Consider the following 142650-nt stretch of genomic DNA (forward strand, 5'->3'; position numbering starts at 1 on the left):
GAAAGTCATCCTTCTTCTACCAGTTGGATCTTAACCACAAAGTTTGCAGCCTTTAATGTTTCATTGAAATAAAAAATGTGGAAATTAAACTTGACAAATGAAAGGGAAATGGTAAGGCTTACAATATTAGAACTTCTGTAAATGTTTAGCCATTACCTTTAAAAACTAACCAAGGGCAATGTCAAATGATCAAGGATATGTTGAGATGGAAATATCTATTTTTCATGACAGTAAAACATTTAGATAATGGAAATAAAGAATATGTGCATTCAAGTTAAATCAGATTTATCTTGAATGGTTGGGAAGATTTGTTATTATCTTTAATAATTTAAGTCTTGTAAAGCAACAAACTTGAAGAAAAACAAAGAATATGAAGCCATATACAAGGAATATGAAGCCTGTGTGTTACGTTAATTTATGAGCAGTTTTATGCTCTGCAGTATAATCTGTGAGAAAATTGGCTACAATATTCAACAGACAGGACATTATGAGTTTCTCAATTTGTGCTATTATATGCTATGGATTTTCTAACCAATATCTTGAAAACGCGGTCTGCACTTCCCATCTATGCTTGAGTTCTGCAGCGGTTTGTTACTTTCAAGCCATGCCTAATGTCATATTGTTTGTTGCAACTTTAATGTAGACAGCTAACCAGGAAGGCATTGGGTCATTCATAGAGGATGCTTAGGCATGATTCCAGGCTTTTGAAAATAATTGTGATTTCCATCATTAGTCATAGCACTTGATAGAAAGTTGGGATATTCATGAGTGTGAATTTATGTTTGTGTGTTTACATACTTTCTTATGAATTAACTAATGCTCAGTAGCAGTAGACATTGGACAAGTATATTTGTATACTTCTGTTTTAAACTGAAACAAATCCAGGGCTAAAAGGAATGGATTGATTGCACTAGTCATCCTTCTACAACTTTCCAACATAGGCTGGAGTAAATAGATTGTAATTTGGGTAATTTTTCTAACTGCAAACAGGAACATACTTGTGTATTGGCAGGGAAGCTATGATGGCCATTATGTCAGGCCAGGTGATCGCACTCCCTTGATCATGAGCACGATTGTGATCAAGATGGAAGACTTCATAGTCTAGATTGATTGTTTAGCAGTGATAGTTAGTGGGCTCATTCACAAAAGCTTCTATTTCACTAATCCTTTTTATAGAGTTGTCAGATTCAATTTCCAAAGGTTTTAATTACACTATAGAGTTGAGTTCTAAGAGAGTTGTGATTCACAGTGTTAAGTATAGCAGCTATGACACTTGAATGAAGACAAGCATAGTAGAGGTATCAGACTCTGTTATAAGCTTACCTACATATTATAAGGGGCTTGGTTGGTTTTTTTATAATTTTATAAACAAGTTCCATGTTGTGGAAATGTGAAAAAAAAAATAGTGATATTGCCACCATGTGGCTCTTGTCATATATGGTTTTATACTTCTTCAAAAAATTCTCTAAGAGTTCACAATGCTAAAATTCACTAGGACTTTACAAAGTTTTATTATTTAGTGAAAGACTCGCCAAGATCTTACAAGATTTTATAATTGAGTAAAATTTTCGCCATGCCTGGTGAGAGATTCGCCAGAAAATTATATACACATATTATATTATTGATAAAATCGCCTTCCATTTTTCCTATATACCATGGAGATTCGCCCATTTATTATATTTATAAATTTAGGGGGGTTCTTAAAATTTTCCCTGATTATGCTATATGTTGTTGATGAGTATGTTATAGGTTAACTTGTTGATTGTTATATGGAAATTAGCTTGATGATTCGGTTTTATGTTGTTGATGAGCATGATATATAGTTTGTTGTTGTTATATACTATTAACTTGATGATTAGGGTCATTTCATTGAGGTATTGATGTTCTAATTTGGGTTGGTCATATGCGTGATGGTTATGTTCATTGCCTTGAAGATCTTGATGTTGTATGTATTGTGTTAACTTGGTTTGACCTATGCAGATAGTTATGGTTGCGATATTCAGGTATGAGTCGACATATTTGTGATATGGTGTCGTACTAATTTATACTGATCATACATATGTGATTGTTATGCACGAACGATAAATGCTTACAATCTTATGATGTGAACATGTTAGTTATTGCTATGGATATCATGATTTAGCTTTGAGTTGATATGTTGTGAAGTTGTATCGTGCTAACCTACATAGATTGTGCAAACAAGATAGCCTCCCCTGATATACGTTAAGGTATGAGTTTTCTTATGTCGTATATTTGGTGCTTGGTTGTTTGATTATGACATATATTTGGTTTTTCATTGTTTGGCGTCTAGTTGAGTTATTTAACATGGTATGTTTGCAAGTGGTTTAATGATTGATGAATTGGTTAATATGAGTATGTGTTCAAATGATTTGTTTCAAGATGATTGTACTAACATGTATGTGTTGAGACAGTTGATATGCACTTGAGTATAGTAGGTGATAGTTGTAGTATTATGTCTGATGACCATGAGTTGACTATGGATTATGACATGATTGTTAGTCTTGCTAAATTTTGATCTCAAATTGATAAATATGATTGTCTTGATATTTGGAACATGTGGTTGACATGTGTGATAAGTTGCAAGAAACATGCTTGGTATTAGCGTGAAAAGGTAATAGTTGATGTGATGACATAACTAACAGTTGGAAGATGTGATAGCGCATAATAAGACTTAATTGTAGCAAGGTAAAAAAAAAAAGGTAAAAGAAAGGAATTGGGAAAGAATTCCTTCGACTATGTTTGGAAACCCTAATTCGAAACGAATGAGTGTTTGGCGTATAGGAAGTATTCTTAAACTTGATTTTGTCTGACATTATGTGGATATGTGCTATATTCATGAACATGTACTTAAAATGTATATTAGCTACTCTTTAGCTACAGGTGGATATGTTAAAGGATTGGAGTCCCTTAAGAGATGGTGTGGATGTGTTCAGTTGCAAGCAGTGTTCTTGGCACAATAAGATGAGGTAACTGGTGCATTATTATGCTTAATTATACATTGACAGTTATGTGTTTATGGCAGCATGATGCAGGGAGTTGCATGGAAAGACAGGTTGCCATGAAATCTTAAAGATGGCTCAGGTTGAGCTTTCCTTGGGAACAATGGGGATTGATTCAGGGTGTTTGTTTTTAGTCTTGTAATTTTGGTCTTTTGTTATTTGTTTCCGTTTTATTTGCAGTTTTGTTATGTCTAGTGCATGATCATGCCACTTGGTTTGCGGAGTTGTGTTGTTATTGGTTTTCATGATTTTCTTTTTCTTGTTATTTTTGTTCTTGCCTTTTATGTTTCAAGTCTGGGGAATTGGTTGGGAAAGAGGCAAGTTAATGGAGCTCGGGGAGAGTTGTGTGGTACCCAACAATTAATGTAAGACGCGGATGAAGCTCGGTGCATGAGTGAGCGCAGTGGAAGGTAAGACTGTGACAATCGGTTGGACTGGTTGGGTCCATTGTAGTAAATGGACAATAACAGTGCAAACACAAGAAAGGTGTCATATGCCTTGGCTATGTTGGGAATTTTGGTTTTCAATGTTGTGCATGTGTTGCATGAATAAAGGAATTTCTCTTAACCTAGACCTTATGTTATATGGAACTTTTGTTATGATCATGATTATGTTGATGTTTATACATGTATATATATGTATATATGTCATTGTTTGATAGGATGATAATTGTTTTAAGCTAATGATTATATATGTATGTATCTATGTCGTTGTTTGACAGGGTTGTTAGGATCATTCTTGTGGCGGAATGATTGCTTATGCAGGTGAATGACATGAAAAGATTCTTGGTTCATGAGAAATCAATTGAGAAGAGTAGTCACGACAAATATATGAGGTCAGTATCATATGAATATGATTTGGTATTGTATACTTGTATTATGCCTATGTTTATGTTATGATAGGTAATGTTGAAGGATACATCAACAAAGTGAAAGCAGTGTGGTCTGCGGCATGCTAGGATAAGCATGGATGAGATATTGAAAGCAAGGTTTCTTAGTAAGGACAGTGTGGTTTCGAATGTGTGATAGTATTGTTGTGCATATGTTTTATATGTTGTACATGTTGCATTTGTGATGATTGTGCACATGCAGTATTGTGCATATGTAGTGTGTATACATGATGTTTATGCAATATTATGTACAGGGTGTTAGTATAGATAATGTTGTATGAACGTTGCATATTCAGTGTTGGGTATATATGCTGCTATATACATGTTGGATGTACATTTTCTGTACATATTGAACTGTGTGTATGATAGATATACGGTGTTGTATACATATTGTATTGTCTTCATAATGTATATGCGGTGTGTGTGCATATGGTGCTCTATGAATTTTGGATATGAAATGTTGTGTACGGATGATGCTATGTACATGCTGGATATGCAGTGCTATGTACACATGGTGTTGCATGGATGTTGTACATATGGTGCTATGCACATATGGTGTTGTTTGCATGATTGTACAAGTGGTGCTATGAGCATGTGGTGTCATGTACATGTTGTACATAAGGTAATATGAGCATTCGGTGTTGTGTACATGTCGTGCATGTGATGCTATGTGCATATGGTGTGGTATACATATCGTGCGTGTAGTATGGTGTACATGTGGTATTGTGTACACATCGTATAGTGGTGCAATGTACATATGGCGTTGTGTACACATTGTGCTGGTGGTTTCATGGACATGTGATGTTGTGTACACATTGTGCAGGTGGTGCTTTGTACATCTGGTACTGATGTACGTGTGGAATTGAGTTCAAGTCGTACACGCTATGTTGTGAGCATGTGGTACTATGTATGTGCATTGTGTAATCATGGTATCATGACATATGCATTCATTGTGTTGCACCCTAGACATGTATTTTTGTTAGGTTGTACATCAGGTGTAGGTGCATGTATTGTGTTATACATAAGATGTATGTGTATATATTTTGTTGTGTCATACACTGAGTGTAGGTGTATGTGTTGTATGTCAGGTGTAGATGCATGTGTTGTATGGAGTTGTATGTTGTATGTGTGTGATGAACATTGTCCGTATGTGCACATGGTTGAGGAGAAGGAACTGGATATTTGTTGGGTGTGGCAATCAATCCAATGTGTGTACAGAAAGAAAAAAGGCAGAAGTAAGGATCGATAAAGGATAAGTATCGGTATTGTATTTCAGTTTTAGTATGCATGTGATTTATGATTGTAGTCCATGATGATTACATGTGATATATGATTTTGATTTATGATGGTTAATTGTCATTTATGATTTTGATGGTTATGTTTTGAGCTAACCGGATGTGATATTTTTATACATGTTGATTTGGTCAAATATGCTTATTTGACTTGTTGTGACAGGAAGCAAACATGATTGTAAATGTACCTTATTAAGAGTTACCAATGAGGTATGATGTGAATTTATTTTAATTTATTTTAAAACTGATGGAAGCTATGTGTGGTACAGGAATCATGAACATGCCCAGTTGGGTAGTTGAAATAAACTACAAGAATTAGTAGCTTGATATGGTGGTTTGATGGTTGATTATGGTGGTTTGGTAGTTTCTTTATGATGGTTTAGTATTTTCTTTATGTTGGTTTCATATATTCTTTATGATGGTTGATATATGCTTTATGATGATTTGATATATGCCTTATGATGTTTTGATATATGCTATATGATGTTAGTATATGTTTGATATAGGTTTGGTATTTGCTTTGGCATATGTTTTGGTATATATATTTTGATGATGTTGTTATGTGTACACCCGTGTATGGATTTAAATACCGTAATGAGTTGTGTTATAAAGCTCCACTATGCAGTATGGGTATTATGTTATTATGCTATCGTGTGGTTATATTATCGTGATATTATGATGTCATATGAGTTTTCTTAAGCGGGATGATCATTGTAAATACCGTAATGAGTTGTGTTATAAAGCTTCACTATGTGGTATGTCGTCATGATGTTATGTCTTGAGCAGAGATTTCATTGTAATCACTGCATCGAGCTGGGTTATAAAGCTCCATGAGCAGTATGTCTTATTTCAACAGGTTGTTGAGGTATATGTGTGATTGAACACCGAGGACAGTGTCCCCCCAAGGGGGAGGGTTCTGTAACAGCCCTGGTGAAAATTTCCATGTAATAAATGTTAAAAACAATAACCAAGGATGACTGGGACACTTATTCCAAGCTAAATGTTGGGTACGACATCCTAGTGGGTGTTCATTTGGTTGTTTATGGCTAAGGAAATTGGAAAAGGCAATGGCTAAGGCATTAAAGAGGAAAAAATGTATTTTGGCACAATTATTTATGAAAATAATGGAAATTGGGAGAAAAGGAAGGTGAAAGGTCACAAGTTGCATGTGAGGAGGAAATTGAAGGAAAATAATGGAAAATGAAAAAAATAGAGGCCTCATTAATAAAAGGGCTTCTGAGGATCAGTGAGCAAGACTTGATCAGTTTAGTTTTGGAGTTCTCTCATTATTCTCTCTCTCTCTCTCTCTCTCATACTCTTGGATACTTAGAGTTTTCTTGGAGGGTGTGGCATACTTGGATTCTTGGAGCAAGAAGGCAAAGGAAGAGCAGGAAAGTGCAAAAAGGCATCGGCATCAGCAGCTACATCAGATTTTCTTGCAGGTACCGAGTTGCATGTATGATTTCTTCACTAGTTTTGGCATGCATAGCACATGCATGTGGTTTCTTAGTTATAATCTGTCATTGGCATGGAGGATGGCCGAGATTGACACTGGGTTGCTTAGCCTTTCCATTTCCTAGATAGGCATGGTGATTATGGGTTACTTTCATTGCTTTGTTTTGGTTGGTTCTCATGTTTCCATAGCTTGGGTTGAGTTACTAGTCCTGGAAGCCCTGGTTGAACAAACGCTTTGGAAGCCCTGTAACAGCTTGGGTTGAGTTACTAGTCCTAGAAGCCCTGGTTGGACAAACACTCTGGAAGCCCTTAGTGGGTTGAGTTACTAATCTTGGAAGCCTTAGTTGGACAAACACTCTGGAAGCCTTATATAAGTTGTGGGTTGAGTTACTAGTTCTGGAAGCCTTGGTTGGACAAACGATCTGGAAGCCCTGGAAGGCTTGGATGGAGACCAATCTGATGATGGTTTTGGTGATGTCCGACCGTGAGGTGGAACCATTGTTTGATGGGTTGAGGTGGATGGCCTCTGATTGATGTGTTTTATGAGATCCCACATTCATGCTTAGAATATGGCATGGGGGTGAATGGCTGAAGAGAGTTTTGGTTCAGCCATTCTACGGTCGGGTGGAACGTGGTAGTCCCATCTCCGATTGGTTCATTGAATTCATTAATGAGAAATCCATTTCCTTGATTTTCATTTGTAAAGGTACTGATGTATTTATGGATTTAATGGCTAATGTGTGTATTATATTTCTGTTCCTATTATGTTGGTTATATGCACATTTCATGACAGCGGTTATGTATGGCTCTCAACATGTTTTTACTTGTATATGAATGGATAATGTGTTTATGAGTTAATGGAGGATAATACAACAAATGGCATGAGGGAACAATGGTTCGTATCGATTCTCAGATGAGTACGAGATCCCTACACTTAATTCTATTGTTTACACCTGTAGGTTACATGTTGATGATATGCTTGACGAAATTCCTGTCATGGATAGTAGGGGTCTGGTGATGATCTTGTTCATATTATTTCTTTTGCAGCATTTTTTCCTTGCATCCATACTAATTATAAGTGATCATTCCATTCTGGGCAGTGTCCCGGGCTCTGGGCCAAAAAATGTGGCTCAAATCCCGGAATGCTAGCATTAGTGTTGAGACTAACTCGCCTGTGTAGTTTTTGGGAAGCATTATAAAGCACCTAGGAAATGTCTGGGGAGCATTAGTCCTGAAACTAACTCACCTAGGCAGTGTCTAGGGAGTGTTACCTTGCCCTTAAGTCTCTCAAAGAGCAGTGGGACCCAGGGATAGTCAGTCTATGTGGTTGATTTGTCTCTTGAAGGTGATTTGGATGATGTTGGATGATTGTATGTGATGTTCCGTCGATTCCATTTCCTTAAAGTCACCAAGGAGATTGAATCTTATCATAGTGGCCTCTTGTCGCATGTTTACCTCGGCTGGCCGATTGCTTGGGTATATGTGGGAGGAGGGTGTTACAACCACCCCTCCTTCCTTGAGAATGATCCATAACCAATAAGGGACCAGTCCAAGCATAACTCATGCTATTTTGAAGTTGAAACTCAATAGACTTACCTCTTGCAAAAATACCATATATGATTTAGCATTTGGAAGCGCTCCATGTAAAAGGGGTTCTCATCAAATAAATAAGGAAGAGCTTCATTTCCTTTAGTTTATGAAGAGAGAGTTTTGTAGACTGATAAATGTGTTGCAAAACAATATATTTTTCTAAGGACTACCCTTATCTAGAGAAAAGGAAAAGTCTTCATTGAAATATTTCACCCATGAAGTGGGACACATTTGTGGGACTGTGTTATATGTGTTGCTAAGCAATATATTTTTCAAAGGAGTACCCTTACATAGAAAAAGGACAATGTCTTCATTGAAATATTTCACCCACAAAGTGCAACTCATTTGTGGGACTTATTACTCATCCACGCTTCTCTAAACAAATGAGAGATGAGGCTCATTTTTTGCTTGGTGGAATTTACTTTTCAAACATCATCTACATCCATTCTTTGCAATTGATCAATAGCACTAGCTTCTCCAAACAAATGAGATATGAGGCTCCTTTTTCCTTTTTTGAATCTACTTTCCAAACATTATCAACATCCATTCTTTGTAGCTTATCACTAGTGAAAATTCCTTGAAATGCAACAACTAGAAAATATTCTTCTAACTGGTTGATTATTAACCATTTTATTTGCTACAACAAACAACAAATAATTCACATTGCAATTTCTTCACCATAAAAAAATATACGAAAGAAAAAATAGGAACTGAGAAATGATAGTGAGCACACATAAAAATGACAATTATATTTGGAAAATTCTCCCTCAAAAAACCCATTGTGGGAAAATCGGTGCAGCAGTTGAGGATTTTTATGGTTATGTAGTAGCAGAAATTCTGAGTACAATAATTTGATGCCAAACTGGTGTTTCTATCCATGATAAATACTAGAAAAAACATCTGAGGGAATTTACCCCCCTCAATCAATCTTGCAATAAATTGAGCCTAAAAAATTGGCTCTCCAAACCCTTATGCAGGCCCCTCTGCACTGCCTCTACACATGCCTCCACGCACTAGCTGGAATCTACCTCTGAAGATGACGTCTTGCCTATTTATGCCTCTGCAAGTGATTCTCCCAGCCAATGGAAGATGAATCGACCTCTCTTTTGGTTGAAACGAAATGTCGCTTGAGGCTACTCTACAGCCCCTACACAACTCCTGAAGAATAATTTCAGACTCCTCTTCTGATTCTTCTGGAACTGGGAACTCCTTCGGAAAAACTTTGTGTTGCCCCTCGGCTGCCTGCTACTCGATCATTGATTTGATCTCATTGTTGAATCACCCGCCACTAGGAAATTGAAATGCCTTAATCACTGAGTATTTTCATTGGTGTTTCCTCCATCTACCCATCAACCTCTTCTTATAATCTCTAGTTGGGACTCCATCGGCCATGATTAAAAATTAATCAATGGTTGAGATCATCTCAAGTCTATTCGTGTGAGTTTTTAAAGTATTCTCACTGTTCACAATTAATTACTATTTATTAGCCAGAGTTTCTAAGTTAGTAGGAAAAATTTAAATGATGGTCAATTAATTTAATTGAGCTATCTCTAGGTGGAATTTCTAGAAACGATTTCCATGTTTTGGAGAACTCATGTGTTTTAGCCTCTCCACAAAGTTTGAGACTAGAACACCATCTGTTGCTACAAAAACTAACATACTAGCCCTTGTTTACGATGTTGTGGCATTGTTTTTAGAACTATCCACAGTTCATCTAAAAAATGATTATATAGTTGGTTTCATCAGTATCAATTCTTTGTGCTTGATCACTAACACTAGCTTCTCCAAACAAATGCTCTTCCAAACAAATGAGAGATGAGGTTCCTTTTTTCTTGTTGGAATTTACTTTTCTGAACATAATCAACGTCCATTCTTTGTAGTTGATCAATAACACTTGTTTAGGAAGATGTGACAGTGCCTTTGAATATAGAACTTTGAGTTTAGAACTATCCATATATCATCCAAAAATTGATTATAGAGTTGGTTGCAAGACAAACTATTTGTACTCCCAACAAACTTCTAAACTGCACTAACACTAGGTCCACCACTTGAGTTCTCAGACTAGAAAATAAAATGGCCACCACGCTTGGCCTATAGGCCATTCTCTTTTGCCACTTGGTTAGAATGAAATGACAAACCAACCTCATAAGCAGGTTTGGTTAAAATGTGGCACTTGCACTTTAGTGAGGGAGGTCTTTGATGAGGTGGTCTTACACCTAACATGCAAAGAAAACAATAATAAAATTCATATAGAAGACATTTTTCTATTGGACCCCATCCACCGTCATAATAGGATTAAATTGAGGTAGCTTCTATTTTAGGTCAACTTCTACACGAACCCTAGGGTTGGCTCAAATGAATTGTGTCATCCATTCATAATAAACAGTGAACACCTTTCCAAATCGAAAATAAGGTGACAAATGGCTCCAAATCTCTTAGAAGAGAGAGGAATTCCAACCAGAGAGGAAAACGTATCTACCCCAATCCTTTAGATTGAAATTTGCCTTCCATGACTAAATATAAGTCAAACATCATGTAATATTTCAATTTCCATACCATAAAACCTACCTTGTTGCAACTTCAGTATTGAGAAAAAGACATATGATTGAAACCTAAGCCCTAGCAAGAAATAAAAACTCCTCTTTCACTTAATAGGAATTTAAAACTCCTCTTTCGCTTCCCAGTTTTGTAGGAATTCAAAGACACCTCTTTCACTTCCTAGTTTAATTGGAATTGTTTGTTAAATGCACTTCCAACACTTCCAACTAGAATTTGATGCATGAAGAGGAAAAAACTATTTTAAAAGAACATATATTAACATGTATTTGTATAATATTTGGATTCATTAGCATCTTAGGTCTTTAATATTTTTAACATAATTCAATAAGTAGGAGTAGGATGAGCAGTGGCATAACTTATTCCACCTCCCTTGTTTGTCAATTTACAAATAGTTAAATATTGTAAAATTCAAAGAAAAAACAATTGAATGATTAATATCAATGTATTGATGTTAGAAGAGTGGAGCTTTCACATCCGGAAGATGTCTGGATATAACAGTGTAAGTGGATAGTTATTGCAACAAAATGTTAGGTCTCTATACTACTAATGTAAGCCCTTATTGTTATTAGTACAACCCCTTTATTATATTGTTGTGCCCATGTTTTCCCCATATTGTTACTATTGTGCCCCATAGAAGCCCACTATTGTTATTATTGTGCCCTTAGATTATTATTGTTATGTCAGCGCTGATTATATTATGACCCCTTAGACTCCTATATATAGAAAGGGGGTCTTGTCATTTGTATCATCCAAGAATTGTTCATTTGTGTAATGTAAAGGAGGTTTCCCCTCGAAGAGGCTGAATTTTAAGGTGTTGATTTATCGTTTCTATCCTTTTGTGAGCTGGTTCCATAACATTTGGTATCAGAGCTTTGGATTCTAGGGTTTCGCTGCTCCAAACAGGTCATCGTGGAATTTTCGCTATAAATTTTTTTCTGTGATGTTTCAGAAGCTAAAAAAAACACCCATTTGAGCCGAAATCACACTGGAGCTCGCATCCAAATTTCAGAGCTTGTCTCACTATATTTTCAGAGATATGATCTGAGGAAGTTAGAGTTTTTGCAGACTCTCGAATTGCATTCCAAACAGGGGACCTGGGGAAAAGCATCATAACTTTGGTTCTGAGCATCAGATTTAAATTTCATAAGAAGTTTCAGAAAAAGGATGGACTGTAGTTTCTTGTGTATATTTTTCAGATCTGAAGGTCAAAACAGTGACACGTGGCACTTCCTACAAGTTCGCTCTTCTAAAAAGGTCTATAATCAGGTCACTGTGGGAGATTTGACATAACTCTTTCTTGGAGAATCCAATTGCGATTAGACGTGTGGAGTTAGAAAGAGGACTTAGAGGGCTATTACAAGGCCAAAATTGCAGAACCTAAAGATCCAAAATTACAGAGTTACGATCATTTCAAGATCGATGCCCTAAAATCAAGAAAAAACGAGATGAAGAAGTTTGATGGCAAGGATCCGGTAAATTGGATACTACATATGGATAAATATTTTGATCTACATGGTGTACCACTGTTACAAAAGGTAGGTATTGTATCTTCATATTTAAGACCAGATCAATTTTTGTGGTATAAAGGGCTTTGTTCTCGTAAACCACTTGTTACGTGGTCAATTTTCACGGAGGAAATGATAGCACATTATGAGGATACAAAGAGAAACACCTTCTTTAGCCAATTGATAAATCTCAAACAAAAGGGTTCAATGGAAAAGCAAACTGAGGACTTTCAAAAATTGAATATAAGGTTAAATGATATTATAGAGAAGCAAAAGATAAATAGTATTATCTATGCCATGGAAGCTGATATCAATGGTATGAAAGCATATTGGAAGAAAGGCATGGAAGATTTGAAGAAAGACATGGAAGGTTTGAAGGAAGGTGGGATAAAGCTACTACAAGAAAGACCTCCTAATGATGAAAAGGATCAAGAAACATCAAAAGAAGAGGATATACACCAAGAAACAACCCTAGAGAAAGAACAAATGAAGCCAACCATATCTTGTATTGCAATGGAAGGAATTACCACTCCTTAAACTCTCAAGATAGAATGACATATCAAGAAGAAGAAGGTTACAGCTGTGAAATATCAGGAAGAAAAGTATCAAGACACATCAAAAGAAAAGGATACTCACCAGGAGCCAACCCCAGAGATAGAAGAAATGCATCCGACCATATCTTTTAATGCATTGGTCGGAATTACCACTCCTCAAACTATAAATACAGAAGGACACATCAAAAAGAAAAAGGTAATAGTGTTGATTGATTCAGGTATTACCCATAATTTTATTAATTGTAAGATAGCTAAGGAATTAAATTGCTTCCTAAATCCAGCATCAGAGTGTCAAGTGACGGTTGTAAGTGGAGGAATCATAAATTGCTCTGGAAAGTGCCATAATATCAAGCTATCCATGGGAGAATATGTATTGAATAGCCCAATGCTTTCCGTTCCAGTGGATGGTACTAATGTTGTACTAGGAGTCCAATGGCTACAATCCTTGGGTACAATAACTTTTAATTTTCAAGAACTTTTCATGAAATTTTCTTTGGAAAGAAAGGAAGTTGAATTAAGGGGTATCACAGGGAAACCAGGAAAGATATTCAGCTCTGACAGAATGACAAAGCTTCTAAAGAAAGAACAACGAGGCATAATTGCACAATTATGTTCGCTAATGGTTCCCACATCGAAATCATGTATTTCCCCAGATCTCCAAAAAGCCTTGGACAATCATTTTAAGGTATTTGAGACTCCCAAAGGTCTCCCACATATTCGTGATCATGATCATGCTATTCATTTTATTCCAAGAAGTGTTCCTCCAAACATCAGGCCTTATAGATATCCATATGCCCAAAGGAGTGAAATTGAACATATGGTTGCATAAATGGTAGAGGTTGGTATAATTATCCAACTAAATTTGATAAACAAAGCAAGGGATGAATGGAAGAATGGCGAAGCAGGGTGGGAACTCATTCAAAAGTTGTCAAAGATCCCAGTTCTAACAATATTGCCAGAACTTGACAAGGAAGGAAAAATCATATTGGAACCTGAAGCATTCACAGAACCGAGAAGTCAACAGCTATGAAATCGATCAATTTCAGAGAATCTCATCAAGTGGAAGAACTTACCTGTTGAAGATTCCACATGGAAGGATGAGAATTTTATACAGAAGCATCAAGAACTACTCAAGCGTTGAGGACAACACTTTTTGAAGGAGAGGGGCATGTTAGGTCCCTATACTACTAGTGTAACCCCTTATTGTTATTAGTACAACCCTCTTATTATATTTTTGTGCCCATGTAGTCCCCATATTGTTATTATTGTTCCCCATAGAAGCCCACTATTGTTATTATTGTGCCCTTAAATTATTATTGTTATGTCGGCTCTAATTATATTATGACCCCTTAGACTCCTATATATAGAAAGGAGGTCTTGTCATTTGTATCATCCAAGAATTGTTCATTTGTGTAATGTAAAGGAGGTTGCCCCCTCGAAGAGATTGAATTCTAAGGCGTTGATCTGTCTTTTCTATCTTTTTGTGAGCTGGTTTCATAACACAAAACAAGTTGCAATGGAATTATTTTTTTAATGACTTGTATGAGTTTATAGCCTTGTTCTTGTAGGATGTGATTCAAGGAAAGATCATGGAGATACTAGCTTGATGAGTCTTGAGCTTAGTGAAATTTCATGGTTGGAAGAAGAATTGGTTATAATATGCTTTATCTTCCATGGAGTTGTGGAAGAAGAATTGGTTATAATATGCTTGATGTTCTATGGAGTTATGTTCCTTCTCTTGATGCAAGAATTGAAGATCTATGGTTGGAGGACTCATCAAACCCTTGGATGGTGCTTGTCTTGATGAGAGAATTGAAGATCTAGGGTTTGAGGATGCTACCCATCCTTTAGCATGGGTACTCCAAAAAATTTGATGATGCTATTTGTAATCCCAAACATGTGCAACTAATAGCCATGTAAGGCCATGTGGATGTGTTTTTTGAAAGTGATTTCTAAAACCATGTGAGTGTGTTTTGTGAAAATGATTTATGAATCCCAGATGGTGGATAGTCATGGTCGATCATTTTAGCTTTTTTTTCATGTTGCTTGGTTTTATGTCATTTCTAACATCCTTTTTGTGGGTAGTAGATCTTTGCCTTGATATGTATTCTTATACCCTGGGGTGGTAGTTCCCTGCCTTTATGTGTATTCTTATACCTTGGGGTGGTAGCTCCCTACCTTTATGTGTATTCTTATACATTGGGGTGGTATGCGGGCATCATGGAGGTGGACCTATTTGGACTCATGATTTATGGGAGAATTTATTGTTTTCTAAACCATATAAAGGTGATCATGTATTGTATTTTCCCTTCTATTATCCCTTGACCCTAGTGCACCTATTTTTTTCCTTACATGGACCATACATTTTTGTATGCACAACTCTTTGGCCATGGCTATCATCCTCCTTGGTGGTTTCATAGTTCACGATGCATCTAAGGCATCGTCCCACATCCTAAGATAGTAAAGAGGCTCGTTACATCCTCCAAGTCAAGCGAAATTAACTACAAGATGAAGCACTCAAAAATCCCTCTTAGAAGTGCCTTAACCAACTTTGGTGTACCGCCTAAAGGGATTATTTTTTCATTTGGGGAATCTTTGGGGTTAATTAAGTAGCTTGAAATGTGTGTAAAGCATAATATAGGTCAAGGCAAGTAAAATACACATCATTGACCAAGGACAATGAAAAATCAAGCAAGTCCAAGCCTTAAATCACACGAAAAGCAATGAAATGGACCAAGGCAAAGGAGTGTCATCCACCTCTAGTCTTATGAGGTCAAAAAGGTAAAGTGGAGAAATTTGAGGCATATATGGAGGTAATTTAGGTCTCCAAGGAATCCAATGGTCACTTCAATTCAAACGCAAGCAAGAGTAGCCTAAAATCAATTCTTCAACCATCATTCCTCCACCAAGGAAGGGATTTGTCTAACTTTTGCTAGTCATTTTCCGTTGGAAGAAGATCAACCATCAAGAAAGGAATGTTAGTCTCCAAATCAAGTCATTCCTCCTCCTATGCACTGAAATAATTATTTCAAGCAGAGTTTATCCTCTTCTTATGAGGGTTTTAAGCAATATGTTGGATACTTTTTGTATTTGACTTAGTTTTCGAACATTTTATGGATGACAAGTCATCAATTTTTTATGAGACATAGGAGAGATTATAAAAATATCATTTATAAATATAGGATTCTCCCTCTTTAGCAAATCTCATTTATAAATATAGTTTTCTCCCTCTTTAGCAAATCATTGTGAATTGTTGAGATCATTTGCCAAAATATGATTTATTTACATGAAAGCTTCGGTGTTCATCTTGGAGTTTCTTTTTCTTGGTTGATATCAAATATCTTTTAAGGAAAGTTGTGGATAACCAAAGACTACTATAAAGGCTAATTAGATTGATTCATTTGAAGGGCATCATTTTCACTTGGAGAGGGATGTTTATCGTTTCTACTCATACTTTTCTCTTGTTTGTGTAAGGGAAAGCTTGTCTCCCCATTTGTGGGTAACTAAAGACTACTACAAATTCTAATTAGATCAATTCATTTGAAGGGCAACATTTTCACTTGGAGAGGGAAGTATAGGGTTTCTATTCATACTCCTCTCTTGTTTGTGTAAGGGAAAGCTTGCCTCCCCATTTGTGGATAGCTAAAGACTACTACAAAGGCTAATTAGATCAATTCATTTGAAGCACAACATTTTCACTTGGAGAGGGACGTCTAGGGTTTCTACTCGCACTTCTCTCTTGTTTTATGTAATGGAAATAATGTCTCTCCATTTGTGGATAACTAATACTACTACAAAGGTGAATTAGATCGATTCATTTAAAGCGAAACATTTTCACTTGGAGAGGGATGTCTAGGGTTTCTACTCATACTTCTCTCTTGTTTGTGTAAGGGAAAGCTTGTCTCCCCTTGTTGGACTATGCTCTAGGCTTCTCATTAAAGGTTTCAATTTATTTTGCATAGTAATTGATCTATTGGTTAGAGGTTTTTCCCCAAGTGGAATCCATTTTAGTGGGGCTTGGTTATATATCTTGTTCTTGATTAGGCACACGGGGCTTGGTTATATATCTTTTTCTTGATTAGGCTTGAGGTGTTTTATTTGGAGTTCCAACTCTAGCCCTAATGAGAAGGGCATTAATTTGACCCCCTAGCCCTAGTGGAAATAAGAAGCAATATTTATTTCAACAAACTCACCATTTTTCAAAAATTCCGCAATTATATTTTTTATATTATTAAAAAATAAAAATTCCTAAAAATAGAAAAATATTAAAAAAAAATAAAATTGGAAAAATAATGATAAAAAATAAAAGTTAAACCATTGAATCTCTTCATCATCCCGTCTAGAATATTTTTTGACAAATTATTTTCTCAAATTTAGACTCCTTTCATAAGGCTTGTCTCATCTTGTCTAGAATACTTTTTACAAAATACTTTCTCAAATTTAGACTCCTTTCATGGGGTTTGTGCTTCCTAGGGAACCTAAAAGGCTAACTCCCCTCTTTTATTGAAGATTGATTGTGTATATCTTCATGAGGGTTTTGAAGTTGAATTTAGCAATCTTATTTTGTCTTCAACACTTACAACTCAAAGGTTGGTAAAATCCCTTTTCATGGGATACATGAGATTGTTTATAATTTTTTTAACACTAAGTATCTCTTCTAAAGTAATTTAATTGATTATTATTCATCCTTGGTTTCAATTGTCTTGAAAATTGCAACAAAGTTCATCTCAATTGGGACACTTGAGGTTTGGATTTGTTACCACAAAATCTAGTAGGCCTTAGAGAGGGATCCCTACAAGAAAAAAAAATAGAATAAGTGCTCACAACGAGACAATGGCCCACTATCACCACAGCCAAGGTCCATGCTCTTTACGGATTTTCACCAATGGGAGGATTTCTTGTAGGATAATAATCACCTTTAATACATATTCCAGGGCTTAAGATGAAAGGTGATGGATTATGACCTCTCAAGGAATGCTCAAGATTATGATATAATGCTTCAAAAGGTACTTCACTCCTTATACGAGACCTAGAGATGAATTGTGCAAGAACTAGGGTTTTGAAAATAATCATGGATGAAGGTACTCCCGAGATCAAAGCAATGAGGTGAAAGGGCTTCATATGATATACTTAAGGAAGTACTAATCTCATACAACTCTTAAATAAGTCCCCAAGTTGAGGAAAAACTAACTAGGGTTTCCCTCTTAGGACAACACTTAGGGTAAGAGATTTTATGGATGAAATCCAAGTGGATGCCTATAATATCCCTTTCGGAAATTTTGTGTTATTTTTCTGAGAATTTTCTTTATAAATTCTATGTTGACATTTTCGCCAAAAGCTCACAAAATTACACCAAAATGCACCAGTGAATAAGAACCCGAAATTATATAAGCACAAAAAATACATTGGAAATTTGCAGAAGTAAAGCCAAAAACTCAAATAACATCAGAAAATGCAGCACAAGGAATGAATCAAATTAATTTATTATAATATAGCATGCAAAGTACAACTAGAATATCTGAGACAAAATAGAAAATATGATAGTTGAGTGGACCTCCAAATATTTTGTTGCTATGTTGATCCTGATCTCTCAAAACTCCACAATGACTACACTCTCCCTCCAACAACAGCTGCCACTGAATCAACTGAAATACAATGAAGCACCTATTGAGGACCTGAATGATCCTCACTCCAATATCCCTGAAGCTCTATGAAACTCCTGGTTGAAGTATCCTAAAGGAGAGTTCGGTTTTGGTCCAACACTCAACAACATACTTGAGGGTTTTCGTCCTAAGGCTAGAGAAGTTGGAAACTAGGTTCTTCAAAACTCATCAATAGAAAATATCAATAATCCAAGATGTCCCCCAATGCCTCCTCCTCCTCTTTTATAAATCTGATCGTCCCCTCTAGAACCTCCTATTTTATTAGTGTTTTAATCATTGAGCACATTTCCCTCTTTTTATTCCAATTAAAATATTATTATTAATGTGGGAAAAGGTAAATTGGCCACCATGCCTCCTTAGGTCACTGAAAATCACTTCTAACCATCCTATCTTATATATTCTCTTTTTGTTTCCAACTAACTATTACATTAAGGGGTTCTGTCAAGTATTCCTCTCCGAATGCCACTTTAAGTGTAATTAATTGAGTTGGGCCCAATAATAACCTTGTTTCTCGAAGGTTGTCGGAATACAACGAAAAAACAAGTTGTGTAGATGATGGAATATTCCAAGAGTATTCGATTGGATCCCATAGAAACTCCTCAAAACCCCATAAAACATCTCCAAAATCCCCTAGGTCTGCTGATGAAGCAAACTTGCATCTATGACCTGTCTGCCTCCAACCCTAAAAGTCCATCTATAAGGAACACCATAAAAAGGAGCATCACAAATCCTCCCACCCCAATATTGTGTGTCCTCAATAAATCCATGTTGAGAAATGTAGATGCCTCCTACCCCCAGATTTCTTGTCTTCAAGCAATCCATGTTGAAAAATCTAGGGGCAGCTATATTAGGAGACTTCTCTTACTTTGATAACTACTTGTCATGATATATTTTTACTTAAATTCATTAGCTTCTTCTTTCACTTGATTATTATTAGTATTATCTTCATCAAACGACTACAAAACCATAAAGAACAATAAGACAAAGGACACAAGATATAGGCAATCAACCAGGGCCAAAACCTCTCCAACTGAGTGGAAAACCCACAATAATTCTTCTCTTCTTATAGAATCTTCAATTGACGAATTCCAAGACCTATGACCCTTGACCAATACCCTCCAAGACCAAGTCAAACCTTTCTTCCTTAACGATCTTTCCTTCCATGAACTTCAGCAATTTCGACCTCCCAGCAGATTCTTTTGCAACTTCGACTGGCCCAGTGGATTCTTCTACAACTTCAACCTACCTAGCAGATTCTTCTGCAACTTCGACTTGGCCAGCAAATTCTTCTGCAACTTTGACTTGCCCAACAAATTCTTCAGGAACTTTGACCTGCCCAGCAAATTCATCTGGAACCTCGATCCAGAAGTTTCTTCATAACACTTCTACTTGCCCAACAACACTTCGACTTCCCAGCGATACTTTGACTTGCTCAAGAACACTTTCAATTCCCCAGCAACACTACGACATAGCCAACAATAGTAGAAACCCTAACATGAGAGAAAGAGAGAGGCTCAAAACTTCGATCTTGTTTTTCTTTTCCCTTTTCATCATTTTCTAGCTTCTATCTTGAGGATATCGAACTTGTTTGAGTGAGTGTGCTAATGAAGTCGAGTTCCTTCTTATTTATAGGCTTTTGAGGGGTATGAATTGCTTCCTTTAGGCCAACTTGTCCACTTGTGTAGGTTGACTTGATGAAAGGTATTGGTTGGCCTTTTGACTCTATTTTGACTCAAATAAAATTTTCTTTTCAATATGTAACATGCCCAGAAGGGTCTTTCATACATGACAATGACTCATTTGACCTGTAGAGACAATTAAAAGCCCTAGAAGCACTCAATGGTGCTTGACTTCAAAATAATTTTCCCTTGAGCATGAAACCCATGCCTCAAGAATAACAATAATAAATTTATTTTTCTCATTACATCATACATAAAATCATGATTACATATGCCACTATGAAGACCGAACCTAGTAATATTTCAACACTCTGTCTTAACTAGGGAGGTATTTATAATCCATACAAGATACTTGGACATTCTCAATAGGAAGAATTTTGATAAGAAGAGTCAAATTGGTAACCCATCTGTTAGCATCATATCATCCAGCATTTTCACATAGAAAGGCCTTAACTAACAGCTTTATCTCTCCACAAGATCAAAGCACAATGTTGGAGAGACCAGTGATTTATAGACACCATCATCATGGTCTCTCAAGGAACATACCCCACTCAGGTGTTCACATGTTATGTCCTTCCAGGATTATTATTATCTTGATTTCCCAATCCTCAAAGAATATCAGTCCTCTATGACTACTCTTATCTTGAATGTCCTACCACATCTTCAAAGAGTATCACATGCCAGATGCTTACCCAATCTTCCATTCTTTCTTCCCAAATTGAAGTCAAGAATGATGTGTCTATCTCTCCCTCTCAATAAGGGAGGATATACCCATTCCTATAAAGGAACTTACCCATTCCTACAAAAGGATTGTTCCCAAGTTCCCTCTCATCCCAAGACTTGTCCAAGATCCCTCTTAACCAGGGACTTGCTTCTAAGGTCCCTCTTAACCAGGGACTTGTTTCCAGCAGCAGATATCTATTTTTTGGTGGAGATCATGGGACCTATAGCCACTTGTAGGGCTCCTCCTTTCGATGTCATGAATTTATTTTTCATTGTTATGGAGCCTTCATATTTTCTTTATAGGGCATCGACCATCCATAACTTTCCTTTATGAACAATGTTAGTCATGTAATCCTTTTCTTCATTGGAAAGTGATCTTCTAGTCTTCATCTAACATTCCTTCATACAAATACCTTTTCCACATCATGTTTCTTTTAGGATCTTCTATCCCACCACATGAGTGCTAGTCATAGGTGACATCTACAACTCCTTTTCCGGTAACCCTACATTAACACATCCAGATTTGTTTCAAAAAGAAAAAATGAACATCAAATCAATGTTACCGTTTGTGACGGCCCTTGATCATGACATGTTCTTGTAGCAACATCAACATCTTGCATACATATTGACACATCTCCAAGATATTCAATGTCAAGGGTCTCCTTTCTTTACAGACTTCATCAGAGTATTTATACCTTTTCCATGGAGATGTCATGGTCAATTCTCCTAGTCATCGGATGTTGATTTCCGTTTCTACATGCTCATAGTTGCATCTTTCACAATCTCTTCTTTCTTGCTTCACATATTGCTCTTCAGGAACTTTCACTCATAGTTCCTTCATCTTTTTCAACCACCTCATATTCCATATGAGGACAATTATGTTGATTTCATCTAGTGTGAACCATGCCCTCATGCATCTTTCCAAAGGAGGAGATCCCTTTTCTTTGAGAATTCTCATGAGATAGAACATTTACCCATGCAACCATATGATGACATGACTCGATTAAATACATGCATACATACCTCTTTCCTTATTTTGGTAACCTAGGCTTCCTTCAACAACTTCCTTTCCTTGATTGAGAGTACTTCAACCATATTGACATGTTGCATTTCCTTTGTCATCATACCATCATTCTTCCAAACAGTGAATCCCATACAAGGTGGAATTCTCAACAAGGCACCTGCTTCTTCCAAGAGGTGAACCTTCGAATGAAGATTCCAATGGAGGTTCTTGATTATCCTCATCCTGCAAATGCTTCTTCCTAATGAGGTATGATGATCTTTACACTAAATGACTTTCTTCTAACCATAAGTACTACTTGTGCTTTCAATGAGGTTACCAAGAGCTACTTCCTCTTATGATGACTGCTACAATTGTGTATACTTCTACTTCAGCGATATTTCAAGCTTTTATAAGGATGGATTGAGCTCTTTCTTTAATCATATGCTTCTAACATGATTCCATCTTCTATCTCGTCATAAAGCTTCTCATCTAGACTGCCATGGTGGAGGTATTTTCACCTCCCACATCTCCTTGTTATGAATTTGAGAAACCCTAATAGTGAATATCTATCACTATGGATTTCTTCTCATCAACTTCTTCTACTTCTTTAGTGATATGAGCCTCATTTCTTTCTTTCCTTTTGTTGTCCTTGAATTTTGGACAATCTTTCTTTTGATGCCCATATTTCTAACAACCATAACATTGGATCTTTGACATATCCTTCTTTTTCTGAGTACCAAATTTTCCAAACCTTCCTTTTCTCTTAGTCGTGGCAGAAAATGCTTGAACTTGTTCACATGGTCCCACATCTCTCTTTGATTTTAACTTGGTTTCTTCAATTTTACACAATCAACAGAGTTTACTAAATGATATGGCTTCCTTCTTTCAAAAAATGATTGATACTCGGTTTCCCCATTCATGAGGTAGTGCATTGAGTACCACGGTGGTAATTTCTCTATCTGACATGATTTTCCCCAACTATTTTAGTTGGTCTCGTAATTTTGACACCCTCATGAAGTATGAGGCTCTTCCTTCTTCCTTTGATATCTTCATCTTGTAGAGTTTGAGCTTCTTGGGCTTGCTTGGTCTTGATAATTATTTCTTCTAGAACATTGGACACCTTAAAACCTTCCACCATTTTCAATCGCAAAAACTAGTTTAACATTATCATTATTTGTAGCATTATGGAATTCGTTAGGCTCTGGGTGGAAGTATGTATCCCCAAGCAATATGTTGAAAGGAGCGATATCGGTTACTACATTCAAGTACTCATGATTTTCTTCCTCCTCTTCTTGATTAAAGGAATTTTCTATTAGGAGTGTGGTTCCTCAAAAGGTTGACACCAAGGGGACTCTTCTTGTCACACTAAGTTGGTTGGGGAAAGATTGTTTGGAACACTTTGTTGTATCCCTAAGTAGATTTTCTATAGAAGGACTTGTCCTTATCGAAATAACCTTTACAAAGAAAACTATGTCGAGATCCCTTTTCCTTTTCTGTCATGGAAATATTGTTCATCGGTGTCTTTTGACCTTGAATCAACTCATTAGTCAGCTTATCAAAATTTTAAGCAAAGGCTTGCGAGATAGGATCAACATGAGAACCAAGTTTGGTTTTAGGGTCAACCATAGCCCTACAGTAGTTAAATAGATCAATCATTGAAGAATTTAAATTCTGCTCAACTTCAACAATGATCTTCTTAGCCTCTGTTAGGGCCTTGGGTTTTTGTCCCTAAGGGAATAAGTCATTTGTCCATGGAGTGATATAATGTATCTATCAAGAATGGCATCATCAAAAGGTCTAGATATATTAAGGATCTTTCTAAGGAGGTTGTAAAATATTTTGAGTGAATTCCTTCATAGTTTCTTTCTCAGTCCTAGTCACTGCAAGAAATATCTCAAGGAGAAGACTTGCATCGAATGACGAAGCCCATATTTTCTTGAATGTATCGTGAAAGGAATCCAAATCAGGAAGGCTACCTTTTGGTAAACTAAGATACCAATCTCTATCATTTCCATCAAATTTTAGGGAAAAAATCATCATGATTTTATATTCTTCCATGACGAGGCTTGCACTCACTACCTGATGGAAATCATGTATTTGTTTTTCAGCAGTGATGGCATTAGTGCATTAGTGCCATATTTATCAGGTAAAGGGTGAGGAGAATTAGTGTGGTTCATCAAATCCAAAGGCATAAATGTTGTTCTAATACGAGGCATATCCATAGCTATGGTAGTGGTATTATCACCAAAGAGGTTCCTAACCAATGGGCTATCGGGATTAATGGTGGAAGTATGAGCTTCAAGAGTCTTCTTTGTAGTCCTCTTTCTTGGAGCTATGGTTCAGTTGGAAGAAATACCAGGTGATTGGATTGGGTTTAGTTCAAGAGTTTCCAAAAGAGAATCTATATTTCCGTATGATATCCTCTCTTCAAAGAGTGAAGCTAAATCTTTAGATTACAGAGAGGTTGACTCGAATCCTCTCCAATAATGGCACTAGAAATGTTTCCTCAAAACCTAGCAGGTCTTGTAGAAGGGTACCCTACCAGGAAAGCACTAAATTAAGCAACAATAATGAGGTGTGTCCCATTGTCACCACAACCACTACCCTTTATTATTTATGGACTTTCACCAATAGGAGGCTTCCTATTATGGAGGTCACCTATGTTAATTTGTGTAGCTCGGGCAAGTGTTCTAGTCTCAAGCAGTGTCAATGAGTTCAGGAACACAATTGGATTAATTATCTCCATGCCCAATTTATTTTATAAAGGGAAAATGTCTTGATTAGATTTATAAACCATTTTTAATTATTTTCCTAGGTGTAACTTAGGAAAATATGTTATTTAATCAATATTAATTGAGACAAGTCAATTTCTCTCTAGTGACTCCTAGAAAAGTGAATTGATGTGATCAAGATGATTTTAGTGATCGATTGTGATTAGATCATGTTTGTTGATTCATCAACGAGAGATTATAAGAAGAACATTGATGGGTCATCTAGGAGACACAATCCGAGTGAGAAAGGGATGCACAGTGATGGCGTGGGAGACACCAGCGACCAGCTTTCAGTAGGAGAAATTGAGGAGAGATTTACTGGAGGAAATTCTTCACAATGATTACAGTTTTTTGAGAGACAAGGAGGATGAATTATTCTGCAAAAGGGAGGTCGTATTTGCCAATGCAAGTTGCCAGTTTACCATTGCAATTTGTTGGAGGATTAGTTTGAGTTGCTAGTTGCCAAAGCAATTTACAAGAGGAAGTGTGACTCTACTGGCTCCTAGAAAAGAGACTTGATATGGTCAAGATGATATTAGTGATCGATTGTGATTAGATCATGGTTTTTGATTCGTCAACGAGAGATTATAAGAAGAAAATCCATGGGGCATCTTCGAGACAAAATCCAAGTGAACAAGGGATGCATAGTGGTAGCGTGGGAGACAGTAGTAACAGGCTTTCAGCAGGAGAAATTGAGAGATATATTGGAGGAAATTCTTCACAATGATTACATATTTTTAAGGGACAGAAGGAAGTTGAATTATTCTCCAAAAGGGAGGTCGTATTTACCAGTGCAATTTGTTGGAGGATTAATTTGAGTTGCTAGTTTCCAAAGCGATTTACAAGAGGTAGTGCGAATAGGCTAAGAGAATTTTTGGAGGCAGATAAAATTACAAGATTGATTTTTTGGAGGCAGGAAAAATTTCCAGAAAGGCCAGTATACATTTCCAATGGGTAGTGCAAGTTCATAGAGGCAGAGGGAATTTCTCAATAGAGGCCATTTTTATTTGCAGAGATTCGATTTGGTTAGTTGAAGTGAAGAGAAAAATTGTCGGAGCTTTGCCAGTGAAAGGCAAGAAATTTATCTATATTCTCAATTTTATAAACAATTAATAATATAAACCCTCATCTGTAGAATTGGTTTTCCCCATCTTGGGCTTTTTCCAGGGAAAATTTGTCCAAAATTTTGGTGTTGATTTTATGTGTGTTGTTTTTTGAGTTACTGTGGTTTATTTAATTAGTGAAATTTGCAGTTGTGTTTTATTCAGTAATTACAGTAAATTAATTTTTTGGGACAAATAATTGAAAAGGTAGGATAATAATAAATTAAGCAAAGTCTTTTGGTATAAATCACATAAGAGAAGATTGTGAGCTTCGATGTGGTCTCCCTCTACACTAATATCCCTACCAACGAGGCCATCGAAGTCATCACGCACATCACAGACCTTGATACAACTTATTTAGTTGGTATTTGTCTTACTTCTACTTTCTTTTCATTCGATGGGGAATTCTATGATAAAACTTGCGGTGTCGCCATGAGTTCCTCCCTCTCCCCTGTGGTAGCTAATCTATTCATGGAGGATTTTGAATCAAAGGCCTTAGCTTCTTCTCGTCTTCTGTGTAAGATGTGGAAGAGGTTTCTGGATTGTAGGTTTTAACCCCGTATAGAAATCACCTGCATACAAATTCTAAGAACAGAAAATAAACAATGTGAGAGCATAACACATAAAACACATATACATAGATATTTTCCCTTGGATCCCAAAACCAGGACTACCAGCTTGATTTTTCATTATGTTACTTTCAATGTTACAATACATATATATAAATCCCGAAGCATCCAATACCATGGACCGAAAACCATCGCGCCCAAAACCATGTGCGAAAACCATGCACAAAACCATAGGTAGGTTTTCCCCACCTAATATGGAGTCCAAAAAAAAAATTTCCCCGGGGCACTGCCTCGGACTCCATAGAGGGGTGCTACCCACCCCCGTCAAACCCCCCCCACACCCCCCACTGCGCAATGAAGGGGGGGCTCCGCCCCCCCTCTAAGCCCCCGGTTAACTAGGTGGGCTAGTCATGGAAATAATATAACACAACCCAACATTCTCCCACTTGTTTTCTTTCCACAGGGGGCCACAGGAGAGCTTAGTCATTTATCCAACCCTGCAACACCCATTGTTTCTCTACACCAAGAGAACTTCTCAGAGCTCACATATTTTGTCAATGCATCTACAGTATTCTTCAAAGTGTCCACCTTTACCAACAACACCCTTTTGTCTTCTATCATATCCATCACAAAGTGATACTGAACATCAATATGCTTTGTCTTTGAATAGTAAACAGGGTTCTTTGCTAAGAAAATTGCACTTTGGCTATCACAGTCTATTCTTATAGCTCCCTGCACTAATCCCATACTTGAACACAATCTCTGCAACCAAACTGCTTCCTTGCTTACATGAGTGGCTATCATGTATTATGCCTATGTAGTTGATAATGCCACTACAGATTGTTTCTTACTCATCCAATTGACTCCACCTCCAAATAGGTTAAACACATACCCACTTGTAGATCTTCTCTGATCTAGATCTCCAGCCTAGTTTGCATCAACAAAGCCACGAATATCCAAAACTCTGTCCAATCCTAGTCTTCCTTGGTAGCACAAGCCATAATCACTAGTGCCACACAAATACTTGAAAACCCACTTCAGTATTGTCCAATGCTCCTTCCCTGATTTTGACATAAACCTGCTCAATACTCCCACTACATGGGCAATGTTTGGTTTAGTACAGACCATCGCATACATCGGGCTACCGACTGCACTTGCATATGGAACATGTGACATGTCCTCTTCCTCTTCTTGTGTCTTGGGACACTATTCAGTAGATAAATTTACACCTACAAGAATAGGAACCTTCACTGGTTTACTATCCTGCATATTAAACCTCTGCAGTATTGTCTCAACATACTTCCTCTGGTTTAACCAGAGCTTCCTCTTTGCCCGATCTCTCTTAATTTCCATGCCCAAAATATAGTTTGCAGCACCACGATTTTTCAAGTCTAATTTGGAAGACAATTGGGTCTTCAAATATTGGATAATTTCTTTGTCATTTCCAACCAACAACATATCATCCACATACAAGACCAGAGAAATAACACGGTCACCAATTAATTTAAAATACACATAGCGATCTTCTTTGCTTCTGGTGAAGCTAAGTCCCCGTATAAATGTATCAAATTTCTGATACCACATCCTTGGTGACTGTTTTAGCCCATACAGAGACTTTTTTAACTTGCATACCAGTTCTTTCTTACCCTTCACCTCAAAGCCTTCGGGTTGCTTCATGTAGATCTGCTCTTCCAGATCCCGTGAAAAATTTTTGTCTTCACATCCATCTGTTCTACCTCAAAATCAAAAGCAGCAACAACATATAAAAGTAATCTAATAGAAGCTGCCTTGGCAACAGGAGAAAAATATCACCAAACTCAATTCCCGACGCCTGGGAATAACCTTTTGCTACCAACGGAGCTTTGTATTTCTCTAACTTTCCTTCTACATTCATCTTCTTCTTGAACACCCATTTGCTGCCAATGGGTTTCCTTCCAGTCGAAAACTCCACTAGATCCCATGCCTCATTTTTGTGCAAAGATGCCATTTCATCAACCATGGCCTCTTTCTAGAGTTTGTCATCCTCTGAATCTACTGCTTCCTTCACAGTTCTGGGATCATCATCAGTAACAGATAAAGAAAAATTTGAACAGAAAGCAGATGAACTATAGTTTTCTGGCTTCCTTCTTTCTCGAACTGATCTTCTCATAACCGGAGTTTGTGGCTTTTCATATTCTGATTCCTCTTCTACTATAGAGTATGATTCTTCCTCCTTTAGCTCAAACTCTATCTTCTCAGGTTCCTTTGATAGGCCTTCATGTTTAACAACATCTTTCACCTCCCTGAACACCACATCTCGGTTGTACACAACCTTCCTTGTTATTGGGTTCTAAAGCTTATAACCCTTTAAACCATCCTTATACCCAATAAAGATGCACTTTTCAAATTTACTATCCAACTTGGTTCTTTTCTCCTTTAGAACATGAACATACGCATCACATCCAAATACCCTCAGATGTGAAATAGAGGGTTTCTTACCAGTCCATACCTCTTGTGGAGTCTTATCCTCCAATGTTGATGAAGGTGATCTATTAACCAGGTAACATGTTGTCTCTACCACCTCTGACCAGAATTTATGTCCTAATCCAGCACCACTGAGCATGCTTCTTGCCCTTTTCATCAACGTCTTGTTCATTCTTTCTGCAACTCCATTTTGCTTAGGTGTGTATGGAGTAGTCTTCTTCCATGCTATACCACACTTCTTACAGAATTCTTCAAATTCCTTGTTGCAAAATTATCCACTGTTATCTGTCCTCAACACCTTTATCTTCTTCTCTGTCTGGTTTTCCGCCAAAACGTTCAATGCTCTAAACCTGTCAAAGACTTCAGATTTCTTTTTGAGGAAATATATCCATGTATTCCTTGAGAAGTCATCTATAAATTATACATAGTACACAGACTTACTCAGTGATGGAACCTTCACAGGTCCAAACACATCACTGTGCACAAGCTCTAATCTCTGTTTCGCCCTGTTACCACTAGAAGGGAAACTCACCCGATTCTGCTTTCCATATACACAATTTTCACAGAAATAAAAATCCAGAGAGCTATTAGTTAAACCTTCTACCATACATTTACTATGAAGTATCTGAAAGCCCTTCTCTCCAATATGTCCAAGCCTTTGATGCCATAGCATGTGTAGTGCACACCTCTAGTTGATTGACAGTTATATGACTAACATTTATTTAACCCTAAGGCCCACACATTATTCTTTGAGGAACTCAAGTTGAGGATCCGAGCACATGTCTCTATTATTAGTAATTGAGATATTAATGGTTGTGATGTTTATGTATGTTCTCCTTTGATATTATGATGAAGATATCATTAATGGTTATGTATGTTATCTATTGGTATTATGATGATTGTAGCATTAATGGTTATGCATGTTCTCTATTGATATTATGATGATTGTAGCATAAATGGTTAATTTTGGTCTCTATTGAATTTATGATGATGATGGCAGTAAAGGATATGTATGCTCTCTATTAAAATCATAATGACGATAGCTTTGATGGATATGTATGTTTCTATTGATGTTACGATGTTGATAGTTTCATGGATATGTATGTTTCCATTGATGTTTTGATGATGATAGCCATGATGGAGGTGTCCCCTACATTACCTACTTGCATTAGTTTTGGTTCACAATGAACAATGATGCGAACGACTAGGTGATGTTAATGATGCTATTATGACAATGACTAACACTGAGAAACCTTGTTACTGATGATTATTGAGTATAGTAGGAAACCACCAGAAGCACTCACATATGACGAGTTGGCGGCAACTGGTTTGATGAAAAATTATATTATTTTATCTTTGAAATTCTAAGTCAATTTTGAAACCTGCTAAATATGTTTATCTATATTCTGATGAGATGTTAGTGGTTGCACGCACAAATTAGTTGCTTGGCCGAATGACTCACATATGGGTGATGGGGTTGTACAAATTGGATGGAACTGCATGCGAGGGGTGGAACAGTGTCCCTGATCTCATACACTAGCACTCCCACTGTGACTTGGGTTGGAAAGGTTGAAACACCATCGCCTTGAAGATCAGAATGTCATGAAGGCAGGTCCCAAAGTTGGGTCGCTCATGAGGATTTTACCGGGGGGCACGCATTAAGGTGGATTCCCTTATCTCCGACACCATTAGTCTCACTATAGAAGGCAACATAAGAGATCATAGTGGTCTCTGTCGTTGCACCTATATTTTCCCCTTGTAGCCACTGAATGCTTGAAGGGCAAGTGGCTTGGTACCCTTGGAACTTAAAGGGAATTTCTTGAAGGGCACGACCAACTTGGCACCCTAGGCATCACAAATAAACTATTAGGTGCGACACCCTTGGAACTTCAAGGGAAGTTCTTGAAGGGCACGACCAAACTTGGCACCCTTGGAATAAAAAAAAATAATTAATTAATAAATATAATCAAGATATGAAAACCATATAAATTCATATCAAATGGTAAATAATGAATAGAACCGAGGCAATTAAATCAAGAATAAAACTTGGGTTAAAGGAATCATAGGAAGAAATAAAATATCTTACCTTAAAAACTCTAACCTTCCCATGTTGAACAATTTTAGGTAGATAATGTAATTTAATCAAGTAAAAAGGGGAAAGAGGGACATAAATGTAAGGATAATTATTAATCTTAAAGTAGTTAAACCTAATTAGGAGAAGAGGATGGTGAATTAAAATAGGATTAATAAATTAAATTTTAAAGAAATTTAGAGAACCTCCATGTGGCAACAACCAACAAAAGAATATCCATCTAAGAGATAACGTGATTTAAATTAGGGAGTAGATAGGGGATCAAATCTTGACTTATCAATTGACTTCAGTAATGAACACAAATTAAGGAGTAAAAAGGGGGATCAAGAGACAACTAGGGGAAGAAATAGGAATCTTGTTGCGGTGAGGAAAATATTAGTTTTAAATTAAAATTTAAGTAAATAATTTTGGAGACCCTTAATGAGAGAGTGATACATGGGTGGGTGAATAATAAAACTATTGAATTATAAAAAATAATTAATTATGCATGAATTGTCAAGTGTCACCTATGAGGACTTCTATAAAAGAAGGGGAAAGCCATGGGAGAAAGGACTTTTTACCCTATTGTTGGATGGATGAGACTATGTCAGAGTAGTGACTACGAACTATATTGAATTTGGTTAGGTAGAGGACTTTTGAGAGGGGACTCTTGAGTCAAAGAGTGCTCTCCTCTACCAGCTATTACATTCCTCCATTGTACAACCCCGTTGCAGCTTGGGGGTCTGCGGGGAAGAAGAGTATCCAAAGAGTAGGCTGAGAGGTCAACTAGTGGGTCACTGCATTTGGATCAAGCACATTGCCATTCATACTCGAAGGTAACCAACAACAAAGGAAGACAAGTAGCGGCAAATCAAATTTGAATCTCGTCTTCTGGTGAACGGTACTTATGTGTTACAATAATCTTTTGTATGATCTCTTTATGGATTTAGTTAAATATATGTAAATTAGATGATATGTTCAATGAAATGAAATTTAGGGATGTGTTAGACAGTGCTTAAAAAATTTGAATTCCCAATGTTATTCTCTTCTGGTTGTATTTTTATTTTGATTAAAATAATAATAATAATAATAAATATATAGGGTTGGTCCCTACACTTCAACTCTTCGACCTTACACGCTTAACCAAATTGTTACGAGAGTTTTCCCTTGCTGATTTGCATTTTAGGCTTACACTGTCATTATCGCTATTTCTACTAACCATTCCAGTATCATTGGTAACGTCGGCCTCCTTATTCACCATGCGTATCATTCCTGCGGTATTTGCAATATGTTCAGGACCCATTATAGTGTTATTTTCAGGTTATTTTAGGGTTTGGAAGACTTTTAAGGAACTTAGCAAGATGCAATCGCCTTACTGATAATTCGCCCCTGCCCATAAAGTTCGTTCTATAAAGGGATGTAGCACTATCCATGACCATCAGAGCAAACTTTGTCTTTGCCATCATAGGAGCTGCTTCCAGCAACAACCTAGATTGATGATCCATATTATATACTCTGCCATAGGCAACGTTATCCAACACATCTGCTCCATTGAGCCCAAACCTTTCTGCAATTTGTAAAAGTCATTGTGGTATGAAGGTTCCCTCGGCATCAATAAAAAGTACTTTGCCTTCACCGCCTCCCTGATCTAACAAAAATTGACAAGTAAGGCAGAGATGTGTGGCATAATTGGGTTTTTCTTGTTTGAAATTCCCCATTGATCTCTGTGATTGATCCTCTCTCCACCCCTCCTTCTAATAGCGTGTCAAGCTCCTTCTTGGGGAAATATGCAACAGATTCTACCATACAATACTGGCATCTTTGAGCTTCTTAATATTAACAGCAGATATCCCACAGGCCTGGAGTTTCTCAATGGGGTAGGGTCTATGATGTTGCTCCTCTACTTTTTCGTCTTCCTCGGAGACCTATGGCTGTTGCTCCATGTGAATATTACTGAGAAAGCGAGTTTAGAAGGAAACCCAATACGAAAGAAGTGCATCTGGTGCTACCTAGTTGACCCTTCGATCAGTTTCAGGTTGTTCCTCACGAGAAGAGTGCGTTTTTTTTTTTTGCATTGTCTAGTGTGCTCTTCCTCATTTTCTTCACATCTGCCAGATTTAATAACTGTATCACCTTTTGATACCTAAAAGTATAATCATGCCCCTAGATTCAACTATTAAGAATCCAGTCCTTTTCACTAGTCAATTTGAACCATAGTATTAGCATTCTAATCAATATTTCCTATAAAAAAAAATTATTGAGTTAGTTGGGTGAATTTCCGTAGTAGAATGGTAAGAAACTATTATAATTGATCCAGTAAAAAAAAAAAAAAAGGAATTTATTCAATTTCCAAAACGTTGAATCCTCGACTCTACTGAATCCTCAATTGTTTGCATCTAAATTCGTACATGGTATCATATTTGTGTAAGCATCAAGATTGGCACAAATGCCATTACCCTCCATATTGATCAGATAAGTGTGGCCTCGTTTAGTTTCCCTAGCCTGCAAGACAGCCTAAGCAATGGAATAATATGCATGCCAACCAAATTGCTGCGATGAATACGTGTGCTTCTCCTTGGCTGACAATTGGAACCGAAGCGTAAATTCAGATCTTGGATAGGTTGTAATCCGTAGACAAATGTGGAAAAATTGCAAGAGAAATTAATAACACAGATATGAATCGAAACGTAATTTCAGATCAGGGACAGACAACAATCCGTGGACAAATGTGAAAGAATGAATGGTAATATTCTTTTGGATGACTAGGCTTGGGCATACGTCGAGATTAGTTTGTTTTTATGGGATGTGTCTAGTCAATTTAACGTCTTAAATTTTTCTACATAAATTATCAATCCGGGTATCATAAATTGATGAAGTTTAGTGCACTATATGTGCTTAGTTAACATTTTTCTTACTTCGTTGTTTTATAGTTTATGTTGTTTTTGGGGGTTTTGTTTCTTATTCTTAAGGAAATTAATATAAGAAAGAAAAGTTGTGCTTATAGATGAAATCTCTAAATGTTAATGGACAATTAAATCTAATGACTTTTAATGTTAAAATCTAATTTCTAAAGAAGGGAGAAAAAGGAAATGAACATTAGATAAAAACAAATCAAAACTTTGAATCGTTGATTAATCTAGGCCGGCAAAATGTCTATGAAATGAAAGCAAAAATGATAATTCTATTTTAAAGCAATACAAAAACAACTATGATCTACTGCAGGCTCAAATACCATTGGGAACATTCAATATAGGAAGATGTCGAAATCATCTTTTTGAAATGACTTGAGCGATTGAGTATACAATAGATGTGATCTTAAGAAAGCATGGGAAATGAATCTATCACTATTGTGTGAACAAACACCCAAATTCAGTCCAATTGGAAAATGGAGCCACCTTCTTGAGACGATTTAGCGAGCATAGGAAACACAGTCAGTTATGCTAATTTGAAATGGAAAGCAAATACAAAACATGCAAAGGAAAACTAATCTAATGTGTGCTCTAATGCTCCAAGCACCAATTGGAAAATAGGAGGACTACTTTCTTGGACTTTTTTCTTAAGCATAGATTACACAGTTAGATAAATCTACAAATGGAAAGCAAATACAAAACATGTAAAGAAAAACTAATCTACTTGTGCTCTAATGCTTCAAGCGCCATTTGGAAAATAGGAGGACTATTTTCTTGGACTATTTTGTTAAACATAGATTACACAGTTAGATAAATCTACAATCAACCGGTTGAGCACACTTGCCTGAATTAAACTTGCATGAATGGAAAATCTAAACTATTAAACTTGAAAACAATCGTAAAGATAAAATGACATACTTGAATGAAATCAAAGCAAAATTACAAAATAAAATCTACTCTGCCTTACATTCTAATATGCTCCATGACATCTCCTACTTCACATCTCCTTACATGTTGGGAACCTCAAAGCTTTATTCAAATTCTTCAAAATTACAAAGTACAAAGTAATGACAAGTTGAGCTAACCAAGTTAACAAAAACTCCCAAATAAAGGAAAGAGATCTCTTATTTATACAAAAAGATGAGAAGTCATCTCATTAATGAGAGTCCATGAATCTCTCCCTATATCTCTAGAGTTATAATCAAAATAAGAAATGGTAAGACACATGTATTCTTAGAGTTTCAATACAAATAGAAAATGTGACACATATCCTCATGATCCCATGATCTTATCCACTCAAATTCGAATTTGGCTTTAAGATGCCACATAAAGGTCTTCTAGAAGCTTCCTTTTGACCTACACATGTCAACAATCTCATCCCACTTGTTAGGTATAAGCATATGCACATTATTATCTAATTTTTAACCACAAATTCACTTCAAAATACTAAGAATTAATAAAGTTTGGAAAAACATAAATGTGATCAAATAATGATGAAAGTGAGATGAATGTAGTGACATGGTAGTGAAATGAAGGTGAAATAGAGGTGATATAATGGACATGATAGTGAAAGTGTAATGAAAGTGAATGACAATTTCAAGACCCAACATACCCCCCAACTAAAACTATTGCATGTCCTCATGCAATAAATATTACATTAATTCTTTTGATCCTTGAGCTTTGACTTATCTTTGCATGATATCATTTGATAACTTCATACTTCTATAAAGTGTTTTACTTGAATTGCAACATGGTTGGTTCATGTGTTACAACCATATTTTTTTGTTGCATTCAATTTTAATAATTGAACTTTGCATAATGATAATTTGATTATTGTTGCAAAGTATATCTTTATTGGATTGCATCATGGTTTATTCTTGTGTGACAACCATTGTTTGTATCCAATTATCCTTTAAGCACTTTTGAAAAGCCATTGTATGCTCATAATAATAATGTAATAGTTAATATATTTTGGAAGTATGTGGGATTCTGAATATGATATGAACATGTCAAGATATGAATATGAATGTATTCCCCCTCAACTGATGGTATTGGGAATTTTATGAAATGAGAAAGAAAAATGCTTTTCCAACAATTATCATTCTAGCTTTTTATGGAATTCTATGGTAAAAAGTTAAAAAATGATGTACCTTAACTTACCCTTTGAAATGGATGAGTTTTATGTATGGTGGCTACAAAATTCTAATCATAATCTTCTTCAAGTGGCTGGACAAAAAAAGTCATGGATAAAAGAGTCAAGATGACTTTTTATTGCTTCTACTAAAACTTGTTGAATTTGCTGCTGAATGGTGTTGATCTGTTGCAGCTACATATCTTTTGTGTCTGCTCCAAAATGTTAAAAATAATAGTCTTCATGTTTTCAAAACTCATTGGCACAATTCCTACTATGTGAATAGATGTTCGGATGTCGAACATAGCAGGAAATTGTTGACTTAGTGGCCATTAATGGATGCCACTAGTCAACACGAGAACTCTCACCATTGATGACAATGAGTCAAGATGCCCAAACACATCTTGCTAGGTACGAATAAATTTGCCGATCTCGAGTCACCTAGAAGATCTGATGAACAAGGGACATTAATGTATTCCCATTGTTCGTCGGCATGAGGACTTGCCATTAAGGCATGCAAGCCTCAAGGTGTTTTCGCAAGAAATTTAGTCTCAAAGAACTATGGACTCAATAATTTGCATTGAAGCAAGGTTTATTTGCAAAATGAAAATGATAGGAAAGCGAAAACTAAAATGGAAGATGGCAATGGAAAGTAATAATGGCAATGGGTAATAAGCATGTAACTGAGCCTCTTGCTTTTATTTGTGGGTTAGGAGTGGACAAAAAGTAATGGAAAGTGTATGTGAACATAAATGGAAAATATAAAGGGAAATGAGGTGAATGGTTTATTATGAAATGTGGATGTAATGGAGACAACAATATCTGAAAGTTTTGCAAGTGCTTGTATCTAATTTTTCATTAGCATGTGCTCATGCATCGATGTTTCTTCTTTGTTGCTGATCATCCTCTTATGAAACAAATTGGTCTTTAAGAGAGACACTATTCACTTGTAGTCATCTGTCCTTCCTCCTGGAACCTGCAAAAAAAACTAATACTTCTTCTGCAATGGAATGTAAGACTATCAAAAGAGAGAGGTGATCAATCTCTCTAGTTATGATATTTATACACAAAACTAAGAATTCGTATTAATGAAACAAGTTCACGAAGGAAACCAAAAGAATTTATACCTGCTTCGAAATTAGTGCCTCAAGTTAACTGTTATATCTTTTGAACAATTTCTTCATTCTTGACTGTTTCAAACTCTGATGATGAATTTCTCATTGTGTAGATCTCGTCGATATCTTTCCAATGACACTTGAATCGTCGAAATCCGATTTTGTATGAGAAAGTTACGCTGATTTGAACAGTGAGGTTTCTCAGCTGCAGAACGTGCACAGTTTCTATAGCTAAAAATCTTGAACAGAAAGTTAGCTATGTTTTTTTCATTATCAATCCAAAATTAATCAATACCTTCCAGAAAAGAGCAAATAATCTACTTATTTCATTGATTCATTTTTTTTTTTTTGTTACCTATGAACCTTTGGTTTTGTTTTTCATTTTGCTCCCTGAAGTCAGGAAAAATATGCGGCGACATAGTGATAACACACACCTCTATTCCAGATCAAAACACATAAATCTATGATTGTGTTGTCACTATAATATGCATCAACACGAAATCCTTGTTTCTATGTGAAAATGAGTTCATGTACCCAACTGAAAACAGTGATGGATTTTTCATTTTCAGGCAAGTATTTTGAACTACTGACAGAAATGTTTTGCCTACTTGTGTTTCTAGTAGCTAGTGCACTTGGACCAATCATTCATGAGCCTCTGTTCTCTGCTATTCTTCAAAATTCCCTTCATTGTCTGAGAAATGGAGTGACTGCGTAAAGAGGACTGTGTATATTGCAGTGAAACAACTGGTATATAGAAACAAAAATAACTATGGATATGGGGACGGAATGACAGAATATATGGAAGTAAAACGACTATGAGTATGAGATAAAACGACTGTACATACAAGGTATACAAAAACAAAGTAGTTGTATGCATAAAATGTGTGGAAACAGAGTGTGATCAAGGTATATGGAACGGAGTGGTTGTACACGTAAACTGTGTGAAAATCAGAGTGACTGTTATACACAGAGAGTACGAAAACAGAGTGACTGTGTGCACAAGGTAACAGAGTGACTGTATGCACAAAAAGGCTGCGAGAGTTTAAGAGAAAAACTTGGTGTAATAAATGAACAATTAGGGTTTTGAAGAGTCGTATTCAAATAGGTTATGTCATGAATCTATCCGTTTAACAAGTGTCCTGGGGAAGTCCGGTTAAGTACGAGTCATTGAGTTTAAAACGAAGATTGCATGAATCGAATTGGATACTTAGATTTAACAAAATATCGTGCCATATGGATTGAATGCCACAGCATAATTAGCTTTTAAATTGAATTTTTCTTCCTGGAGCATGCCGTGTTCAAACAGTGCTCTATTCATTTAATGAAAATCGTTTTTTCTCACGCAGCATGCCAAATGGGGCTTCAAAGAACCGGAAAATTCTCTCAAACCGTTGCGAAATTCTCAAAACCATTTTTGGGTTATCTAATTGACCCTGTTCCCGAAAAAACCCATGTCTCGGTTTTCCTAAATTCGTTTTCATTTGGCTTAAATTTGCGTTTAAATTTTGACCTTTTTTTTTATTTTTTACAATTTTGTGTTTTCTCTGCAAGTATTGCACTCGAGCTTTCTGAGTTCGATTTGCTTTAAACGTGAGTCAAACTTGGATCCTGCAAACAACAGTTACATTCTTGGTTGCAGGTTGAATTGAAGCTTGAGAAATTCGATCTATTGAATTCTATAATTTGCACATTTGATTTTTTTTTTTAAATGTTCTTGCAGGTTTGTTTCAAGGCCAAAGCTTAAACAAGAATAAAGGATTTGTGCCATAAATTTTATGTGCAGGTTTTCTATTGAGACTGCATTGGAAACTGGGATTGGAGATAGCCATTGGTTTTTTTTCCTGAAATTGTGAATTTTTATAAAAATGATTAATGGTTCTCAATTTCAAGCAACTAAGGCTTCAAAGTGAATGTACTAGAACCTGAAAACGGGACTTTGACTGTGGTCTTAAGCTGGTTTTTTTTAATCGATCTGGGCTGGGTGACTAGGATAGAATCCATGTCGAGATGATTCCAAAGATGCCCATTTGGTCGGTTTCTTCGTTTGATGCCTATAACCTGCTAAACTATGGAAGTAGCTACGTAACACACAGTTAGCTGCAGAATAGGGCTAGATTTTGTAGCGAAGTTGAAAAATCTTATTAAACAAGACGCGTCATTTTGAGGGTCACTACAAACCATAACCAGTCAATCTGGCCAGCTGAACCTACCAAAGTAGTTGGATTTTTTTATTGTTTTTTTTTTTTTTTTAACATAACAATTCTTTCTCTGATCCTCCAGATCACACAAACTGCAGGAGGAGAACATACTCGATAAATTATTAATTTTTTTTTAGATGTAAGAAATAAGGTCTCTTAATTACACTTCCCCGGCAACGGCGCCAAAATGTCTAGTCAATTTAACGTCTTAAATTGCTCTACATAAATTATCAATCCGGGTATCGTAAACTGATGAAGTGTAGTGCACTATATGTGCTTAGTTAACTTTTTTTTTACTTCGTTGTTTTATAGTTTATGTTGTTTTTGGGGGTTTTGTTTCTTATGCTGAAGGGAATTAATCTAAGAAAGAAAAGTTACGCTTCTAAATGAATCTCTAAATGTTAATGGACAACTAAATCTAATGAATTTTAATGTTAAAATCTAATTTCTAAAGAAGGGAGAAAAAGGAAATGAACATTAGATAAAAACAAATCAAAACTTTGAATAGTTAGATTAATCTAGGTCGGCAAAATGTCTATGAAATGAAAGCAAAAATGATAATGCTAGTTTAAAGCAATACAAAAACAACTATGATCTACTGCATGCTCAAATACCATTGGGAACATTCAATATAGGAAGATGTCGAAATCATCTTCTTGAAATGACTTTAGCAATTAAGTATACAATAGATGTGATCTTAAGAAAGCATGGGAAATGAATCTATCACCGTTGTGTGAACAAACCCCCAAATTCAGTCCAATTGGAAAATGAAGCCACCTTCATGACACGATTTAGCGAGCATAGGAAACACAATCAGTTATGCTAATTTGAAATGGAAAGCAAATACAAAACATGTAAAGGAAAACTAATCTACTGTGTGTTGTAATGCTCCAAGCACCAATTGGAAAATAGGAGGACTACTTTCTTGGACTATTTTGTTAAGCATAGATTACACAGTTAAATAAATCTACAAATGGAAAGCAAATACAAAACATGTAAAGGAAAACTAATCTACTATGTGCTCTAATGCTCCAAGCACCATTTGGAAAATAGGAGGACTATTTTCTTGGACTATTTTGTTAAGCATAGATTACACAGTTAGATAAATCTACAATCAACTGGTTGAACACACTTGCATGAATTAAACTTGCATGAATGGAAAATCTAAACTTGAAAACTTGAAAACAATCATAAAGATAAAATGACATACTTGAATGAAATTAAAGCAAAATTACAAATAAAATCTACTCTGCCTTACATTCTAATATGCTCCATGACATCTCCTACTTCACATCTCTTTCCATGTTGGGAACCTCAAAGCTTTATTCAAATTCTTCAAAATTACAAAGTACAAAGTAATGACAAATTGAGCTAACCAAGTTAACAAAAGCTCCCAAATAAAGGAGAGAGATCTCCTATTTATACAAAAAGATGAGAAGTCATCTCATTAATGAGAGTCCATGAATCTCTCCCTATATCTCTAGAGTTATAATCAAAATAGGAAATGATAAGACACGTCTTCTTAGAGTTTCAATACAAATAGGGAATGTGACACATATCTTCATGATCCCATGATCCTCTCCACTCAAATTCGAATTTGGCCTTAGGATGCCACATAAAGGTCTTTTAAAAGGTTCCTTTTGTCCTACACATGTCAACAATCTCATCCCACTTGTTATGTATAAGCATATGCACATTATTCTCTAATTTTTAACCACAAATTCACTTAAAAATGCTAAGAATTAATAAATTTTGGAAAAACATAAATGTGACCCAATAATTATGAAAGTGAGATGAATGTAGTGACATGGTAGTGAATTGAAGGTGAAATGGAGGTGATATAATGGATATGATAGTGAAAGTATAATGGAAGTGAATGACAATTTCAAGACCTAACAGGATGGAAGAAGATGTACACTCAGATTTTATTATCAGATTGATATTTTTATTTGCAGTTTTGGGGAAGTTTAATTCACCGAAGTAGTTTTTATTTTAATTCTTTTTACAAAATTTGAATTGGGTGGGGACTAAAACCCACCTAAATCATAGATAAATCAGGAAAAAAAATGGAAATGGAAAAAATAAGTAACACCATTAATTAATGGATTTGTAAAGTAAATGTTATTTTTCAACATCAGATTTGTAAAGTAAATGTTGTTCTCAGGGAGATCCATGGTTGATTCTGCAAGCCCTCACCATTTCCATTGTTCGATTAGTAGCACACAATAAAATGTGGCCCTCATACGTGTTATGCTTTGTTTTCAACGATCACAAACCTCGTGAACAAGTTATGCCCATGTCAATGCTCATCCAGAAGTCATCTCGTTAATTTTGAATAGCACAGCTGACGCAACTAAATCACTTTCATTTAATAGCAGAGCTCACAAATTCATGAATATATCCTTAATAATAAATTGATTAAACACACCAAATTTATATGTATATGTGTGTTATATAGGAGATTGAGATGTACAAATACATCTGCAGTTTTGAGTTAGCCAAAATAATGTCAATTTTCTCTTTAAATCTGAACGCGTAATGTCTGACCACATGGAAAATTTCAAGCTTTTTCTCATTTGGGATTTGGCATTACTGCATTTCTCTTTATACATCCACAAAAGACCAAATTAACTCACAGTGACTGATGAGCCCCAGAAATGAGTAATTATGTGGGCTCATTCAGCCTCCTAATTCGACTTAATCCACCATTCCCACTAGTTTATTGCATGTTTTTTATTATATTTATGCTAATATAGTGAATTGGGTTAGTCATTATTCCAACAAGTCTAATGTGTGCTTTATGCAGATTTTTGGTCAATTTTGAGACAAAATCAAAGGTTTAAATGAGCACTTGGCAGCCAAATTCGTGGAAGAACAAGGGAGAGGATTTGTAGGAAGGTGTCCCCTTCATTTATGAGGCCTTACCTCGAATTCTCCATCAAAAAAACTCGAAGCACAAGGGGTAGCCAAGCAAGTCAAGTAGGACTGCTGTTAACTGCAAGTTTTGGCAGCCGAGTCCCTAAAGTTTAGGAGGACTGTTGGGGTCCTCAATTTGTATAAATAAGAAGGCTTAGGGCCTCATTTCAGTTAGCCAGTTTGTAGTTCGATGTTAGTCATTTTTTAGCCAGTTTGTAGTTTGATTTTAGGAGGAGTTAGTTAGGTTTTAGTCAGTAGGTTAGCTCTGCATTTCAATACATTTTCAAGCTTTTTCTTGTAGACAGTTTTTGGGATGTAACTATTATTTCTTGCTCAATAAAGATGAATCCAGCTTTTCACCAGCTCTAGTCTCTCTTAGGAGGCTGTAGCTCTTAGGATTGGGCCCAACCCAAGTGCCCAGTATCTCCTTTGTGTATTTTTCTGTGTCTTTGCTGCATTCTTAGAATAAATTCTGTTATTTAGGTTAAGATCTTACTTTGTGTTTTTGATGATTAAAATAGATTTTCATGCTTCAGGTTGATTTGACAGTTTGGTAAGGGAAAAGATCTTCAGAAAAGGCCATCAAGCAGCCCTTGATCTCACCTCTCCCTCCTTGGGACCATGAGCTGAGACCAAGGTGTCCTTGCTGCCATAAAAACACTGTTCTTGCTTCTTCATGCAATTTCTAGTGTTAGATTCTTAGTTGCAAAAGTTAGTACCAGTTGTGATTACATGCTTAGATCCATTCTTGCTTGGTTTCCATAGTTTATTTACATGATTTGCTACCACTAAACTTTTGTTCATCGTGCTTATGGTTTCTAGGTCAAATTAGGTTAAAGTAGTTAGATCTTTGGTTTTCTTAGTCTTTGTTGGTTAGTCTTGGAAAATAACGTGCAGAGCACCTGTGATACCTCATCTCCTACCCTTATCCCATCAATGCAACCTGCTTCATCCTCTAACTCAGATCCTTGCCTTTCATTTGCCACATTCTCTCACTTTGCCCTAATTTCCATATCTTTGTGCAACCTTGCTCCCTCCATCCTTGAACCAAATCTGATCGCCTTAATCACTCCCCAGCCTCATGCACCAGGTCCTAGACCCCTTAACATCGTTATCCAACCTCCATGTCCACTTTCCCACCATTTTTCCTCCATCAACCTTCCAAAATCCTCTTTCGGAACATCCTGTAGAAGCTACAGTACATCCTGTAGAACCCTTGCAGACTTCCTGTAGAAGCTCACGAAAGCGGTTTCTTGAGATCCGATCACCGTGAAACTCTCTAGAAGGGTGCTAGGGACCCCTTAGGCCCTCTTTTCACCTTCCCAACCTCCTGCAAGCACCTACTCCATTTTCTTTCGCCAATCAACCTCTGCACAGTCAAAAACAGTTAAAGCACATGCATAATAATTCTACAAACTTACTCAAAAATACAAAAAGATGTTTTTTTCATATTTCTCTTCAGAAGTAGCTTAGTCACATGCATTTTACCTTTCCAAGAGTCAATGGCATCCAATTCCACCGCTTTCATCTCTTTTCTTGCACCAGTAGCGCTAGTCGGTAAAACTAGGTTTTGCTAGGGTTTGCATTTCCTTTCAGCTTGTAGTTTCTTTCTGCAGATAGATTAGTCTCCTTTGAGTTAGCTTTCGTCCATCATAATTAAAAGCTCCTTCTAAGAGCTCATAGAAGTTGGCTTAAGCTCCTAGCGGACTTGTGCCAGCTGATCAAGTGACAGCCGCGGCAAGAGCTAGTACTTGTGCATATAACACCGTCACTTCCAAGTTTGTTACGAACTACCAGGTTGATAAAAGTAAAGAAGGGAGTCCCAAGAGTTGCAGCATTATTGCTGCAATACTGGGGCCCACCATCTTTTTGGCGTCGTTGCCGGGAAAGCGTCAGAGTATTGGTGATTGTTGTTTTTCTTCTATTTTCTACTACAACATTCTGCTAAGTAGTTTATTTCATTCCCATTCTCCAATTTCATTCCTACAAAAATGGATTAGACATTTCCTGCTTTCATTTCATTTCAGCAAGTGTAGATTAGATATTTCCTACTTTCATAGATTAGCATTTCAATTCCGCAATTTCAATTCTGCAAGTGTAGCTTAGCATTTCATTCCTGCAATTTCATTTCAGCAACATAGGTTAGTTCTTTCCTGCTTTCATTTCAATTCTGCATTTTCATTTCAGCAAGATAGATTTTAGTTAGTTGCAGTTCAATCTATTTCAGTTTTGCAGGTACAAGCAGAAATAAATAAATAAATAAAAATAAAAATAAAAAATAAATCAACAAAAAAGATTTCATTTCATGCCTTGTAGGAGTAAAGATAAGTCAGAAAAATGTTTGCACAACACCCTCACTACTTCACACAGCCAACCTTCTCTCTTCTTCGATGGTTGTGATTAAGAAGAACCCCTAGGTAGACAGCAAGAGATATTTGAAGAACCTCTAGGGGAGAAGAAGAAGAAAACATTCCTCTGGAGCAAATGGCTACAAATAGAAATGTTGGGAGCAGTACCTTGTCCAAAAACGAATTTGCAAATCAGATGGAAGATTTCAAGAGCGAGATGAGGCAGTTTCTTACCATGCAACTGGATACCTTGCGGATCGAAAGGAAGCAAGAGGAAGCCAAGAGGGCTTTGGCCATCTTTTGTCCCAGGTGCACTAGAATGCATCCTAGGAACGAATGTCCATTGCACTACATAGAAGTGTGTTTTGTTTGTGAAAGAGACCATCCTACAAATCAGTGCCCCTCCTTGCCCAGAATTAAAGCTGCATATCAGAGGGCCAATGGAGCCACTGAACCACTTTATTATATGAACCAAAGGAGGCCACATGGACCCATACCTTACCAGCAAGGAATGCAAAGGACATCCCAGACCTATTATGACCCCTATCAAGCCAGTTCCATGCCTTACGCTCATCCTTCCTGGTCCACACCTCCTCCTTGGTCCCTCACATATCCATATTATGCCCAACCAGTTTCTCATTCGTTTCACTCTTATGCTCAGCCACAACCTCAGTGGAATGCACCTCATCAGGAGTGGAGGCCCCAGTACAACTCTCCTCCTGCTCCTTTTCCTCCACCACCTGCTCAACCGCAACCATCGCCTCCTACTCCACCAAGGCAGCCCCAAATGCCTGCTCAGTTGAACTCGAACCCAAACAACAGGCAGGCTCAGCAAGTATATAGTGGGAAACCACCTGCCCAACCACAACCCCATCCACATCCATCTCAAATATACACCCCCACTCAACTACCCGTACCACCATTTCCAAACCCACACATTGGAGTAGCTCAAATCAATTACAATGCTGAGGCACAACATGTCCAAACAACTCCTCTTGAGCTCAATGATATTCACTATAGCTCAGGAAGAGTATTGCAAAATAGAGATTATATTGACAGCGTTGGAGGACCACATCCAGCAAAAGAAGATTCAAAAGAGGTGATCAAAGAATCATGGGCTTCACTTGATGAAGAGAAGACATCAGAATCAAAGATTGAGAGTGCTCCCTCATGGTTACCATCAAATCCTCCATGTATTCAAGAGAAAAATCAGCAAAAAGAGGAAGATGAGAAGGTCATGATAGAAGGTGACATGAAGAATGATCCAGATCAGCAAAAGGACCAAGGATATCAGAGCTATATTGAGATATGGCTCCAGATGGTCACTAAGTTGCAGCAGTACTTTCTTCCTCAGCTATGCTTGATCCCTTCAAAGTTAAATCATTTGGTCTCTGAAATCCGGATAGCTGTCAAAGCATGCATTTCAAGCCTCCACATCATTTTGTCTCTAATCTCGATGTGCACATGGCTCCATTGGAAGTATTCTTATACTTGAAAATGATTTTGTTTTTCAAGTAAGGTAGGGTAAAAAATATATATATAAACAATGTAAACTTTGAAACGGGAACTCTGGCCCAAAAACCCAAAAAAAACCACAAAAACAGTGCTCAAAACGAAAAGTGTGTATACTGGAACGATGTTTTTTTTTTTTAGGTGTCAATTTTGCGGCTGTTTTAAAAATGGCGGTGAAAACCAATTTTTTGCGCAAAAATTATCCAAAAAACACCCTCAAAATGAAAAGGGTTGATTCTGGAAGAAGACTTTTTTTTTTTCAAAAGCTAAATTTCAACATCTCGAAACAATGGCATGAATAAAAAAAAAAAAAAAATTATCATGACCCCGAAAAAACATTAAATTAAAAAAATATATATATATATATATATATATATTAAATTAAATTTAAACAATGAAAAAAAAAAAAAAACAAAACAAAACAAAACAAAACATAGATTAAAATATCTATTAAAAGAAAAATATAAAACAAAAATAAAAAATGAAAAAAAAAATCAATCATAAAATGTAAAAAGAACGAAATTAATGATAAGAATTAAAAAACTAAAATATATATATATATAAACAATTAAATAGTAAAAAAAATATTTTAAAAAAATAGGGAAAAAATGAGTAATCTTGTAAACCAAAAAAAATTGGCAAAATAAAATATATATGAAAAAAAAAAAAAAAAAAACACATTTAAAAAAAACAAAAAATTTAGTGGGTGAAAATAGAAAATAAAAACAAACTAAATTTAAAAAAAAAAAATAGAAAATTAAAAAAAAAAAAAAAATTATAAGCTACTAAAATTAAGATTAAAATGTTAATTACTTAAAAAACAAATATAAAAATATATATAAAAGACAAAAATAAAAAAACAAAAAATGTTAAAAAAATTATCTCACAAACCATAAAAGGATTTGGAAAACAAAAAAAAAACACAAAATTAAAATATATATATTAAGTAAGTAAAAATAGAGAAATAAAAAATATATATATATATATATATTAGAAAAAACCCGGAAAGCAAAAAAAAAAAATAGTTAAAAAAAATAGAAATTAATGAAAAAATTTAAAAACTAATAAAATTAATATTAAAAAAGAACAAAAAAAAATTTCAAATTATAAAAAAAAAAAAAACAAAACAAAACAAAAAAAAAAAGTGTATTTTTTATTAAAAAAAAAAATTTAATTAATTTTTATTAAACATAGATATTTTGTTTAAAAAAAAAACAAAATTTAGTTTAAAAAAAAAAAAAAAAATATGTTTTTTATTATTAAGGCACTCCTTGCGATAGGTCACCGGTTCAAATCCCCCGTGGGTACTTAGGTTAGTCTTAACTAGAAAAAAAAAAAAAAAAAATTCATTAATTTATAATTTTTTTTTTAACTAGTTTGTTTTTAACTTTTTTTTTTTCCCCGGTTTTTTCTAATGTTTTTTTTATTTCTCTATTTTTACTTACTTAATATATATATATATATATATATATATATATATATATATATATTTTAATTTTGTGTTTTTTTTTGTTTTCCAAATCCTTTTATGGTTTGTGAGATAATTTTTTTAACATTTTTTTTTTAAATATTAATTTTACTATTTTTTAAATTTTTTTCATTATTATTATTATTATTTTTTTTAATTATTTTGTTTTTAATTTTTTTCCCTAGTTTTTGCTCATGTTTTTTTTTCCCTCAATTTTTACTGACTTATATATATCTATATTAATTTTGTTTTTTTTTTCCAAATTGTTTTATGGTTTATAAGATATTTTTTTTAACATTTTTTATTTTTTATTTTTGCTTTTTTTATATATAATTTTTTATTTGTTTTTTAGAGAGAATTATTTCATTTGGATTGAAAATTTAATTAACGATGTATAAATATGTAAAATATCGAAAATAAAAAATATCGACCTTCTTCTTTAAATATACAAATCAATAAAAACCTCACTACAAAAAAAAATAAAATAAAAAAATAAAAACAAAAAACTATGAAGAGGAAGACCACTTCCAAAATTATTAAATTTACAAATAATTGTTTACATTTCATACATTAGAAAAGTTAAAGTCAAGAAAACAGGCTTTTTAAAAAAAGGGTCTGATGCAGAATAACCATTTTTTTAAATCGGCATGAAAATCACTACCATTCTAAAACGCAATGTACATAACAAGAATTTAAAAAAATTAAAGTTCCAAAAACCATGTTCTAAAAAAAACATGTGTATTCTGCATCACCACTTTTGAAAATCGGGTTATTTTTTTTCCACCTCTACGAAACGGGTAACAGTATCAGTTCCTGTTTCAAAGTAAAGTTCCAAAAACCATGTTCTAAAAAAAAACATGTGTATTCTGCATCACCACTTTTGAAAATCGGGTCATTTTTTTGCCACCTCTACGAAACGGGTAACAGTATCAGTTCCCGTTTCAAAGTTTACATTGTTTATATATATATATATATATATATATATATATATATATATGAAAATAGGAGGAAAATAAAAATCTAAGGTGAAAACCTCCTCGGAGGCGCCTTAGATTGGCTCATTGATTGAAAACCTCCATGAGGCGGTCAATGGGTTGGAAAAAAAGGGAAAAGAAAAATGAATAAGATCCTTGGGTGAAAACCTCCCTTGGAGGCGCCCAGGGCAGGCAATTAGGGTGAAAACCTCCGTGAGGCGCCCTAGTTGTTTTCAAAAAAAAAAAAAAAGAGAAAAATAAAAATAAACCTAATTTCCATTGAATAATTGCAGGTTGCAGCAAGGACATTGCAGGTTAGGAGGATCGCTCAAAGCAAAGATAGAGGAAGTTTTGTGTCTTCTACAGGAAGCCTACAAACAAGCCAAAATTGATCTTCGAAGAGGACCCGAAGGCTGGGAATATGTCCATGAGGCCTGCACACATCCATGTTTCCATCCCTCACCCTTCTCCATTATTTTTTCCATCTCATTGTGCTTCTTTCCTAAAAACTGTGTGTTCTACAAGAAGTTCCTGTAGAAATTACAGGAAGCTAGAAATGGATTTTAAAAGGCAGTTTGGCGAACATGATAGCTTCCTAAAGGGTTCATAAGTCCTCCTACAATCCTCAAACCTCTCTCCCATCAATTCCAAGTCTGCATTATAGCCCAAGCTCATTTTTTCTTACTATGCAAAAAACTACAGAATGCTTTGAAACAAAAATACATAGTGCTGGAATTTGTTTTTTCCCTCACGTGAAAACCGTGCATCCATTTACAAAACCGTTTTACAGGGAGTTGTATAGGTATGATGGCAACATGCCCGAGCAATTATAGCCAATTCCAATGCATGATTTCCAAGAAATTAGCCTCCATCACCTTCAGTCATTTTTGCATTTTCTCCATATCCGTGCATCCATTTCAAAACTTGTTTCATGGGGAGATACATATAGATGATAGTAATCTACCCAAGCAGTTTCAGTCAGTTCCGATGCACGGTTTCCGAGAAATTGACCTCTGTAATCTTCAGCCATTTTCAATTTTTCTCAAAATCTGTATATCCATTGACCACAATTTTGCTATGGGAGGTGCATAACGATGATAGAAGCATGCTCAGAAAGTTTCAAGTCAATCTAATCTATCGTTTGGGAGCTATGGAGAAAACAAATTGTTGTCTTGTAAAAATTCAGCATCAACAGCATGAGGGTGCAAATCTGAACGTTGAAGCAGGCTCCTGCAGCGTAGATCCAGCCAAAGGATACCTACACCAGAAAATAAGCCATGTATCAGCAAACAGACCAGCATGCATCCACAGAATATGAGCATGCAGCAGCAAAAAGGACCAAGCAGCACGTCGACTTACAGGTAAGTGTCTAAACCAATTCCTCTATTTGCATCTGTATGATTCGAAAGTGCATAAATGAATGAAATGGTGGGATTAAGCCAGGAAGCTAGCAAGTTAACCTGACACCCTCAGCCAGTCTGATTGCACTCATCCGGAGGTCACCCAGCACGTGTATAGTCATTCACGAGAAATTAAAAAAAAAAAAAAACAGGTGGTGGCAGATGTTGAACTCCAGCGCAACTGATGGTAAGGGATTACAGGCAGAAAGCATCCAATCCCATGATTGCACTGCAATAGGGACCAACGGTCCGAATAATGGCAACACACATTTCTGCCACCTCATCTTCTCACACGAATCACGCTACAGTTAAACGATGCTCGGCTGAAACTCTCACCACTCTTTGTTCACTGCGCCTTCACGACATTCACAACTGAAGCACGCGTCCACCACTTCTAGATCAGCTAACCAGTGGTCCTCTGCAAGATTCCTGCCTGATTTTTCGAGATTTCTGCCGTTTTTTAAAAAATCTCCCACCTATCGAGCTCTACAGGAAGCGCAGTTTCGTTCTACAGGAAACGAGAGCCTTCTACAGGAAGGCTTCTACAGGAAAGGCAAAAAACAGCCGTGCAGAAAGAAAACTCGGGATTTTTAGCGAATTTCAAGCTCAAAACGAGGTAGGCTCAGGAAAACTTCTTTGTGCACGATTTGTTTGTGCAAGGTGGTGAATTAAACATGGCATCAAATTGGAAAATCAGTGAAAAATCTGCCTGTGTATTGGAAGTAAAATGTTTGCCTATGTATTGCACTGAGTGTCCCAGTTTTTCTGCATCAAAATTCTCCTCCACATTTCCTTTTTAAAAATTCTCCATAGGGAAGATATATGCAGCTGTGGAGGCCAGCCTGTGTGTGAAAAAATTTTGAATTTGCATATCTGTCTGTGTGCTGAGAAGAAAACTTGATCTCTGTGCTCTGCCTATAAAAACAAAATTCTTCCTTTCATAAGCAAACAGTCGAGTTCTGGGTGACAACAGTCTTAAAACAAGGGAATTGTTGCTAGTTGATATTGGACACATGAAAAATTCCTTCTTGGGTTTAGAAAAACCAAATTCAGTCATCCTCTGCTTCAGTGATTCACTGTGTTTTTTTTCCCACTTGAGCATTTTCTTTTCTGGTTACAACACAAACTCAACACCATGCCAATTGAATAAAGTGAGAAGAACATTGATGAGGGAGCACAGGACATTCAAGAAGAGGGCAAAACAGAGGAAGAACAGAAGGAAAAAGAGGAATTTGACATGACCGCTGAGCATGAGATAGAAAAGGAGACAACAGCAAAAACAGAGAAGCCGAAAAAGGAAAAAGGTTGGGAAGAAAAAGGCTAAGAAAGCCCAAATGAAAGCTGTCACAGCCAAAGCAGACACACAGAAACAAAAGGGAAAGAAACAGCTTAAAATAGCAGCACCATAGACAGAAACGGTTGACACAGGGACTTCTACATGAAGCATGGAAGAAGAACAGCGAGAGGAGAAATCAGCTGAAATATTGGCAAGGGAGGCAGCAGTCGTGCTTGCCGCCTTAACCACACCTCCAAAACCAAAAGGGAAGAGAAAGAGGCAAACCTCCATGTACTTTAAAGCAAGGAGGAGCACATGGATCAAAGTGGGCAGACCCCAGCGACAGTCAAAGGAGCCAATTATCATTGAGGACACCACAGCTAAACAAAAGGAGGAGTCTCCTTCAAAGATATCCTTCACCTATGAACGAGGAAGCCCAAAAACCTCCACCTGGAGAGAGAGAATTAGGATGATGGACTCAAAGAAAGCTCTACAGGAAGCTGAGATGGTTCTACAAGAAACTCTAGCTAAGTTAAAAGAGACCGAGAAATTGGAGGAAAAGGCAGCCAAACCATCACAGGAAGAAAAAAGGCTGAGGAAATATTGGAACCAAGACCTCAGCCTAGCTTGGGCTCATACTACAACCTGTTAGAAGCTGGGAAGATAATTCCTCAGAAATTTGCAGTACCACTCTTCTTTGCACTAGAACAAGAAAGGGTGAGGACTCACACTTGGATGAGGATTGCCAAGTCCAAGGGTGTGGCAGACATAGGTCACCTGGAAGAACAACTCAAGGAATCAAGAAAGGAATTGGCCATGGTGAGGCATGTGGAAAGTAGTCAAAGGACCAAACTATAGGAGGAGAATGAGCTGCTGAAACAGCAGTTACAGCTACAGGGAAATCATAACGAAGATAGGCCCTCCATTTTGGCAGAACAGCAGCAGCAAGAAGGGCCTCTAGCAGACAAGGAAACATCTGATGAATAGCAGAGAGAGGACAAGTTGCAGGCTGAGGTTGAGGCTTTAACAAAACTGCTACAGGAAAAGGAGCACAGGCAGTGAGAGGAAGTAGAGAGAAAAGCAGGGTTTCATGACCGAGAAGAGGACATCACCTCAGAAGCCTGGGATGTGAGAGAGGCAGTCAAAGCAATCAAAGATGAAGAGATAGATTAGTTGCTTAGAGGATGAGCAACACTTTCAGTAGGGGGGTGATGATGAGCCCCAGAAATGAGTAATTATGTGGGCTCATTCAACCTCCTAATTCCACTTAATCCACCATTCCCATTAGTTTATTGCATGTTTTTTATTATATTTATGCTAATAGAGTGAATTGGGTTAGTCATTATGCCAACAAGTCTAATGTGTGCTTTATGCAGATTTTTGGTCAATTTTGAGACAAAATCAAACGTTTAAATGAGCACTTGGCAGCCAAATTCGTGGAAGAATAAGGGAGAGGATTTGTAGGAAGGCGTCCTCTTCATTTATGAGGCCTTACCTCGAATTCTCCATGCAAAAAACTCGGAGCACAAGGGGCAGCCAAGCAAGTCAAGTAGGACTGTTGTTAACTGCAAGTTTTGGCAGCTGAGTCCCTAAAGTTTAGGAGGACTGTTGAGGTTCTCAATTTGTATAAATAAGAAGGCTTAAGGCCTAATTTCAGTTAGCCAGTTTGTAGTTCGATGTTAGTCATTTTTTAGCCAGTTTGTAGTTTGATTTTAGGAGGAGTTAGTCAGATGTTAGTTAGATTTTAGTCAGTAGATTAGCTCTGCATTTCAGCACATTTTCACGTTTTTTCTTGTAGACAGTTTTTGGGATGTAACTATTATTTCTTGCTCAATAAAGATGAATCCAGCTTTGCACCAGCTCTAATCTCTCTTAGGAGGCTGTAGCTCTTGGGGTTGGGCCCAACCCAAGTGCCCAGTACCTCCTTTGTGTACTTTTTTGTGTCTTTGCTGCATTCTTAGAATAAATTCTGTTATTTAGGTTAAGATCTTCCTTTGTGTTTTTGATGATTAAAATAGATTTTCATGCTTCAGGTTGATTTGACAGTTTGGTAAGGGAAAAGATCTTTAGAAAAGGCCATCAAGCAGCCCTTGATCTCACCTCTCCCTCCTTGGGACCATGAGCTAAGACCAAGGTGTCCTCGCTGCCATAAAAACACTGTTCTTGCTTCTTCATGCAATTTCTAGTGTTAAATTCTTAGTTGCAAAAGTTAGTACCAGTTGTGATTACATGCTTAGATCCATTCTTGCTTGGTTTCCATAGTTTATTTACATGATTTGTTGCCACTAAACTTCTGTTCATCATGCTTATGGTTTCTAGGTCAAATTAGGTTAAAGTAGTTAGATCTTTGGTTTTCTTAGTCTTTGTTGGTTAGTCTTGGAAAATAACGTGCAGAGCACCTGTGATACCTCCTCTCCTACCCTTATCCTGTCAATGCAACCTGCTTCGTCCTCTAACTTAGATCCTTTCCTTTCATTTGCCACATTCTCTCACTTTGCCCTAATTTCCATATCTTTGTGCAACCTTGCTCCCTCCATCCTTGAACCAAATCCGATCGCCTTAATCACTCCCTAGCCTCATGCACCAGGTCCTAGACCCCTTAACATCGTTATCCAACCGCCATGTCCACTTTCCCACCGTTTTTCCTCCATCAACCCTCCAAAATCCTCTTTTCAGAACATCCTGTAGAAGCTACAGAACATCCTGTAGAAGCTACAGTACATCCTGTAGAACCCCTGCAGACTTCCTGTAGAAGCTCACGAAAGTGGTTTCTTGAGATCCGATCACTGTGAAACTCTCTGGAAGGGTGCTAGGGACCCCTTAGGCCCTCTTTTCACCTTCCCAACCTCCTGCAAGCACCTACTCCATTTTCTTTCGCCAATCAACCTCTGCACAGTCAAAAATAGTTAAAGCACATGCATAATAATTCTACAAACTTACTCAAAAATACAAAAAGATGTTTTTTTCATATTTCTCTTCAGAAGTAGCTTAGTCACATGCATTTTACCTTTCCAAGAGTCAATGGCATCCAGTTCCACCGCTTTCATCTCTTTTCTTGCACCAGTAGCGCTAGTCGGTAAAACTAGGGTTTGCTAGGGTTTGCATTTCCTTTCAGCTTGTAGTTTCTTTCTGCAAATAGATTAGCCTCCTTTGAGTTAGCTTTCGTCCATCATAGTTAAAAGATTCTTCTAAGAGCTCATAGAAGTTGGCTTAAGCTCCTAGCAGACTTGTGCCAGCTGATCAAGTGACAACCGCGGCAAGAGCTAGTGCTTGTGCGTATAGCACCGTTACTTCCAAGTTTGTTACGAACTACCGGGTTGATAAAAGTAAAGAAGGGAGTCCCAGGAGTTGCAGCATTATTGCTGCAATACTAGGGCCCAGCAGTGACTTTAATGTAGAGCAAGCATTTATAACCATTCAAAAGGAAAAGAGGACCAGAAAAATAGGCTAACCATTGAAGAAGGTCCAATAAAGAGACAATGCACCTAAGAAGAATGTGCACCGACCTGGAGCTAGCCTTGTGTGTCATCTGAAATCAGTAGTTCAGATGTCAACACAGAGTGCAAATAATATCCTCTCGGTGATTTACCTGGGTATGCATAGAAAATTTTAAGGGTATATGTGTAGCTTATAATTCCAGAAACATCGATATTTTTGGTTGATAAAAAAAAACAACAACAACACAAACTAAGTTCTCATGCCAATTAAGAATTATACCATTTTTGTTATCATTATAAATAAGGTAATGAATTAAGAATTCTGCCATATTTTTAGCATTATAAATTTTTAATTGTAATTTTTAATGGAGACAATTCTTGTATAAACATTATTAGGATCAACTAGTTTTTGAGGATCAACCATGCTTGTGGTCCAAGGAAGAGAGGCTGGAAAACAAAATGGTATATGAATAAATGAGCCTAAAAATACCCAGAAACGAAAGGGTGGCCGAATATTTAGAAAAGATGATGTTAAAACGTTCATCAAAACAAGTTAAGGAATTGAGTTTTAGAATTCTGACATTGTTTCCTCTCATTAGGAAAATTTAATAATGTCATTTATTATTCCAAATAATGATATGATTACATAAAAGTGTAAATTTTTATGATGTCATTTCTTATTCCAAATAATGATATGATTATATAAAAGTGTTATGTTTTCTCCAATGTTTGAGCTAATTATAGAACCTTAACCAGTTTATTTTTCTTTTCACATAATAATATTGATGTATTACATTTTTCCAAGGTTGCAAACAGTGTGATGTTTGGTTTGAGGACATTTCAATTGATTTGACATGTTTATTCGTTAGATTTGGTTATTGGGCATTTTAATTAATTTGGAAAGTTTATTTAACTGAAATTGCAGAGGTTTTTATGGTTTAATTTTTTTTATAGTTATAGTTTTGTTTTCACGTGGGTGATTTCCTTTGCATTACTTTTGGTGTGAGGATCATTTAAAATGATTTGACAGATTTGTTCAGTTGAAATTGCAAAGGGTTTATGAGTCATTTTTATAAGTATAGTTTCCCCAGTTTATGTTATGATAATGCTACCAACCACTTCTACCATTTACATGACATAATGTAGTCTAAGCCTACTATGCTGAGTAGATTGATTGTATTCTTTTGTTTAAATCTTATAGGAATGTTTGAAATGGATAGGTGACTTATATAATCAAGAACTTATAAATGCATAAATTGTTCCTTTGGAAGTATATAATAATAACAGTAGATTATAGAACCACCGAGGTTGGTTAAATTTTATTTGATTAGATTTATCTTATAAGGAAAATCGTGTTAAATTGTCTCAGGATTCATTGGTAAACCATGGCTAGAAGAGGTACAAGAAAGAGTGGGGCAACTAAAGCGCACAACATGGCACCACCACAACAACCGACTCCTACCTCCCCACCCAATGATGGGGAAAACATCGCAACACCAGAACATATACCAGCTGGAGAAGTCTTGAACTCAATGAGATCATTCCAGCACATGTCTAAAGCATTAATCAACCGTTTGGAATAGGAGCATGGAGGACATGTCATACAAAATGAAGTACCCAAAACACTACAAGAAATGATGCACGTCGAGATTTGTAAAAAGTAAAATTTCCAGAGTTTTGGGGGTCCACTAATGGTCAATCTGCAGAAGCATGGTTAGAAAACATGGCTATCTGCACTTTACCTTGAGAGATTACACCTCAAATATGAAGGCCAAGATGGGTATATTCCAGCTAAAGGGAAACGCATTACTTTGGTGGAAGACATTATTAACCCAATTGGGGATGGATATATCAGAAGTAACTTGAGAGCTATTTGAAGAAAAATTTAGAGAACGTTACCTGACAGAGGAGTTCCTTGAGAGGAAACTAAATGAATTCAATGCATTAAATCGAGTCGCTCACTACCAGAGTATGAGGCACGTTTCATGGAATTACTCCGTTATGCCCCTCACTTAAACACAGAGAATCTCAAGGTGAACAAATTTGTGTATGGATTAAATGTTAACATTCAGACCAAGGTTAGAATCTTAATGCCTCGCACCTTGCATGAGGCAATTCAGCGGGCAATCTTTGCAGAGGAGGAGATCATGAGCACTGGACCTAGTAAGTCAACAAGGCCCATAGGATCTGGAGTACCAAGAGGAAACAATATGGAACGCAGAAATTTGCAAGGGGGTCCTGTGCACAATCATCAAAGCTGGTCAGCAAGAAATCAAAGAACACCATATAGGCATCCAACTCAGCATCCACACAGGGTACCTCAACAAACTCGTCAACCACAACCGCACTGGCCTATGTGACAACACCAAGTCACACCACCTCAACACCGATTCTCTTTCCAGCAGAGTTCCAGACCAACTCCCTGTTCAGCTGGTAGTAGGAGCCAAGCCCCTAAGAGGGGGTTTTGGAATTGTGGTGGTCCTCACTACGAGATGGATTGCCTTCAAAATACAGGTAATACCAACTCAACTAAGAATGCAACTACGGTGGGGGATCTAGGGAAGGCTCATCGCATCTATGCAGCGGTGAACAATCGCCAGGTCAAACACCAGTCCACTGTGTTGGAAGCCTCAGGTAATATTGATGGTATGAGTTTTGTCATTTTAATAGATCCAGGAGCTACTAATTCCTTTATTTCTCTAAATGCATTATCAAAGATTAAACATAAAGCAATTGCACAATATGCATTTAGACATGTAGAAATGGCATATGGTATGAAAATAAATGTAGGAAGGATGGTAAAGAATTGTGAGGTGGACCTGGGTGTATGTAAGACCAAGATATCCTTGTACTCTACAATTTTAGGAGTCTATGACATAGTTATAGGAATGGATTGGTTGGAACGACATGAGGCACTCCTGGACTACAAAGACAAGATTCTACATTTTACCGACGATGAAGGCCAAAGAAAATCATTAAGGGGAAAGAACTAAGGGGTGTCCCTGAGGTTCATCTCCTCCATGCAACTAATGAAATTTAGGCGAAAGGGATGTCAAATGTTCTCGGTGGTAGCTCTAAACGATAAGGGTGACTTTGAAAACCTTGATAAACATCCATTTCTTGTTGAATTTAAGGATGTATTTACCGAAGAACTACCCAAGCTACCCCCAAAAAGGGAAATTGATTTCACCATCGACCTTAAACCAGACACTAAGCCTATTGCAAAGGCACCCTACCGTATGTCGGCTCCAGAGCTAAAGGAATTGTAGATCCAATTAAATGAACTATTGGACTTGGGGTTCATACGACTTAGCATATCTCCGTGGGGAGCCCCTGTGATTTTCATTAAGAAAAAGGATGGGTCTTGGTGACTGTGCATTGATTACCGCTAGTTGAATAAAGTGACGATAAAAAATCAATACCCTTTGCCAATAATAGATGACTTATTTGACCAAATGAGGGGGGCGACTTTGTTTTCAAAGATATATTTGAGGTCGGGATATCATCAGTTGAGAATCAAAGAAGAAGATATTCTGAAGACAACCTTTAAAACAAGATTTGGGCATTATGAATTTGTAGTTTTACCTTTTGGACTGACAAATGCCCTAGGTGTTTTCATGAGTTTGATGAATGGAATATTTCGAGATTACTTAGACAAGTTTGTACAAGTCTTTATCGATGACATTTTAATCTACTCAAAGACCCCAGAAGAACATGACGAACACTTGAGGATAGTTCTACAATGTCTTAGAGAAAACCAATTATACAGGAAGTTGTCAAAGTGTTCCTTTTTCCAAATCAAGATTCATTATCTTGGACACATTATCTCTAGGGATGGTATCGCAGTAGACCTGGTAAATATCGAGGCCATCATGGAATGGCCAACACAAACCAATGTTCATGAAATATGAAGTTTCATGGGCATGGCAGGGTATTATCGTAGATTTGTCGAAGGGTTTTCAAAGATAGAAAACCCCATTACTGAGCTCCAAAGAAAGAACAAGAAATTCATTTGGACTAAAAAATGTGAAGAGGCATTCCAAAGGTTAAAGGTGTTATTAATGACAACACCAATTTTGAAGGTTCCGGATACGGAACAAGAATTTTTGGTTTGCACTGATACCTCCAAGGAAGGGCTGGGTTGTGTGTTGATTCCAAGAAGGAAGAGTAATAGCTTATGCATCAAGGAAACTTAGAACCCACAAAGAAAACTACGCAACCTATGATCTAGAAATGGTAGCAATTGTTTATGCACTAAAGATTTGGAGACACTACCTTCTAGGAAGGAAGTTTGATCTTAGCACTGACCATTGTGGGCTACAACACATATTCACTCAAGACCACTTAAATGCAAGACAAAGACGATGGTATGAGCTAATTAGTGAATATTATTTTGATATCACTTACATTAAAGGAACGGTAAATAGGGTGGTTGATGCTTTAAGTAGGAGGCCTCAGATATTTTCAATGATTCCCTTAAAGACAAATTTGAGGGAGAAACTGCTTGAATTACAATTTAAAGACACCTGGTATCAGGGGTTTAGCAAAAGTTTGAGGGAGGATGAAATGAGGGCCCCAAAATATGAAGAATACTCCCTTGATAATGATGGGCTACTATGATTTCAAGGAAGGATATATGTACCACCGAATGAAGATATACACCAGTTAATCTTAAATGAAGCACATTGCGCATTATACATGGCACACCTTGGTGTTAAGAAGATGAGTGCAGACCTGAAACCACTCTTCTTTTGGAAAGGGATGGAGAAGGACATTGTCAACTTGGTAGCAAGATGCTTAGAGTGTCAATGAGTAAAAGCTGAGCACAGACATCGAGCAGGTTTATTGCAACCCCATGAGATACCAAAATCTAAATGGGAAGTTATATCAATGGACTTCATTGTGGGACTACCAATGACCTCAAGAAGACATGATTCCATATTTGTAGTGGTGGAAACGTTGACCAAGAGCGCCGATTTCATACTAGTTAAGACTACATATAAGGCACCAGAAACAGCCAAAGTTTTTATTAATGAGATTATGAGATTGCATGGAGTGCCTAGGAATATCATATATGATAGGGGAGCAGTGTTTACAGAAATTTTTTGGACCAGTTTCCAAGAAGCTTTGGGAACCCAGTTGAACTTCATCACTGCTTATCACCCAGAGACAGATGGGTAGACAGAGAGGACTAATCAAATCCTTGAAGACATGCTTCAGATGTATGTGATGGACCAACAAAAGAGATGGGAGGAGTTTTTACCACTTGTGGAATTTGCTACAATAATAGTTATCACAGAGTTCCATCAAGATGGTGCCATTTGAGTTATTATATGGAAGACCTTGCAGAACACCTCTCAGTTGGGACTGACTAGAGGACCGAGTATTAATAGGATCAGAAGTGGTGCAAGAGATGGAAGAACAAATGACTATGATTAGGAGGAGGCTAAAAGAAGCACAAGATCAACAAAAGAGCTATGTTGATGCTCATCGGGTAGACCGAAGTTATGAAGTGGGGGATAGGGTGTTCCTGAGAGTAAGGCCCCAAAAAAGCTCTATAAAATTTGGAAAGGGAGAAAATTTGTCTCCACGGTTTGTGGGACCTTTTGAAATCTTAGAAAGGAAAGGGTCGGTAGCATATAGGCTTGCCTTACCTCCATCTTTAGCGCGTATACATGATGTGTTTCATGTTTCTGTTTTGCGTCATTATATTTCAGATCCATCGCATGTTATTGACTTTGGTCATTTGCAGGTTTTGGATGAGGGAACAGTGATGGCCAAACCAGTTTGCAGACTGGACCAACGAACTTTGCAGCTTAGACAACAATTAGTGGACAAGGTTAAGGTCCAGTGGGACAATTATAGTCCGAATTCAACTACTTGGGAGGACACCGAGGAGATGCGTCATTGTTTTCCTTACCTATTCCAAGGACTTCGAGACAAAGTCTATTATTAAGAGGGGGTGTATGTAGTGCCCCGCTCTAGTTGACTGACAGTGATATGACACTAACATGTATTTAGCCATAAGGCCCACACATTATTCTTTGAGGACCTCAGTTTGAGGATCCAGGCACATGACTCTATTATTAATAATTCAGATATTAAAGGTTGTGATGTTTATGTATGTTCTCCATTGATATTATGATTAAGATAGCATTAATGGTTATGTATGTTATCTATTGGTATTATGATGATTGTAGCATTAATGGTTATGCATATTCTCTATTGATATTATGATCATTGTAGCATAAATGGTTAAGTTTGGTCTCTATTGAATTTATGATGATGATGGCAGTAAAGGATATGTATGCTCTATTAAAATCATAATGATGATAGCTTTGATGGATAGGTATGTTTCTATTGACGTTACGATGTTGATAGCTTGATGGATATGTATGCTTCCATTGATATTTTGATGATGATAGCCATGATGTAGGTACCCCCTATATTACCTACTTGCATTAGTTCTGGTTCACAATGAACAATGATGCGAATGACTAGGTGATGTTAATGATGTTATTATGATAATGACTAACATTGAGAAACCTTGTTACTGATGATTATTGAGTGTGGCAGGAAACCACCAGAGGCACTCGCATATGACGAATTGACGACAATTAGTTTGATGAAAAATTATATTATTATATCTTTGAAATTCTAAGTCAATTTTCAAACCTGTTATATATGTTTATCTATATTCTGATGAGATGTTAGTGGTTGCTAGCACATATTAGTTTCTTGGCCGAATGACTCACATATGGGTGATGGGGTTGTACAAATTAGATGGAACTGCATGTGAGGGGTGAAACAATGTCCCTAATCTCACCCACTAGCACTTCTGTCGTGACTTGGGTTGGAAAGGTTGAAACACCTTCGCCTTGAAGATCACAATGTCATGAAGGTAGGTCCCAAAGTTGGGTCACTCATGAGGATTTTACCAGGGTGCACGCATCAAGGCAAATTTCTTAATCCCCGACACCATTAGTGTCACTATAGCAGGCAACATAAGAGATGATAGTGGTCTCTGTCGTTACACCTATATTTTCCCCTCGTAGCCACTGAATGCTTGAAGGGCAAGTGGTGTGGCACCCTTGGAACTTCAAGGGAATTTCTTGAAGGGCATGACCAACTTGGCACCCTTGGCATCACAAATAAACTATTAGGCGTGGCACCCTTGGAACTTTAGGGGAAGTTCTTGAAGGGCACAACCAAACTTGGCACCCTTGGAATCAATAAAAATAAATTAATTAATAAATATAATAAAGATATGAAAACCATGTAAACTCACATCAAATGGTAAATCATGAGTAGAACCATGGCAATTAAATCAAGAATAAAATTTGGGTTAATGGAATCATAAGAAGAACTAAAATATTTTACCTTAAAAACTCTACCTTTCCCATGTTGAAAATTTTTAGGTAGATAATGTAATTTAATCAGATAAAAAGGGGAAACAGGGACATAAATGTAAGGATAATTATTAATCTTAAAATAGTTAAAGCTAATTAAGAGAAGAAGATGGTGAATTAAAATAAAATTAATAAATTAAATCTTAGAGAAATTTAGAGAACTTCCATGTGGCAAAAACCAACATAAGAATATCCATCTAAGAGATAACTTGAGTTAAATTATGGAGTAGATAGGAGATCAAATCTTGACTTATTAATTGACTTTAGTAATGAACACGAATTAAGGAGTAAAAAGGGGGATCAAGAGACAACTAGGAGAAGAAATAAGAATCTTGTTGAAGTGAAGAAAATATTATTTTTAAATTAAAATTTAAGTAAATAATTTTGGAGACCCTTAATGCGAGAGTGACACATGGGTGGGTGAATAATCAAACTATTGAATTATCAAAAATCATTAATTATGCATGACATGCTAAGTGTCACCTATGAGGACTCCTATAAAAGAAGGGGCAACCATGGGAGAAAGGACTTTTTACCCTATTGTTGGATGGATGAAACTATGTCAGAGTAGTGACTACGAACTATAGTGAGTTTGGTGAGGTAGAGGACTTTAGAGAGGGGACTCTTGATCCAAAGAGTGCTCTCCTCTACCAACTATAACATTCCTCCATTATACAACCCCATTGCAGCTCGGGGTTCGCGGGGAAGAGTAGTACCCAAGGAGTAGGCTAGGAAGTCAACCGGTGGGTCACTGCATTCGAATCAAGCAGGTCATCATTCACACTCGGAGGTGGCCGACAACAAAGAAGACAAGTAGTGGCAAATCAAGTTTGAATCTAATCTTCTGGTGAATGGTACCTATGTGTTACAATATTCTTTTGTATGACCTCTTTATGGCTTTAGTTAAATATATGTAAATTAGATGATATATTCAATGAAATGAAATTTCAGGGAGGTGTTAGATAGTGCTTAATAAATTTGAATTCCCAATGTTATTCTCTTCTGGTTGTATTTTTATTTTGATTATATATATATATATATATATATATATAGAGAGAGAGAGAGAGAGAGAGAGTTGGTTCCTACAGTATTGTCTTTTCTCCAGAGACCACTAGATTTTCTACTCCACTTTCAGGAACCACAGAACTGTTGCACCCATCAACAAGAGTGCTACCTTGTAGCTTGTACAGAGTTCCAATCCGAACTCCTCGCATCAATACAAGTGCTTCCTGAATCATCTTGCAGGTATCTTTCTCGAACACTGTTTTTACACCTGCATCATCCAACTTGCTTACAAAAATCAGATTTCTTGCCAATGTAGGAATATGCAGAACACCCGAAACTGTTCTAACCCTTCCACCTTGTAACTTCAACTTTACTTTTCCGCGATCAACGATTCTACCCTTCCTATCATCCCCTAAGAAGACATCACCACCATTGTATTTCTCATACTTGCAGAACCACTCTCTATGGGGAGTGAAGTGAAAGGATGCACCTGAGTCAATCAATCATGCCTCATGATCTACATGTGTACTTGAAGAAGCCAAGTACACATCCCCACCTTCATCTGAGGTGGTTTTCGCCTCTATAGAAGGAGCATCATTAGATTCATTTCCTTTCTCGGGAGCTTTAGATTTACAGTCCCTTTTGTAGTGCCCTTCCTTTTTGCATTTCCAGCACACCACTTTTACAGGTTTTCCTAGAGACTTAGATCTCCCTCTAGATTTAGATATCTCACTCGATGACTTATTTTCGTTTATGTTCTGGGACCATCCTCGTACAGACAAGGCATCACCATTCTAGCTTTTCATATTTTTCTGTCTCATCTCCTCCGTTAGCAAGGATAAGACTATTTCATCAAACTGCAAGGCAGTTGCATTGCTACCTATTGCAATAACCAGACTATCCCACGAAACTGGTAGAGAACACAACAAACTGATGCACTTATCTTCATCTGAAATTTTAATATCAACAGATCATAACTGACTTACCATAGTATTAAATGCGTTTAGATGCTCTGTCACCGAGTCTCCATCTTTCATCCTTAGGTTATACAACTTTTTCCGTAAGAACAATTTATTCACCAAAGACTTAGATTGGTACAAAGTCCCTAACTTGTCCCACAAAGCCTTCGTCGTAGCTTCCCCTGATACATTTAGCAATATTGAATCTGAGACACACAATCATATTGTGCTCTTTTCCTTCCAATCCAACTTCTTCCATTCTTGATCGAACACTCATGTTGGTTTAGTACTTGGATCTACTGCGATCCATTGATATTTATCCACCAACAGATCCTCCATCTTGAGTTTCCACAACTCAAAACTCTGACCATTAAATTTTTCGATCTCTATCTTTCCACTGCTCGTCATCTTCTTTCACCACCAGAATCGATCATGTAGATCTCCCACTAAACAGGGTCTACCACAGGCCCGAGCGAAACCCCTCAGCAACAAAGGCATCCCCTTGAAGCCAAAATAGCTCCGATACCAAATGTAGGTTTTAACCCCGTACAGAAATTACCTACATATGAATTCTAAGAACAGAAAATAAACAATGCGAGAGCATGACACATAAATCACATATACACAAAGATTTTCCCCTGGATTCCAAAAGCGGGACTACCAGCTTGATTTTTCATTACGTTCCTTTCAATATTACAATACATATATATACATGCCGAAGCATCCAATACCATGGACCGAAAACCATCGTACCCAAAACCATGTCCGAAAACCATGCACAAAACCATAGGTAGGTTTGCCCCACCTAATATAGAGTCCAAAAAAAAATTCCCCAGGGTGCTGCCCCGAACCCCGTAGAGGGGGGCTACCTGTGCCCCTCAAACCCCCTGGACCCCCCCGCTACACAATCGGCACAACGAAGGGGGGGCTCCGCCCCCCTTCTAACCCCCGGTTAACTAGGTGGGCTAGTCGTGGAAAGAATATAACACAACCCAACATGGATGACACTTGTGTCATCTGGTCCCATGGTAAAGAAAAGTTGGAACTGTTTTTCCTCCATCTTAACAATCAATCTAGTTATATAAAGTTCACCATGGAATTTGAATGTAATGGTAGTCTGTCCTTCCTTGACATCCTCCTCTCAAGGAATGATGATGGTTCTTTCTCTCATCAGCTATTTCGCAAGAAAACTCATACGAAACGATATCTTCATGCTAATTCTCATCATTTCCCAGCTCAAAAGCTTGGTGTTCTCAACACCTTAGCGACTAGAGCTTTAAGAGTTTCTGATGAGAACCATCTCAATGAAGAGAAAGCACATCTCTTAAGTGTTTTCTTTAATAATGGGTATAGTAGACACCAATGTACTAAGGCTCTCCTCAGAGCTGAAAAAGGTCCTAGTGCTAAGAAAGATAACAAGGATCGACTTTCTGGTGTTCATCTTCCTTTTATCCAAGGGACCACTAACAAGATTGAGAGGATCCTAAGGAATCATAAGGTGGCTTCAACCGTTGGGCCTTTAAATACCATCCGGAGCTCCCTTAGTTTTGTAAAAGACCTAGTGGACCCCAAGAATATGAAGGGTGTTTACGTTATTCCATGCTCTTGTGGGACTCCCTACATTGGTGAGATTCGTCGCTCAATTAATCAAAGGATTTGTGAGCATGTTGCTGACATCAAGCATGGCAGGACCCGCTCCTCTGCTTTGGAAGAGCATGTTGATAAATCTAAGCATCATGTCTGCATTGAGGAGGCCCAAGTCGTTGCTAGGGTTAGTCATTTCCATCATTGTAAATTGAGGGAGGCCCTAGAAATTGAAAAAAGACCCAATAATTTAAATAGAGATGATGGTTGGAATATTAGTAGAAGTTGGGTCCCTATCCTGTCCTCCTAGTTTTTTAGGCTTCTTTTTGGGATTTATTTTGTTTGTTTCTTTATCTATGTAGGTATTGGCGTCCTTTTTATAGTATTTGTTGTTGATTTATTCTTCATTAGAGTTTATTTTCTTGATCCTTCATGTTTTTTATGTATTTTATCATCCTATTCGTTCTTAACTCCTTTTAGTATTTTTGTTATTTGTTTAATGGGCCTCAGCCCCATATTTTATTGTTGACCATGTTTTATTTATTGATTACTTTTCTTTGTATATATATATATATGTTTCTATTTTTATCTATTTTTATTTATTTATTTACTTATATATTTTTATCTATTTTTTTGTTTCTATAGATATATATATATATATATATATATATTTCTTTTGACTTGTGTATATTTTTGTTTTATTTTATTTATTTTTCCATTAATTATTTTTAATTTAGTTTATTTTATTTCCATTAATTATTTTATTTATCAAATGATCTTGTCTCGATTAGGGTCTTGACTCGTTTTTATAATTTTTGACTTCCCTCCTTTAGAGTTTGACTTTGAATTTTTTTTTAAATAAATTAATTTAAATATTATTTCTCAAAAACTAGTTGTTTAATATAGCGGCTACTTATTAATATTTGTTTTTAATAAATTAATAAACTAATATCATAATTCAAATATTATTTTCCAAGAACTAGTAATATTTGGTTTTAATAAATTAATTTAAATATTAATTTTCAAAAAATAGCCGTTACTTATTAATATTTTTTAATAAAATAATATCATTATTTAAATATAATTTTTCAAAAACTAGCCATTTAATATATCCATTACCTATTAATATTTTTAATAAATTAATATCATTATTTAATTATTTTTTTCAAAAACTAACCGCTTAATATAGTTGTTACTTAATAATATTTGTTTTTAATATATTAATAAATTAATATCATAATTTAAATATTATTGGTCAAATATAGCCGTTACTTGAAATTATGTCTCTACATTGCTCTCTATTTGAGCCTTTGCCATGGTCCGCCTCTTCATCTGGTCCTGATCATGAACCACACTGGTTGGTTCGAAACATGTCATTCAAAAATTTCTCTTATGTGATTTCTACTGAAAGACATTGCTTAATTCATTAGGATAATAATAATCAAATTAATTAAAATATAATTTTCACATGGTATCAAAGCATATTTGAGAGCATAAGAGGCTTAATGCATAGTAGAGGAGAGAAGATTGAGGGTTTAAAAAACCAAATTTGATTTCTTCATATTTATTTGGGGTTTTTTTATTTTCCCAGGGTTAAAAAATGGCTTAACTTGGATTAACAAATTAGGACATATTGGAGAGTGCATCTAACTTTGGTGTCTGGAAATCCGTGATTTTATTATTTCTAGCAGATAATGGTCTCAAGGAATATGCATCCAATGTTGTAGTCGTGTCGACAAATGCAATATAGCTTCTTGCATACAAGAAGGAAGATGCCAAGGTGAGGCAGATAATCCTAGAGGCAGTCAAGGATCATATTGTTCCACATATCGCAGAGTTGGATGCAACCAAGAAGATGTGGGATGCCATCCTAAATTTGTTCCAGATTACTATTGTGAATAAGAAGTTGATTCTCAGAGAGAAGCAAAAAAATACCCAGATGAGAAAAGGATAAGACGTTGTTAGTTATCTCACCAGACTCAAACTTGTCAAGGATGAGTTAACAATTGTGAAAGAGAAACTAGAATATGATGGGCTCATGAGAACAACTTTGAATCAGTTCTCAAAGCAATGGGATGTATTCTTTCAAGTGATTAATAGACAAGATACCCTACCGAGATGGGATTGTTTGTACAGTGATTTTACTCAGGAGGAGCTTAAGTTGAGTCTCATCGATGGCAACAATAGTAGGACCTAGAAAGGTCAAGGAGATCAGGAAAACATAGCTTTAATATGAAAGGGAAAAGAAAAGAAGGGTTCTAAAAAAGGACCTAACCCCAAAGGAGAGAAGAAGAAGAACGACCTTTCAAAGGTCAAGTGCTATGGTTGTCATGAGTTTGGAAACTATGTTAGAAATTTCCCACAGAGGAAGAAAGGTGAAAATAAGGGAAAGAAAAAGATAACAGCTTCAACAAGTGCATATGAGCTTTCTAGCAAGATGGAACAAGAATTCACACTCAGTTTGTCTGACTAGCTCAACCAAGGATAATTTTAGGGGCGAATGTTCGCCCTTTGGCAAAATTAAGGGGTTTTAAATTTTTAGTGGGCGAGAGAGGGTAAAAAAGGTAAATTTAGCCCTTGAAATTAGGACTTACAACCTTCCATTCGCCCATTTTCAAGAATAGGTTTTATTTAAGTCAATCCTATGGGCCAAATACCATGTTTATAAAAGAGGTATGGTAAATTAATAAAATATAAATAAATGAGAGGTATGGTAAATAAATAAAACATTTTTTATATTTACTCCATAAGTCACCTTATATACATGTAAGGGTGTAAACAAATAAAAATATAAGTAAAGTGGAGGTATGGTAAATAAATAAAACGTTTTTTTATACTTACTCAAAAGGTATGGTAAATAAATAAAAATATAAATAAACTAGACGTATCGTAAATAAATAAAACCTCTTTTTATATTTAGTCCATAACCCTCGTTCTATTTATGAAGGCTCAAGAAAGAGGTTTTATTTAAGTGAATCCTATGGGCCAAATACCATATTTGTAAAAGAGGTATGGTAAATTAATAAAAATATAAATAAACGAGAGGTCTGGTAAACAAATAAAACATTTTTTTATATTTACTCCATAAGTCACCTTATATTTACGAACACTCAAAAAATGGGTTATATTTAGGTGAAACCTATGGCCAAAATACTATGGGACAAATACCATGGACTAGATTGTTATTAATACCATGCAAAAAACCATTATTAACCCTAATATTAGAATTAATAAAAATAAAAATGGCACATGGTATTGACCCATGATATTCACCAAAATGGCACATGGTATTGACCCATGGTATTCACCTGGAATGTAGCCTATTTAAATGGGGGAATTAAACTAGCATGTAGCCTATGCTAAGATTCACTAGGACTTTACAAAGTTTTATTATTTAGTGAAAGACTCGCCAAGATCTTACAATATTTTATAATTGAGTAAAATATTCGCCATGCCTGGTGAGAGATTCGCCAAAAAATTATATATAAATATTATATTATTGATAAAATCGCCTTCCATTTTTCCTATATACCATGGAGATTCGCCCATTTATTATATTTATAAATTTAGGGGGGGTTCTTAAAATTTTCCCTGAGCTCAACCTCATAGGGTGTTTGTTATATAGACAATGGGGCATCATTTCATATGACAGGAGTTATGGAGTACTTCTCCAGCTACGGGGGGGGGGAAGGGGGAACCAGATTCTAGATTGAGATGGGGAACAAGTCCAAGTACAACCCAGTTGGGAGAGTGTTTGTTCTATTTCAGAGGGAGTTTGGCAAGCCAATTCCCATCCATGATGAGTTGCATGTGCTAGGAATGGGGATGAATTTGATTTCGATTTATATTCTACAAGATAAGGGGTACAATGTACTCTTTAGGGAACATAAGGTGTTGATAAAATGCCAGGAGTGGAAATCACCCATAGTTATTGGAGTCAGGTACGACAGAATTTACAGGTTGTAGTTGGATACTCAAAAGATACTGGTGAGAAACAACAATCTGAGAGATCCGGGAGGGCTATGGAATAGGAGGATGGGACATCATAAGACACTTAAGTTGTTCTGAGAGATAGTGACAAGTGTTCCAAAGGTGAGCAAGGAGCATGATGATGTACGCAAGGGATGTGTAATGGGGAAGTTTGCTAAAGCAGTTTTTCGACGTAATCTCTCAAAGTGTATAAATATTTCATTACCTTTATTTATGGTTTCTTCACGAAGATCTAGATATACATCTTGATGACTAAGGATGAGGTCTTCAGTCTCTTCCAAGAGTTCAATGCTCTTGTGGAGAATTCGGAAGGTAGGAGGTTGAAGGTTCTTCATTCAGATAATCAAGGCAAGTATATAGGGAAATATTTCAAGGCATTATGTACTAGGGATGGCATTAAGAGAGAGTGGATGATTCCTTATAACTTGTAACAAAATGGGGTTGTTGAGAGGAATAATCATTCAATATCAAGGGAAACAAGCACCATGTTGTATGACTAGGATATGCAATGTTACTTGTGAGCATAGGCATGTAGTACCGCAATATATATTCAAAACAGGGTCCCACACAAGGTGTTGGGAAAGATGACACTGGAGGAAGTGTTTAGAGGGAAAAAGTTAGATGTCATCCACTTCAAGATATTTGGAAACTTGACATGTTGCCACATTCTATGGGATACACATTCCAAGTTGGATTAGATTGCAGAGAAGGAGTACTTTGTTGGGTGCAACAAGACCTCAAAGGCATATACAATATTTGTTCCAAGGACTAGGAGGATTATTTTCAAGAGGGATGTTTGATTCATGGAGGACAAAGCATATCACAGGTCCAGATATTTGCCAACAACAATTGATCACAGTGAGTAGCCAGTGAGAGCTCCAAGGGTATAATAGAAAATTCAGGGACAAGATAGTACAACTATTGTTACCATACCAACATAGGCTCAAGTGTAGGTGTTCCTGAGAGTTTATAGAGTATGGTGTTGTAGATGCAACAAATATGCAAGATGCATCAAAAGGATGTGGGTCTGAATTCCACATTCTACATTTGGAAGGAAGAACAAAGAGGTTCATCAGACACTTAGGGATGCTCAGAAGTTTGTGGGAACTCGTAACATAGGTAGGAGAGAGAGGAGACAACCATATGACTACACTACCTACATGGAATTAGTGAATCAAATAGTGAATAGCAAGCCCTCCAACTATTAGGAGACCACACAACAATAGGTGTGGCAAGATACAATGGTTGAGGAGTACACCTCAAACATGCAGAACAATGTTTGAGAGGTGGTGCCTATATCAATAGATAGGGCAATGCTTGGATCACGTTGGATCTATAAGACCAAACATGGTGCATATGGTAGCATCAAGAATACAAGGCAATGTTTGTGGCCAAGGGGTTATCTTAGAAGGAGGGAATAGATTAAGAGGTTGCATTTGCTCTTGTGTCCAGTTATACTTCCAACAGGGTCGTGATCTCACTAGAAGCACATATGGGATGGTAAATCCATCAGATGGATGTCAAGACGATGTTTCTTAATGACAAATTGGAGGAGGAAGAGTACATTGAACAATTGAAGGGCTTTGTAGCACACAATAGTGAGACTTGCGTGTGTAGATTGAAGAGAGATTTGTATGGGCTCAAGCAGGTTCTCAGGGTGCTTCAAAATATCCTTACTCCTTTTCAATATTTAGCTAATCTTACACTCCCTAGATTCCATCATCCCAAGGACTACGCACTAGCCTTGTCAATTTGGTGATACAACACAATTTCATCCACAAAATTGAATTTCGCTCTCTCTCTAATTTTGACCCTCTTAAGGATAAGCGACCAAGCTAGGGCTTGGTGCAAATTGGATAATAGGAGGAATTTCAACTTGTGGAGGGATTCAACATTGAGGGAAAAGTTGGTTCCCTCAAAATCAACCTCCCTTAGTGGCTAATCTCTCCATTTCAAGCCCTAATTTTCTTACCCTAGGTAGATTTTCCCTAGTGAAAACCCTAGTTTGGGTAAAGCTTCAACTTGAGGACTTATTGAAGGTTTCACGGGGCCATTTTCTTGCTAAAAATCATTTTTTGGAAACCTTTTATTGGTTTATTGATCCTAAGATATCCCATTTGGCTTCCTATTTCCCAAGCCCTAGGTCAATTATACCCTAATTTAGCCTTACTAGAGGATGTGAGTTGCCTCTCTTTCCTTGATTGAGCCATGCACTTAAGAAGAGCCATCCTCTATAAGCCTCTAGTGCCACCTCAATCCTTGGACTTAGCATTTCATAGGTCACCTTGTTAGTTTATGCTGCTCGAACACATGTTCTAGTCTCTATGGTGTCTATGAGGCTAGGGAATACCCAGAATTGGTTTCGCGAGAAAAGGCACTGATTAGATTTAACTAAGCAATTAATTAAATTTTCATAAGTTTAACTTAGGGAAATAACTTAATTAATCAGTATTAATTAGGGAAAATCGATTTTGCTCTAGAGACTTCCAGAAAATTCACTTGATGGAGTCAAGATGATCTTAGCCATTGATTGTGATTAGCTCATGGTCGTTGATTGTTGACGAGATATTATAAGAAAAATCAATGGGGTTGGAGAGACACACTTGAGCAGTTCAAATTACCCCATTTGCAAAGATAGAAAGGGTGTAGTTGAAGCGAAGGGAGACACTAGCGGCAAGGGTTTCAACAGAGATTTGGGAGGAAATTTTTGGAGGGATTTCCACAAATTTTCCAATGTCTCAATGATAGAAAATGAGATAAATTTTATCTACAGAAGGAGGCAAAAATAGTAGTGTGAGTTAGCTAGTTTACCCAATACACATAACTGGAGCAGTATTCCATTTCCAGTTTCTAGAAGAATTGTCGGAGGAGGTTCGAGTAGCATTAGGGGGAAAAGGGAGCCAGTTTTACTTACCAAGATATTTTCCCCATGGATGTGCAGCTTTTCCAGAGAAGACAATGCACATTTCTAGGCAGCAGTGCGAGTGCTAGAGAGGAGTGCGAGTTTACTAGAGGAGGTCGACTTGGTTTGCAAAGCAGAACTTTTTTCTCTAGATTATTTTTCTAGTGGAGATTATTATTTGTCAGAGCTTTGCCATCATTAGGAAAGAAATTGTTATTTCTCAAATTGTTGAAGAATTAATAATATAAACCCTCATATGTTGCACTGATTTTCCCTGCATTGGGGTTTATCCAGGGAATATTGTCCAAAAATTTTGGTGTCATCTATCTAGTGTGTATCCATTATTTTCTAAGTTCCTATATTTTAATTTGTGAAGATGCATTTTTGTTTTAATCAGTGTTTGTTGCAAACAATTTGTAGGTGACAAATAATTTGGAAAGACAGGAGAATAATACCTAGAAATTGCAATAGTAATTAAAATTTTCATGTGGTATCAGAGCAAGTTTGAGGGTAGAATCTATATTTGCACAGGAATAAAAAGGGAAAGCACACAAGGGTTAATACCTAGTTCGATTAAAACTAATTCGAGTTATTTAATTTATTTCTCCAATGCACAACTTTTCCAAAGATGGTCACAACAGGATTAAGAGATGAGGACAGGTTGGACGAAGCCTCAAACTTTAGAGTTTGTAAGGCCAGGATGGTGTTCCTATTAGACGAGTATGGTCTGAAGGAGTTTTCTACAACAGGTATTGTTTTGCCAACAAATCCCACCCACTTCCATGAGTATAGGAGGGACAATGCCAAAGCAAAGAGGATGATTCTGAACGAAGTAAGAGATCATATTGTTCCACACATCTTGGAAAAGGATAAAACAAAGGAAATTTGGGATGCCATCATGAAATTGTATCAGGATCTGTCAAAAAACAGGAAATTGATCCTCAAGGAGAAGCTAAGGACCATCAAGAAGAATAAGGGAGAAGACATGGCCACCAATTTCACTAGAGTTCAATCTATCAGAGATGAGTTAGTTGCATTTGGAGAGAAACCCAATGATTATGAGCTAGTGCGTATATCAATGGGGTGTCCAAGGAATGGAAAATGTTTGTGTAGGGGATTTCAAGACGAGACAAACTTCTAGATTATAATCGGCCATGGAGTGAATTCACTCAGGAGGAGCTAAGGCTCATCTTAGTCGAGGGCACCAACAACAGTGGAAAAGTACCGAAGGTTGAGGAGGTTGAGGAGGAGCAAGAGAATGTATCCTTAGAAGGAAAATGCAAAGCAAAGAAGGGGTCCAACAAGGGACCTAGCTCGAAAGGAGAGAAGATCAAGAAGGACTTATGAAAGGTCAAGTGTTATGGTTGTCATGAGTTTTTCCACTATGTCATTGATTTCCCATAGAGGAAGAAGAAGGAAAAGAAGCAAGTTGCAGGTTCAACAAAGATAGAAGAGTTGTCTAGCAGGATGGAGCAGGAGTTTGCTGTGATTGCTTGCCTGACTAGCTCGACTTCACAAGGTGTTTGATATATAGACAGAGGACCATCATTTCATATGACCGTATTTAGGGAGTAATTCTCTAGTTACAAGGAAGAGGACATTAGATTCCATATTCAAATTGGGAACAAGACCATGTGCACTCTTGTAGCACGAGGGACTATTCTATTTCAGAGGGATAACGACATGGAAATTCCTATCAACATTGTTTTTCATGTGTCAAGCTTGGGGATGAATTTGATCTTCATATCGGTCCTTCATAACAAGGGAAACAATATCATCTTTAGAGGGGCTAGAAAGTGGCTACAACATAAGGATTGGAAATCACCTATAGTAGTTTGGGTGAGGAGCGATCGGTTATATTGGTTGCAATTAGAAATGCCCAAGGAACTAGTTAGCAGTAGTTCGAGATACCAAGGGAGGTTATGGCATAGGAGGATGGGCCATATTCATCATGGAGCACTTAGACTTCTTCATGAGATGGTGACAGGTGTTCCAGAGGTGAGCATAGAGCACGATGATGTATGTTGAGGATGTGTTGGCAAGTTTTCCAAGGCATCTTTTCCAAGTAGTGACAGTAGGATGTAGGTTATCTTAGACCTTGTACAGTCAGATATATGTGGGTTGATGTCTACAAGATATCTCGGAGGGTATGAGTACTTTTGTACTTTGATCGATGATTTCTCTAAGAAGACATGGATCTATTTCTTGAATACCAAGGATGAGGTCTTCAGTTGCTTTTAGGAGTATAAGGCTCTCGTTGAGAATGAGATATGTAGAAATATCCTAACTCTTTGGTCAGCTAATGGAGGGGAATGCACCAGCAAAGAGTTCCAGGAGTTCTATACTAGGGAAGGACTCAGGAGAGAATGGACTGTTCGTTACAACCCACAATAGAATGGGGTTTCTGAGTGGAAGAACGGGTCTATTTCAAAGGAAGCATGAGCAATGTTGTATGACCAGGATCTCCCACGCTATCTTTGGGAAAAGGCATGCAGTATGGTAGTCTATATTCAAAACAAGGTCCCACATAGAGTGTTTGGCAAGATGGCTCCTGAGGAGGCTTTCATTGAGAAGAGGCTAGATGTTAGTCACTTTAGGATATTTGCTTACCTAACATACTGTCATATTCCAGGTGAGACACATTTGAATCTGGATTAGATTGCAGAGTGAGTTTATTTCGTTGGGTATAGAGAAACCTCAAAGGCATACAAGATCTTCATCCCGAGATCTAGGAGGATTATAGTTAGACGAGATGTCAAGTTCATGGAGGACAAGGTGTACAGGAGGTCCAAAGAGTTTCCAATAGTTGTAGATTACAGTGAGCAACCAACATAGGCTCCCATAGTTGCACCGCAGAATCAGGGGAAACAATAGACCATAAGTACAATCACTATCTGAGAACTAGCTTAGGTGCAGGGGTTCCTAAGACTTCACTGAGTATGGAGTAGCAAATGCAATAGATTAGATAAATGCATTAGGAGTACATGAAGGTAAATACACTATTGGTAGGAGGAATCGGGTGTAATATCCCTAACCTGGAATAATCCTCAAACCCCAGCAAAAACTCCAACCAAATATGTGAAAATGATATAATAACCCAGAAATGACAAAATAACAGCGGTACAACATATAATAATGTAAACAAGAAATATAAGCAGATACTCAAGAAATGCAGTGAGAAATGCTAAGCCATTTTATTTTACTGAGCAATAAAATGAGCACAAGAGGTGATCAGATAAATGGCACCTCAACTTGCACCAGGAAAGTGAAGAAATACTCTCAGAATAATAAGGAATGGCCTCTCTGCGTGGATGCTGTTGGAGAACTGTCGTGTTGCTGCTGCTAGAAAAAAAATAAAGATTTGGGGTTGCTCCCCTCCTTGGAAAATGCTGAAACTTTGTAATCGGGCTCTACTCCAAAAACCCAGAAAAACCCAGAAAGCTTTCCTGGAATAGCCGACCTCAAAAAATCACCCCCTTGGGGAACTACGCAGTCCCTCGATGCTCTGCACTGCCACTGAAGAAAACACTCCAAAAATCTGCCTGAAACTCTGCCAAAAATCCTCCGAGATGCAAGGGATGGTCCCCTGCTCAGTCACCCAGCATAAATCCTCCTGCAAAACCCCCAATCCAACACTACTGCCAAAAAGAATTGCGTCCCTCTCCCAGTGCTGCGCAGTCCTCCAAAACGCTGCTGAAACTGCTGCTGGAACGCTAATAAAACTATTTCTGAATTGCCAAAGGAAATACCTTGCCCGAGTAGGCACTCGAAGTCCCCCGGGGCTAAGGGTGAGATCTCTGAACGGAGACACTCAATGCACTAAACAGTGTTGCAGACTAGCTAAACAGCCAACGTGCTCAGAAGTCGAAATGACTAGCTCAAAATGCACATAACTGAATGATCCAAAATGAGGGGGCTCCTCTCTATTTTATAGCCTCTGTCTCTCACAATCCCTAGGCTCACCTCCTCCTGCGTGATTCCCCTCTTGCCATGTGTTTCTTTCCTCCTACGCAGTCCCTCCATGTGTCTGTGTGGGCCCCATTTCTGCTTCCCCCTTTGGCCCCCTTGGCTCCCCTTTGAGTCACAACGTTGTGCTACTAGGAAGTGACTTTTTATTCTTAAGTGAGTTATGTCCCCCGTCCTCACTTTTTTTACTTTTTTCTTTTTTATTTTTTATTTTTTTTAATTTACAAATAACTATAGAAGGCAAAAATTGGACAAAATCGAATATTCCAATTAGCCATGGCTAATTAGGAATATTACATTAGGAAGTTCAGGCTACACTCAGGGATGTGTTTTAAGATTAATATTAGGTCAAGTGACCTAGTTAGGGTTTAATTTTGCATCCAAGGAGTACCCATGTTACATACTTTTGATGGACCCTACTACACGAAAAAATTTGAAACACATGAAAAAACTTGATTGCAATAATATGTTTTCATGTGTTTCACATTTTTTTGTGTATTAGGGTCCATCTAAAGTATGCAACATGGGTAAGAGAACCATTGGATATAACTCATTCCTTGACCTCATGAAACCTCTCACTCATTGTAACTTTCCTAGTGTTTTTGTCTCTCATTAATTTCATTTTTGACATCTCCATCCTTTCTCTTAAAGTTGAGATTTTATAAGCAAATCCCATTGGGAGAGATCTTAGTGTCTTTTGAATGATGGCTATATTTGCAATCTTCGGAGCATTGAAGGAAGTTTCATTAGAAATTGAGGGGTCAAGCTTGGATGTGGAAGTGAATTTTTATTTTATTTTAATTACGTGAGAAATTATACTTCCATTATTGAATATTTATGTATATAAACCCTCTCACCTATTTATCTATTGGAAGTTGGTTAGATTTATCATCAGAGTGTCCTAATGATGAGCCATGTTGGTTGGATATTCATATATATATATATATTGTGGGGTCTCATAGGATTAGCAAGAGAGAGCAAAGACAACCAAAGAGGTACACTGGCTACATGGCATTGGTCAGTTAATTAGTTGATTAGTTGATAATGAACATTCCTGCTATCAAGAGGCTTCACAACAGCATGTGTGGCAGGATGCTATGGTTGAGGAGTATTCCTCAATTATGCTGAACAATGTTTGGGAGGTTGTATGGAGATTGAAAGACAAGGCAGTGGCTGCATGACGCTGGATCTAGAATATCAAGCACAGTGAAAATGGTAGCATCAAGAAGTACAAAGCAAGGTTCGTTGCCAAAGGGTTCTCTTAGAAGGTGGGAATAGATTATGAGGAGACATTTTCTCTTGAGGCCAAATACACTTCTATATGAGTCATGATCTCATTAGTAACACATATGGGATGGCAAATCCATCAGATGGATGTCAAGACGACATTCCTGAATGGTGAACTAGAGGAGGATGTATACATAGAACAACCAGAGGATTTGTAGCACACAATAGAGAGACCCACGTGTGCAGGTTAAAGAGAAATTTGTATAGGCTCAAGCAGGATCCTAGGGCATGGTATAAGCGCATCAACAAATACTTACAGGGCACGGGCTTTGTGAAGAGTGAGGTGGACAACCACCTCTACTACTTGGTGGATTCTTGTCCTCTATGTGGATGACTTGTTCTTGTTAGGTTCATTGGGGCTCATCAAGGAATGCAAGAGGGACCTTGCAATGGAGTTCAAGATGAAAGACTTGGGGTCAATGCACTATTTTCTAGGTATGGAGGTATGGAAGACAGATGGTGAGATATTTCTTGGTCAACAAAGATACTGCATAGAGATCCCGAGGAGATTTGGGATGTAGGATTATAGGTCCATGTCTACACTCATGAGGTCTTATACTTATCTGAGAATCATTAAGAAGGTTTGATGCCCTATCACGATAGTTGCACTATCATCTATTAGGTCATACATTCATTAACCATTCATTTACTAATCAAAACATGTTTAGATTCATAACTAAAGTCTGTCATAAAACCATGCTTATAGCCAACATATAACCAGAATAATAAAAATGATAGAACAACCATCAAAGCCACATAATAACAAGTACATTTACTCATGAATTATAAGGGAAAAAGAGCTCTTATTAACATATGAAAAATCTAACCAAGTCAGGGACTTCTATGTACCACCCAACCATATATTTGGTTGAACCAAATATTTCTTTCATCCAATCACCCCTGTTCCATATTCCAAATTTGAATGTGGGACTCACAACAAAACCAACCAAGGCTTCTCAGGATTTATTGTGTATCCCTCCATTACCGATCAAGGGATTCCTAGGTCTGAAACCCTCATGTATACAACCAGGCTTTATCATGTATCTTGCTATTACCACTCAAGGGATTCCTAGGCCCAAAAAAAGAAACATACACTACCACGATTTACCGCAATCTCGCCATTACTGGTCAATGGATTACTAGGCCTAAACAACCATGGATGCCTCCAGATTTCTTAACCAATGCCTTGAGGAATTTTCTTATCTCCACCCTCAGCCTTTACTGATCCAGGTGGATATTGGTGGCCACCCGCCTATTCCACTTGGACCCCCACCACTGTCTCTTTTAGTTTTTCAGTTTCCTTAATTGTAGCACAGTTTACTATTTTTGGTAGTTTTTTGGGTCTTGAACTTCCGGAGCCGTTTTGAGGCCCTAAACGACATTTTTTGAAAAAATCAAGGCCAATAGGGGGCTATGACCCATGCTTTCCACTCGAGAGTTGTATTCCTCGGATATATATTTCTAACGAGTTATTATGTGCATCAAATGAAGATCGTATGCCAAAGTTACGATTCCGGGAAGTTGATGTATCAATTTACCCAAATGGGGCCTGTTATCACTCAGTATTTTCTCAAGGTTAAAGAAAGAAGTCACTGAAGTAACCACAAACCACTTTTGGAGCATAGGATCTAGCCAACCTAGGCTCAGAGAGGGCTCTTTCTATATGATGTAGCTTTGTTTGTTTGAATTTTAGGCTAGCTATGAATGTTCAGGGGGTTTTTTATTTGTATTGAAGATTGGGTGGTGGGGTTCTTTAAACAGATGGATAGAATGATGTCTCTAGACCATTGGGCTATGGAGTCAACAGAAGGGCAGCAGAACTAGATCAACTCACTAAAGCGAGTGTTCAAAGGGCAAGCTAGTAGAGTAGAGTGCAAGTCTTTGGGCCAGAGGGGTGAAATGGTTTTGAATCAGGGTGAGAGAGCAATCAAGATTTCTCAGACTGGGACTTAAACGAGGAACAGAGGGTAATTGGAAATAAAGGGCAATTAAGAATCCTTTGCTATAGATTATAAAGAGACAACCTAAACTAAGGAGCAATTAAGAATTCCTTAACTTAGATATCAGTTGAAAACATTTATATGCCTAACTTTTAAAGCAGAGTGTAATTAAATAAATTCTGAGATAATACTCCAGTTATAGCATTCAGATTCACATATATATTAAATATTGTGGAAAAACTTTAATAAGGATAACAACAACATGAGAAAATACTTGTATGCGCTTCGCTCTACACATGAATCCTGTGAAATATCTTGTCTTTATTCATCAATCCATCTTGCTGGTCCAGACAGTGATACAATCTCTTTACAGTATTTTGATCAAGAAGTCTATAGAAATGTCTAAGAGTCCACACCAAAATACTTCAAATGAAGAAGTATTTATACAAATTCTAAACTGAAATATCTTGAAAAAATATTAAGATTAGTTTTACAAATATCTCAAATTGTTTTACATTAATAGAACTTAAATAAAGGACACTCAAAACTAATGAACCTATTTGGCACTATATTTATGGATTGATGGTGACAAAGAAGATAAATTTGAATTTGATAGCAACTCTTAATTGATTATGAGGCTTCCAAGTCACTAACTAAGTCTTTCCTTTGTGTATTCTGCCCCAGAAATTCTGCAAAATTAGGGTCTAGTGATACCTTTGTATATCTCAATCCAAGATATATTTGTAAAATGTGAAAGCGGTTATTGTAGATAAGTATGTTATTGAGATAAACCTCTTTCAGTTTACAAAAATTCAGCTTCAGCTGTTCACAATATTCTCTGCAAAAATATGTAAAAAACAGGACTTTGCACAATCCAAAAACGAGGCTCTGAATATATGCATTTATCTCCATTTTTGTAATATCTGTGTAAAACATGAGATAGGTTTTTGTAGAATGGCCTGTTAAGAACACAAACCTCCTCTGGTTTCTCAAAATGCATCTTGGATTGGCCACAATAGTTTCTGCAAAATTATGACTTAAACAGGAAATTTCTAGAAAATGTACCATTCCTGCTTTGATTTCATCTTTTAACCTTAATTTTCTTTTAACTGTTTTTACCTTTACTTTGGATAAAATCCATTGTTGCTGGTGAAAGTGTCTTCATCTCTGTTTAACCCTTATTGCCTCCATGTTTACTTTTATTGTTTACCTTGACTGCTCTATTTTTTCATCTATCTTCACTTTGATTTTTCAATCTGATACACTTTTACTAATACTCTTTTACTTTGATGACCTGTCAATATCCTTTACTGTGTTTTTACTTTTAATGTACATTTTAACTTTTTACTGTGTATTTCAACAGTAAATTATTTAGTTTTTTATACGTATCAGCATATGGTAATGGATATTGGTCGACTTTCTATAGGTTTTATCTGTTTGTCTTTTCACTGTATGCTCCGCTTGGTTCCTTTGTTTTAACTGTCAATGTCTCTGTGTGAATGATTTCTTTCTTTGTTCTGTGTATAACTATTTTCTTCTTCTGAATGAAGGTTTTTAAATAGATTTCCTTCCGAGTCTTGGAGTAAACAAGTTTTGTGACTAGTATCAAAATTGTTTATCCAAGCTCTGGTCTTCTGCTAATTACCTGCAAAATACAACAATCATTAAGAAAACATAGGTTGGCATGAAAGGCAATTGATGGCTTTATTGCATAGGGAGGTCTGGGGAAGGAGTCGTGGCAATGTTTTGAAAGTAGTCGGAGGTCGAATTGTGTTGCAGAGGCTCAGGGTGGCGCCGAAAGGGTTTGATAGGTTTTACTGTGAAACGGGGCAAAAGGAATGAAAACGAGGGTTTTCAGGGTTTTAACGGGCAACTTTTTAAATTTGGCACGGGATTAGTTAAGTGAACAGTGATGGTTTCTCGGGTTGAGCGGGGAGGCGATTTCCCAGGCCATCGCACCGCTTTTGTGGCGAAGGCGGTATTAAGGAGGGGTCACCCGATCTACCTTCGCCCCTGACACATAGCATTTGGGGTTTGGGGGAAAACCTCTTTATCGAGCGAGTAACAATCGGCCATCAGGCGCGACCAATATGGCTGTGGATCGTCGGATTTGGGCGCTGACAATCGGACGTCAGTTAGGTGGTGATATAGCACGGACGGGATGGGGAAAAGTTTAGGGGGCCCGAGGCTTTAATCGCAGGTGGTTTGTGATTAATTATAGGTTAAATACGGGATTAAATTGATCGGAAGGGTTTTAATGAAGTGGGACCATGGGTTTAAATGGAGGGATTTTCTTAATTTTACCAAGGGTTGGTGAGTCAAGAGGGGTTCATCGGGGAAGAATGAAATAGAGGGTCAACTATAGTTTATATTTAAACTAAGGGTTGGGGGTATTTATTTATGGGATTTAATTAATATACAGGAAAAAAGTATATCGGGGAGGTAATACATTAGGTTAGCATGTTAATATGAAATGAATGTGCGGGAATGTAAAATACACTAGGCATAGTGTAAAATATGATTTCTAGGCACGATTTGTTCATTGTGATGCCCCACATAATCATTTAACACTTCTACTTACGATAAAGCCTTTTTGTGGGTTTTTGAGTGAAAATGGGACTTAACATGGGATTTTTACTTTTCATAGGCAAATGGTGTTTAACCTTAGGAAAAGGGGTTTTATTAGGGTAATGGAGGGGGAATGGATTTTATGAAGGAGATTCTAGCACTTGATGTCCATAAGTCATTAAGCTGAGGGTCTGGTCCCACCAAAAGTTAGAGAAATGCTCTGAGCCTCTTTGACTTGTAGGATTAAAAGTACTAGAACATACTTGTGGATAGGAAATTAGTAAGTAAATGGGAAAATGAATGAGGGGGAGTTAATCACATTAACTTGTAAACCTTTTTTTTTGCCTTCATAACTGATCATACATATTGAAATATATCTAAGCATGATAAATGTGTTTTGATCCAATCAACCTTGTAGTTTAGCAACCTTTCTTCTACTTACCCATTTTTTACCGTAACATGTTTTTTTCATTTTCTTTGGGTGCATTTAGGCTAGCAAACCCTTATTCTATCTTTTCTTTTATAAGAGAAACTATCTATTTCTAACCTTATATCATCCAAGGGCTCAGATTAAGCTTATGAGCTCCTTTTATTTCTCTACCTTATCTATGATCTGCCAATATTAAACTATTTGGTCAAATTTTATTCTCGAACTATAAACATAAAATTCAAAGCATGAAATAACCAATATTAAATAGTTTGATTACTATGGATTGTGGCACGAATAACAAGCTGCACACAATCATTATTATGCATAAAAGTAAATAGTAGTGGCATTTAAACTTGCACACTTTCATGGTCTCTTTTTGTTTTTTTAGGGTTCATATATTTTCAATTTTTTTTTTACCTTCTCTTATTCTTTTTGTCTTTTGATTTTCCTTTTAAGACATACCCTCTTTACATTTTTTAATTTTTAATATGGAAAACATTTGCAGTTAGCAAATGTATGTACAATATTACAAGGCTTAACCTTAGTCATTCAAAATTATGACTCCTATTGGTATAGGAACTTAACAAGTCCCATAGTTTTGGCACTTCATCTCCTAGGGTTAGGTTTTTGGATGTTTAGGGTTTTCCATTGTTTCTCAATAATAAATAGCCTTCGAGCCTCATTATAACACAGTTCAGAGGCATGTAGGCGCCACATCTCTTCACATAGATAAGCTATCATCGCCCGAGCTAGACTTATTTCTGTTATGTTTTTAAGCATATTTCAGTATTTGATATTAATGAAATGAAGTTTTATTTCTACCGCAACTCAGTATTTATGGTTATATCTATAATTTTTTTTTGTTCATATTTAAGTTCATATCATTTACCATGTATCCGACCATTATTGGTCAAGGGATTCCTAGGCCTTTGGGAATTTTCTTGAGACCACCTCACTCAGTTCCAAAACCATATGACAATCCAGCTCAACCAAATAAAATAACCCCATCACACCATGGCTATCTAGAAATGGAAAGGTAAGGTTGAAATCACTGTCACAACTAGCAAAACCCGTGTCAATGACAACAAGAGAACCAAACACACACATTCATGTATCATGCATGCTGAAACTAGCAAGAAAATCATACATCCAACTCGATACCTACAAGTAATCCCGTTCTAGCCACTTGATCCAACTCTTCATTGCTTGATCTTTGCTTCCCTTTTGCCTCCTTGTCCTTCCTTTTCCTTCCTTTCTCCATTGCTAGAGTGCTCCAAGAATGCTCTAAGTGTGGAAGAGTATGAAAGAGAGAGAATAGAGAGTGAGCTCCAACTCAAAATTGTCAAAAGGCTCAACTAAAAAAAGCTATTAATTGATCCTCAAAATCCTTTTTATCATTGAGGCTTCTATTTTCTTCAATTACCTCTAATTTCCTTCAATTTCCTCCTCACAAGCAACCTGTGACCTTTCACCTTCATTTTCTCCTAATTTCCTTTATTTCCAAAATAAAATGCCAATTAATGCCTCTATCCTTTCCAAAGCCTTTTCCATCGCCTTCGCCAATTTTGCCCTAACCAAAATAAACCAAATGAACACCCATTAGGATGTTTTTCCCAACATTTAGCTTGGAATATGTGTCCCATGATCTTGGTCTTATTTTTTTCCTTTATCAACTTTATTACATGAACTTTTGACCTAGGGTTGTTACATAAAATATATATTAAAAATTAGTTTGCTATTACAAAATTAGAATTATATTACAACATTTACAACGATATAATACAACAATAAAATAAGGCTAGAACTGGATGTAACTAGAACAATATAATGATATGAAATTGTTATGATTTAACAACTAATACTAAGAAGAAAGCAATCAAAGAAAAATTCTACTATCAACAAAGAGAAAAGTTAACTCTTTTCTTAATGTAGTAAAGAACATAATGAACATCTGTAATCAAAATAAGTACTTCATACTATTAAGTAAACATATCATTAAAACCATATTTTCTTTTTTAAACCAATTAAACTCTAAGAAAAGGAAGAAGAAATAAATTAATTACTCTAACTTACAATTATTTCTTGGCCAAGGCTTATAAGCGATAGTAAACAAACAATGAATGATATCTTTTAAGAATTTACATGATCATTGGTGATTAAAAAATTAAATCCTATTATCATCAAATTGATAATGAAAGGAACAATGTAGATAACATTCACTGTGATATCCCTACTACAGACTCATAAAAACAATAGTAAAATTAACAAAACATTTATCAAGCTAATCCAACCATTAAAATCAAATCTTTCTTCTCAAGGCACAAGCCACTGGAGATGAAAAATTGATGAATTATACAAATATGAGTAGGTATATTGTAACAACAAATAAATGTGTTAAAAGCATTCACTTGTCAATGCACAAAGTCAACTAACAGACACGAAACTATTCCAAAAACCACAAGATATTATGAAATTTAAACTATAACGATGGAAATAACAAAATACAACACATTGATGAAATCAAACCACATCCAGATGTCTGGAATTGTCATTCATTCCACAATGAAAAAACAAACACTTCTTTGTTCAAAATAATTCCTCTCTCACCTCTCTTGGATTCCCCCATTTGCTTCAAAAAATGAGTTTATATAGGAAATTACAATATACATCACATCCTTATAGAATTCAAACTTAAAAAACAATATAATTACAAAGATAATAAAATAGTCTTTTGTTTGTGAGGCCAAATGGTTGATCATAATAGAACTAATATTAAAGACAAATAACATGATAATATTCAAGAACATGTCTGAATTCAAGTAGGTGTGTCCTGCATGTAGAGTAACAACAGATTTCACCAGTGATTTCACATGTGGTGAAAAATAGTGAGAGGTAAAGAAGGATGTTATTAAATTTATTAAAGAAAATACTCAAAATAACAATAAAATATTACCTCAAGATCAATCTAAAAGAAATACCAATTAAAAACTTTATTTAGTGCTTTCTGGTTCCTGAGAAATAACCAAATTAACGCTCGTAGACTTTACTATAATGCGAGTGTATGATCCCTGGGAGATTTCAACAGACTGAGCAAACACGTGCTACTTGGAATTTGTATAACAATTACAGGTGGCCCTTAATTGCTCGTTCTCCTGGGTCAATTGTTCAATACGACAGGTTGGTTGTGGAACAGTCACCAAGTATTGTTGGTGCCAATAGAGATCTAACAACGCCTCAGAAGCAACTATGTCAGATTTGTTCTTCAATTTTGGTGAATTATCAATATTGCGATGAGAACCTTGATCTTGAATAACTTATGGCTTAACCTTTTTTAGCTGATTTTCCTTTATATTTATAGTATTTAGGTCACAGGGGGTTTTTCCTTTTTAGAAGAGGAGGAATGACCTGTTAATGAGTTTTTTGAACCCAACGTTTCGGACTACCATGTGAGTCCATCATCAGGGGATGCGACAATAGATCTTCTCAGATGTTAATGATATATCCATGAGCTCTAATTTGGTTATATATATATATATATATATATATATATATATATATATATATATATATATATATATATATATAGATAGGATTTTTTAATAGAGAAGTTATAAGGAATTAGGTCGGCTTGTTATTTTTTTCATTTGTTTAATTATTTATTATTATTATTAATTAATTAATTATTTTATTTTTTTGGCTAATTTATTGATTTATTAATTATTAATTAATTTATCAATTTGTTTCAATTACTTAGTTTATTAATCAGTTTAGGGGGATAAATTAATTTTATTATTTATTGAACTAATTATTATGTTTATTAAATTTATACAAAATTAATTAATTTAAATAATTTGTTTTTAAATATTTCATTAATTTGTTTAAATAATTAATTAATCTATTTGATTAATTAGTTAAAAGAATAGATTGGTTAATTAATTTCTTATTTATTATATATTAATGTGTTTATTAATTTATAATTAGGTTAATTAATTAATTCATAAGTATAAAGGGGTAAATTAATTAATTGATTGTATTATGTATTGATTTGTTTATTATGTTTATTAATTTTATGTAAAAATTAATTTTTGATTAATTTGTTTAATAGCTCCATTAATTTGTTTGATTAATTAACTAATTTGTCTGATTAATTAATTAAAAGAATAGACTAATTAATTAATTTTATTTTATATTATTTTATTAAAATGTCTATTGATTTAATTTTATGTATTATGTTTGATTAATTTATTGATAGATTAATAGATTAATTAATTTAAAAATTAATTAATTGATTGATTGATAAATTAATAGATCAATAATGAGTTAATTATTGATTTTTTTAAGATTTCAATTAAAGGTTTCCAGGTATTGCTTAGTTTTAACCCATCATCCCAGTTCAAGTTGTTCTTCCTTTTTTCTATTTCAATGGCTTCTTTGATTTTCCTTTTAAGATTGTGGTCTTCTCTTTTAACCAGCTTGACTTCTTCCATGCAGATGTAATGAGAGGAAGAATGAACATGTTCAGCTAAGGTTGATTTCGAGATCCTGATCCTTTCTCTTCTCAAGTCAGCAGTGTGTTCTTTAATTCTAATATTAAGAGACCTACCTGTTTCACCTATGTATTCCTTATCGCATGAGCAAGGAATCACATAAACACCTTTTTGAAGGTTAGGGTTTATGGGATCCTTGACTGAGTTGAATAATTGTCTGATGGTGTTAGCAGGGGTGAAGGCTACATTAATGTTATGTTTGTTAAGAATTTTAGTAATTTTGTCCGTGGTGCCTCTTATATATGGAAGGGAGACCTTGGGAGTTGATAAGTTTTGATCTTTAGTATCTTTGTTATTCTTGTTTAGGGATAGGTGCATGGCTTTTTTTAATGGTATTCCTATTATATCCATTTAGTTCAAACACTTTGTGAAGATGGTTGAGTTCATCATTTAAATGGTTAGGATCAAATATTCTGGCTGCCCTAGTGGTTAAGGTCCTAATGATGCCAATCTTCTGTTTAGGGTGGTGATGGGAATTTTCATGTAGATATCGTTCTGTATGGGTTTTCTTTCTGTAGACTTGGAAACCAAGAGACCCATCTTTTTTAGTTAGAAGGATATCAAGAAAGGGAAGCTGGTTGTTGTTTTCAATTTCAATAGTGAATTTTATATGGTCGGAGAGGCTATTTAAGTGATTGAGGAATAGGTCAAGTTTTTCTTTCCCATGACTCCACTTAGCAAATATGTCATCTACAAACCTTTTCCATTCTTCAGGGGTGTATGGAAATGACCTAAGAGCCTTTTTTTCGAAGTGCTCCATAAAGATGTTGGCGACTATGGGGGATAGAGGAGAGCCCATAGCCACACCATGAGTTTGTTCATAAATTTTTCCTTTGAAACTGAAGTAAGAGGATCTTAAGCATAGCTCCAAAAGATCCACAGTTTCTTTATCAGTGATGTTTTTCATGATCTCAATTGCTTCACCAATAGGAATCATGGTATAAAGGGATACAATATCAAAGCTGACCATCAGATCTTCTTCTTTCATTTCTATGTTATTAATCCATTGAACAAAAGAATAGGAGTCTTTAATATAAGAAGGGGTATTACCAGACAGAGGTCTAAGTTTTTTGGCTAGGTGTTTTGCTAGAAGGTAAGTAGGGGAACCTATGGTATTAACTATAGGTCTAACTATGGGTTTTTTCTTGTTACGCAGTAGCCTGGAAATTTTCTTATTTAAAAATTTGTCCTTTATATGCGTATTGCTATCTTGATTGGATTGACTATTTGTGCATTATGTTTTCCTCATTAGCTACAGGTCTACTCTGCCCACCGGACACCTTTCGAACCACACCCTTTTCAACACTAGGATTATTATTCTTGCTACAACATAACCCTGCGTTTTTGGGTGTCGAACCTTCATTTTCCTTTTTTCTCGAAGATACAGGTTCTAAAACAAACTCAAGGTCACTAACATGGGTGTTGTTTCCCAAGGGATCGATAGGAGCATTATCAATTTCTATATCAAGGTTTGAAGACACCTAAGGGAAAAATTCTTCGGGTTGGGGTTTGTTCATTCATTAGCAGGAAAATCTCCCACTCTAACCCTAATTTCCTCAATTGAAACTTTACCAAAATTGCAATTAAACCATGATGAATCAGATAATGGTTGTTATGCCACTTCTGGTATGTCGAAGCGATCTTAACAAGCGATACATACAAGAAATGTGACACTTTCAAAGGGTATCCCAAAAAACCATTAATAGTCTAATATGATACAAAAACACCAAATTGTAGCGGCCTTCACACATTATGTAAATTCTAAGAAATAGTAACATGTTTTTCCATGTGGGTTTTAAATGGGTAATCGACATACCTTTAATGTCGTAGGTATATCCTGTTTTGGCCAGCAATTTGTTCTAGGGAACACTCTTAATTCTCTTAGTGTTCGACCATTTTTTACCTTTGAGAGATATACAGGAAGCTTCAGCAATGAAATCAGGATCAACTCTAAACTGAATGTCTCCAATTCTAACCCTACAACCGTTGAAAGAGGCTGTGAAAGCCTCAGTCACTGCCTGGTTATGTCCTTGGAACATTTTTAAGAGTTTGAACCAGTCAGCGGTCTGAAGCAATTGAGTACAATCCACTTCTAACATATGAATTCCCTAGGTCTCAAATCAGATAACTCACGACATGGTGAGACAATACTAGATTTCTGCATTACAAGATGACTGTAAAATCAAAAAACACTCAAAGCCCTAACTCATTACCGGGAGAGTTGAAACCCATAAGAGATTATCAGAGACAACAAATGTAATGGGATTTGAAAACTCTAGTTACTTCAAACAATGGATAACAAGGTATAATCATGACAGGGCTTGAAATCTCAACTATTGAAAAACAACAAGTGTAAATGTTGATCTCCATCATATTAACACCACTTTTAATCGCTTCGATAATTCCATTTCCCAATCATTGTGAACATAATCTAATTAGAGAGGGTTCGAAATATAATTATGATGTTTATATCTAGGTTTTGGAAATATATTTCAAGTCATACTCTGATAGGTGTTAGTTATGGATTTAAATAATAATCATATCACCATCGTAATAGGTCTGAAATACATAGGTTAGGATTAGGTATATAGGTCCCGAAACCTTATAGCAAAGAATATAATACATGCACTCGAGCAGATCATAGGATAAAAACCAAAAAGACATTAATAACAATACAAAAGAATTGTTCCATAATTTTTTGAAATTTTGTAATAATCTCTATTTCTTTCATATAATTGTCATGTGCAAGTTCAAATGCATGGATGATTGTAACCTTGGGAATACCACTATCAATGTTTAGTAAGAATTTATCAAATAAATTCTAAATCCAAAAGTGAAATGAAAGCAATTCTCAAGCGACCAGAAGGTATTAAAAACACAACTCAAGAATCAAATTAAAAATTGAAAATAGCAGAGAGGCGGCTCATATCATCAACAATGAATGAGATGGAAGGGGTTGGCCTACCAACAATTGGCAATTCAATGGGAAGGACCAGTTATCTTTTCCTACAAATAAAAAGGAAAATATCAGTTGATATCAAAGTTAAGCGGTAGATATTGAACATGTTTCCTTCAGTCGAACTAGCAAACATACAAGAGCCATAAATAGTTATTGAATTGAGAAAACATAATATATATTTTCATATAGGAAGCTCAAAGTACAATAAAAAATAAATAAGCATCTTTTAAAGAAAATACTAGTTAAGGTATTTACTTCAATGTCACTAGTAGAGCCAGTGCTTCCAACAGGCGTCCATAACCTCGGTAGGGTTACCATTTAACCCCGGATGTGCCTATATCCCATTTGTTCAAGATTTAGAGTGAGTTGTATTTTTATTCTTCTTGTTTTTTTTTTTTTTTTTGGAAATTACTAATTGTAAGCCAATGTTCAGTCTTGGTGACCTGTAAGATAACACTTTCATTCAAAAGACATAATAGATGTGAAGAGGTTGGCTCGTGATGAGACCCCCTGTCTTGTGATCTAATGACCACAAGCCACCAGATACAACAATGCCACATCTGTTAAGATCTTATGCTCATGGTAGGAAGGTTCGTGATGAGACCTCCTATATTTCAATTAATAACTTTTAATATTTTCAAATTACACTCTGAAAAATTTTAGCATTTAATTTTAATAGATGGGAAGACATATCCACTTCTTAAGAGAGGGATGGCGTAAGAAGTTTGAGTAACTTGTTTAACAAATATATAACTGCTGAAATAAATGTGTTTTCTTTAAGACATAAACTTTCTGGAAAACAGAAGCATAAATTTTCCTGTAACATATTTCAGCTGCATTTGCAATTTACAAATTGAGAGGATTGAACCGAAGGAAAATTTTCAATTAGCTACCACAAATATAAATATAATAGCAAATATCCTTATAAAATTTTCTTGCAAATAAATATATTGCAGAATGAAATATTCTAATGTAAACAATACATAACACTTAAAAATAAAAAATAAAAATTGCAATCAAGAGAAAATATGTACAAGTGCCCGATAGGAGGGATTATGCAAATTAATTTTTCAAAATAAAACCATTGACAGGAAGTGACTGAGACTGTCTTTCCAAGTTATGTAGCCGAAATGTGTTGGGACCCAACTTTTCTGTAATAGTGTAGGGTCCTAACCGTAACTTCTGGAACTTGGTGTGCTCTTCTTTATCTTCATGGGCTTTGTTTCACTTTAAAATCAAATCACGAACCTCAAAATCCCTCTTGGAGGACGATTTGTTGTCAAACTAGCGTTTCACCATTTTTTGATGTTGATCAAATTTAGTATTAGCTCTAAGTATCTCTTCTGCTAGCCTTAGTAATTCATTGATCCTATTCTCCATGGCTGATGATTTGAGTTCCTGAACATTTTGGGACAACTAAAGGGATGGCAATAAAATATGAGGTGGCAAGATAAATTCTTTGTCGTAAACCAAAAAGAAAGGAGAGTTGCCAATAACAGCTTTTGGGGTGACCCTATCATCCCACAATGCATTAAACAAAGAAACATGCCAATTTTTCTGGTTTTTAGATACAGTGTTTTTAAGAATTCGAAGTAATTTTTTATTGGATGACTCAACTAAACCATTACATTGAGGATATTAGTTTTTTGAGTATTTAATATTTATGCCTTTATCGACTGCATATGCATCTAGATCACGTGATGAGAAATACGATGCATTATCAAAAACTAAAGATTGAGGAACGCCAAAATGTGAAATGATATAGGTTTCAAGAAAATTTAAAACCTGATTTGCATTCACTACATGAAGTGGTGTTGCCTCAACCCATCTTTTAAAGTAATATGTTGTTGTTATAAGATATTTGTATTGTTGAGCTGAAATAGGATTAACAAGACCTATGATATCTAAGCCTCGTTGTTGAAAGGGAGCTTCAATGGAAACAGGCTTCAAAGAAAAGGTAGACTTACCCAATCTTCCAACAACCTTTTGGCATGTCTGACAATTTCTCACCAAAGCATGGGCGTCCCTAAACAAGGTTAGCCAATAATATATTTCCCTCAATATTTGTGAGAAGTAATATGAACACCAAAGTGGCCACCAACAGAACTTGAATGAGGTTCATGAAGGATTTTAGAGGCTTTCTCTTGCTCAAGACAACAAAGAAACACTCCATCATAATTTCTCCTAAAAAGAACGTCATTGATAAACTAGTATGGGGCATACTTTAATCATAACACCCTTCTTTGGGTTGAATTTAAATGAGATGGGGTGGTACCATTTTTCAAATAAAATTTTATGTCTTCATACCAAGAATCAGAATTATGATTAGCACACAAAACTTCATTCTGAATAAAATAAAAATTATATTCAAGAGGAGATTGATCATGGTTGACAAAATGATTATCAGTGGGAGGAACAAATTCAACAACTAACTTGCAAAGACCTCTAATAATTTGTGTAATTTTAATTTTAATATCAAACTCTTGCAAGGATGTCATCCAGTGTGCTCTTTTTCCCCAAGTTCATTTTGAACGATCAAGTTTCTAACCGCAGGGTAAGGTGTAATTAATTTTGTCCTTGATTTTAATAAATAAAAGTGAAAGTGCTTGACTGCTTTATATACTGTGAAATCTTTTTTTTCCAACCGGTGCATAATTTAATTATGCTCCTTTAAATGAGGATATCATAAATGAAACTGGGATTTCTACATTTTGGCCAGCCTTTTGGGTAAGGACAACAACATAAGATGAATCATAGGAAAATGTGTGTAAAAGGAACTGCTTAGAAAAATATGGGCTTATAAGAGCAGGTGCTTTTGCAATGGCTTGCTTGATAGTTTCAAAAGCCTGGTTTTCAGGCTGTCCCCACCTAAAACAATAGAATTTTTTTATCCGATCTTGAAGGGGTTTAAATATTTCTGAAAAACTTGGGACAAAACATTTTACAAAATTGATTTCACTGAAAAAAGATTGGAATGGTTTTTTAGAATTAGGAGGCAGTACATCCTTAATTGTCTGAATCCTTTCTGGGTTAATCATAATTTCATCTTTAGACATGATACATCCCAACAATTTACCTACAGTGACTGCAAAAAATGACTTTTTGGGGTTAAGGGAGATTCTTGTTTTCGTACATCTTTCAAATGCAACTTTTAAATGTTGGATGTGATATGATCTATGTTTTGAAAAAACGGTAAGATCGTCAAGATATATGACAACAAATTCATTGATAAGTCCTCTAAAAGTTATATCCATGGTATGCTGGAAAGTTTCTCCAACATATATAAGTCCAAAGGGCATCTTCATGTATGAGAAAGTGCCCCATGGCGTACTAAAAGTGGTTTTCAGTTGGTTAGCTAGGTTTACCAAGCCCTGATTATATCTTGAGAAACCATCCAAAAAGGACAACATCTCGGATCCTGAAAAGCGCTAAAGAATTTGTTCCATGGGTGGGACCGGATAATGATCTTTTTCAAAGGCTTGATTTAAATTTCTGAAGTCTACACATAAACAAATATCACCATTTTTCTTTTTAACGAGCACAATATTGGCAACCCACTGTGATTGTCCAACAAGAAAAATGATCTTGGCTGATAAGAGCTTATTTAGCTCTTGTTTAACAACTAACTCTAGATTTGGATGGATCTTCCTAACTTTTTCCTGAAAAGGTTTACTCTAGGGTTTTATAGGAATGGTGTGCAACATAATATTTGGGTCAAAAGTCTTAAGATCATCATATGTCCAAGCAAATACATCCTTGTATTGCTTGAACAAACAGATAAAATCAACCCTTTCTTGGGGTGATCAATTGACTCCTAAATTAACACATTGCGGGTGTTCTTGCGTGCCCAAGTTTATAATTTCAGTTGACATGAAAAAACTATTAGTATTACAATTAACCTTTTTGAATCTATCATGTAAATCATGGAGATGTTCTATCCTTACAACAAACCTAGGTGTCGATTTTACCATTTTAAGAAGCTCATAAAATGATTGTTCTTTATTTTTTTGTGAAAAATCTTGCAGATTTTGCTCATGCATAACCTCATCGATGACTAAATCCTTGCAAGTTCCCTCCATATGTAGGAAATCGATTATCTACCTATCATCATAAAATACACACTAATTATAAATTGTATCTGGTACTAAAGGTTTAAAAAGAAATTCAATAGAAAATGCACCAGGATTAAAATTTTCAAAGAGAATTAATTTTGAAGCAACATTTTCCAAAAAATCAGCGACTTGATTGATTGTTCGAGGTACATATTGAATATTGAAAGACAAAAAATTTGACATAAAATCCTATACCTTGTTTTGATAGGTTTTCAGATGAGTTGAAAGGCAATGTATAGTATTTTTTTACCTTTCTTATTATTGTCTCAGAATCCCCATGAACTTTAAGACATTTAACTCCTAGATTGAGAGCTTTTGTAGTACTTGAATTAATGCCTCATACTTTGCGACATTATTTGTACACTGAAATTCAAGTCTACGAGCTATAAAAATTATGTTACCTTTGGAATCTAAAAGAACACAACTTGCTCCAACTCCATTTTTTTATTTGGAACTATCAAAATATAAAGACCAAACCTAAAACTCATCAAAATTAGACATATCTATAATTTCAATTATCTCATGATCACTAGTAACAATATATTTAACCAATTCTATATCTAAATGTTGTTCTAAATTAGAAATTTCAGCAAAATCAAAAACTAGATTACCAAAGAAAGAATCAACAGTTGTCAAATCAATTGGTTCTACTGGTTGATTTTCATCATTGAGATCAGTGATCATATGTTTCATATATGGTTCTCTATTAATTTTGATTTGATTAGGCTCTCCTTTCCAAGGTAAACATAACTGAGTTAGATTAGTGTCCATGAATCCCTTCAAATGTTGTAGTTAATCTCTCCTAAGAAATAGACCATAAATTTTAGGGATATGCGTTATTGCTATGCTGATTATTTGGTGGAATCTACTATTAACTGATAATCGAATTAGAACATTTGTCAATTCTCCAACGAATTTAACAAAAGATTGATCTAGTTGCATAATTTGTATATATGAAGGTTTCATCTGAGCGCTTATTTTCTTGTAAATGGATAAATGTGTTACATTTGAAAATGCTATAGTGTCTATCATACAACTATGAATATTTTTCTTAAAAATATGAAAAGTTAAGAGGAATGGTGGAGGTTTCTTCTTCCCGATGAGAGAGTCGTTAGACGATCATTTCACAATCCTGAGATTTTTTATGACAAATTTATCATAAGCGGAAATATCTTTAGTAGGTGAAGTTTTTGGGTGAAAGACATGTTGCTGTATCTTTTTAGAATAGTAGGAATTTTCCACAATTCATATAAATGAGTATTGGATTTGATCCTTTTAAGATCATCGCTCAAGTCATATTCAATTTCTGGGAGTGAAATTTTTTGAACATTTGAAACTTATATTTTTGTGTCTTTGTTCAATGGAGGTTGAGCCTATTTTTCAGCTTGTGCTTTACTTCGTGTGTAGGCGAAGACAAAACTATAATCCTCATAGACATTAAGCGAAAGGTCAGGAGGTTAAGGCTCATCTTGATCTTCAAGATTGACTTCTTCCTCCTTGATTTCACTACTTTTAGGATTAGAATCATAATCGATGTTAAGGCTTGAAGAATATTTTACAATCCTTCAGTAGTTAGGCATTCATTTAGGGAAGGGAGTTTATTGTTAGGTGGTCTCCTAAAAGTCTGTCTAAATTTTCATCTATCAGACGACCTTTCAAGTTTTACCTTTTTAAGATCAATCATCTCATTTGAAAATTTATTAATAATCTTTTGTAGACTTTCGAGATCTAGGGTAGATTGTTTCTTTTCACTGGTAGGTTGTTTAGAGATTTCTGCTTTCTTATCAGACGAAGAAGCAGATTCAGTTATTAAAAAAACATATGAAACAAATAAAAAGTTGTGAATTCTTAAAAGATATCATTCTTTTTTTATTTTCTCTCTCACTTATAAGCCTTGGCCAAGCAATAATTGTAAGTTAGAGTAATTAATTTATTTTTTAAATTTATTAAATAAAAAACTCAAAATAACAATAAAATCTTACCTCAAGATCAATCTAAAATAAATATCAATTAAAAACTTTATTTAGTGATTTCTTGTTCCTGAGAAATAACCAACTTGACTCTTGCAAAATTTACTATAATGTGAGTGTCTGATCCCTCAGATATTTCAATAGACTGAGCAAACTCATTATGCTTGGAATTTGTATAATGATTACAGGAAGCCCTTAACTACTCATTCTCCTGGGTCAATTGTTCAATTCAACTCGTGGGTTATGGAATAGTCACCAAGTATTGTTGGTGCCAATAGAGATCTAATAGTGCCTCAGAAGCAACTTTGTCAAATTTGTTCTTCAATTATGGTGAATTATCATTATTGCAAGGAGAACCTTGATCTTGAATAACTTTAGGCTTAACCTTCTTTGGCTAAGTTTCCTCCAGATCTACAATATTTAGGTCACATGTGTAATAGCTCTGGTCAAAAATCCATGTAATAAAGTTAATAAAGGAAAAATAAGACCAAGGTCATGGGACATGTATTCCAAGTTGAATGTTGGGAATAAAATCCTTGCGGTGTTATTTTTGGTTTATTATGGCTAAGGGAAATTGCGAAAGGTAGTGGCAAGGGCTTTGAAAAGGAAAGATGCATTGATTGATATTTTAATTATGAAAATAATGGAAAATAGGAGAAAAGGAAGGTGAAAGGTCACAAGTTGCATGTGAGATGGAAAATGAAGAAAATAGAGGCCTCAATGATAAAAAGGCTTTTGAGGACCAATTCACAGACTTTTGTCAGTTCAAATTTGAAGCTCTCTCTCATACTCTTGGACACTTAGAGAATTATTGGAGCACTCTAGCATTAGAGGAAGAAAGGCAGAGGAAGGACAAGAAAGCAAAAGGGAAGAAAATATCAAGCAAGGAAGAGCAGGATCAAGCGACTACATTGATATTACTTGCAGGTATAGAGTTGCATGTATGATTTCCTTGCTAGTCTTGGAATACATGGTACATGCATGTGTGTATTTGATTCTCTTGATGTCATTGGCATGGGTATGTCTAGGTGTGACAGTGGTTTTCAGCCTAGCCTTTCCATTTTCTAGATAACCATGGTGTGATGGGGTTCTCTTACTTCTTTGAACTAGATTTCCAGATGGTTTCAAAACTGAGTGGGATGGTCTCAAGAAAAATCACAAGGCATAAGAATCCCTGGACTTCTAAAGGTGGGATTATGGAAAAGCCTAGTTGTGTGTACCCTTATTGGGCCTAGGAATCCCTTGACTGGTAATGGAGAGATACACGGTAAAGCCTAGAAGGTGGAGACCTCGCTGAACCTAGGAATCCATTGATCGGTAAAGGGGTGATACATGGTAAAGCCTAGAGGTGGAGACAGATAAATTCCTCATGGTTTAGGTGGAGAGATCCAGAGGAATCCATGCTTGTATAGTCCTAGTGATCCCTAGACCGGTATATGGTGGGTTGCCATAAAGCCTGATAGTGTATGTTTCTTATTTGGGCCTAGGAATCCCTTGGCGCAATTGTGGTAAACCCTGGTTGTGGATTCCCTCGTTGGGCTTAGGAATCCCTTGACATGATTGCGGTAAATCCTGGTTGTGGATTCCCTCATTAGGTCTAGGAATCCATTTACCGGTAATGGTGAGATACACTATAAATCCTAGAGGAAGCCTTGATTGGTTCTATTTTGAGTCCCACATTGATGCTTGGAATATGGCACAAGGGTGATTAGCTGAAAGAAATAATTGGTTCAGCTCAATCTATGCTCAGGTTGTACGTGGAAGTCCTTGACTTGGTTGGATTTTGCATATGTTAATAAGATCTCTCTTCTTCTTGTGTTCTATGTGTCAATGTACTTGTTAGTGTGTGGATTTAATGGTTGTTATATCATTTTGATTTTATTGGTACTTATATGTTGGTTATAAGTATGGTCAATGACAAATTTTAGTTATGGTTCTTAACATATTTTGATTGGTAAATGAATGGCTATTGAATGCATGACCAAATAGATGTTATTTCAGCTATTATGAGAAGGCACTAGACATTCTTGGTGATTTTCAGATAAGTATCAGACCTATGTTCATATATGCATTTATAGCTTACATGTTCACAATGTGTTCGACAAAATGTTTGTCATGGTTAGACTTGGTTAGGTCAAGTCCCTGATCAATTTTTGTGTTAGAGGCTTTGTCTTTGTGTCATTTATTGTCCTAGAAGGTCTCATCAAGTTATGGGCAGTGGTCTAGAGACTAACCTTGAAAAAGTGGCTTAAATCTCAGAGTCTCTGGCACAAAACTGGCTGAAAAATACTGCAGTCTCTCCCTTGCAAGCTTATGGGAGTGACTGGAGGCTTACAGTCACATGGATGCAGGCATGTGCATGTGATTGCGTTTTTTTTGTGAAAAAACAAGTTAACTCAGGGGTTGGTCACCCGGAGTGGTGGATTAGCTCTTGGGGGTCTTGTAGCTCCTGAGGAAGGTCAGTTTGGTCTTGCTATTGTCGATTCCACTTCTTTAACTGCACTTAGAGAGTTGAATCATATCATAGTAACTCTTCGTCACATGTTTACCCCGGTGGACCAATTAGCTCGGGTAAATGTGGGAGGAGGGTGTTACAATGGGGGGGTTTTTTCCTGTTACGCAACAGCCTATAAATTTTCCTATTTAACAATTTTTCCTTTATATGTGTATTTCTATCTTGATTGGACTGACTATCTGTTCATTGTGTTGCAAGGTTGGGATCGAAATAGACGACCTTGGGCATGTCCTCAATAGTTGCATGTTTACCCCATCGATCGGACACCTTTTGAACCACACCCTTTTCAACAGTAGGACTATTATTCTAACCGCGGCATAAATATGGGGTTTCTAGTGTCGAACCTTAATTTTCCATTTTCCTCAAAGACATAGGTTATGAAACAAACTTAGGGTCACTAACATGGGTTTCATTTCCCAAGGATTCGATAGGAGCGTTAACAATTTCTATATCAGGTTTTGAAGACACCAGAGGGAAAATTCCTCAGGTTTGGGTTTATCAACAAAACCATTCTTTAGTAGGAAAAGTTCCCACTCTAACCCTAATTTCCTCAATTAAAAATTTACCAAAATTGCAATTAAACCATTATGAATCATATAGTGGTCTTTAAGCCACTTCTGGTATGTTGAACCCATCTTAACCAACGATACATACAAGAAATGTGGAAGATTCAAGTGGTATCCCCAAAAAACCTTCAATAGTCTAATATGATATAGAAACAACAAACTGTAGCGACCTTCACACGTTATGTAACATATGATAAATAGTAACATGTTTTTCCATTTGGGTTTCAAATGGGTAATCGACATATCTTTAATGTCGCAGGTATATTCTCTTTTGGCCAGCAATCTATTCCTTGGAACACTCTTAATTCTATTGGTATTCAGGCATTTTTCACCTTCCAGAGATAGACAAGCACCTTCATCAATGAACTGAGGATCCACTGTAAACTTAATGTCCCAAATTATAACCCTACAACCATTGAAAGAGGTTGAAAACACCTCAATAACTTCGTAGTTATGTCTTTGGAACAATTTCAAGAATTCCAACCAGCCATCAGTTTGAAACAACTGTGTACAATCCTTATAGTCTTCTAACATATCAATTCCCTAGGTCTCAAATCAGACAACTCGCGACATGGTGAGACAATACCAGCATTTCGCATTATAAGATGACTGTAAAATCAACAAACCCTCAAAACCCTAACTTGTTATTGGGAGAGTCGAAACCCAGAAGATATTATCAAAGACAACAAATGGAATGGGCTTCGAAAACTCTAGTTACTTTGAGAAATGAATAACGAGGTACAGTCATGACAAAGCTTGAAATCTTTATTGTCAAAAACCAAAAGGTGTACAAGATTATCTCCATCATAATAACACTACTTTTAATAGCCTCCATAATCCCATTTCCCAATCCTCGTGAACAGAACCTAATTTTAGAGGGTTTGAAATATAATTATGATGTTTAGATCTAGGTTTTGGAAATATATTTTGAGTCATAGTCCGATAGGTGTCAGGTATAGGTTTAAATAATAAGCATACCACCATCGTAATAGGTCTAAAATACATAGGTTATGATTAGGCAGATAGGTCCTGAAAGCTTATAACAAATAATATAATATATGCATTCGAGCAGACCATAAAATAAAATCCAAAAAGACATTAAAAACAATACATAAATAATTGTTACAGAAGAAGAAAAATAAACAAGGGGGCAACCGAGCAGCCATTGCGACTGATGCAGTTGATGTTGAGAAACCTTCCAATCACCCCGTAAAGTGAAATTCCCTTGCAATCTTTGTAAGCGTGACCACCTTCTTCGAGAATGTCTTGGTATTCCCAAGATATTAGAAGTGTGGTCCACAAGCTCACATCGACCTTTCTCATCAACCTCTGGAGATCGTGTTGGTGATAAACCTTCTAATAGTAATAGTAAAGCCCATGGGAAAAAGGGAAAAGTCAAATTTCCCCATAGGTTATGTGAAGGGAATAATCCTATTCATATTTGTCCTTATATGGATTAAGCCTCTAACGTGTTGGATAAACTTACCGCTTCTCAACCCCATCTTCTGACTGGTTATCAAAAATTTTCCCCTGATTCTTGATGAGCCCCAAAAATGGGTAATTATATGGGCTCATTTAGCCTCCTAATTCGACTTAATCCACCATTCTCATTAGTTTATTGCATGTTTTTTATTATATTTATGCTAATAGAGTGAATTGGGTTAGTCATTATGCCAACAAGTCTAATGTGTGCTTTATGCAGTCTTTTTGGTCAATTTGGAGACAAAATCAAAGGTTTAAATGAGCACTTGGCAGCCAAATTCGTGGAGAGGATTTGTAGGAAGGTGTCCCCTTCATTCATGAGCTCTTATCTCGAATTCTCCACCACCAGCTCGGAGTTCAAGGGCCACTACATCGATTATCACAAGGGCAGCCGAGCAAGGGCTAGTAAAGTTGCTGTTAACTGCAAGTTTTGGCAGCCGAGTCCCTAAAGTTTAGGAGGACTGTTGGGGTCGTCAATTTGTATAAATAAGAAGGCTTAGGGCCTCATTTCAATTAGCTAGTTGGTAGTTTGATTTTAGTCATTTTTTAGGCAGTAGGTTAGCTCTGCATTTCAGCACATTTTCAAGCTTTTTCTTGTAGACAGTTTTTTTGATGTAACTATTATTTCTTGCTCAATAAAGATGAATCCAGCTTTGCACTAACTCTAATCTCTCTTAGGAGGCTATAGCTTTTGGGGTTGGGCCCAACCCAAGTGCCTAGTACCTCCTTTGTGTACTTTTATGTGTCTTTGCTGCATTCTTAGAATAAATTTTGTTATTTAGGTTAAGATCTTACTTTGTGTTTTTGATGATTAAAATAGATTTTCATGCTTTAGGTTGATTTGACAGTTTAGAAAGGGAAAAGATCTTCAGAAAAGGCCATCAAGCAGCCCTTGATATCACCTCTCCCTCCTTGGGACCATGAGCTGAGACCAAGGTGTCCTTGCTGCCATAAAAACACTGTTCTTGCTTCTTCATGCAATTTCTAGTGTTAGATTTTAAGTTAGTAAAGTTGATACCAGTTGTACTTGCATGTTTAGAATCTGTTCCTGCTTGGTTTCCATGGTTGTTTTACATGAGTTGCTGCCAATAAAATTCTATTCATCATGCTTATGGTTTCTAGGTCAAATTAGGTTAAAGTAGTTAGAGCACCTGTGATACCTCCTCCCCTACCCTTATCCCGTCAATGCAACCTGTTTCATCCTCTAACTCAGATGCTTGTCTCTCATTTGCCACGTTTTCTCACTTTGTCCTAGTTCCTACATTCTTGCACAACATTGCTTCTCTTATCTTCGAACCAATCTGATTGCCTTAATCACTCCTCAGCCTCATGCACCAGGTCCTAGACCTCTTCATAGCCTCATCCAACCTCCATTTCCACTTTCCCACCAGTTTTTCCTCCATAAACCCTCAAAAATTCCCTTTCGGAACATCCTGTAGAAGCTACAGTACATCCTGTAGAACCCCTGCAGACTTCCTGTAGAAGCTCACGAAAGCGGTTTCTTGAGATCCGATCACTGTGAAACTCTCTGGAAGGGTGCTAGGGACCCCTTAGGCCCTCTTCTCACCTTCCCAACCTCCTGCAAGCATTTCCTTTTGCCAATCAACCTCTGCACAGAAAAAAATAGTCAAAGAGCATGCATAATAACTCTGCGAAATTACTCAAAAATCAAAAAAGATGTTTTCTTTATATTTCTCTTCAGAAGTAGCTTAGTCACATGCATTTTACCTTTCTAGAAGTCAATGGCATCCATTTCTGTAGCTTTCATCCTTTTACTTGCACCAGTAGGGTTAGTCGGTAAAACTAGGGTTTGCTAGGGTTTGCATTTCCTTTAAGCTTTCCGCTTCTTTTTGCAAGTAGATTAGTCTCCTTTGAGTTAGCTTTCGTCCATCATATTTAAAAGCTTCTTCTAAGAGCTCATAGAAGTTGGCTTAAGCTCCTAGCGGACTTGTACCAGCTGATCAAGTGACAGTCGCGGCAAGAGCTAGTACTTGTGCATATAGCACCGTCGCTTCCAAGTTTGTTACGAACAACCGGGCTGATAAAAGTAAAGAAGGGAGCCCCAAGAGTTGCAGCATTATTGCTGCAACACTGGAGCCCACCATCTTTTTGGCGCCCTTGCCGGGGAAGCATCAGAGTATTGGTGATTGCTGTTTTTCTTCTATTTTCTACTACAACCTTCTGCTAAGTAGTTTATTTCAGCAAGAGTAGAGTAGTTGTTTCATTTCCATTCTGCAATTTCATTTCCGCAAAAGTAGATTAGCATTTCCTGCTTTCATAGATTAGCATTTCAATTCTGCAAGCGTAGATTAGCATTTCAATTCCGCAAGCGTAGCCTAGCATTTCATTCCTGCAATTTCATTTCAGCAAAATAGATTAGACCTTTCTTGCTTTCATTCCAATTCCACATTTTCATTTCAGCAAGATAGATTTTAGTTAGTTGCAGTTCAATCTATTTCAGTTTTGCAGGTACAAGCAGGAAAAAAAAAAAAAAAAGAAGAAGAAGAAGAAAAATAAAAATTAAAAAAAGAGAGAGAAGAAGAAGAAGAAGCAAAAATCAACCAAAAAGATTTCCTTTCCTACCTTGTAAGAGTAGAGATAAGTCAGAAAAATGTTTGCACAACACCCCCCATTGCGTCACACAGCCAACCTTCTCCCTTCTTCGATGGTTGTGAGTAAGAACAACCCCTAGGTGGACATCAAGTCATATTTGAAGAACCTCTAGGGGAGAAGAAGAAGGAAACATTCCTCTGGAGCAAATGGCTACAAGCAGAAATGTTGGGATCAATACCTTATCCAAAAATGAATTTGCAAATCAGATGGAAGATTTCAAGAGCGAGATGAGGCGGTTTCTTGCCATGCAACTGGATACCTTGCAGATCCAAAGGAAGCAAGAGAAAGCTAAGAGGGCTTTGGCCATCTCTTGTCCCATGTGCACTAGAAAGCATCCTAGGAACGAATGTCCATTGCACTCCATAAAAGTGTGTTTTGTCTGTGAAGAAGACCACGCTACGAATTAGTGCCCTTCCTTGCCTGGACTTAAAGCTGCATATTACAGGGCCAAAGGAGTCACTGAACCACTTTATTTCATGAACCAAAGGAGGCCTCATGGACCCAGAACTTACTAGCAGGGAATGCAAGGGACATCCCAGACCTATTACAACCCTTATCAAGCCACTTCCATGCCTTCTTGGGGTCCCCCTACTCATTCTTCCTGGTCCACACCCCCTCCTTGGTCGTATCCATCTCAATATTATGCCCAACCAGCTGCTCATTCATTTCACTCTTATGCTCAGCCACAGCCTCAGTGGAATGCACCTCATCAGGGGTGGAGGCCCTAGTACAACTCTCCTTCTGCTTATTTGCCTCCACCACCTCCCCAACCACAACCCCTTCCACATCCATCTCAAATATACACCCCCACTCAACTACCCGCACCACCATTTCCAAACCCACACATTGGAGTAGCTCAACCCAATTGCAAAGCTGAGGTACAACATGTCCAAACGACTCCTCTTGAGCTCAATGATATTCACCGTAGCTCAGGAAGAGTATTGCAAAAAAGAGACTATATTGAAAGCATTGAAGGACCACATCCAGCAGAAGAAGATTCAAAAGAAAAGATCAAAGAACCATGGGCTGCACTTGATGAAGAGAAGGCATCAAAATCCGAGATCGAGAGAGTTCCCTCATGGTTACCATCAAATCTTCCATGTATTCAAGAGAAAAATCAGCGAAAAGAGGAAGATGAGAAGGTCATGGTAGAAGGTGACATGAAACATGATCCAGATCAGCAAAAGGACCAAGGATATCAGAGCTATATTGAGATATGGTTTCGGACGGTCACTAAGTTGCAGCAGTACTCTCTTCCTCAGTTATGCTTGATCCCTTCAAAGTCAAATCATTTGGTCTCTAAAATCCGGATAGCTGTCAAAGCATGCATTTCAAGCCTCCACATCATTTTGTCTCTAATCTCGATGTGCACATGGCTCCATTGGAAGTATTATTATGCTTGAAAATTATTTTGTTTTTCAAGTAGGGTAGGGTAGGAAAAAAGAAAAAATGAAAATAAGAGGAAAATAAAAATCTAAGGTGAAAACCTCCTCGGAGGTGCCTTAGATTGGCTCATTGATTGAAAACCTCCATGAGGCGGTCAATGGGTTGGAAAGAAGAGAAAATAAAAAGAGAATAAGATCCCTGGGTGAAAACCTCCCTTGGAGGCGCCCAGGGCAGGAAATTAGGGTGAAAACCTCCATGAGGCGCCCTAGTTGTTTTCAAGAAAAAAGAAGAAAAAAACAAAGAGAAAAAAGAAAAATAGACCTAATTTCTGGTGAATAAATTGCAGGTTGCAACAAGTACATTGCAGGTTAGGAGGATCGCTCAAAACAAACACAAAGGAAGTTTTGTGCCTTCTACAGGAAGTTATGTGTCTTCTAGAGGAAGTTTTGTGTCTTCTACAGGAAGCCTACAAACAAGCCAAAATTGATCTCCGAAGAGGACCCGAAGGCTGGGAATATGTCCATGAGGCCTGCAAACATCCATGTTTCCATCCCTCACCCTTCTCCATTATTTTTTTCATCTCATTGTGCTTCTTTCCTAAAAACTGTGTGTTCTACAGGAAGTTCCTGTAGAAATTATAGGAAGCTAGAAATGGATTTTAAAAGGCAGTTTGGCGAACATGATAGCTTCCTAAAGGGTTCATAAGTCCTCCTACAATCCTCAAACCTCTCTCCCATCAATTCCAAGTCTGCATTACAGCCCAAGCTCATTTTTTCTTATTGTGCAAACCGCCTGCAGAATGCTTTGAAGCAAAAATACATAGAACAGAAATTTGTTTTTCCCTCACGTGAAAACCGTGCATCCATTTACAAAACCGTTTTACAGGGAGTTGTATAGGGATGATGGCAACATGCCCGAGCAATTTCAGCCAATTCCGGTGCATGGTTTCCGAGAAATCAGCCTCCATCACCTTCAGCCATTTTTGCATTTTCTCCATATCCATGCATCCATTTCAAAACCTGTTTCATGGGGAGATGCATATAGGTGATTGTAACCTACCCAAGTAGTTTCAGTCGATTCCGATGCCTGGTTTCTGAGAAATTGACCCCTGTAATCTTCAGCCATTTCCAATTTTTCTTGATATCCGTGCATCCATTGACCACAATTTTTCTATGGGAGGTGCATAACAATGATAGAAGCATGCTCAGAAAGTTTCAGGTCAATCCGATCTATCATTTGGGAGCTATGGAGAAAACAAGTCACTGTCTTGTAAAAATTCAGCATCAGCAGCTTAAGGGTGCAAATCTGAACGTGGAAACAGATTCCTGCAGCTTAGATCCAGCCAGAGGATACCTGCACAAGAAAAATAGCCATGAATCAGCAACCAAGCCAGCATGCAACCACAGAAACAAAGGCATGCAGCAGAAGGAAAGGCCACAGCACCTCACAGCAACCACATTCGACTTCCAGGTACGTGACTAAACTCGTTCCTCTATTGCATGAATGTAATTTAAGAACTGCATGAACAATGAGATGGTTGTGGTTAAAAAAATCGGTGGCCAACTAACTGGCCACCCTCATCCAGTTCAAACAGCGCTCGATGGGTGAATACGACACGTGTGCTCAGCCATCTCAGGAAGAAATCTGAAAACAACTAGTGGTGACCGTTTAAACTCCAGCGTGATTGATGGACGTGATTACAGGAAGAGAACAAACAGTTCATAATAACACTGCAGTGGGGACCAAAAGTTTGCATGGGGCCAACGTGCACTTGGCCAGCTCACCCTCCATCAACGGAAGTCTCTATAAATAGCCAATTGAACTCTCACCACCATTGTTTCCATTTTATCATCGTCCCTACAGTTGCAACAAGCTCCATACCACGTCCATAGCAGAAAACCAATCTTTCTCGTCCATTTTTCAAAACCCTCCTGCTTATCGGCATTCTACAGGAAGCATTGTTTCGTTCTACAGGAAACGAGAGCCTTCTACATGAAGGCTTCTACAGGAAAGACTGCACAGCTACAGAGCAGGAAAACCTGGGATTTTCGTTGAATTTGGAGCTCCAGACAAGGTAGGATTGAAAAAAAAAACTCCTCTATGCATGGTATGTTTGTGCAAGGTGGTGAATTGAACGACATCAGGTTGGAAAATCAGAGGAAAAGTCTGCCTAACCATTGAAAAAATGAAAAGTCTGCCTGCATATTTTCTGAGTTCTACACAGTTTTTTTCTTTTCCCTCTGCATTCGAAGTCTGTCTTCTTCTTTCTCACCTTCTTCTGAAAAGAGAGATGAAACCATAGAAACCAGCCTGTGTGAAAAAAAAAATGAATTTGCATATCTGCCTACTCTCTGAAAAGAACCTGTGTCCACTGTTCTGTCAAAGGAAAAATTTCTTTTCAAAAGCAGAGAGTCAAATTCAGGATAAAAGTAGTTTAAAACAAAGGGAAATATTGCAATTTGACGTTGTAAGGAGGCACACGGGAAATTCCTTATTTGGTTTCAGAAAGAGATGAAAATTCAGCTATCCCTCTGTTTTCAGTTCTACCTGCTTTCTCACCTAAGCATTTTGTTTAAAAAAAAAAGAAAAAAAACACTCAACACCACATGGAGGACAAGCTAAAGGAATTAAGAGGAGAGTTGGCCATGGTGAGACATGCTGAAAGCATTAAAAAAATCCCAGCTACAGGAGGAAAATGCACTGCTGAAAAAGCAGTTACAGCAACAGGAAACTCAAAGGGCAGACATAACACAGATTTCTGAAGAGCAGAAACTACAGGAAGGTCCCCTAGCAGGTCAAGAAACAGCAGAAGAACAACATCCAAGGGAAGATACACAGCCTGATGTTGAAATGAGGATAAAGCAGCAGTAAGAGAGGGAGTCTCAGGTAGTAGCTGAAATATTGATGCTGAAACAACAGTTGCAGGAGAGAGAAGCCCAGATGGCCTGCACGGCCAGCTAGGCAATAGAAGCCCTGCAATGAAGATAACCAGCTCGATCATATGCATTGTATCTTAAAGACCAAGAAGCCCTCCATACACTTACACTCACTAGTTGGGATGTCATCGGGGACATGACAGCAGAAAGTGACATAAAAGCCCTCACCTAAGATATCAGTCCTTCTGACAGTGAGGAAGAAGAGCAGAAAGGGGGAGAAGATGAAGCAACTAATGACTCAGCAAGACAAGAAAAGGAGAAGGAAGAAACTAAAATAGAAGAGGAAAAGGATGAAGAGACAGAACAGGAAAAGCACAAGAATTCAAACAAGGAGACTAGGAGGAACAGTAGAAGAACATGGAAAAGAAGGAAAAATTTTATGGCACACATGAGTAGACCACATCAAAAGCTTGAGATGATAAGGAGGCCACCAGGGCCATCAAAGATGAAGAGATAGATTAGTTGCTCAGAGGATGAGCAACAATTTCAGTAGGGGGGTGATGATGAGCCCCAAAAATGGGTAATTATATGGGCTCATTTAGCCTCCTAATTTGACTTAATCCACCATTCTCATTAGTTTATTGCATGTTTTTGATTATATTTATGTTAATAGAGTGAATTGGGTTAGTCATTATGCCAACAAGTCTAATGTGTGCTTTATGCAGTCTTTTTGGTCAATTTGGAGACAAAATCAAAGGTTTAAATGAGCACTTGGCAGCTAAATTCGTGGAGAGGATTTGTAGGAAGGTGTCCCCTTCATTTATGAGCTCTTACCTCGAATTCTCCACCACCAGCTCGGAGTTCAAGGGCCACCACATCGATTATCACAAGGGCAGCCGAGCAAGGGCTAGTAAAGTTGTTGTTAACTGCAAGTTTTGGCAGCCGAGTCCCTAAAGTTTAGGAGGACTGTTGGGGTCCTCAATTTGTATAAATAAGAAGGCTTAGGGCCTCATTTCAGTTAGCTAGTTGGTAGTTCGATTTTAGTCATTTTTTAGGCAGTAGGTTAGCTCTGCATTTCAGCACATTTTCAAGCTTTTTCTTGTAGACAGTTTTTGGGATGTAACTATTATTTCTTGCTCAATAAAGATGAATCCAGCTTTGCACCAGCTCTAATCTCTCTTAGGAGGCTGTAGCTTTTGGGGTTGGGCCCAACCCAAGTGCCTAGTACCTCCTTTGTGTACTTTTATGTGTCTTTGCTGCATTCTTAGAATAAATTCTGTTATTTAGGTTAAGATCTTACTTTGTGTTTTTGATGATTAAAATAGATTTTCATGCTTTAGGTTGATTTGACAGTTTAGAAAGGGAAAAGATCTTCAGAAAAAGCCATCAAGCAGCCCTTGATCTCACCTCTCCCTCCTTGGGACCATGAGCTGAGACCAAGGTGTCCTTGCTACCATAAAAGCACTATTCTTGCTTCTTCATGCAATTTCTAGTGTTAGACTTTTAGTTAGGAAAGTTTATACCAGTTGTACTTGCATGTTTAGAATCTGTTCCTGCTTGGTTTCCATGGTTGTTTTACATGAGTTGCTGCCAATAAACTTCTGTTCATCATGCTTATGGTTTCTAGGTCAAATTAGGTTAAAGTAGTTAGATCTTTGGTTTTCTTAGTCTTTGTTGGTTAGTCTTGGAAAATAACGTGCAGAACACCTATGATACCTCCTCTCCTACCCTTATCCCGTCAATGCAACCTGCTTCGTCCTCTAACTCAGATCCTTGCCTCTCATTTGCCACGTTTTCTCACTTTGCCCTAGTTCCTACATTCTTGCACAACATTGCTTCTCTTATCTTCGAACCAATCCGATCGCCTTAATCACTCCTCAGCCTCATGCACCAGGTCCTAGACCTCTTCACAGCCTCATCCAACCTCCATTTCCACTTTCCCACAGGTTTTTCCTCCATAAACCCTTAAAAATTCCCTTTCGGAACATCCTGTAGAAGCTACAGTACATCTTGTAGAACCCCTGTAGACTTCCTGTAGAAGCTCACGAAAGCGGTTTCTTGAGATCCGATCATTGTGAAACTCTCTGGAAGGGTGCTAGGGATCCCTTCGGCCCTCTTCTCACCTTCCCAACCTCCTGCAAGCATTTCCTTTCGCCAATCAACCTCTGCACAGAAAAAAAAAAAAATAGTCAAAGAGCATGCATAATAACTCTGCGAAATTACTCAAAAATGAAAAAAGATGTTTTATTCATATTTCTCTTCAGAAGTAGCTTAGTCACATGCATTTTACCTTTCTAGAAGTCAATGGCATTCATTTCAGTAGTTTTCATCCTTTTACTTACACCAGTAGGGTTAGTCGGTAAAACTAGGGTTTGCTAGGGTTTGCATTTCCTTTCAGCTTTCTGCTTCTTTTTGCAAGTAGATTAGCCTCCTTTGAGTTAGCTTTCGTCCATCATATTTAAAAGCTTCTTCTAAGAGCTCATAGAAGTTGGCTTAAGCTCCTAGCAGACTTGTGCCAGTTGATCAAGTGACAGCTGCAGCAAGAGCAAGTACTTGTGCATATAGCACCGTCGCTTCCAAGTTTGTTACGAACAACCAGGTTGATAAAAGTAAAGAATGGGGCCCCAAGAGTTGCAGCATTATTGCTACAATACTGGAGTCCACCATCCTCCACTAGTTGATCAAGTGATTGATGAGAACTCATTGCTGGTCAATCCCACTCTCTCTGGAAGTGAATCCCATGAATCCATTCCCAGGCAACCATTGGTTGAGAAAATGGTTGACCCAATTATGCTTTCAGTGTATTGTACCTATCCTATAGAGAGTTATAACAACCCTGGTGAAAATTCCATGTAATAAAGTTAAAAACAATAAACACGGATGAATGGGACACTTATTCCAAGCTAAATGTTGGGAAAGGCATCCTAGGGGTGTTCATTTGGTTGTTTATGGCTAAGGAAATCAACAAAGGAAATGGCTAAGGAATTAAAAGGCATTTTGGCACACTTATTTATGAAAATAAAGGAAATTAGGAGAAAAGGGAGGTGAAAGGTCACAGGTTGCATGTGAGGAGGAAAATGAAGAAAATAGAGGCTTCATTCATAAAAAGGCTTCTAAGGATCAGTTGGTAACCTTTTGTCAGTTCAGTGTTGGAACTCTCTCTCATTATTCTCTCTCTCTCTCATGCTCTTGGATACTTAAAGTTTTCTTGGAGCACTCTTGAAGGGTGTGGAATACTTGGATTTTTGGAGCAAGAAGGAAAAGGAAGAGCAAGAAATCACAAGGCATTGACATCAGCAGCTACATCTGATTTACTTGCGGGTACTCAGTTGCATGTATGATTTCTTCACTAGTTTGGAATGCATGGCATATGCATGTGGTTTCTTGGTTATGATCTATCATTGGCATGGAGGATTGCCTGGATTGATAGTGGATTGTCTAGCCTTGCCATTTCCTAGGATAGCTATGGTGATTGTGGGTTTGCTTTCATTACTTTTTTTTTGTTGGTTCTCATGTTTCTTTAGCTTGGGTTGAGTTACTAGTCCTGGAGCCTTGGTTGGAAAAACGCTCTGGAGCCCTGTACCTGCTTGGTTTGAGTTACTAGTCCTGGAGCCTTGGTTGGACAAATGCTCTGGAGCCCTATACTAGCTTGGGTTGAGTTACTAGTCCTGGAGCCTTGGTTGGAAAAATGCTCTGGATCCCTTGTTGGGTTGAGTTACTGGTCCTGGAGCCTTGGTTGGACAAACACTCTAGAGTCCAATAAAAGTTGTGTGTTGAGTTACTAGTCCTGGAGCCTTGGTTGGACAAATGCTCTGAAGCCCTGGAAGGCTTGGATAAAGACCAATCTGATGATGTTTTTGTGATGTCCAACTGTGAGTGGAATCACTATTTGATCAGTTAAGGTGGATGGCCTCTAGAAGCCCTGGATGAGTTTTAATTGATGTGTTTTATGATATCCCACATTCATGCTTGGAATATGGTACAAGGGTGAATGGATGAAGAGAGATTTGGCTCAGCCATTCTACGGTCGGGTGGAACATGGTAGTCCCATCTCCGGTTGGTTCATTACATTCATTAATGAGAAATTCATTCCCTTGATTTTCATGTGTAAAGATACTAATGTATTTATGGATTTGATGGTTGATATGTTTATTGTATTTATGTTCCTATTATGTTGGTTATATGCACATTTTATGATAGCATATATGTATGGCTCTCAACATGTTTTTACTTGTATGTGAATGGATAATGTGCCTATGACCTAATAGATGATAATGCAACAAATGGCATGAGGGAACAATGGTTCATAGTGATTCTCAGATAAGTACGAGATCCCTACACTTAATTCTGTTGTTTACACTTGTAGGTTACATGTCAATGATATGTTTGACGAAATGCCTATCATGAATAGTAGGGATCCAGTCAAGGTATTGAACAAGTATTTACTTTAGTACTTTCATTTCCCTGTTACTTACTGATTTAAAGAGATGGATCAGTTTTGGGCAGTGTCCTAGGCTCTAAACTTGAAAAAGTGGCTTAAATATCGAAGTCTCTAGCATAACACTGACACTTTTGGTCCACAGTCACTGGCAGGTAGGCCTATTAGAGCAAATTTAGGTTGTTGGTCATTCCCTTGCCTATAGCATGAGAGCGACTATGGGCCAAGAGACCTAAAAGCAGTGGGACCCAGGGATAGGTTGTCTGAGTGGTTGACTTCTCCTTTGAGGGTTATGTTGATGATGTTAGATGTTTGTATGGTGTGTTTCCGTCGGTTCCACTTCCTTAATGTGACTTTCAGAGATCGAATCATATCATAGTGGTCTCTCATCGTATGTTTACCCCATCTGGCCAATTGTTTGGGTAGATGTGGGAGGAGGGTGTTACAGAGTGGTATCAAAGCATGGTTGACCCCTCGAACTAGATGGGCTATGTGTTGGTCATGCATGCATGGCAGTTGCATGTGTGTCTCTTACACTTATATACTTGTTACATTTGTTTTGTGATTGATTAGGGTTGTAGTATGGTCATCATAGAGAATTTGATATTGATTTCATGAAATGCATTATCATAAGTATATGACCGACTGTGTATGGATTGTATGTCTCTTACATGTTGATTTTGTGTCACCTACTTAAATCTTTATATGTTAGGTTACATTCTTGAATATTTGGACTACATGTATCAGTCTTGTAGGTTGATTACAAGATTTGATCGCTTATGTTTGACTACATGTGTTTAAGCGTAGGTGTAGTTGATTTGGCATTGCTTATTCATATTGTTGGTTGCATGTGGCAATGGGTACAATGGAGTAATGCATTGTTGATATGGCCTTGCATTGATCACTGGATCCTAGTTAAATTGATGTTTATGTGTTGATAGATTTATTGGTGTATGTCTATATGTTGTTATGATTATGTTATACATGTATCACGTTGATTTGGTGATCTTGTAGACAAGGTATCCTCTCCAAGCTATACTAAGGTACGTTGGTTTGTTGTGATTTGGTTTATCTGACATATTATGCCTTAAGAAGAGTCTTTTCGGCAGAAATCACATTGTAGAAAATTTTGCGGACACGTTTCGAACCAACTAGTGTGGTTCATCATCAAGACCAGATGAAGATGCATATCATGGCACATGCTTAAATAGAGGGCGATGTAGAGATCAAAAGATCATATAACAGCTAGCTTATGAAAATCAATATTTTAATAATGATAATATTCCTATAACAGCTAGTTTAAGAATAATAATATTATAATTTATAATAATGATTAAGATAAAATAATAATAATTAAGAAAGATCGAAAAACGTAAACATTATTAAGAAACAAACAATCCAAGTCAACCAAATACAAGGAACAAAGTCAAAAAATATAAAAATAAAATAAATAAATAGGAGTCAAGACCTGATTAATGAGTCAAGATCCTATAACAAAAATAATAATTAAATGAGACTAAAATTAACATAGAGCAATCAAAAGAGAGGGTAGAATTATTATTATTATTATTTATTTTATTTTATTTTTAATGGCTAGTTTAAGATTAATAATATTATAATTTATAATAATTATTAAAAAATAAATAATAATAATAATATAATATATATATATATATATATATATAAGAAAGAACTAAAAGGTAAACAATAATAAGAAACAAACCATCCAAGTCAACCAAAGACAGGGAACAAAGTCATATATATATATATATATATATATATATACTTGATTAATGAATTAAGATCCTATAACAAAAATAATAATTAAATGAGACTAAAATTAAAACAAAGCAATAAAAAAGAAGTAGTTTTTTTTTTTTGAGAAAACAGATCAAAAGAATATTAACATCAAACCTTAAAAAACAAAATAATGGCAGAACATGAAAAATCTAGGCATCATATTTATATTGAGGAAGCCCATGTCATTGCCAAGGTTAGTCATTTCCATCATCGTAAATTTAGGAAGGCCTTGGAAATTGAAAAAATGCACAATAATTTAAATAGGGACGATGGTTGGAATATTAGCAGACGCTAGGTCCTGTCCTATCCTCCTAGTTTGTTTTTGTTTGCGAATTATTTTGTTTTTTAAGGTTTGACGTTTCTATTTATGAATTTTTTGTGTTTCTATATAAGTATTGCCACCTCTAAAAAATAAAAATAAAAGCCCTCCCTTTTGATTGCTTTGACTCATTAATCAGGTCTTGACTCATATATATATATATATATATGACTTTGTTCCCTATCTTTGGTTGACTTGGATTTTTTTTGTTTCTTATTATTGTTTACCTTTTTCGTTCTTTCTATATATATATATATATATATATATATATATATATATATATATATATATATATATATTATTTTTATTTTATTTTAATAATTATTATAAATTATAATATTATTAATTTTAAATTAGTCGTTAAAAATAAATAAATAATAATAATAATTTTACCTTCCCTTTTGATTGCTTTGTTTTAATTTTAGTCTCTTTTAACTATTATTTTTGTTATAGGATCTTGACTCATTAATGAGATCTTGACTCCTATTTATTTATTTTATTTTATTTTTTTTATTTATTTTTATATTTTTTTACTCTGTTGTTCCCTGTATTTGGTTGACTTGGATTGTTTGTTTCTTATTAATGTTTACATTTTTTGATCTTTCTTAATTATTATTATTATTATTATTTTATCTTAATTATTATTATAAATTATGATATTATTATTTTTAAACTATTTGTTATATGATCTTTTGGTCTCTACATCGCCCTCTATTTAAGCCTGTGCCATGATCTACATCTTCATCTAGTCCTGATGATGAACCACACTAGCTGGTTCGAAACGCGTCGACAAAATTTTCTCCTATGTGATTTCTACCGAAAAGACTCTTCTTAATGTAATATGGATCACAGAAGCCTGAATTCAGAAAATATTATGCCTTGCAAGAAGAAATATCAAATGACTAGCAAGATGGTTGACTACATAGATTCTCCCTACGAATCTGAAGAGTAGTATGGTGTTGGGAACTCTTCCGACTTGGAAGTGAGACTGAAAAGCCTAAAGGAGAAGATAAGGAGTTGTAAGGTAGATAATGACATAATCATACAGTCACAGGAAAAGTTAGCAGAGGTGAATGCTGTAATACTTCAGATCTTATCGGATTTGTAGTGACAAGGACCACTGTGGATCAGTCATGATCAGGAAGATAAAACTAATGGGGCATACAGTAATAGATCACATGGTGGTTGTCGATCAGATAAAGATGATACAGTTAGAGATGGTAGATTGTTGGACACTCCAGAGAAGAGAAGGGATAGACACAGGTATGATTCTAGTTCTAATTCAAATAGGCACTATGATCATCATTGTTATCATCCTTATAGGAGTAATGATAGGGGATACTTGCTGGATGAGTTTTAGAAGGAAAAGGCACCTAATTTTGATGGAGAGACAAAGAGATCACAGGATGCATAGGCATGGTTTCTTGGTATGAAGAAATTCTTCAGGTTGCATGACTACTCAGAGAACATGAAATCTAGAGTGGCTACTTTCAATCTTAAAAGTAAAGCAGACATCTGGTGGGAAGACGTGAAGAATGTCAGGGACATAAATGAGGAAGATCTGACTTGGAGTGAATTTGAGCGGCTATTCAAGAAGAAGTATTTGTCAAAGAGATACTTCGATGACAGGGTAAAAGAATTCTATGAACTAAAGATGGGATCCATGATAGATGATGAGTACACCAGTAAGTTCTTAGAACTCTTAAGATATGTGCCTTACCTCAAGGAGGAGAAGGATAAGATTCGGAGATTCATTAGTGAATTACCGATTTCATTTAAAGACGACATTGAATTCGATGAGCCTGGATCATTGGAGGAGGCCATTCAAAATCTAAAGCATTGCTATGAACAATTGAAGTGCAGAACTAAGACTAAGCCAGACTGGAGAGGTAATGTAAAGAACAAAGGCAAATGGGATAAAAAGCGAGCAAGGCCATAGAGTATAGATAACAAGGAGAATGTTGCGCCACCTAAGAAGTTCAATGCATCAAATATAGGACAAGGACATCGGCCTCAAGAGTAGAGTAAGGAGCCCGTGCGTTGTTGGACTTGTGGTAAAGATCACCTTAGGAGAGATTGTCTGCAACATCATAATGGTAGACCTCAGATATACAGTGCATAGGAGGCGCAGGCTGTTGGAGATGTAGCCTAGAGTATTCCTCATATCTATGCAGCCGTGGACAACAGGCAAGCAGAGCATCAAGCATCTATCATTGAGATGGACGGTAAGCTCTGTGATCAAGTTATTTCTATTTTGATTGACCCTAGATCTAATTATAGCTATGTTTGTCCTTACTTGGTGGATAAGTGTGGTTTGAGTAAAGAATTGCATGCAAAGCCTTGGTTAGTGCAGTTGGCTACAAGTACAAAGAAGCAAGTTCATCATTGGGTAAGAGCTTGCACATTTGACTTAAATGGTATGCCCACAACAACACATTTAAATGTATTACCGTTGGGTTCATATAGTATGTTATTGGGCATGGATTGGTTGTATCTACATAGAACCAAGGTTGACTACTATGACAAAGCTATTGAGTGTGTTGATGACAATGGGGAACCAAGAGTCTTGCAAGGTAAGAAGAAAGCCACATCATTTAGGATGGTGACATCTATGCAAGCAAAGTGTAGCCGCAGGAAAGGGTGCAATCTATTTGTAGTACATATTTCTAGTGATAAGGGTAAGGAGGTTGACGATGTAGATGTGTTGAAAAAATACCTGGTGTTACAACAATTCAGGGATGTAATTCCTGAGGACATCACGAAATTGCCACCATATAGGGAGGTAGACTTTTCTATTGAGTTAATTCCAGGGGGAACTCCAGCATCGAAAGCACCTTATAGGATGAGCACATATGAGTTGGTTGAATTAAAATTTCAGCTGAAGGAAATGTTGGACAAAGGATACATTAGGCCAAGCCTTGTTTGTGAGAAAGAAATATGGTACCCTTAGATTATGCATTGATTACAAGCAGTTGAAAAAAGTGACTATCAAGAACACATATCCTTTGTCGAGGATTGATGACTTGTTTGATCAGTTGAAGGGAGCAGCAGTGTTCTCAAAGATTTACTTGAGATCTAGATACCATCAGGTACGCATCAAAGAGGAGGATATATACAAGACTGCGTTCAGGACCGGGTATGGGCATTATGAGTTTGTTGTTGTTCCATTTGGCTTAACTAATAGTCCAACTACATTCACGTGTTCAATGAATAGTTTGTTGCGTCCATATTTGGATAAGTTTGTTATTGTGTTCATTGACGATATACTAGTATATTCTAAAAATAAGAAAAAGCAAGCCGAACACTTAGCAGCAGTGTTGAGGTTGTTGAGGGAGCATTAGTCGTATGCTAAGCTCAACAAGTGTAGTTTCTTTCAGACTGAGGTATATTACTTGGGACATGTTGTCTCCAAGGAGGGAATTGCAGTGGATCCAAAGAAGATAAGGTCCATCATGGAGTGAGTAGCTCCTAAGAATGTGGATGAAGTGAGATATTTCATGGGTTTGGCAGGCTATTACAGGAGGTTCATCAGGAACTTCTCAAAAATTTCTTATGCCATGACATCCTTGCAGAGGAAAGGTAAGAAGTTTGAATGGACTGAAGAATGTGAGGCTAGCTTAGAGCAGCTCAAGCAGTTGGTCACACATGCACTAGTGCTACAAATTGCGGATCCGAACAAAGAGTTTATAGTATGTGCAGATGCTTGCAAGACTGGGCTCATGGATTCCTTATGCAAGATGGATAGGTGGTATGTTATGAGTCCCAGAAACTAAATGAGCACAAGCAGAACTAACTGACACATGATCTCGAGTTGGCAACGATTATACATGCACCCAAGATGTGGAGGAACTATCTTCTTGGTTGGAGGTTTATACTTATGATTGATCACATTGGGTTGAGGTATTTGTTTGACTAGCTGAATCTGAATGCCAGGCTGGCTAGGCCATGATCAGCAAGTTTGACTTCGAGATCAGGTACATCAAAGGTAAGGAGAACAGGGTGGCATATGCTCTCAATAGACGGATATAGATACATCACTTGGCAGTTATGAGCTCTTATGGGACAAATTTATAGGACAAGATCTTGTAGGAAGGACGGCAGGATGTCATGTATATGGAGATTGTGCACAGGCTGCAGCAGGGTGATAGTAAAGGTACAGGTACATGTAGTGGTGCAGGTACAAATGTAGATATAGGTACAGGCAAAGGTACAAGTATAGGTGCAGGTGCACAAGGAATGGACTATTTTCTTACATCAGATGGATTGGTCAGCTTCCGAGACAGGATATATGTACCGGATAGCAGTGAGATCAAGAAGGTGATCTTGGGGGAGTTTCATGCGAAACCGTATTCAAGTCACCCAGGTTATTAGAAGACACTCACAGTAGTGAAGAGATATTACTATTGGCCAAATCTGAAAAGGGATGTAGCAGAGTTTGTGGCGAGATGTTTCAATTGTCAGTGAGTGAAGGAATGGTGCAAACATCCAGGTGGACTGTTACAGTCGATCGTGATTCCAAAATGGAAATGGGAGGTCATTTCCATGGATTTCATAACAGGGTTGCCAAAGACATTGAAGCAGCATGATTCCATCCTAGTAATTGTGGACAGATTAACAAAGGTTGCGCACTTTGTTCTGCTGACATGGTTAGACTACATGGTGTCCCAAAGAATATTGTGTTAGACAGGGATGCAAAGTTCACTTCCAAGGTTTTGAAGGAGTTATTTGCGGGTTTGGGCATCGAGTTGGCCTTCAGCACAACTTACCATCCGCAGACAGATGGACAGACAGAGAGGTTCAACATGATATTAGAGGACATGTTGAGGATGTATGCAATGCATCAGCAGAGGAAGTGGGAAGAGTATATCCCTTTGGTCAAGTTTGCATACAACAATGGTTATTAGGAGTCATTGAGGAGGAGTCCTTTTGAGGTATTGTATGGGCATAGTTGTAACACTCCCATTAGTTGCAGTGATCCGGTTAGCAGGGTATTGATTGGACCAGATATATTGGCAAACATGGAACAGGAGATGCAGGTGATGAATAAGAATCTCAAGGCAACACGGGATAGGTAGAAGAGTTATGCAAACAAGAACAGGTTGTTCAAGGAGTTCCAAGTTGGGGAACATGTGCACTTGCTCATCAAACTGAAGAAGAGCTCCTTGTGGATTGTCTCATGTGCCAAGCTGACACCATCGTTTTGTGGACCCTTCACTATCATTGACAGGATTGAACCAGTATCCTATCAACTTGCACTGCCCCTGACAGTGAAATTCCACAATGTTTTCCATGTCTCATTGCTTAAGAAGTATGTTAAAGATGTTGATCATGTAATTGATTGGTCTGTATTGCAGGTGGAACCAGATGGAGAATTCCAGCCGAAGCCTCGGTGTATATTGCAGAAAAAGGTGCTCATGCTCCATAACCGAGAAATCGAGCAAGTTAAAGTGGAATGGAAGCACTTTGGGCCCAATGAAGCTACATGGGAGATGGTGGATTATATGTGGGCCATGTATCCTTCCTTGTTTGTTGGTTGAGGTAAAGAAGCTTTGATATGGTGGTTTGGTGATTGCTTATTGTGGGTTAGTATTTACTTATGATGGCTTGGTATATGCTTCATGGTGGTTTAGTATTTGCTTATGTTGGTTTAGTATATGCTTATGGTGATTGATATATGCTTTATGATAGTTGATATATGCTATATGATGTTTTGATATATGCCTAGATATGATGTTAGTATATGTTTGATATATGTTTTGGTATATGATTTGGCATATGTTTTGGTATATATATATATATATATTTGATGATGTTGCTATATGTACCCATGTGTATGGATGTAAATACCGTAACGAGTTGTGTTATAAAGATCCACTATGCGGTATGGGTATCATGTTATTATGATTATGTTTTTATGTTACTATGCTATCACGTGGTTATGTTATCATGATGTCCTGATTTCATATGAGTTGGAACTCAGCAAGATGATCATTGAAAATACCGTAATGAGTTGTTCTATAAAGTTCCACTATGTGGTATGTTTTCATGTTGTCATGATGTTTTGTCTTGAGCAGATCTTTCATTGTGAATATTGCATCGAGCTGTGTTATAAAGCTCCATAAGCAGTATGTCTTCTTTCAACAGGTTGTTGAGGCATATGTGTGATTGAACACCGAGGACGGTGTCCCTCAAGGGGGAGGGTTCTGTAACAACCTTGGTGAAAATTCCATGTAATAAAGTTAAAAACGATAACCACAGATGAATGGGAGACTTATTCCAAGTTGAATGTTGGGAAATACATCCTAAGGGGTGTTCATTTGGTTGTTTATGGCTAAGGAAATTGGAAAAGGAAATGGCTAAGGCATTAAAAGGTATTTTGGCACATTTATTTATGAGAATAATGGAAATTAGAAGAAAAGGGAGGTGAAAGGTCACAGGTTGCATGAGAGGAGGAAAATGAAGAAAAATAATGGTAAATGAAGAAAATAGAGGCCACATTCATAAAAAGGCCTTTGAGGATCAGTTGTTAACCTTTTGTCAGTTCAGTGTTGGAGCTCTCTCTGATTATTCCATCTCTCTCATACTCTTGGATTCTTAGAGTTTTCTTGGAGCACTCTTGAAGAGTGTGGCATACTTGGATTTTTAGAGCAAGAAGGCAAAGGAAGAGCAGGAAAGCGCAAGAAGGCATCAACATTAGCAACTACATCAAATTTTCTTGTAGGTACCGAGTTGCATGTATGATTTCTTCACTAGTTTGGCATGCATGGCATATGCATGTGGTTTCTTGGTTGTGATATGTCATTGGCGTGGAGGATTGCTTGGATCGACAGTGGATTTCCTAGCCTTGCGGTGATTGTGGGTTTACTTTCATTGCTTTTTTTTTGTTGGTTCTCATTTTTCTTTAGCTTGGGTTGAGTTACTAGTCCTGGAGCCTTGGTTGGACAAATGCTCTGGAGCCCTGTAACGGCTTGAGTTGAGTTACTAGTCCTAGAGCCTGGATTGGACAAACGCTCTGGAGTCCCTTGGTGGGTTGAGTTATTAGTCTTGGAGCCTTGGTTGGAAAAACACTCTCGAGCAATGGAAGGCTTGGATACATACCGATCTGATGATGGTTTTGTGATGTCCAGCCATGAGGTGGAACCACTGTTTGATGGGTTCAGGTGGATGGCTTCTAGAAGCCCTGGATGAGTTTTGATTGGTGTGTTTTATGAGATCCCACATTCATGCTTGGAATATGACACGAGGGTGAATGGTTGAAGAGATATTTGTCTCAACCATTCTACAATCGGGTGGAACGTGGTAGTCCCATCTCCGGTTGGTTCATTGCATACATTAATGATAAATCCATTCCCTTGATTTTCATGTGTAAAGGTACTGATGTATTTATGGATTTGATGGTTGATATGTTTATTGTATTTTTGTTCCTATTATTCTAGTTATATGCACATTTTATGATGATAGATATGTATGGCTCTCAGCATGTTTTTATTTGTATGTGAATGGATAATGTGCTTATGACCTAATAGATGGTAATGCAACAAATGGCATGAGGGAAAAATGGTTCATAGCGATTCTCAGATAAGTATGAGATCCCTACACTTAATTCTATTTTTTGCACCTGTAGGTTACATGTCGATGATATGTTTGACGAAATACCTGTCATGGCTAGTAGGGATCCATTCAAGGTCTTGAACAATTACTTTCTTTAGTATTTCTATTTCCCTAATACTTTACTAATTTGAAGAGATGGATCAGTTATGGGCAATGTCCTCGGCTCTGAGACTGAAAAAGTGGCTTAAATCTTGGGGTTGTTGGCACAACACTTACACTTTTGGTCCGCAGTCGCTGGCAAGCAACCCTGTGAGAGCGAATTTAGGTTGTTGTTCGCTCCCTTGCCCATAGAGTGAGAGCGACTATGGCCCAAGAGACCTAAAATAGCAGTGGGACCTAGGGACAGGCTGTATAAGTGGATGCCTTGTCCTTTGAGGGTTATGTTGATGATGTTGGATGTCTGTTTGGTGTGTTTATTTCAATTCCACTTCCTTAATGTGACTTAGGAAGTCGAATCATATCATAGTGGCCTCTCATCACATGTTTACCCCGGCTAGCCGGTTTCTTGGGTAGATGTGGAAGGAGGGTGTTACAAGTGTGAAGTTCATATCACTCAAGCTTTTCTGATTTCTTCTGATTCCAAATAATTAGGGAGAAATCATCTTGTTCCCACGATATAAGGGTACAATCCACTTATTCCCATGATCCGAGGGGGAAACCCTCCTGTTCCTGTAATGCAAGGAGGAAATTATCCCATCCCGATGGCACCCCCTCCAAGTAGTTTAGTCACTTTCTGTGATTGGAGTCGATTGGAAGGATATCATCTTCCTTCTCATGTGCCTTTTCAGATCACCATACAAGCTTATCATATAACCATACATGGCACAATCATAGATGAAGGCACATTTGTTATTATTCTATCCTCAACTACTTGGCAAGCTTTAGGTTCTTCGCAGGTTATGCCTGTTACCCAGAATATGTTAGCTTTTAATAGAGGAACCAATCAACCGTTAGGGATCCTTCTTAAGTTTTCTATTACTTTGGGAGGAAAAATTGTCTATCTCGATGTGATGGTTGTCCAATTCCCTTTGGATTTTAACTTACTCATCGACTGTGACTATGTTTATGTCATGGGAGCTCTTGTCTCTTCTCTCTTTCATGTCATATGTTTTTTGCGTGAAGGGAGAATTGTGGCCATTGATCAACTTTCATTCGTTGGTCCTGATTTGACTCCTAATCAAACATATTACCTAAATGGTCCTTGTATGCAAGTGGTATCACCCCCACCACAGGTTAATTATGTGGCCACTTGTTCCCTGCATGCGTCTACAAATGATCTAGTCAGTGATATAGTGTGTCATGTACTGGGGGCATTGGAGCCTTATCTTTCCATTAGATCCCTTGACATGCATCCCTTCCAGAGTGTTGTTCTCCCATCTGGTGAGAAACTCTTGGAAGCTATGACCTCTTATAGGTCGTAATCAAGGTCCCCATGAGGATAGTTCTTTTACTATGTCAACTTCATTAAAAAATGAAAAGGTCCCCATGAGGATAGTTCTTTTACTACGTCAACCTCGTTTAAAAATGAAATAGGTCCCCATGAGGATAGTTCTTTTACTATGTCAACCTCGTTTAAAAATGAAATAGGTCCCCATAAGGATAGTTCTTTTACTATGTCAACCTCGTTAAAAAATGGAATAGGTCCCCATGAGGATAGTTCTTTTACTATGTCAACCTTGTTAAAAAACGAAATAAGTCCCCATGAGGATAGTTCTTTTACTATGTCAACCTCATTAAAAAATGAAATAGTTGTCATGGGGATAGTTCTTTTAATATTTCAACCTCGTTAAAAAATGAAATAGCTATCATGAAGATAGTTCTTTTACTATGTCAACCTCGTTAAAAAATGAAATAGGTGTCATGAGGATAATTCTTTTACTACGTCAACCTCATTAAAAAATGAAACAAGGTGTCAAAGCAGAGTTCCTTTACTTATGTCAAGCTCGTTAAATAATGAAACATGGTGTCATGAGCATGGTTCTTTTCTTGTGTCAAGCTCATTAAAAAATGAAACAAACCCCCTTCCAATTCGAGTCTTTGATTAAATCTCATAAAATCCCAGTCTAGTCTTTAACTTGATCTCATAAGTGACCCTTCATTCCATCCACCTATTAGTAACCAGTAGCCTCCTTAGGAGAATGAAATGAAGCTTGGGGGGAATGTACCTCAAAATGGGTCATTATGTTGGGGGCATGCAAAATCATCTCAAGAATAGTTTATCTTTGTTTCAAGCTTGTGTAAAAATGAAACCAAATCCATGCACAGTTTTTTCTCATGTTTCAAGCTTGTGGAAAAATGAAACTATCTTCAAGTATACTCAAGCATAGTTTCCCATGCTTCAATCTTGTGTAAAAATGAAACCATTCCCACTTTACTTCTTGTGATTTCCATTTTTATCAGCCTGTTTTTGCTAGATGAGCCTCGTTTTTTTCATTCCATCGTCACCATCTCTTTGGCCAATCATACGCTTTCACTTGATTCTTTTACCCTTGCCCGAGGAACCTCTGCAATGAGTGGTCTTATTAGCCAGCCTCTTGACCTTTACATGTTTTGAGTAGTCCCATCATGACTGGAACTAGATGTTATCCTTTATACCACTCATTCTTCTAGGCAAAGTCATCTTTTAGCTCTTTTCTGACTCTCAAAATATTAAAAGATTGTCAAGCACTTGTCTTTTTGAACCCATAAAAAGTAAATGAAAAGACCTCTACTCAGTATAAGTTTAACCCTTTTCCAGATTGAGATGGATTAGCTACGAAAAAGGAATACCTTAGTTGAACATGGCTAAGAGGTTCTCTTGAATAAGTGTCGTCCAATGTGTCATTGTCGTCACAAATGTCATAAAGCAAAAACATTTGTGTAAACTCATTCACCATGAATTATATGCTCAATACATCCCTCAAGAGATGTAGAACTAACGTCTTCAAACAATTCTAGAAAAACATGTAAAAAACCTTAATTTGCAAGACCAACGATATTAGTAGGAAAATCCATGATGATAACCTTTTTTCTAACTAGTGACTAGCGTTGGCAGCACGACTTTTGATAGGAAAATTTGCGTTGGTCCTCTTTAGGTAATTTCTCCCAAAATGGAGCAGAAGCTTCTCTTACTAGAAGCCTCGAGAATGGCGAGCTTGTTATTGTTGAGTAAGGATATGGTTGAGTTCTCCCATTTTTATTCCTTGATCCTACCTTTAGGGATCTTCCCCTTAATATGTGGACCTTCTTCCCCATTTTGTGGATCCCTAACTCCCTCGCCTTCCCTATAAATACATTCCCTTATATCCTCAAATGGTTTGTCAGACTAGATTGGTCACGATGCTCTTAAATTGTGCCTAATTGTTGCCAATTTGTGAAGGAGAAAGGAGAGCTTAAGAAGTCTTGGCTTGGACTTGGAAACCCATCCCGAAGGAGGCTTCCAACATCAAGGCAGTGGTTGTATGCTTCCCTCTTGTATTTATTATTAATACAATGCACATTTACTTTCCATAAGCGTGTAAATGACTACTTTATTATTATGATGCTCCTTGATATGTCATATGGTCTACATTAGAATTCATATCCTATGTTTTTCCTTTTTTTTCTTCGTTTGATCTATCTTGCAGGTATTCGTTCCCAACAGAATAGCGAGGATCGAGCCTCGAAGTGAGGAGATTGAGATCGACATCGAAAAGTGACTGCATAGGAGTGAGGTAGGCCATCTTTCCTCTCTCATGTCATTCTGATTTAAACTAGGAGAGTTTTGCATGTATTTGTTTCAGTGGTTACTAGATCTGCTCATTGTACTAGGGGGGTCACTTCTATCCTAGAAGGGATTGCCTAGTTAACAAATTGGTGACTCCACTAGGGATCCTATAGCCCTTTCAATCCTCTTTTTGCATTTGGACTTTTTTATTAGTTTGGCCAACCTTTCAATGATCCTTGGTTTTGATTTCCTTTGAGTCTGTACTCTGAGTAGTTGGTCATTTAGGGTATCATGTCTAGGGTTTTTCTCAAGATCTACTTGTTTTTCCTGACTAGAATCCTTCTTATCAGACACGGTCGCGTTGACAGCACTGATTTTCCCTACAAATTCATGTTGAAGATCTTGTCTTCTATTGTCTATCCACACTGAAGAACATCATGGGTTTTGCTATGAAAATTAGTGCTACCAGCACGGGTTTTTCTATGAAAAGTAGCGTTGATGACCCTGTCAACACGGGTTTTTCTATATAAAGTATCGTTGGCCCTTGAATGTGGGAATTTTTAGGGTCTCTATTGAAAACCCTAGTGTTTCCTAGTCTCTGTGGTCTCTTCTCATATTTATCTACAACAGTCTCTGTCTGTATGCTTTTGATTTCTTTGTGGAATGCAAAAGATCGTCTCTTTCTTGAAGTGGTAAAAAATTGGATATTGATTGAGTTTTTTCAAGTTTTGAGTCGATTGAGATCTTTGTTTACTACTTATGTTCTTGAAAATTATTGATTGTTATGTTAATTAAATTGTGATTTCTCTTTTGCATTGATTAAAGGAATCGATTTTGCATTGAATTCTTTTTCATTTCGAAAAAATTACTTTTCGTTAAAATTGCATTAGATCACATTGCATTGAAAAGTAATTTTTTGAGATTTATCATTGGACACCAATTACATTGTTTAGTGATTGAAAGCTGAAAGTGCATCGAGTGCATTCTCATTCATTGAAAGAAAAATTGAAATCATTTCACTTTTGGTGGTTGCATTTAGAAAATGAAAGTGAAAGATCTTGTTAAGAAAGCTTTGTTTGTTGCATTCTTCGTTGTTTCATCATTGTTTGAAATCTCTCCCCTTACTAGTTTAGCTTTCATCGAATTGGAAAAGAATATTTTTCTCATATAGTTGCATCTTACGTGTTTAGGTGACATCACTTCGAGCCATAAAATTGAAACATAATTCAAGATAAACTTAAAATTTACCTCAATTAACCTAAGGAGCATTTGTCATTAATGAAAAAAATTTAGAGGTCTAGGCTAGAGATGTGTTCCGGTGTAGTTAAACATAGGAGTTGTCATTATTTACCAACGTTGTATCCCGGGGGTTAAATCTCGTTCCACATATGAAGTGTATAGGACCGTTCTCTAGTAATTTCAGGTATATCGGAGGTGCTCCACTCATGGTAAGTATATGGTAACACTCTCATCGAACAGTCACGCATTAGACAACACTACTACAGACTACACTCCCACATACTGTCGCGTATATTTTGGGAGTCCCCTATAGGTTGCTATCCATCCATAGGTAACCGAGTATGTTGCCTTGTATACCGTGATACATTGAACACAACATTCAGGGAGATTGGTTGTCGTACGTTAAGTCCTTGGTTTGCTAAGGTGTATATAGTGGTTCATGGATACTTGGTAAACCTTTAAGCCTAGTTGCCCATTTTTTTATTTCTTTGTTGTTAATTTCTAAAATTAATTGACCATGAAATAATATCCTTCATGTGGAAATACTCCTTAGTAGATCTTAGGTTAAGACTAATGGAAACAGTTCCTAAGTCTACCAACCAAGGAAACCACTCTAACGGAAATCCTGGTCCTTTTCCTTCTATTGGAAATGTTGGTGCTCCCTATATGGCAACATTGTCCCTTCCTGGATTTACCATTGGTTTTTTGGTTTGGTTATTTTCGACCCCTATGGTTCTTAATGTCCAAACTTCTCCTCAACCAGGCTCTCCTCCACCTGAACAATATCAACCTCCGGTTGATCCTAAAGTTGACTCTTTTCCTTCTTCGCATGTTCGGCTTTCTTCGTCTTCATACTCTTCGTCTGGTGAAAGCTTGCAAGTCAGTAACCAGCTGGATAAGAAGGAGAAGAAAAGGAAGATTAAGAAGAAGAAAAATAAGCAAGGGGGAAACCCAGCAGCCATTGCTACCGATCCAGTTGATGTTGAGAAACGTTCCAATCACCCTCGTAAAGTGAAATTCCCTTGCAAGATTTGTAAGAGTGACCACCTTCTTCGAGAATGTCTTGGTATTCCCAAGATATTAGAAGTGTGGTCCATAGGTTCCAATCTAACTTTGTCATCAACCTCTAGAGATTATGTTGGTGATAAACCTTCAACTAGTAATAGTAAAGCCCATGGGAAAAAGGGAAAAGTAAAATTTGCATGTAGGTTATGTGAAGGGCATCATCCTATTCACCTTTGTTCTTATATGGATGAAGCCTCTAACGTGTTGGATGACCTTACTGCTTCTCAACCCCGTCTTCCGACTAGTTATTAGAAGCTTTCCCCTGATCCTCCACTAGTTGATCAAGTGATTGATGAGAGCTCATCTCTGGTCAATCCCACTCTCTGAAAGTGAATCCCATAAGTCCATTCCTGACCAACCATTGGTCGATAAAATGGTTGACCTGATTTTACTTTTAGTTAATTGCACCTATCCTGCATAGAATGAAGTTCATACCACTCAAGTTCTTATAGTTTCTTCAGATTCCAAAGAATTAGGGAGAAATCCTCTTGTTCCCACAATACAGGGGGACAATCCTCCTATTCCTGTGATCGAGGGGGGCAACCCTCCTATTCCTGTAACACAAGGGGGGAATTCTCCTATCGTAATGGAACCCCCTCCAAGTAGTTTAGTCACTTTCTTTGATTGGAGTCGACTGGAAGGATATCGTCTTCCTTCTCATGTGCCTTTTCATATCACCATACAAGCTTACCATATACATGTACCTGGCACAATCATAGATTAATTCACATCTGTTAGTATTTTGTCCTCAACTACTTGGCAAGCTTTAGGTTCACCGCAGCTTGTGCCTATTACTCAGAATCTGTTAGCTTTTAACAGAGGAACCAGTCAACTGTTAGGGATCCTTCCTAAGTTTCCTATTACTTTGGGAGGAAAAATTGTCTATCTCAACATGATGGTTGTCCAAGGCCCTGTGGATTTTAACTTACTCATCGGTCATGACAATGTTTATTTCATGGGAGCCCTTGTCTCTTCTCTCTTTCATGTCATATGTTTTCTACATGAAGGAAGAATTGTGGCCATTGATCAAATTTCGTTCGTTGGTCTTAATTTGACTCTCAATCAACCATCTTCCCTAAATGGTCCTTGTATGCAAGTGGTATCACCCCCGCCATAGGTTAATTATGTGGCCACATGTTCCATGCCTGCGTCTACTGATGATCTAGTCAGTGATATAGTGCATCATGTACTAGGGGCATTGGAGCTTGATCTTTCCATTAGATCCTTGACATGTATCCCTTCCAGAGCGTTGTTCTCCCATCTGATGAGAACCTCTTGGAAGCTATGACCTCTTATAGGCCGTAATCAAGGTCCCCATGAGGATAATTCTTTTACTATGTCAACCTCGTTAAAAAATGAAATAGGTCCCCATGAGGATAGTTCTTTTACTATGTCAACCTCGTTAAAAAATGAAATAGGTCCCCATGAGGATAGTTCTTTTACTATGTCAACCTCGTTAAAAAATAGATGAGGATTGTTCTTTTACTATGTCAACCTCGTTAAAAAATGAAATAGGTCCCCATGAGGATAGTTCTTTTACTATGTCAACCTCATTAAAAATGAAATAGGTGTCAACGGGATAGTTCTTTTACTATGTCAACCTCGTTAAAAAATGAAATAAGTGTCATGAGGATAGTTCTTTTGCTATGTCAACCTCGTTAAAAAATGAAATAGGTGTCATGAGGATAATTATTTTACTAATTCAACCTCATTAAATAATGAAATAGGTCCCCATAAGAATAGTTATTTTACTATGTCAACCTCATTAAAAAAAGAAACAAGGTGTCAAAGCAGAGTTCCTTTACTTGTGTCAAGCTCGTTAAACAATGAAACAAGGGGTCATGAGCATGGTTCCTTTCCTGTGTCAAGCTCATTAAAAAATGAAACAAACCCCCTTCCAATTTGAGTCTTTGATTAGATCTCGTAAAATCCCAGTCTAGTCTTTCACTTGATCTCGTAAGTGAACCTTCATTGCATCCACCTTTTAGTAACCAATAGTCTGCCTAGGTGAATGAAATGAAGCTTGGAGAGCATGTACCTCGAATTGAGTCATTATGCTAGGGGCATGTAAACTCATCTCAAGCATAGTTATCTTTGTTTCAAGCTTGTGTAAAAATGAAACCAAACCCAAGCATAGTTTGTTTCCATTTCAAGCTTGTGTAAAAATGAATCCAAATCCAAGCATAGTTTGTTTTCATTTCAAGCTTGTGTAAAAATGAAGCCAAATCAAAGCACAATTTTTTCTCATGTTTCAAGCTTGTGAAAAAATGAAACTATATTCAAGAATACTGAAGCATAGTTTCCTATGTTTCAAGCTTGTGTAAAAATGAAACCATTCCCACTTTACCTCTCATGACTACCATTTTTATCAACCTGTTTTATTAGATAAGCCTTGGTTTTTTCATTCCATCGTCACCATCTCTTTGGTCGATCATCTGCTTTCAATTGATTGTTTTACCCTTTCCTAAGGAACATCTGCGATGAGTGGTATTATTAGCCGTCCTATTGATATTTACATGTTTTGAGAAGTTCCATTATGACTGGAACCATGTGTTATCCTTTTATACCACTTGTTCTTCCAGGCAGAGTCATTTTTCAACACTTTTCTAACTCTCGAAATATGAAACATTTCCGAGCACTTGTCTTTTCGAATTCGTAAAAGTAAATGAAAAGACATCTACTCAGTATAAGTTTAACCCTTTTCACGACTGAGATGGACTAGCTACTAAAAAGGAATACCTTAGTTGAACATGGCTAAGAGGTTCTCAATGAATATTGTTTTCTACCTTCTTAGATTCGAGAGACTATTTATGAAAAGGAACCTTTGGATTTTCCCTTTTTCCTCTTTTTCAAACTCTCTAAACATGAAAAAGACATCGAGTTACCCTTCCATCAGATTCATAAAAGTGAAACGACGAAGGACTTGTCACCATGACGAGACCAAGCTACTCCTTCCTAGGTCTCGTTAAAAATACTAGGATGGATTCATCCAAAGGATGACCTTATACAACAAGCATATGGTATCCTCTTCAAGCTTGTGATTAAAAATAAAGAGGTACCTGCTAGCAATAGTGGGCAGAAAAATGGAAGTAAAGTGTGTTTTGTACCTTGTATAAAAGGCAGCATGTCGCTCTTGAACATGACAATCATATGTATCTTGTGTCAGGTTCAGGATATCCTCTCTTTGCCACTTGCCTTCCTAAGTTTGGGAAATATGTTTGTCTCTGATTTGATCACCCATGTTGTCACCATGACCTCTGATCCCATTTTGAGTCAAGTGTTGCCGAACTCTAGAGTCGTGTCGCCGATATGTTCAAGAGAAGTCCTATCTACAAAAGTAAAACCTCTTATACCTATGTGACCCTCTCTGCAACAATCTTGAACAACTCCTATCATTTTGAGATATCCTATGTTTCATGTCAATGATGTTGGAAACATTATGGCCCTCCTTCAACGGATCGCTTCCTTTCCACTTCAGCTCATTATCCAGGAAGTTGATTTAGAAACGCCCTTTCAGTACATTGGAGCTTGCATGCCTCAATGGCAAGTTCTTCGTGTTCGACGACAGGCTTACATCATTAGCCTTTGATCGAATGATTGTGCAAGTGTTGAAATTCAGCTCACCTATTCACACTTGTACATTGTGTTGGTGTATCTTGAGGGACATCGTCATTATTGGTGGTTTCTTTTCCACCTATTAACAGTTTACATTATTGACTGGTAATCAGGTCGTTTCTACCATGTTCGATGTCAGCACATCTATTCACATGGTTAGATTCATACTTCGATCGCGACAGAGATGAAGACCCTAGATCTTATCTATCAAAGTCAAGGCTGTGAGGAGCTATTGAGTATTCATGATTGTATACATGATTCTTTTCATACTGATGGTTGCGTCCATGTCGTGGATCCTTAGACATGATCCTTTTCAGATGGATGGTTGTGTCCATATCGTGGCTTCATGTATTATATTTTGATGTGTATTCAGATGTATTATTAGGCATATGTATATATCAAAGATGTCATATATTGTATCATGTTTGATTTGCAGGTCTCCTGACTGTGGTCTTCCAAGCTCCTTGCCTTAACTGATAAAGCACTTCAACCATCACTTCATGTTTTGCTTTCATTCTTTAAGGGGCATATGTTACACAATATTTTGTCACATTCCTAACTCTATACCTCAAGTGTCATCCTTTGTGCCACTATCGTCACAAATATCGTAAAGTGACAAAAGCTGTGTAAACTCATTCACCATGAATTTTATGCTCAATACATCACTGAAGAGACAAAGAACTAATGTCTTGAAGCAATTCTGGAAAAACTTGTAAAAAACCTTTATTTGCAAGACCAGTGCTACTTTTAGTAGGAAAATTCGTGCTGGTAACCTTTTGTCTAACTAGTGACTAGCGCTGGCAGTGCGACTTTTGATAGGAAAATCCGCATTGGTCCTCTTCAAGCAGTTTCTCCCAAAATGGAGCAGAAGCTTCTCTTACTAGAAGCCTTGAGAACAACGAGCTGGTTATTTTTGAGTAAGGATATGATCAAGTTCACCCATTTTGAGTCCTTTATCCTACCTTTATGGATCTTCCCTTAAGATGTGGACCTTTTTCCCCATTTTGTGGATCCCTAACTCCCTCCTTCCCTATAAATAAATTCCCTTATACCCTCAAATGGTTGGTCAGACTAGATTGGTCATGATGCTGCTAAATTGCGCCTAATTGCTGCCAATTTGTGAAGGAGAAAGGAGAGCTTAAGAAGTATTGGCTTGGACTTGGAAACCCATCCCAAACGAGGCTTTCAACATCAAGCGGCAGTGGTTGTATTCTTCCCTTTTGTATTTATTAATGCATGTTTACTTTCCATAAGCATGTAAATGACTACTTGCTTAGTACGTTGCTCCTTGATCTGTCATATGGTTTACATTAGAATGCATATCCTATGTTTTTACTTTGTTGTCTTTGTTTGATCTCTCTTGCAAGTATTTGTTCACAACATAATAGCGAGGATCGAGATTGGAAGTGAGGAGATTGAGATTCAAATCAAAAAGTGACCGCATAGGAGTGAGGTAGGCCATTTTCCCTCTCTCATGACATTCTGATTTAAACTAGGAGAGTTTTGCATGTATTTGTTTCAATGTTTACTAGATCAACTCATTGGACTAGAGGGATCGCTTCTATCCATAGAAGGGATTGCCTAGTTAACAATGGTTGAATGGAGAAAGTGTGTGGAAAAAGTGAGAAGAATTATCCTAGAAGGAGTTCGAGATCACATTGTCTCGAATCTCCATGGTAAGGAAAATCCATTTTCAATGTGGAAGGCATTGATGGATCTGTTTCAAAATAGTAGTGATCATAGGAAGTTGGAGCTGAAGGACAAACTCAGAAAGATCAAGATGGAAAAGGGCGACTAAATTCTGAAGTACTTGACCAAGTTCCCTCAATGTCGGGTTGAGCTTGGAAGTGTCGAGATTACAGTTGTCGAAGACGATCTTGTAAGCCTAGCACTTCTAGGACTTCCCAAGAGCCAGAATAGTTACCAGGAATCTGTTAATGGGAGGGAGAAGCTACCAGAGTGGGATAAGTTTTGGTCCAACTTTGTACAGGAAGAGATTTGGAGGAACACCAGAGACAGATCCTCATCAAAGCATGATGATGAGGAAAATTGTGCCTTAGCGGGTAAGGCAAAGAAAGGGAAGGGGAATTCATCTCATTCCAAATCAGATTCTTGTTAGGGTGGCAAGAAGAAGGACATGTCGAAATTCAAGTGCTTTAACTGTCACAAGTTGGTACATTTTTCCACAAAGTGTCCGCTCAAGAAGGCTGGTAAGAAGCCCTTAGGAAGAGTGGGCCCATAACCCTTCTCCCACTTGTTGTTTTCTTTCCATAGGGGGCCACGGGAGAGCTTAGTCATTTATCCAGCCCTGCAACGCCCATTGTTTCTCTACACCAAGAGAACTTCTCAGAGCTCATAGATTTTGTCAATGCATCTGCAGTATTCTTCAAAGTTTCCACCTTTACCAGCAACACCTTTTTGTCTTCTATCAAATCCCTCAAAAAGTGATACTGAACATCAATGTGCTTTGTCTTTGAATGATATGCAGGGTTCTTTGCCAAGAAAATTGCACTTTGGCTATCACAATCTATCCTTATAGCTCCCTGTACTAACCCCATACTTGAACACAATCTTTGCAACCAAACTGCTTCCTTGCTTGCATGAGTGGCTGCCATGTATTCTGCCTCTGTAGTTGATAGTGCCACTACAAATTGTTTCTTACTCATCCAGCTGACTGCACCTCCAAATAAGTTAAACATGTACCCACTTGTAGATCTTCTCTGATCCATATCTCTAGCCCAATCTGCATCAACAAAGCCACGAATATCCAACACTCTATCCAATCCTGGTCTTCCTGGATAGCACAAAACATAATCACTAGTGCCATGCAAATACCTGAAAACCCGCTTCACTGTTGTCCAATGCTCCTTCCCTGGTTTTGACATAAACCTGCTCAATACTTCCACTGCATGTACAATGTATGGTCTAGTACATACCATCGCATACATCAAGCTACCGACTGCACTTGCATATGGAACATGAAACATGTCCTCTTCCTCTTCTTGTGACTTGGGACACTGTTCAATAGATAACTTTACACCTACAGGAATATGAACCTTCACCGGTTTATTATCCTGCATATTAAACCTATGCAATATTGTCTCGACATACTTCCTCTGGTTTAACCAGAGCTTCCTCTTTGTCCGATCTATTTTAATTTCCATGCCCAAAATATAGTTTGCAGCACCAAGATCTTTCATGTCGAATTTTGAGGACAAATGGGTCTTCAAATCCTGGATAATTTCTTTGTCATTTCCAACCAGCAACATATCATCCACATACAAGACCAGATAAATAACACGGTCACCAATTAATTTAAAATACACACAGTGATCTGCTTTGCTTCTAGTGAAGCCAAGTCCCCATATAAATGTATCAAATTTATGATACCACATCCTTGGTGATTGTTTTAACCCATACAGAGACTTCTTTAACTTGCATACTAGTTCTTTCTTACCCTTCACCGCAAAACCTTCAGGTTGCTTCATGTAGATCTCCTCTTCCAGATCCCCGTGAAGAAATGTTGTCTTCACATCCATCTGTTCTACCTCAAAATCAAAAGCAACAGCAATAGATAAAAGCAATCTAATAGAAGTTACCTTGGCAACAAGAGAAAAAATATCACCAAAATCAATTCCCGACACCTGGGAATAACCTTTTGCTACCAACCGAGCTTTGTATTTCTCCACCTTTCCTTCTGCATTTGTCTTCTTCTTGAATACCCATTTGCTGCCAATGGGTTTCCTTCCAACCAGAAACTCCACCAGATCCCAAGCCTTATTTTTGTGCAAATATGCCATTTTATAAACCATGACCTCTTTCCAAAGTTTTCCATCCTCTAAATCTACTACTTCCTTCACAGTTTTGGGATCATCATCAGTAATAGATAAAGAAAATTTTAAACAGAAAGCAGATGGACTATACCTTTTTGGCTTCCTTCTTTCTTGAACTGATCTTTTCACACCCGTAGTTTGTGGCTCTTCATCTTCTGATTCCTCCTCTGCTGTTGAGTCTGATTCTTCCTCCTTTAGCTAAAACTCTATCTTCTCAGGTTGCTTTGGTTGGACTTCATGTTTAATAACATCTTTTACCTCTCTGAACACCACATCTCGGATGTACACAACCTTCCTTGTTACTGGGTTCCAAAGCTTATAACCATTTAAACCATCCTTGTACCCAATAAAGATGCCTTTTCAGATTTACTATCCAACTTGGTTCGTTTCTCCTTTGGAACATGTACATATGCATCACATCCAAATACCCTCAAATGTGAAAGACAGGGTTTCTTACCAGTCCATACCTCTTGTGGAGTCTTATTCTCCAACGCTGATGAAGGTGATCTATTGACCAGGTAACATGTTGTCTCCACTGCCTCTACCCAGAATTCCTGTCCTAAGCTGGCACCACTGAGCATGCTTCTTGCCCTTTCCATCAATGTCTTGTTCATTCTTTCTACAACTCCATTTTGCTCAGGTGTGTATGGAGTAGTCTTCTGTCGTTCTATACCACACTTCTTACAGAATTCTTCAAATTCCTTACTGCAAAACTCTCCACCGTTATCTGTCCTCAACACCTTTATCTTCTTCTCTATCTGGTTTTCCACCAGAGCCTTAAATTCTTTAAACCTGTCAAAGAATTCATATTTCTTCTTAAGGAAATATATCTATGTATTCCTTGAGAATTCATCTATAAAGGATACATAGTACACAAACTTACCCAGTGATGGAACCTTCACAGGTCCAAACACATCACTGTGCACAAGCTTTAATATCTGTTTCGCCCTCTTACCACCAGAGGGGAAACTCACCCGATTCTGCTTCCCATATACACAATTTTCACAGAAATCAAAATCCAGAGAGCTATTACTCATACCTTCTACCATACTTTTACCATGAAGTATTTGAAGGCCCTTCTCTCCAATATGTCCAAGCCTTTGATGCCACAGCAAGGTCTTCTCTCCAGAGACCACGAGATTTTATGCTCCACTTTCAGGAACCATAGAACTATTTCACCCATCAACAACAGTGCTACCTTGTAGCTTGTACAGAGTTCCAATTCGAACTCCCTGTATCAATACCAGTGCCCCCTGAACCATCTTGCAGGTATCCTTCTCGAACACTGTTTTTACACCTGCATCATCCAGCTTTCTTACAGAAATCAGATTTCTAGCTAATGCAGGAATATGCAGAACACCCGGAAGTTTTCTAACCATTCCACCTTGCAACTTCAACTTTACTTTTCCATGACCAATGATTCTAGCCTTCCTGTCATCCCCCAAGAAGACATCACCACCATCATATTTCTCATACTCGCAGAACCACTCTCTATGGGGAGTGAAGTGAAAGGATGCACCTGAGTCAATCAACCATGCCTCATGATCTACATGTGTACTTGAAGAAGCCAAGTACACATCCCCACCTTCATCTGAGGTGGTTTTCACCTCTGCTGAAGGAGCATCATCAGATCCTTTTCCTTTGTCAGGAGCTTTAGATTTGCAGTCCCTTTTGTAGTGCCCTTCCTTTCTGCATTTCCAGCACACCACCTTTACAAGTTTTCCTGGAGATTTAGATCTCCCTCTAGATTTAGATCTCCCACTCGATGACTTATTTTTGTTTATATTCTGGGACCGTCCTCATACAGACAAGGCATCACCATTCTAGCTCTCCATATTTTTCCGTCTCATCTCCTCCGTCAACAAGGATGAGACTATTTCATCAAACTACAAGGCAGTTGCATTGCTACCTATTGCAATAACCAGACTATCCCACGAATCTGGTAGAGAACACAACAAACTAATGCACTTATCTTCATCTGAAATTTTGATATCAACAAATGATCATTGACTTACCACAATATTAAACGCATTCAGATGCTCTGTCACTGAGTCTCCATCTTTCATCCTCAGGTTATACATCTTTTTCCGTAGGAACAGTTTATTCACCAGAGACTTAGATTGTTACAAAGTCCCTAACTTGTCCCACAAAGCCTTCGTCGTAGCTTCCCCTGATACATTCAACAATGCTGAATCTGAGACACACAATCATATTGTGCTCTTTGCCTTCCGATCCAACTTCTTCCATTCTTCATCAGACACTCCCGTTGGTTTAGTACCCGGATCTACCGCAATCCACTGATCTTTATCCACCAACAGATCCTCCATCTTGAGTTTCCACAACTCAAAACTCTGACCATTAAATTTCTCGATCTCTATATTTCCACTGCTCGTCATCTTCTTTCACCACCAGAATCGATCTTGCAGATCTCCCACTGAATAAGGTCTACCACAGGCTCGAGCAAAACCCCTTAGCAACAAAGGCGTCCCCTTGAAGCCAAAACAACTCTGATACCAAATGTAGGTTTTAACCGCGTATAGAAATTACCTACATACAAATTCTAAGAACAGAAAATAAACAATGCAAGAGCATAACACATAAAACACATATACACAGAGATTTCCCCTGGATCCCAAAACCGGGACTACCAGCTTGATTTTTCATTATGTTCCTTTCAATGTTACAATACATATTTATACATGCCGAAGCATCCAGTGCCATGGACCGAAAACCATCGTGTCCAAAACCATGGACTGAAAACCATCGCGTCCAAAACCATGTGCGAAAAACTTGTACAAAACCATAGGTAGGTTCTCCCAACCTAATATAGGGTCCAAAACCAAAATTTTCTGCGGCACTGCCCCGGACCCCATAGAGTGGGGTTACCTGCACCCCTCAAACCCCCTGTGACTCCCCTCGCTACGCAATCGGTGCAACGAAGGGGGGGCTCCACCACCCTTCTAACCCCCCGGTTAACTACTTGGGCTAGTCATGGAAAGAATATAACACAACCCAACACAAAGTACTTGACCAAGTTCCTTCAATGTCGGGATGAGATTGGAAGTGTTGGGATTACAGTTGCCGAAGACGACCTTGTGAGCCTAGCACTTCTAGAACTTCCCAAGAGCTAGCATAGTTACTAGGAATCTGTTAATGGGAGGGAGAAGCTACCAGAGTGGGAGAAGTTGTGGTCCAGCTTTGTACAGGAAGAGATTCAGAGGAACTTTAGAGACAGATCCTCATTAAAGCATGATGATGAGGAAAATTGTGCCTTAGCGGGTAAGGCAAAGAAAGGGAAGGGGAATTCATCTCATTCCAAATCAGATTCTTGTCAGGGTAGCAAGAAGAAGGACATGTCGAAAGTCAAGCACTTTAACTGTCACGAGTTGGTACATTTTTCCACAAAGTGTCCACTCAACAAGGTTGGTAAGAATCCCTTACGAGGAGCGGCAGATGAGGCTCTTGCTTCACAATTCGAACTGGACTTTACCCTCATCACTTTTATTGTGTCATCGATGATGGGTAGTGTGTGGTACCTGGACAGTGGAGCTTATTTCCACATGAATGATAACAAAGAGCTTTTCAGTAACTTGGAGGAGAAGGATCTCTAAATACATTTTGAGATGGGTGATGATCGGAGGTATAGTGCTACCAAGATCGGTACAGTTACCTTTCAAAGGAAGTCGGATTATCTCCCTCACTTTGTGAGATGTTATGTATGTTCCTGGTTTGAAGAAGAACTTGGTATATGTTTCCATGTTAGAGGATAGAGGCTATGATGTGATCTTTAAGGAAAAGGCGTTCCTTCGTCACATAGCCATAGGATAGGAGAAGGAATAGGGGTTCGAGTGAATAATATCTACAAGTTGGAGGTAAAATATTGTGCTTCCTTGAGCACCAAACCAGAGAAGGTGTAGAGCCGAGACATCGGTGAGTTGTGGCATAGGAGGTTGGGCCACTTGCACCATGGTGCTTTGAATATCATGCAGCAAATTTCTATCGGTCTTCCCAAGGGTGCATGAGTCAAGGCCTCGTACTGTCATTATTTCTTTGAATAATTCATTATACAGGATACCAGAGGTAGCCCCACCTACTGCCACATCCTTGATCACTACCAAGAAAGGCAGCAAGCTCATATCACAGACCAGGAAATTCATCTGTCTGGTTCACTCCCAAAATAAGGGGAAGATCGTTGCTACATCCATGACCCCTGCAAAGGGTTCCTCCACGCAGCAGCAGCAGAAAAGGGATACGGTCATGACAGAACACAGGAACAACTTCTCCTCACCCAAAGGGGTACCACACAAGTTTCAGGTGGGCAACAATGTCTGGTGGCATCGACAGAAAGAACGCCTTACCAGAACCCATCAGAAGCTCAGACCACACCGACATGGTCCTTACAGCAGTACCAAGGCTATGGGGAACAATGCTTTGGAGCACATCATTCCTCCATTCCTTCGCCTGCACCAAATGTTCAATGTGGACCATCGTCGACCATGCTTCCCACCATCACTGGACACATCAGAGATTGCAGGACAAGTTCAGCAGATGGAGGAACTCAACGCAATGGGGACCATTGCTTCCTAAGGGGGGAGGAATGATCCAGGTGGATATTGGTGGCCACCTGGACCCCCACCATTGTCTTTCTCAGCATTTTCAGTTTCCTTAATTGTAGCACAGTTTACTATTTTTAGCAGTTTTTTCGGGTCCTGAACTTCCGGAGCCGTTTTGAGGCCCTAAACGACGTTTTTTTTGGAATTCTGGGGCGACCGAGCCCTATGTTGCCCCCCAAAGTGGTAGTACTCGGATAGATCTTTCTAACGAGCTATCGTACGCGTCAAACGGAGATCGTATGCCAAAGTTACGACCCCGGGAAATTGATGTACCAATTTACCCAAACGGGGCCCACAATTTGGCGTTTCATCTTCTAGGGTTAGGTTTCGGTATGTGAAGGGTTTTCCATTGTTTCTCAACAATAAATAGGCCTTCGAGCCTCATTGTAATACAGTTCGGAACAGTTCAGAGGCATGTAGCCGCCACATCTCTTCTCAGAGATAAGCTACCATCGCCCTAGCTGGTTTCTTTCCATTTCTGTTTGTAAGCATATTTCAATATTTTACAGTAATGAAATGAAGTATTATTTCCGCTGCATCTCTATTTTTTTGGTTATCGCATCTCTGTATTTATGGTTATCTCTGTAATTTGTTGCGTTCCTGTTTAAAATCCGGATCACCAAACCAGAGAAGGTGTAGAGCCGAGACATCGGTGAGTTGTGGCATAGGAGGTTGGGCCACTTGCACCATGGTGCTTTGAATATCATGCAGCAAATTTCTATCGGTCTTCCCAAGGGTGCACTTGAGAAGGTAGACACATGCAAAGGGTGTACATTGGGAAAGTTCACCAAGACTTCCTTTCATGACAAAGATAGTCAAGCACAGGCAATCCTCCATCGAGTTCACTAAGATGTGTGTGGACCATTCTCGACAACATCCATGGCCAAGCACAGGTATTATGTTATATTTGTTGATGATTTTTCTCGTAAGTGTTGGATATTGTTCATGTAGAAGAAAGATCATACTTTTGCAAATTTTTGTGAATTTAAAGCACTGGTCGAGAAAGATACTACCAGGAAAGTTAAAGCTATTAGGAGTGATAACGGTGGAGAGTATGTGTCGAATGAGTTCAAAAAAAATTGTGCATGAAAAGGCATTCAACGGGAGTTGATAGCACCTCATAACCCACAGCAAAATAGGGTGGTTGAGAGGAAGAACATGAGTATTGTGGGAGCGGCACTGGTGATGTTACATGATCAAGCCCTACTACTACACTTATGGGATGAAGCATGCAACACAACTATCTATTTACAGAACATAAGCTCTAATCAAATTATTGGGTTGTGTACGCCGAAAGAGGATTTTTCAAGGAAGAAACCAGCTGTGGGAAACTTCAGGATTTTTGGTTCATTAGTCTACAACCATGTAACCAAATATGCACGGAAAAATCTTAAGCCGACAGTAGAGTTGGGGATATTTTTGGGGTACACTAATACACCTCACAACTATTAGGTGTACCTTCCGACCAACAGGATCACAGTGGCAGAGATGTAAAATTCAATGAAGAGAACACCATGAGATGTTCCCTTGAGATGGAGCTACAACTGTATGTGGTTAAGTAGCTCTTAGCTCCTAAGGAGGAACCTTAAGATGATGTGGAGAATCCACATGCAGAGGAGCAGGAAGTGGAGACACCCACTCTTGTAGAGTCTTCCAAAGATGGGAGAAAACGCACTAGAGAGGCTGACAAGTTATTTCATCATGATAGAGAGAATGTGGGAGAACCCACATCACAGTGCAGGAAGAGGAGGTCACCGAAGAGGTACACTGGCTACATGGCTCTGATGAGCGGATGTGTAGAGATTGAGCCATCCTATTTTGAGGAAGCAGTGCAACAACCAGTTTGGGTTGATGCCATGGTTGAGGAGTATGACTCCATCATCAAGAACAGTGTTTGGGATGTGGTCCCAAGACCGACAGACAAGTCAGTGGTGAGCTCTAGATGGCTTTACAAGGTAAAGCAACCAGCAGTTGGTAGTGTGGAGAAACACAAGGCCAGGTTTGTGGCCAAAGGTTTTTCTCAGGTGGAGGGGATTGATTACGATGAAACTTTTCCTCCTGTTGCAAGGTACTAATCAATCAGATCCATTATAGTACTGTTAGCCAAGATGGGATGGAAGATACATCAAATGGATGTAAATACAACATTCCTCAATGACAAGATTGAGGAAGAGGTGTATATTGAGTAGCCTAAAGGTTTTGAGACCTTCAATAGAGATTTGCATGTGTCCTGACTCAAGCGAGTGTTGTATGGGCTGAAACAAGCACCCTGTTCTTGGTACACCATGATCCATAGTTATTTCACCGGGTTGGGATTCACCAAAAGTGAAGTAGATACGAATTTTTACCATATTGTGGTTGAAGGTAAATTGTTGATTATTGTTGTATATTTCCAAAATTTGATTCTGACAAATGATGATAAGTTGATCAAGTCTTGCAAAGAGGATCTTGCAAGAGAGTTCGAAATGAAGGACTTGGGGCTCATGCACTACTTTCTAGGTATGGAAGTATGGCAAGGTGATGAGGAACTTTTTGTCTCTCAGGGAAAGTATTCCAACTCAAAAGGTTCCACATGGAGACCAGTAAACCCATGGAGACTCCTCTAGTAGGTAACTGGAGGAAGGAGGATGCTACTTCCGGTGAAGTAGTGAAGGCTACTATTTACAAGCAACTTGTGGGTTCACTCATGTATTTGGTGAAAAAATGACCTAACATGTGTTATACAGTTAACCAGATTAGTCAAGAGATGGTTAATTCGACCAAGTTGTATTGG

At 37.2% G+C, this 142650-nt stretch overlaps 1 pseudogene; it reads right to left on the reverse strand.

The window, feature by feature from the left end:
• Window positions 1-32048: 32048 nt before the first annotated feature.
• LOC149260644 (DNA repair protein RAD51 homolog pseudogene) lies at window positions 32049-107790 on the reverse strand (annotated as a pseudogene).
• Window positions 107791-142650: the final 34860 nt, after the last annotated feature.

Source organism: Pinus tabuliformis, chromosome 6 (genome assembly GCF_031772625.1).
Source record: "Pinus tabuliformis cultivar Carrire ecotype Pingquan chromosome 6, CPIR1, whole genome shotgun sequence".
In the NCBI taxonomy this organism is placed as follows: Eukaryota; Viridiplantae; Streptophyta; class Pinopsida; order Pinales; family Pinaceae; genus Pinus; species Pinus tabuliformis.